The following is a 121440-nucleotide window of genomic DNA, read 5'->3' as shown; positions in this document are numbered from 1 at the left end:
TTCTGCTAAAACTGAACAGCAGTGAAATGATTCACATGGTTGCTATTTAAAATTTCATCAAACGGCTTCAGAATTGAAAGGGACCTGCACAGGAAAATAAAACTGTACCGCTCTTGGTGGTTTTATGATGCTTAAAGAAGACATAAATGGTGTTTTAAAAATTAATAATTGGCTTGTTTTTCAACAGTAGAAAATCATATTTTATCCCCTTTTCTGAAAAAATCTATGGGCAGTTAGCTTTATGAAATCGAAACCATGATTTGGAGGGAAAGGTTCTTGGGAGGTCCAATGAGGCTGATTAAAACTCTTTGTTTTTTGTTTCTTTTGGGTAAGCATTGTTTAACTCAAATGCTTGATGAACAGTTGGAAGAAAAAATCTCTTTGTGAAAGATTTGCCATCCCATTGCTTGAACGGTGGGCTGCGAAAGATCTCTCTTTGGTCACCCTTTAGCAAATATAGGGAAGGTAGAACTTGCTGTTTCTCTAAGTCAAACAAAAGCAGCAGGAAGATTGTAAACTCTCCGGAGCAGGGGCTGTCTTTCCGTTACAAGTGTGTACAGCGCCTAGCACACTGTGGCCCCAATCCTGACTGGGGCCTCGAGGCGCTTTGGTGACGGAAACGAATAATCAAGTATTTCAGGCCTGGAACAAAATGGTGCAGAAGCCCAGTGTTGTTTTCCTGGAGAGAGATCTGCTTTAGCTGAGAGAATGCCCTGGAAGCAGCCACTGAGTTCCACAGACAGGAAACGGGAAATGTCCCCATCTCTGAGAAACTGCTCACCTGGAACCAACACCTGAGTTCTCAGCCCAGGCATTACAGAGGGGTTTGGGCTTTCATTTCATCAAATCCAGCTGAGCCTTTTAATGATCGGATTAGCATTTACTATTTTCTAAATCAGTAGCTCGAGGGCTCCAGGCCAGCGCCTGGATCCAGAAATTTAAAAAACTGGAAGAGGCTTTGCCTTGCTGAACTAATTAATACCTAGCACTCCAGCGAGCACACCTCTGGGATGGTCTGGGCACCTGACAGGTGTTCCCTAGACCGTAGCTCCTGGAGACAGAGTGGAGAGCTCCTAGATGCTACCTACACCTGTGAGCCCCCCTAACTTTCTGTGCGCACTCCCTGTGTCCCACCATTGGGGCTCCGCTGAAGTCTTCTGATGAGCTCATTGGGACGCCCCCCCGAAAAAGCTCAACAAAAACAAATATTTTTTTTTTCATTTTCATTAAATTTTTCTGAAATGTTTCAAGATTTTGTCCAAAAAAGTCCCCCCTTCCCCATTGTTAAACCCCAAAACATTTAGACCAATCCTACTCCCCAAATTTGACAAAACCATTTTCCATAACAATTTCCATTTTGTCCAAAAAGCCATCATGGTGAAAACCTTTGGACAGGACATTTTTGACCAGTTCTGCCATTAGCCTCTCCATGCTTCAGTTTCCCTGGTGTCGGGTTTGTCAGACTCATCTAATGAGTGTTTGCAAAGTGGAAGGAGACGTGTAATTTTCCAACTGGGAGGCTGCACGGATGAATTTCACTGGGCAATTAACTGGGGCGCTCCAGGGATGGAATTAGTAACACAGACATCCACACTGATGTCTCAGAGTGGAGACGGCTTAGTGCCAGAAGCACGGAGAACGAATGGCCAGATCTGACTTGCAGAGAGTAACGCTGTACTCAAGAGATGATTGGGCCCTGGAGAAACGTATCGGAATGCTTGAGAATCGGAGCAAAGGGGATGCTCCCAGCCCAAGCGCAGGGCTGTGACCCCGGGGGAGTGCGGAACTGCTGGAAACGGATGCCACGGGAAGGATCTTCCTGAATTAACCACGGAGAGGGAGCACTGGGGATCCCCACGAGGGCGGGAGAGAGAGACACGGGGTGCTGTGATCATCACCTGGAGAAAGCAAGCTCTGAGCGGGGCGAGGGAGGGAGGTGGAGAGAAGGAAAGAGAGGAAAAAGGAGAGAGACACAGCACTTGCCTCTGGAAATTCAGTTCACAAGGACCAAAGCCCCAGGGAGGCGGTCTGGGGGGTGACTGAGGGCTTGTCTACACAGAGACTTAGCGTGTGGTAAGCTGGGGTGGAAAAGGGCCTTTGGCGTACAGCCGCGAGCGCTCAGCAGGCTAGCGCGCTGTGGATTCACACCCTGGCTGGCCGCGTGCGACGTCCCTGCACAGACACACCCTGCGACAGGCTGGTGGGCGGAGGGCAGAGGGGCCGAGGACATTCGCCCTGCTCGCCCCCTCAGCCGGATCGGGTGGGAATCGCTATGGAGGCAGGACGCTCGGTCCTCTAGCGCCCCAACGTCTCCTGCCCCTCGTGATGCTACGAGTGGTACTGACGAGCTGGGCTACGGGGACGCCTCAGGCCTTCAGCTAAGCTTCGGCACGAGCCAGAAGTGGGAAAGATTCCCGTGGACTCCGGCAGTCTGTGGCCCAGGCAGTGGGGAGGCTGCTCCGGTGAGGTGGCCGTGAGTTGGTTTCTCGGCACGCCTCCCTGCGTCGGCTGGGGGCGGGCGTTGGAAAGCGACGGGAACACTCCCTGCTCCGTAGGGCCGCACCTCACAGGCTGCACGCACTGGATAAAACTTCCCAGCGCTTGCGGGGCCTTCCTGTTCCCAGCACAAGGTGCCGTTAATTCCCGTTGAAGCCAACTGGAGCCTCTGCTTGTTCTTTCTCATGAAACCAGTGGGAGCTATTTGAATCTGGCAGCTGGAGAATAGAGGCCCTGGGAGATCAGTCGGTATCATGAGCCCCTTCAACAGCTAAGGAAACTGAGGCACAGAGAGGGAATGTGACTTGCCCAAGGTCACACGACAGAACAGTGGCAGAACCAGGAATAGAAGTCCTGGGTCCCAGCCCCCATACTTGTTTTTCTGATCACACAGCCTCTCTGTTTGCCATTTGCTAGTCTTGGCCTGCTCGGTATCACCCCCCCTCTCAAGAGCCATCCTAGCTTCCCCAATCCCAAAGTTAGCTGAGCTCCAACCACCAAACTCATTCTCTAGGTCTGCCGTGCCCACCAGCTAGCTTCCACTGGGTTTTTCAGTGACAAGTCAAGCTGATGGCACCGGGGATCTGATTCGGCCCTCGCTCACGCTGGTGCGCATCAGGAATGACTCTGCCAAAGACCACAGTGTTCCATGGCGCACGGGTGAAATTCACCCCCTGTGGGAAAGGCCAGCACCGTATCTGCTGGATGACAAGTATATTAGAGAGGCATTGTGATCATAGGAAGGTGAATGGGGCTGGGAGGCCGGAGACCCACTCTGCCACGGTGATCAAATGAGATGTTAGTGATGTATATAGGCTCTGCGCTGGGATGAATGAAAGCAGAATCAGATTCCCGGCAGCACATCCTTCTGGCTGGGCCTTTTCCGCTGGGTGTTTTTTCTCTGAGTTCAGCACACACTCCTTCCTTTCCCCTCTCCTCATTAACGCTAGACTATTGCAGCGGGGTCAGCCTTTGCTATGCAGCAAACCAGAGCCTGTCGTTCCCCTTCGTTTACTCTCCCGCACCATTTCACCGCATCTGAAAACGCAGAAACCTTTTCAGCGCAAACGTGCAGGGTATTTATCCTCGTGCCCGCCTGCTAGCGGCGCTGTGATGGAGACTGTGTCAGCACTTAAAAATACCCTGTTTTCAGACGTCTTTAATGCTGCCACAGTTCAGCTTTTTTCGTAATTTGTTCCACTTTGAAACTTGGCATAGAAAGTCACTGCATTTTTGCTTTTCTCCTAAAAAAAAACCAGCCTGTTGTGGGGAAAAATAGTTTGGGCCATTTTTATGCTGACGGCAAAATGTATGGATGTGTTCTGAACAATTAATTTTTTGTGCTTGTATCTGTAAAAACAAACCAATCAACCAACCCGTGCTGATGTCTTTGTGAGTTCTGAATGATTATTTTTTTATGCTTGTATCAGTCAAAAATAAAAAAACCCCAAAAGGCCATTTTTATGTAAAGAAAGGCATTTGAGCCATGCTTTTCTCTAATTGCCTTTTTGTCTGGGTAAAACAAACTGAAAGAAGCCAAAATACTGATGATATAAAAGGGGCCGTTGCACAAGTTTGACATTTCTTCTAAGCGTTTTAATACACACTTTGTTGTGTTGGGCCCTGACTGGGTACAGGAAGAGAAGCAGTGTTGGTTGAAATACGCTGTTTCATCAAAACAGAATCCATTTCAGTGAAGTCTGAGAGAGTCCGCCCTCAATAAAATACATTCACTGCTTTAAAGAGGGCGATTGCTAGTGCTCTGTGCAGATTTCACTGCACTGAATTTACGGGGCTATTGCAAAATTCAGTTGTAAGTTCTCCGGGACAGGGACGGGCTTGGGAATAAATATTTATATCATGCTTAGAATAACAGGGCCCTGATCTCTGAGGGGCCTCTGGACATTATGTAATGCAAATGATAATTAATACTAAGGTTAATTAGTGTTTGTAAGGGTCTTTGAGTGCCTGAAATGAAAGCTACCCTAGAGCAGTGTGGTTTCCAACCTGTCGATGTCTAAGATTTCCAAAGGGATCCACACCTCCATTTAAAATTTTTGAGGGGTCTGCCAGTGAGAAAAGGTTGAAAATCACAGCCCTAGAGGATCGATATCGTTTGTTATCATGGGCTGCACATATGGATGCTGGGCATGTTTCAGGCTTCCTTTTAATGGGAATCCTTGGGCTGCGTTGGAAATCTCCCCCTTACCCGCCGCCCTATGCTGGTCAGTATTCCCCTAGACCTGTAACCTACAACCAAGGCCTGTTCCTTCAGACTGAGCCTACCTAACACTGAAATCCGTGGGAATTAGGACCCTGGAGGATCTGGGCCCAACAGACCAGGTAATTTTCTAGCATGAAAAACGCACCTTACACTATAGGGTGGTGCGTCCCTCCCTGCCCGGTGGGGAAACTGAGGCAGGCAGGTGCAAAGTTCCTTGCCCAATCCAACCAACCAACCACCCCGCTGTACAATTCCTCCTGGTGTGCGGAAGGAGCTGGGGGGCGGGGAGGGGGCACACGGCCCTGGGGAAGATAATTCGCGTCCCACAGGGCGAATCCGGCTCCTGTCCACATGGCGCGGTGAGGGGCGCCGTGCAAACGGATCGCTGGCGCTGCATGGGCTCGACGGGGCGGGGGCGGGACGCTGCCGGCAGCGCGGAACGTGGGACAGGGCGGAAGGACAGACGGACCTGGCGGGACGGGAGCAGCGAGGCGGGGGTCCCGCTGAGCGCGCGCCTTGCATTGGGCGGGGTGCGTTCAAGGCTCCCTCCCTGCGGCGCGAGCTGAGCTGGTCGCGGGCCGGGCCGGGCGCTGCTTCCCTCCGGGCTCCGCCTGCGGCGCGTGAGCGCACGTGGAGGCGGCCGCGGCTACAGGCAGCAGGGCCTGGGTGAGCGCGCGCGCCGCGGGGGGAGGGGCATCGGGCCATATACCGTGTATGGGCCCCCCCCCCGCCTCAGCTCCATGTACAGTGTATGGAAACCCCTCCCCCCACCGGGCCATATACAGTGTATGGGGCCCCCTGCCCTGCCCTGCTCTGCCAGGCTACCCGTGTACAGTGTGTGGGACCCTCCCACCAGGCCAAGTACAATACATGCCCCCCCGCACCCCCCTCTGCTCCATGTACAGCGGATGTGACCCCTCCCCTGCCCCACTGGCCACAGCCCATGTATGGGACCCCCGCCCCCTCCCCTGCTCTGCCAGGCCACGTACAGTACATGGGCGCCTCTGCCCCCTCCTTCACTCCATGTACAGCATATGCAACCCCTCCCCTGCCCCACCGGGCCACAGACCATGTATGGGACCTTTGCCCCCTCCTCTGCTCCACATAGTGTATGGGCCCGGGCCCCCCACCAGGACACGTACAGTGCATGGGGCCCCCGTCCCTTCCCCTGCCCCACCGGGCCATGTACAGTGAATGCAGCCCCCTGCCCCCTCCCTCGCTCTGCCGGGCCACGTATAGTGCACGGGACCCCCTGCCCTTCACCAGGTCACCATCGGGTTCCACGGTACTATCCAGTGTGCAGAGCTGGCGTTCTCCGTCTCCCTGCCTTCTGCTAGATCATACGGGTCATATCATGGCCACTTGGCTCCACACAGCGCCACACACAATGTCCGGGAATCTAAGGGCCCCGGTCCAGGCTGGTCACACCCACAGTTGGTCTGCTTTGCGTCCTCCGTCACACTCTCATCACGGCTGACTGGGATTGGGTTCGGGTTGTACCCCACATCCATAAGGGGGGCTTCTCCTCTCTCTCCTCCCCATCACAGGAAGCCCCTGCCTGTAGATAGCCGGTCATTAGTACTTCCCTCAACCTCTGTGGTTCCTAAATCAAACCCTTTCGAGCGAGGCAGACCGGGCGTTCCTCAGAGAGGTCTTTAGCACAGGCTGTACGAGCTGAGTGTGGCGACTGAAAAGAGAGGCCGTTTAAAAGAGATCTGAGTGCAATGAAAAGTCGTGTTCTTAAACTCAGCCTTAGGCTTTCTTAATTGAGCTAACCACCTGCCCTGCTACCCTCTCCCCAGCTCCACACTTGAATAACTGACAAATGGCTGAAAGCTTCCACAATCAGGCGCTGTTCGTGCAAACACTTACACATATGCTGCGCTAATGCCCAGGAGGCCATGCAAACGCCGAACAAAAAGACAGCCCTTGCCCCAGCCGGCTTACAAATCTAGGCGTTAGCCACTTTCTGCACCTCTGCGGGGCTGTCATGGGTTAAGTGGCCCATGTCACTGTAATAATACGCAGGAGAAATTTCAGAAAACTCAGAAAATATTCCCCCTCCCCAGCTTTTAAGGGACACCGTCAGATTAAATTGTTGTTGTTTATTTGTGTTCTAAAATAATGCCTCAAAGCCCTAACTGAGACCCCATTGTATTAGGATTCTGGACATGCACACATCAAGAGACTGAAGAAGTTAGATAAGGCAGACATGGGGTGGGAGGGGAAACTGAGGCAGGAGAGGAGAAGTGACTTGCCCAATCCACTACACCCTTCTGCCTTCCAAATTACATAACAAATGTCCTACTCTGTGTTATTAACAGCAACAAATTATTACAAAGCAAGCACTTAAAATATTTAATTTACATTTCATCCTTCGGGTTGTTACCTTTTGTATGTTAAGTCAAATCAGACAATAGTTTCTCCTTTTTTTTCTGCTTGATTTTTGCTTTCTGGCTCTCTTGCTGGCATGATGCTGCAATGTTTGGGTTGCGGACACTGAAGCAGGAATCTTTAAATCCAAACTCTTCTCAGTGGATTTTTTTTTATATTAATTTGTATGGAAATATTTCACTTGGGAGCACATTTCCTGGGGATTTTTTCCTGTTTAATTTATTATTACTATTTATTTTTTTGTACCTATTAAGTTGTTGAGGTGTTTGTTTCTTCCCCCTTTCATAAATTGTTCTTTTTGATGTTAAAAAAGGTACTTTTCTGGTTTATGAACTAGCAAAATCATTTGCAAAAAAAGGAAAGTGTATAAGGCTAAAACTCTCTACATTTTGGCTTCTAATTTTCAAACGCGAGTGCCTTAAAATGAGGCATCTGGATCCCTGTTTTTTAGACCCTAGTTCTGCAATTGACAGTGTGTTGGCAGACTGCTTCATCTACGTGGAACTCTGTTAAAGTCAGAAGTCTGTCCACATGTAAATTACCAGATTGGGGTCTTGAGTGCATAGAGAAGAGCCTTAACCTACCATGCAGTGAAACTGAAGGGTGTACAGGATCTCTGAAATCAGGCCACTTATTTTGTTATCTCAGGCCCTGATTGCGCAAAGAATTAAGCAGATGCTTAACTTATAAATATTCCCGTGAATATGCCCTGTGAATGTTCCTATTGACGTCGGTTGCCGTTAGGCTGAGTTTCCTAGTGGATCATGCACTGGGCGGGAACTTGAAATACTTGGATTCTGTTCCTGGCTCTGCCAGTGGCTTGCTTGGTGGCTTGGGGAAGTCATGTCCCGTTCCCGTGCCTCAGTTTCCTCATCTGTAGCTTGGGGATAACGATACTGACTTCTTTGGTAAAGTGCTTTGAGATCCATGGATGAAAAGCGCTAGAGAAGATCTGGGTATTATTGTGGTGCTATAATAGAGCTGGAGATGCCCAGCTTTAGGTACCCAGATTTGAAAATATTGGCTTAATGTACTTATATGACTTACTGATTGTTTAATTATTTCCTGTTGTCAGCCATTCTGTTCTGTCCCCAAAAAGCAATGTTGCACCTGTAATCAATTTTTATATATTCTGAAAGCATGGCTTTGTGCCCAGAAAGCAGTTTTTGCTTTCTGTAATCTTTGTTACCCAGTTATTTGCTAAAGTAGCGCTTGATATAAATTCTCCCCTTCCTGCAGGCTAGCCTGCTGTCAGTGGATTTAGGCCCTGTAACCCCCCAAATTCAACCTCTATGAGATCACTATCCCAAATCCAAACAGCCAGGTTGTGACCTTGTGCCAAATTGGTTTGACTAATGCTTGGAAAATGGCTTTTCCCTGGCTCACCAAATTATACTGGCTAAAAGCGTAGCTAGTTCTTTTGAATACATGCATACGTTCAAGAGACCAAATAACCAAATGTAGGCAAATGTATTGTCTAAAGATAAAACAGTACAATACGAAAAGCAGACATACATACCCTCTGTCTGGGGAAGCGATTCTTATCTTGCAGCGTGTTCCCTTGACACAGAAGGTGTGTTTCCGAAATATGCATTTAAACCAGCTGTATTTATAGTATGGTTTTACGAGTTGCGTCACTAAAATCCAACCAACCAGTTTGTAACAGTTCCTTAACTTGTGGTTTTATTCTGGACTTTTCTTATCTTTGTTTTGAATACTGCAGTTGGCCGTGAAGGTACCTGTACTAAGATATAGAACAACTGTATCTTGACTTTGACAGATTTCATGTTTGTTAGCGCCAAAACTGACTTCACTTTGCAAAATGCTATGGGATACTTAGCATAAGTAAATAAGAGTAATTACCGAACCATTCATATATAAAGCTTTGTGCTAACATGTATATAAAATGTAATGTGTAATGCATATTCATTTAGTGTGCAGTACGTATCACACGTACATATTGGCTAACAGATTAAAAAATTCCTACTGGTGTTAGGTTTCTGTAGCACTGTCTTCCTCCCAAGTCTAAATGTTGTGTTGAAAGTCCCGAGAATCCCTTTATAGAGCTGTTACTGAGATGCTGTATTACAGGCAGTGTTTTATGGACATTTGGAGGAATGTCAGGTACGTTCCAGCTGGGACCACAAGGCATGAGTTTGATGCAGCCATCACTGGGTGAAATGTTATAGCCGGGGTTATGCAGGAGGTCAGACTAGATGGTCGCAAAGGTCCTTCTAGCCTTGAAATTTGACTGTGTCTAGTCTCTGGTGAGATGGGATTCTTAATAGGATGATTTGGGGCATTGCTTAGGCCTACGGTACCAGGGCCATCTCCTCAAATGGGTAAAACACAGGTACCATTTATGCTGCATAGTGTGGAATAATGTAATTGGTTCCCTGGCATAGTGTAGCTGGGACTTTTGGACTGAGGTGGTATGCCCAGCTGCTTGGGATAGGCTTGAGAAATGCCGTTAAAGACGGCAAATACTGAGAATTGAAGCCGGAGAGTCTTACAGATATTCAAAGCGACAGATTTCCAGGAGCAGCAAGTGGGGGACTTAAATCTTTCCCTAACAGGCAAGATCAGCTGGGTGATGATCCAGTTATAATCCTTCCCCCCCAGACTAACCTCTTCCCGCTACGCTGCTCCCTTGGAGGTACTCAGCAGATGCTGTAGGAAGATTCAGGAGTGGATTCAGTAGCAGAGCTGCAGAGAAGCCCTGGACGCCAGCCCTATCTCCTTGTTCACCGAGTGCTCGTCTTGTGGGCTGAGCTTCAGTTGGGATGGTGCTTTTCATGCAATTGCTGAAGGACGATACCTGGATCCTAGGACTCGATACCGAGGGATTGTTGTCCGGTTTGTGATTTGTCTTGCAGGAGCGCAATGAGCCCCAGGAGAGGAAAGATGGTCCAGTGGTTAGGGCACTGGCCTAGGTTTCAGACTTCCTGTGCAACCCTGGGCAAGCCACATGGCCTCTCTGGGCCTCAGTTCCCCCTCTGTACACTGGGGGTACTAGCCCTGCGTGGCCTCCCAGGAGGATAACTCTGTTAGTGTGAGAGCTGCTCAGATAGTAGGTAACGGGAGCCGTGTCAGTACCAAAGAGAGATGGGCGTTGAGCAGGACCCCAGGGTGCTAAACACTGGACTAACGTAGAGCCAAATTGTCATTTGTATTATAGTAGCTCTAGAGGCTCCAGGGCCCCATCACGCTCGGTGCTGTACATTCACAGTCCTTACCCCAGAGACCTTACAGTCTAAACAAACAAAAGATGGTGGTGGTGGGGAAACTGAGGCACAGAGGAGCACAGGACTTGCTGAAGGTCACCTGCAGAGCTGGGAAAATCGAACCTAGGTCTCCTGATGCCCAGTCCAGTGCTCTGCCCGCTAGGTATCCCCGCCTCTCCAAATACATGGTTAAACTAGAGGAATCTCTCCAAGCCTGTCTAAGTTCTTCTGTGGTGCCCACCCCAACCCTGTAGTATCTGAGCGTCTGACGTACATAAATGGATTTATGCTCCTAACGCTCCCTGTGTGCTAAGATCATTAGTGCGGATGGGGAACTGAGACACAGAGAGAGCAAGAGCCGGATTTTCAGAGGCGCTGAGCACCCGCAGCTCCCCTTAACCGCAGCTGGAGTCGTGGGAGCTCAGGACTTCTGAGAATCGAGGCCGAAGGTGTCTTGCCCAAGATCACGCACCCAGTCAGAGGCACAGCGGGGAGCTGACCCCCTCCCATTCCCACAAGCTGCCCCCTGATTCTGCAGTGCTCACTTGGGCATGGCTGTCCGTCAGAGTTTTGCCCGGGCGATGACTGCAGCCCAGCCCCGTGCTGAGAAAGGAGAAGGAAGCTCATGCCGTAGAGCTGGGACTGAATGCTTAATTCCGTTTTCATTGTAAGCGTTTCATTTCGGGCCGCAATTGTGCATGTGCGTCTGCTCGTCAGCTCGATCCGGACAAAGAACCTATGTTAGACCGTGGGTTGCTTGTGTGGATCGTCTCCAGTGCAGGGTGGGTATAGCGTGGCAATTGCGGTTCGCAAGGCATTGGGACGGCTGTCCTGTCTGCACGTGTGCTGTGGGGGAAGGAGGGAAGTTGTCTGCATGATAGTAATAATAGAACCAAGGGGCTTTCGCTTAAGCCAGTGTTTTCCAAAGCGTGGGGTGTGCCCCTGGGGAATAGCACAAAGGACTCTCGGGGGGTGTTTGGAGAGACCTCTTCGTTGTTCTCCAGGGTTTCAACTTTCTTTTTTTTTAAAGCAAGTCTCTAGGTCTTAGACCTGAGAGGGAAACCTTCAAGATGTGTCAATGGTGATGTCTCAGAAAGGAGAGGAAGAACTGTATTAAGGTTCCCTGTGGGGATGTGACAGGGTTGCCGGGGGATGTGGTTGGTTTCATTTCCTTGTTTGGGGGGTGGGATGAGGAGGACTCGGTTCTCAAAAGTTTGGGAAATACTGGGTTAAATAACAGGGGTGGCCAACAAGTTAGAATAGGAGGTAACCACTCTGTGTTTTTATGGCTAGACGGCGAGGGTGGTTCTGAAATTTTAGTTGGGGAAGAGAAAGGACGTGCATATGAAACTTCCTTTTGTAACAGAGCCGCTGTATGTTAAACAGCGAGAACCATGGATATTTTTAAAAATAACTTTGAGTGAGGACACCCCTGCCCCTGATTTCTCCACGTCCAGGCACTTTCTGTCCTCATCTAAAGCTGTGCAAAGTGCAGCAGATTCTGCTCTCTGGGTGTCAGTTCAGAGTCGTTCCCTCGACTCCCATGGGTTACTCTTGATTTGCACCTGGTGGTAACTGAAAGCAGAATATGGAGGACCCAGTGAGTGCAAAATGCAAGTAAAATATGACCAAATGTGAATTGCTTCCCCACTCACAAATGCTAGGCAGGAGAGAATCCAGGCCACACGCTTGGAGCGTTACAACTCAAAAGGCGTGGGCGGGGGAGGACGTGTCAGAAACGTATCAGTCTGTGAAAACAGGGGCTTAGAATGGAAACTGCTATACCACCTTAACTCTAGGCGTCTGTGCAGGGCGTTCACACTCTGATACAATGTTCTTAGTGTAGTTGGCTGGCGGTGAGCCTGTGTTTCTGGTGATGGGGCTGCTTGAGGAAGCAGGATTCTGTCTCTGTAGGGGGGAGGCAGCATGGAATTAGCCACACGGGAATCTGACCAGGACACTGGGGTAACCCCAGGCACCATGACCACAAATAACCTTATTATGTATTCATGGTATCACAGTAACCCATTAATGAGACCCACTAAGCCAGGGCCTCATTCACATAGCGAGAGACAGTCCCTGCCCCGAAGAGCTTACACTCAAAATAAAGGCGGCCAAGGCAGGCTTATTCATCTCCTGGCCTTAGCTCCCCACTTGTAAAATGAGGTGAAATGTCTAGCCCAGGCCCCCTTGCAGGGCCACGGCCACGGGACCTTCCCCTGTTCTTCAAGCCCTTCAGGAGGGTTGGAAGAAGAGTCTGGTTGTGACGCCCCGTTGACGCTGGAGAAGGAGCCTGGTTTTCCCGAGCCTCTTTGCCCTTCTCTCCCACCTAATGCAGCTCTGCTCCCCGATTGCTTTGCAAGACACCAGCAGGTGCTGTAAGCAGCCGCAACAAATGGGATTTGGAGGGAACTCAGAGCAAAGCTGCCAACAAAATGATTGAGGGGCTGGTGGGATTGATTTAAAGGGCAAAAGATTATCCGCCAATGATGCCCGATTTCGGAGGCATCCGGGCACTGTGCCAAGAACGGAGGGAGCTTTGGGGAGTATAATTTCTAGGAGTGACGGAATGGAACTAAGCAAAGGGGAGTGAACATTAAAGCTTCCTAGCGGTGAGATCCGTTAGCCTGTGAAGCCTGGGTCTCTGCCGCTTGGGACACTTACGAGCTAGGAAAATATCCTGACGGGGAAATCTGCTGTCCTTGTGTTTGATGTGTGGGGACGCTGTTGTTCAAGGTGCTGTACGTGACCCGAAGAGCTTTACTGTCTAAACAGGCAAAGCGGATGGGGAAACTGAGGCAGGGGTCAGCAAATTGATGTGGCCAAAGGTGGCCCAGCCAGTCAGTCAGGTCTCCCAAGTCTCAGTCCAGTGTCCTGCCTGCCTCTCTCTCTCCTTCCTTTGCGTTCCCAGGGAGGATTTGGTTGTTGGAAACTCGCTCGCTGCTCTGTACCTCGGGTGCACTCGGTTTCCTGGTAGAGATTGGCATCTCCATGTGAGAGCGAGGAGGGTGTGGGAGGGAAAAGTCGATTGTAACGATATTGGAGCTGAATTACAAAGAGAGTAGATTCTTCTCCTGGGGGCTCTGGGCGCGTTGGCTGCTGGTTTTTTTCCTCTCTTTGTGTGGTATACAAGCTGCAGAACAATTGATTTCTCGGCCGAGGAGTTAGTCTTTCCTCCCCAGGCGTCTCGAGCTGGGAAAGGCGTTTTCCTCTCCCGGGGATCTGCGGCCCAGCCTTGCCCGTCTCCGGCTAAGACCAGAGAGCCTGAGCGTGCAGTAAATACAGAGGGTGGGAGGCTAGTCTGATTGCTCGGAGCCCCACCTGCCACGGTCACGCAGAGCCATTGCAGGGGTCTCTTGTACAATCCCCCTCTTCCCCTGAAAGAGCCGTTCCCACTTGCCAGGCCTCAGGCCACTGCTGGGCCAGATGAGGTCCCAGGGGGCCTTTGTGGCAGATCTGGCATCTTGAGCAAGCAGCCGAATCCCTGGACACCCCTTCCTCTCCCTGCAACGCTTTGGGCTGCTGTCCGGTGGTGAGATTTCTCCGGGTGCCTGCTTGTCTCTCACACCGGCCGGTGTCCTCTTGTCTGTGTCTTCGCAGTTCCCCTCCGCGGACTCTGTTGTCCCACCCGTGCCGCTGATCCAGCCTGCGCTTGAGATCTGGGCGAGCCATGGCCCTGACCCGGCGGGACTCGGCCGCCCGCAGCCTGCTGGCTGGGAAGTTGCCCCAGAGAAACGTACGTGATCCCTTGGAGGGAGGGTACCAGCAGGTAGCCGGGCAGGGGGCAGCTGTGAGCCGGAGGAGGGTGACAGGGACACCCAGTGCCACCCCTGTGTCTTCAGATGGGCACTTGTAATCAGATAAGCTGGGGCCGGGGGTTGGATCAATGGGAGTTGGAGCAGAAGGGATACTCTGGGCGCAAAGGCTCCGAAGCCTGTGGTGAAAGGTTGTGTTATTGCAAGAGGCACCATGGGATAGCGAGCGTGGAAAGCATCTAAGGTCCAAAGGGCTCGCTAGCTGGATGGGTCCCAACACGAGGCTCATTTTCTTGCAGAGGGGGGCTGAGATTTTCCAGGTGGCCTAAGGGATTTGGAGCCCACGTTCCCATTAAAGCGAATGGGAACTGAGTATCCAAATCCACTCGGCTTGGCAAGCCTCATCCTTCATGCCTAAACACCAGCGGATGAGGGGGAAAAGTTGCTAGGGTGAGTGGGAGCCTTAGAGGCCAAAGAGGGGACAGGAAATGAATTTCCCGGGGTCAGGCCATTTCCACCCACAATCCTTAGAGGGGACAGATGAGTTGTCCCACAATGTCCTGCGGCCTGGAGCCCGGAGTGCCACCGAGGGTGCCAGCTCTACGAACCCTGGGCTACTCACCTAGAAGCCTTTGTGGCGAGGCAAGGCGCCAGCGCGGACGTGCAGCATGATCGCAGCACATGGAACCCGACTGCAGCTGTGCGGCGAGGTGGCGATCTCTCTCTCTCGAAAGAGAGGAGGTAGGCGGGTGACGTCCCCGTGATCGCTCCGCTTTGACCTAGCCTAAGTGACTTAGGAGCCTATCTCCAGGAAAGGGAATGGGCTGCAAACTTTTATTTCTGGTGCCGGAGTTTTGGGTGATGGCATGGGTGGGATAAACAGGGTTTGTTTCCTCTCTTCCTCAGATGACGACCTGGCCCTGGGGCTTTGGGGTGAAGCTGGAGATCATCACCCCTTTTCTGGGCAAGTACCGCCCGTTCGTGGGGCGCTGCTGTCAGACCTGCACCCCAAAGAGCTGGGTAAGGACGGGAGATTGGGGGAGTGGGCGGGGCTGATGAAGGGAGCAGTGGCATACCGTGGGTCTCTGGCACCCACGGGTCATACTTACATAGGGTCCCCCCCCGTCAGTGGCAGCGCCCTGTGGGGGGGGGTCTGCGGGCCTGTGTCCTGCTCTCCCCCGCTGTGGGGGTAGCGGAGGCTGCCCGGCGTCAGGGAGGAAGTGGGGGCATGACGGGCCCTGGTCCCTGCGGCTCACTCCTTGAGCCCAGCACGGGCGGAGGGGCTGGAAGGATGCCCTGGCTGTCTGCAACAGGGGGCGACTCCTTCGAGGGCCCCTCCCCGTCCCCCCCAGTACACCACTGGGAGGGGGTCAGCCTGGCAGTGGTTGGTGTGTTCTGCTTTCATAGGGTCTTTCCCCTAGAGTTAGTCCCTCCTGGGCAGGGGCGGTCATCTGTGAGTCCTGCCCCGCCCCGGCCCAAGCTGTACCTGTGCTATGACTGCACAGAGGCCGCTAGTCTCTGGGTCTTCCTAGCTGCCACCTTTCACCAGCACCAAAGCACATGGGTTTTAATTCTGGCCTCTGGGTAGCACCGGGCACTCCCAGCAGCTGCAGGGTGAAGGAGCTTGCCCTCCCCATGCTGGGAGGGAGAGAGGATTCCTGGCAGGAGAGTGAATTCCTCGGGGAGAAGGTAATTCCTTCCATATGAGGAGAGATTAATAAGACTGGGACTTTTCAGCTTGGAAAAGAGACGACTTAGAGGGGATATGATAGAGGTGTATAAAATCAGGACTGGTGTGGAGAAAGTAAATCAGGAAGTGTTATTTACCCCTTCCCAGAACACAAAAACTAGGGGTCACCTAATGAAATTAACAGGCAGCAGGTTTGAAATGAACAGAAGGAAGCGTTTCTTCACGCAACGCACAGTTAGCCTGTGGAACTCCTTGCCAGGGGATGTAGTGAAGGCCAAGACTTAAACAGGGTTCAAAAAAGAGCTAGCTGAGTTCATGGAGAACCAGTCCCTCAATGGCTATTAGCCAGGATGGGCAGGGATGGCTGTTTGCCAGAGGCTGGGAACGCCCGATGGGATGAATCGCTTGATGATGACCTGTTCTAGTCCTTCCCTCTGAAGCACTTGGCATTGGCCACTGTCCGAAGACAGGACACTGGGCTAGATGGACCATTGGTGTGACCCAGTGTGGCCGTTCTTATGTTCCGTGCACGAGGAAACCCTGCTATTCAGGGTGTATTTCTGCTAACGGCCGTGCCTCTTTCTGCTTTCAGCAATCCTTCTTCCACAAGCACCTTCCCTCCCTCGGCTTCTGCAATGTTATCCAGGTGACGGAGGAAAACACCAGGTGACTATGGGGGTGTGAGGTAGGAGAGGACTGGAAGGGGGCGATTTCCTGCACACCACTCTGTGTTACTCTTTGCACGTTATCTCAATGTTCCTCTGAGGCTGGAGATTGAGACCTGGTCCAATCCCAGCTCTGGGAGTCAGGACTCCTGGGTTCCACCCTCTGCTTTGCTCGCCGTGTGAGCCTGGGCGAGTCACTTCTTCCTCTGAATGAAAGCAGGAATAATAAACCTCTGGGAGGATTCATAATTTAGCCTCCCGTGGTAATTAGTCTAATAACTAATTGCTTTAATGATTGTTTGTAAAGCTTTTCAAAAGCTGCAGTCCTGTAAGGGCTGAGTGTTATTAACAGCGGAGCGGAGAGTGTTTGATTCATTACCCCCACCCCCGCCCCTCTCATTTTAATGTAACAGCCACAGCAAAAGGGGAATTCAACAGAGTGGTTAGTTGTTACCAAGCATGTAGATTCCCACCCGGCGTGGAAGGGCGTATTCAGAGATCAGTGTTTTCATTGAGATTGCTTCCCTGGGACCGGTGCAGGGAAATGCTTACAAAGCATTTGTGTAGGTCTGCCCAAGTTGTTTCTAGCCCCGGTCGTTTGTGTGACGGTGGACGTTAAAAATCAGATGGTTCTGATTCCTTTCCCCTGTGGTCTCCCGTGCACACGCTTCAAAAGCAACGTGGGTCCGGATCCATAGCTGATGTCAATCATTTGGCTTCAGTGGAGGTCTGCCGGAGCCTACCCTGATTTACACTGGCTGAGGATTTGTCCCATGGTGTTTAATTCTCCAAATGCTGGAGGTAGAGGTTAAGGGCTTGATTCTGAGCGGAGCTGCAGCTCCTGTCCATTTCTTTGCAGTCTGTGGTTGTTCAACACTCCTGCAAATCGGGTGCTTCCTGCTGCTTGAAACTTCACAGTGCCAGCTTCGAGAAGGGTTTCAATAATTCATCTCGGTCAGAGCATTTCATGCGTTACGGATGCTGAAATCAAGGGGGCGATGGGAATGCTAGATAATAATCAGAACAGTGATTTTAGTGTCCGATATCTCATGAGTGCCACAAGAAATGGAGCCTCTGTTTCGCCGGGATTCCAATATTTCTGCTGAGGTCCAGTGCTCATGTCTTGCCCTGGTGGCTTGCCAAATGTTGGGCCTTAATTAAGTCCTTTAGTCTCTTAGCATTCCTTGACACTGATTGAGGACTGAGTACCTGATTTGTGACCGTTGCAGTTCACAACAGTCCCTGATGCCATCAGGGTCTTGCGTCAGTCTTGGTTGCTGTTAACAGGACATGGGGGCAGGTCTTGGCAGCGTGAAGGCTGCATTGAACAGAGCGCAAAGTTTAAATCAGGCCCGTTTGCCCTTTGTGAGATCAGAAGTTAGGGCTGGAAAATAACTTTTACAGCAGGGCTTTGCGCTGCTGATGCAGGAATATCCAGGAGTATCCCAATGCAGGGGTATCCTTTCCCAGAAGGAAGCTCTGAGACCTGTGGTTCCAGGGTTGAGAGAGAGATCCCTAAATCAACCAGGTTTTTAGATCTTCCTAGCATGGGACCCCCACTTCCTTACACTGCTCGCTTTTATACATGTGTGAGCTTAGCTTTTCTATAGCTTTTTTCCTCCTTAGATCTCAAAGCGCTTTACCAAGTACCTTTAGCCCCATTTTACAAATTGGGAGACAGAGGCGTGGCAGCACAATGTCCAAAAGTGACCAGCGACCTTGGGGCCACCTCAATTTTGGGGTCTCCAGTTTGACGCTCGTGAAAGGGGCCTGGTTTTCAGAGGCCGGATGCTTGGCACCTTGTGAAAATCAGGCCCAGAAATGAGGTATCCGCAGTTGCAAGTCGCTCTGAAAATCTTGGCCGGAGAGCTGAGCGGACTTCGGCAGGCTAGTGGCAGAGCAGAGCAGGCACTAGACCCAAGTGTCCTGGTTCCCAGTCCAGTGCTCTGTCCACTCAACCATGCTGCAGTAAAAGTTATCCCAGCTATCATTTGGCTGGAGCTCTGGCAGATAACAAGTGTGTTAAAGATTAAATACTGAGATCAGACTTATTCCCACACACGTCAGTCGTTCCAGAAAGGGAGGACGTCGCGGAGGAGGGATGGGCTCGTTACAGAAATGAAACACGCCACTGAGGGAACATGTTAAGGGACTGACTTTATGCCATTGGAGTCAAAGGAAAGGCGCCCGGTGGGGAATTGGCTGAGCCCTCAATGGGGGGCAGTGTTTTCTAGTGGATAGAGCAATGGTCTTGATTGCAGGAGACCTGGCTTCTATTCCCAGCTCTGCCACTGGCCAGCTGGTGAGCTTGGGCAAGTCACTTCCCCTTTCTGTGCCTCAGTTTCCCCATGGGGATAACAACACTGACCTCCATTGTGAAGTGCTTTGAGACCTACATATGAAAAGTGCTATATATAAGTGCTTATAAGCATTATTAGTGCCCTGGAAGGATATACCTTGATAGTGAAATGTATTGAATGTATCACATGTCTATAAGTTCCATAATCACCGAGCTGCGTTTCTCTGTCTAGGTACAGGGGCTGGCTGGTTAGAAGATTCTGTTACGTCCTTGCGATCCTTGATTGGAAAGTTCATTCCGACACCCCAAGAGACCTCCAGGAGAGAATCTTCTGCAGCAAGAGGTATCGTTCCTTACGTGGGGGCAGCCTGAGGTTATTTACCGCAGGGGCTGGCGCCGGAGTTTTGCTTTCACCTCCCCACCTTTTGCAGCTGTTCCTCGCGGTATTACAGCCCTGTGTTGTTTGGACCCTATCTCCGGATGTGTGTTGTTCCGACTGCAGTAGGGGCCGGTTGGTTTAGGGTTTTGAACAGGACACAGGGCTGCAACGGTGGGAGAATTTGACCCAAACCTAGCCCCAGTTTTCTGTTCTAACCACTAGATCACATGTCCTTGTCACCTTCAGAATAAAGCAGAACTGAGCGCAGGATCCAACGACACAGGGCTGTAAACCTCGGGGTAGGGGGGACATCTGAGTAAGGACTCCTGAGATCATAGAATCATAGAGTTGGAAGGGACCTCAGGAGGTCATCTAGTCCAACCCCCTGCTCAGAGCAGGACTAACCTCAGCTAAATAAATTCCCTACCCTGCCACTTACGTGCTTTCCAGCAGGACATCAGGGCTGCTAGGTGGGGCTGCTTTAAATGAATTTTTTTGTAAAAAGCGTCTGCTTTCCTTGGAAAAGTTTTTAATTTTGCATCAGAAATTTGAAAGCCTGAACATTTGAAATGTTTCCCTTCTAAAATGCCGCTCATGGGAGTTGTGGTTCGGTTACCTCATGCTCCTATCCTCCTCCATAGGACAGGCACGCTGGCTGGACTTCAACTCCCATGATGCATCATGGCAATGCGACTGCCAGAATGTCCCACCTGCATTTGCCAAGCGGGGACACTGGTGCATCACGGGAGATGTAGTCAAACCAGGGAATCGGGCCTCTGGAAGCGAACAGGAGCGTGAGGCACCCGAACTACAATTCCCAGGCAGCCCAGAGGCATTTCCTAGCCGTAATATTTCAGATTTTGATTTTTATGTCTAAAACTCAACATTTCCTGTGGATGGGGAAAAAAAAACATTTTCCAACCACCTCTGTTAATTACAGCCATTAAAAACATTAGCGAGCTGGTTTCCCAGATCATTGGCTGTGTCTGCGCTCGCCTTTTGTGGGACCTCTCCGGTCCTTTCTTTACCATTAGTGAGAGTGCTGATATAGACAGGGCCCCTGCTATTTTTATCCTGCTCAGAGCATTTCTGCTCAACACAGTGGTTCAGACGTTGATGGCTGGTCTGCCCTAGCGCCCTTGCTACTGCCTATATTTAGTCTCGGCAGAATTTGTTTTTTATTTTTTTATAATTTCGATGGATAATATTGTGTTTATTTTTAAACATTTTTTTTTCAATTTCGGTTGAGTTCAGTTTTCACAGTTGTGCAAAATTATTGGTTTTAAGCTTTTTTAAAATTTTTTATCTGTTTGTATTTTCACAGTAGCTGGAAATTATCGGGGGGGTGGAATGTCAATTATTTAATGACCGTAGACGTTGAGATTCAAAAAACTTCCTAACCATTAAAACACAAATGATCAACATCACATGTCAAAATATACAAAGTAAATATCCTTAATTCAAACTCCAATTTTAAAGTTCTCAAACCACAATTATTTTTTAAACTTTGCCTATCTGTAAATTTCTATTATTACGGATGGAAATCTTTCTCCCTTGGTTTGTGTATGTACCGTGAAATTGACACCAACATTTACCGATAAAAATCTAATCCTTCCAAGCCTGTCTATACGTAAATCCACTGTGGAGTCCAATGCAGCTTCCGCCTCAATACCTGCGTTGCTACCGCAGGTCCATCCCACCAGGCGTGATTAAGTGTGTGAGTGCAAGTCGGAGGAAAATCCTCCGTGCAGAGAAGGCACCCAAGCCAGGTGTAACCTAGGTTCTAGTCCTGGCTCTATCCTTGAATTGGGCAAGTCACGTCTCCTTGCCTCAGTTTCCCTGTCTCAGAAATGGAGAATCCTAGTTCTAAGTGATCAGATACCGGTATGACTCCCCACGTGGTCACTTTTATTCGGCATACCCGTGGGCTTTTTTCGGTTTAGCTTCTATCACACTGGGCACTTACAGTTTTATACCGGTGTAACTGTGCCAACGTAGATTATACAGCCAGAAGGGACCCTTGTGAGCATCTCGTCTGACCGCCTGTGTAAGACAGGCCGGAGAACTTCCCTGAATTAATTCTTGTTTCAGTGAGAGTGTATCTTTTAGAAAAATGTGTATTCATTCTAAAATTGCCCCCGCTGGAGAATGCACCACAACACTTGACGTGTTGTTCCAGTCGTTAATAACCCGCACTGTTAAAAATGTATGCCTTCTTTCTAGTCTAGCTCTGAACCTGTGTCGCTTCAACTCCCAACCCCTGGCTCTTGTTATCTCTGGTTGTTAGGTTGAAGAGCCCTTTATCACAGTAATGCCGGTAAATTTTCCTGTGTAGACAAGCCCTTGCCCTGTGCCTCTCTTCCCACATGTACAGGAAAGAATGAATGGGCCAGAGTTTCTGGTGGTGGAACATTAGTGGATCAACTGCTGTTTGACACCCACTGAAGATCTGGCCCAGTGTCTGTAAAGTGTTTTGTGAGCCCCTGATGAAAGACACCGTATCAGGGGCAAAGAGAGATTGTACCTTCTGTACCAGTCTCATCTGCATTTATTTAGCACCTCTTTGGCGTTTCCTCTCCCCCTGCACTCGCTCTGGCAAATTACGACCTGTGACCTTGCCTTTGCTGTCAGGCTGAGAGTCGAGATGACTAAAGCAACGTGCAGTGAGCTGGTGGTGCTGTGGGGGAGGCATTGCTCAGATGATTCGATTCTCAGCCCAGAGCTGGAAGATAGAGGAGTGGTCCCGTAAGCTAAATTGAGTTTATTCAGTGTCATCTAGATGAGAATCTGTCACCGGTGATATCACAGCAGCACCTAGCGGCACTCGCTAAGATCAGGGCCCCAGGGTGCTAGGCACTGTACAAACACAGCAGGAAGGTGGATGATCTAAGCACAGATGATCTAAGTATAAGACAAGAGACGGCGGGTGGAGACAGACAAGACAGTTGGGGGAATATGAGGAAACAGAGGCGCTAGGGGTCAGCATGCCCTTTGCTCTGCCCACTAGAGACGCTGCAGCTTTCCCGATCACCGAGTTTTCCTGAGCTTCCTACTCCAGCCCTGCAGTGTCCGTGCAGCGCCTAGCGCAGCGTGTCCACAATCTCCCCTTGCCACCCGCGTTAAGAACCGTTAATGGGGTGTTGGCAGCTGGCTGTCCTTCAACTATAGTCGCTGGGGGGCATGCCGCTCTCCGAATGGTGCATTCATTCCGCTGGCTTTGCTTGCTGCTCTGGATGCGTTTTTCATCTGCTCTCCCCTTCTCCCCAGGGTGCAGGATGTCGTGTCTCCGAAGGGCCTCCCGGCGAGAGGGGATGAACCCATTCTCCGCACGTCCCCGGCACAATGGAGGAGCGAAGTGCTGAGTATTCTCAACCAGATTCAGTCTCCTCTCTCGCTTTTCATACTGAGGTATGTCCCCCTCTTCGCGAAGAGGGCCAGGGTGACAGGGGGCTGTGACACTCATCCTGCTCTGTATATGGTGCTGGTTTAAGGCAGGGGGGAAGCAGCAGAATTGCCTGAGCGGGCCGGTAATAGAAACCAGATCCCTGAGACTGCGTCTTCGTATCCAGTCCCCGTCCGATGGTGTTAGGTGTCTGGTGTCTCGATGCGCTGCTGATAAAACATTCCCAGCAGAGAGACCAAAGGCTCTGCCTGCCTGGACCCCACAGGCTGAATTCCTCTTTCATACACGGCCCTTCAAGGTTAAAGCCGGGGCAACAGGGCAGACGCTTGCCCATGTCGTGTGGATAACTGCAGGGCTTCTGTTTCCAGGCCTGGGAGGCAGCGTGGCCTAGTAGATAGGGCACTGGACTGAGAGGGGACCTGGGTTCTAGTCCCAGCTCTGCCAGGTACTTGCTGTTTGTAACCTTGGCCAAGCAGTTTCTCGTGTCTCAGTTTCCCCATCTTCAGGAAGGAGACAGGGACGTAACCCTTCCTTGGCAAAGCGGTCTGAGATCTCGGGCAGAAAAGCACCAGAGAGATGATTAGTGGGATGAGTCTGGCACCTTTCCTCGGCAGGAAATTAACACGCCTGGCAGAAAGCAAAGCGAGCGTGGGACTGCCTGCCCCGTGGCTTGCTCGCTGAGATGTCCTGCAGAGATGCAGTGGGTGCGTGGGCGGTGGTGGTGATGGCAGATCAGATCCCTGCTTGGAGCCTGCATGCGTGTGTTTGTATCTTAAGTTTCTGGCAGAGTTGGGGATGATTTTCCTTAGATGACGGTGGCTGTGGTTGGTGACCTGGGTTGGTGAAGTGGAATCTTGCTTGGTTCCCTAGTGAAGAGGGCTTGGGACCAGCTGATGATTCAGTGGTTCGTTCGGATCAAAAGCCAACCACACGGCCATGCAGGATGGTCTCAGGAGAGGTCCAGGTGTGGAGTAGCAAGAGGTTGCAGGTCAGGATGGAGGGGGATCAGCAGAGCTAGCAAGGAATAGGAGCTTGGGGCCGGGGGACCAGGGGACCGCAGGTGGAATTTGAGGCAGACCTGAGTGTGAAGCGGCCCGGGGCAGGGTAAGTTGTGGGTTGGACCCGAGGGACATTAGCAGAATTGCAGGGGGGCTGCGGGTCGGGATGGAGGGGCGTTGACGGAGCTTTGGGGGAAGCTTCTGCAGCACCTCCATGCGCGGCAGCGCCGTCCCCTTTCAACGAGTTCCACCATTTACCTCTGGACGGGAAAATCAAAGAATGAACCCAAAAGAAGAGGTGAACTCTCTTTGTTTTTGATGGTTGAGAAATTGGCAGATAAAGTTTCCGTTGAGGCCTAATTGCTTCTCTGATTGAGCGGTAATAAAAGAACCTTTCGGAATAGTCTGAGTATTTAAAGTGGAGAAATTGCCCAAGGGATAAAAGCAGTTAGAGACTTCTGGTAAACATCACGCAGGAGCTCGGGGTGGGGAGATGGGCTCTGGGTTTACATGCTGGGGTTGTTTTATGATTGTATCTTTTTTTTTGCCTAATCACGCAGGGGCGTTCATTTTTTTTTGCAAGCAAAGCTCTTGTTTGTTCATTTCCTTTGTGGGAGCTTAAAGACGTGGGCTGAACATTGCAATGGGATCGTCGTGTCTAGCTCGTACGGCGCTTTTCATCCGGAGGTGTCAAAGCACTTTGCCAAGGCGGGGCCGTGTGATTAGCTCCATTAGGCAGATGGGGAAACTGAGGCACCGAGGGGGGAATGTGACTTGCCCAAGCTCTCCCAGCATGCCAGGGGCAGAGCCAGGAATTGGGCCCAGGTGGCGTGAGGCCCAGTTTAGTGCTCTAACCGCTAGACCACACTGCATTTGAATGAAACCTCACTCTCGGGGTAGGTTTTCACACCCCTAAGCGGCGTGGTTAAACTGACTTAATTTCCTGGTGCGGAGCAGGCCTGAGACCGAGCAGGTCTGCATCTGAGTCTCAGGTCTGTCCCTGAGTCGCTTGGACAGGTCATGTAACCTCTTTGCCTCCATTCCCCATCTGGAAAAGGGGGTGAATAATCCTGTCAGCACGGCAAACCACAGGTAAAAGTTTGCCCCCCGCCGCCGAGAAAAAACACAGCCTTAAAGTCTGTTCCCACCCTCCTCTGTGTTTTCTTTTCCTCTCCCCCAGGCTCTGCAGCTGGACTCTACTCAGACTCCTGAGCCGCGTGGTCCACAGCGTGCTGCTCCACAAAGGGCAGCTGGAGATGGTGTGCAGGGCAGCCCAGACGGTAAGGGGGGCCGGGAGGGGGGCTGAGACGGCTCTGCCAAGAGCCCTGTTTCTTGTGTGTCAGGGAGCTGAGTTATCTACCTAAGGCACGTGGGTGGTCCCCACCTCCCCAGCGTCTGAGCGCCTGTAATGCCTTTATCCTCGTGCGCCCCTGTGGGGCAGGGCAGGGCCGATATCCCCATTGTACGGGTGGGGAACTGAGACACGGGGCGGCTAAGAGACTTGCCCAGGGACACTCCGGAGTCTGGCAGAGCAGGGACTGGAACCTGGATCTCCGGCTAGCCCCCTAGCCACTGGATCGTCCTTCTCCTTCCTCCTTAGGCAGGGACCCCGGCAGCATCTTAGACCAGTGGGCTCGGCCCGGGACACGGAGCTCCGGAATACTGGGCCCTGTCCCTGGCTCTGCCCTCATCTTTGCGCAGCCTGGAGGCAAATCACTTATGGTCAAGTTTTCAGCAGGGCCTTAACAACCTTAGGAGCCTAAATCCTATTGGCCTGAGATGGAGATTTAGGCTGAGCACGTCAGTGCACTGCCAGGATGGAGGTGCCTGCCTGGAGGCCAGGGGCTGTGCACACCCGGGAGGCGGGGGTGCTCCCGGGCCAGCGTGGAAAGCACGGACTCGCGTGTGCGGGCACGCAACCTCGGCTACGACCCGCAGACTCCGTTGTGTTCTCTTTCCTCCCAGCCGGACGTCCCTCTGGTTTTCCTCTCCACTCACAAGTCCCGGCTAGATGGGCTGCTCCTCTCCTTCCTCCTGTTCTCGCAGGGCCTCGGGGTGCCCAGGGTGACGTGGGAACACCAGGCCTACACCCCGAGCCTCAGGTAAGGGTCGGAGCTGGGTTACAGGCATCGATCTTCTGCATCACCGGCTCCCGGGTGGTCAGCGGCCGACCGAGCCGTGCAATTGAACCTACTTCTCTCCTCTTCTCCCGGTGACTTTCCTTCTTCTGGCCTGTCACTCGCCGATTCCTCCCTCCAAACCAGTCTCTCTCTGGGAGCGGGGGCCTGGCACGCCGGGGACCACAGGCAACGTGGGTGGGTGGGAGGGAGGGGTGGAGAGGTGGCCGTCCTGTTTCCCAGGGAGGCCCAGGCAGGATCGGGTGGTCGGGGACCGGGGGTGACGGCCCTTCTGCAGTGACCGGGCCTGTTTTGCTTGCAGGGTCTTGCTGAGGCGGCTGGGAGGGGTTTTCCTGCCCCCCGGAGCAGAGCAGGCACCAGACAGCAAGCGGGGCGCACTCTTCAGGGCCGTCCTTGCCTCGGTAAGTACGTGCGGGGCAGGGAGCCGTGAGCCAAGGGGTGGTGTGGGACCCTCCTCTGGCCCTGGACGGGGGAGAACGCAGTGAACGCCTTTGCCAGTTGCTTAAGGCTCCTAATGTACTTGGTTAAGGATCTCGTAGCTGACTGGGGGATTTAGACACCCAGCTCCCACTCACATCAGTGGGAGCCAGCTGTATGGCTCAGTCCCCTCCCCGGCTTTGCAGATGCCAGCGGTTGGAGGGGCGAGGGTCAGGTCCAGAACGATCCCAGCTCTGCTTAGATTCACCCTCCACGTGAGCTGAGCACAGGCCTGGGATCCAGGAGCCCCCCCCGCCTGGTTTAATTCTCATTCATTTGTTAAGCGCCGTCCATAGGCTCCGTTTAATTCCACCTCTGCCACCGAGGGACCTGGGCCGAGTTGCTGCCCCTGCCTCGGTTTCCCCGCCTGTTCAGTGATGGGGGGATGCTCCTGACCCCTCTGGAGGATGCGGGGGCAGGTGGTGTGTGAGCCCAGCATTAAGATGTAGGCTGGTCGGTGGGGGCTTATCCAGCAAGGACCCATCCGACGCTCGCTGCCTCCATTGCGCTTTGCATCAGGCGCCTGCAGGGAGGGTGGCCCGCCTAGAGGGGATTGCGTCGCTTCTTTGGTCACCCTGGCAGGACGCTGGGGGCTCAGTCCCGGATCTTGGGTTTCAGGCTCCTTCCTGGAGAGGTTTAAGAGCCGGGGGTGGCGGAGGGGCTGCCCGAGCGGTAGCACCGGGTGGAAAGCGGGAGCAGACGGTTCTAGGGAGTCACGCCACGTCCCTGCCGCGTGGCTGGGTGGGGGAGGACGTTCCCTGCCCACGAGGCCTTAGGGCGAAGGGGGGCTCAGCTGCACTCTGTCTCCGATCCCGTGGGGTTCCTTGCCCACCCCCAGTACGTCGAGGAGCTGCTGAAGAGTCGACAGCACCTGCTGATCTTCCTGGAGGAGCCCTTCTCCGGCGTGCCCCAGCTGTCCGCCCCCGGAGGGGAGTGGCTGGCGCTAGTGCTGGGCGCCCTCCACGCCGAAGCCGTCCCCGATGTGATGCTGGTGCCCGTGGGGATCTCCTACGACGTGGCGCCCGATGTGTTCGCGGTAAGACCCGCCGGCTGTTGAGGGGAGCGCTGGCTAGAGCGGAGGGGCTGGGAGCCGGGATTCCCAGCGGTGGGAGGGAAGTGGGCAGCAGTGGTTAGAGCGGGTGTGGGGGTGTGAACTCCTGGGTTCTATTCCTGGCGAAGGGAGAGGAGGGGGAGGTCTAGTGGTTAGAACAAGGGGCTGGGAGCCAGGAGTTCCTGGCTCTGGAAGCAGGGGTCTGGCTGTTGGCTTTGGGAACTTTCTCAGAGGCCTTGAGAGGGGCACGGCCCAAACCGTTGGCCGCCCGGGGCTCTCGTGGGCTGGAGTTTTGGTTCTGCAGCGCGCCCGAGATCCACCCCCGTACTGAGCGGGAGCGAGGGGGCAGGGCAGCTCCGAGGAGTCAGTGGCGGCTTAGCACGGGCAAAGGCTTCTGTCCATGCAACCTCGCCTCGTTCTGCCCCCCCGGAGAACAGCGCTCCCGTGATGAAGACGCTTCGCCTGTCCCTTCTTAGCCTCCGGCACCGTGCAGGCTTGTTCCTCTGTTGAGCAAACGCTCTCCATGGCTGAGACGTGGTGAATAACTGCCCTGCCGTGGCAAGATTAACACACCCTGCTCATCTGCTCTCCTAGGGCTCAGCTCAGCCTGCCGGCCTCTGGTCCTGTCTCCTGGCCGTTTGCCGAGCCCTGGGCCGGGGGTTTGGCTGCGTCCGGGTGGACTTTGCCCAGCCCTTCTCCTTGCAGGTACTGTGCAGCCTCCTGGGATTTTTGGCCAGTGGCGTCTGCCTTAGAATTGAGTGTCCAGGTCTTGGGGTTTGGCAAGTCCCGGCTGGATCTTTGGGGAATCGAGTGGACCGGGATTATTGGGTGTCATGATCTTGGTGGGATTTGGAGACTGGGGGTCATGTCTACACGGCAGCTGGGAGCGAGCTGGCGTAGACGGACTCACGCTAGCCCGAGCCCGGACATCTACACCGCACTTAAACAGACCCGCCGTTCAGGCTTCCAATGCGCCGATGGTATTTCTAGCCGGCTAGCGTGGGCGGCGCTGGAGCAGGTCTGTCTGCCCAGGCTGGGCGGCGCGCTGCCGTGTGGACAGACCCGAGGTGGCTTGGGACGATGGGCCGCTTTTGCCATGGGGGAAGCTGGTCATCTTGTGTTTGGGGTTTGGCCTGAATGCACAGGGTGTGGGGAGCGTGTAGCCTGGGGCTGGGCAGATGGAGGCCTGGGGAGCTCATTGCCTCGGTGGCCATCGACCGGCTCGTGTTCTTTGATCCCAGGAGTACGCCGCAAACAACCGCGTCAGACGGCGCTGCTCGGAGAAGTCCCTGGAGGAGCTGCTTCTGCCCGTCATCCTTGGCAAAAGGTAGCCACGACCCAGATCCCGGGGGGGGTGGGGGCAGAAGGAGAGCCGGGGCCATCTGTCAGAGAATTCCCGTTGTCTGAAGACAGTAAGGAAGAGGCTGCGGAAAAAGCCAAAGTCCCCTCTCCGGGTGCACCGAGCGTGCCACGGACCCCGGTAACCGGCACCGCTCGCTCGCCCTCCGTGGAATGAGTTTGTTGGGTCTCAGGCCGGTCGTGCCAAAACCCACCCTTCCTTCAGCAGAGAGGGCCTGGGCTGGACGGAGCGTGGGGGCCGAGTTCCCCTCTGCCCCCTCCAGGTGGATCCTTCCCAGGGATGACAGGAACATCCGGTGGCGTTTTGGGAGAGGCTAAGCCTCGTGCATCACTAAACCGATCTCTACGTGCTAGGCCTCAGGAGATCTCCCTCTGACGGCTGGCCGCTCCAGAGGCAGGATACAGGGCCGTTGCTCCTGCCTGGCAGGTCTGTTCCTAGCTCAGGCTTGGAGCACGGCGAGCGCACACGGGGAAACTCGCCGTGCCGCCGGCCGTGCTGCGTGTGTTGCATAGCTGGAAGGGTTGAGCTTCCAGGCCTCTGTATTCGCCGCCCGGCGTTTGCCTTTCTCTCCTACATCAGCCTGCCCCTGTTCCTGTTAACAGCTGCCCCTTCTTATCCCGTGTCTGCAGCCCCGGCCTGCTGGACTGGGAGAAGTCAGAGGAGTGGTTCTCACGCCGGGGAGCTGCCGCGGAGCTGCCGGCGGACGAGCGGATCCTGGTGGGAAGACTTGGCCTGCACTCCTTGAGCGGTAGGTGCCGATCTCCCGGCGGCCGGGTTCCAGGAAGGGGGACCGGGGAGCCCCCTCTTCCTTCCCCCGTTTTCTGCCTCTTTCCACCAAGCTGTCGGGCCAAACAATCAAGCGTCTGAGCTCCTGAGATCCCGGGCCGGCCACCGCCAGGAGTCAAAATGGCACGGCCGCGTCTGCGCCGTCAGCACGGTTCCCCGGCGGAAAATAGGACGGCGCGAACTAGAGGGGCGGGGCTCTTTGAACCTGGGCGCGGGGCACAGGGAGCGCGTGCGTCGTCCGCACCCAGGCGTTGTGTCGGTCTGTGCTGACTGCCGCTGGCGGGGTAGGCTGGGTCTGCGTGTCCTGCCTCCGCGTGTCTGTGTGTCGGGGGGTGTCTCAGCGTAGCAGGGGAAGTGGAGGATGCGGGTTCGTTTGAAGCAGGCGTATCGATGAGCACAGCCATGGGCCAATGGAGACCGGACCTGTGCTCCCTTTCCCTGGCGCTGGGTGGGACCGAGGCCTTTGATGGAGACCCAGGTACCTCGAGAGACGGTCTTGGAGGCGTTAGGCTGTTCTGCCCTGCTGAAAAGGGCCTGTCTTGGTGTGGCCAGCAGCTCGGTGATGGTTTGGTGGAATCCCCTCTGCAGGGCTGGATTTGTAAGCTCAAAGTATCCACGCGGGGCCAGACCTCCTCTCAAGGACACTGCAGTGACTCCAGAGTCCCCAAATCAGCGCCAAAGACGACCCCAGCACGGTACCACCGGATACCCCGGCTGCAGATCCGGGGCTCAGCAGATGCCAGCTATTGCCTGCCTCTGGCTTAGCGCTGTCACTTCCTGGATGGTCCTGGGAATCAGTGGGAGTTTTGCCTGAGGAAGGAGTGCTCCGGTTTGGGTCCTTTCTGAATCCCTGCGTCTCCTTGGCTGGGCTGGGTGACCTCGGGCGAGTCGCTGCGTCCCTTCGTGCCATCCGAAAGGAGGATGATCTTGCTGGTCTCCTCTGTGAAGTGCCTTGAGATCTGGTGGAACCTGCGAGAGAAGGACTCGGCGTTGTATCAACTGGACCGGAGGGACTCAGGAGTTCTTGCTTCAGCTGCCTGACTCTCCATCTCTGGGATTACTCTGTAGTACCTGACGTACGTCCTCGGATCTGCTCTGGGCGGCTTTCAGAGATCGAATGCCCGGTACGTCCTTCTAATGATGGCAGGAGATCCGGCTGCCGCTAGGCAAGGCAAACCCGAGCGGACGATTTTACCCTGCACCTAGGCTGGGAGAGATGGCGGGTTTAGCTAGCGCACGTGAATTAAAACACGCTTTTCCTGCTCACGACAAGGCCTGTGAGAAGAGAAGGGTCGTTATCCCCCTGCAGAGTTTACAGGCCTGTTTTTCAGACCTGCTGTCTGTCTGAGAATCAGCTTCCAAGTGACGTGGCCAAGGCCACTCAGCGGCAGACCCAGGATTGGAACCTGCATCTTCTGGCGCCCATTCCAGAGCCTTCGGCACGAGACCAGCCGTCCTCCTTCTGGCCCGCTGCGAATTCACTTTATTCCCCAGGTTCAGCTAGCAAGAACAGAAGCTGACGAGTTCCTCTGAGGGAGGCTGGGAAAAACGATAGGCTTGTTAAATTGCAATCACGGTCTCCTGGTTACACAAAGGCTGCGTTTCACGTGCGCGCTTTGTGTTTTAGTTCACCCTTCTCTGCCGTGTGGATGCGACGTTCCAATTATCCGTCATTTCAGCACAACGCTCCGAATGCGCTAATGCGCCGGCTGCGTGACTGCTCGCCGGGAACGGCTGACACGCGGCACGGTTCCTGTGCTGGGAACCAGAGCGCAAACAACAACGTGCAGAGGAGGAGACGGGGAGTCTGGCTGTTGCAGACACGTCCCACTGCAAGACAGCCACGCCTCGATCGATTTCTTCAGCTGTGCAGAGAATCAGTCCCGCTACGGTGCCTTAAATCCGCCGTAGGGCCGAGTGCTGGCGGGTTAGCTATAGTGCCACGGTACATTTCCAGTGGAATTGCGGTGATTTTCCCTCCCGTTCTCTCGATACAGCAGCTTCCTAGGATGGACGCGGCGATATCACTGAACTCCTTGGAGGGGATAGGAGCAGGGTTTGCCAGTGGATCTCACTGCCACGAGATGCCACCCAGGCCAGGCGGCGAGGATTAGATGGATGCTTTCATAGCTAAGGAACATCTGCGCACACACGTTTCTATAAAAGCCCCGGCTTCAGGGCGTGAACCAGCCACGCGCAGACGGGTCAGGAAGAAACGTCCCCGTCTGGGCAGGTTCTGTAAACGTCTACGCCCGTGCCCCTTTCCTCCGAAGCAGCTGGTTCTGGTTTCTCTCCGAATGGCTGGCACCCACCGCACCGATTCCTTCTGGTGGTTCCTAACTTATTGGCTGCTGCTCCCACGGGATAGTCTCTTTTTTCCGCGGGTTGGATGCTTTTACACTAGGAGACGGTCCTTTTGTTCAAGATTCACCCCCCTCCTCCCCACACCGCCCCCTTCACGTTCCCTGTCCGCCTCGCTGAGTCCTCCAAAAAGCGCCCCGGCGAAACAAACCCGAGGAAGACGAGCCGCGTAGCGTTGCTGCTGGTGAGGTTAAAAAACAAACGGGAGGAAGGAGGGAAAGCGCCTTTTCAGGCCTTTTTTCTTCATGCATCACAAAGAAGCGTGCGCACACAGAGGCCCAGACGCCATTTTTTCCCTCTTTGCAGGCGATCTTCAACGAGCAGCGTGGTCCGCGCTCCGCAAATGTCGGGAGTTTTGCCCGAGGGCTCTCGTGCCAGCCTGTGCCCCTTTGACGGCGTGGAGCAGAGCTCTTCCCCCAGCATGCCTCGGGCCCTGCCAGCCGGATCCAGGCTGGCAAAGCGACCTTGACAATCAACAGCTGATAAAAGCCCCGGCTTCTGAGGCTTTCACCCGTGAACTTTGCCTAGTGGGAAGAGGCTCTTCGCAGGCAGGGATCCTCCGGTGCTGGTTTTTCCTCTGACTCACGGCCTCCACCAGCCCTGGCGGCGGGAGCCACTCACGCCTGCTGCTTTTCCGCTGCCTGTGCTGACGTGCGCCCGGCTCGTGGCCGGCGGGACGGGGCGGGGACGATGCGTGAAGCAGCTGCCGGTGCGGTGCTGGGTGGGTTGGCGAAGCTTTGAGATGCTCGCTCTTCGTTACGGCCGTGGCGGCCATTGGATTGTGTTTTGTGGGCTAGTCCCTGCTCTCTGCTATGCCCGGGGTAACCCCGGAGTGAAGGCTGGTTCTGCTCCGTGTTACACCCTGGGTCAAGCAGAGGCAGGCACCAGGAGCAGCGCCACGGACGTCTGTGGCATTGCTGGCTTTCCACTGGCGTCGCTGCATTCCAGATCTGGCCCGCTCTTTCTTTCCTCTGCAAGCGAGGTCCAGTGGTGAGAACGCTGCGCTGATCTGCAGGGGGCCCGGATTTCATCCCCTGCCAGGCGTAACCTTGGACAAGTCAGCGCGACGCTGTCGAGGCAGCAAACTCCCCTTGGGCTCTCTGTGTTCGAGCTCCCCATCTGCGCACGGCAGAGGATAAACACCCTCCAGGCTGCGAGGTGCTCCCGTCCCAGCCTGCCGGGGGGTCCCGCGAGCACCGGATGGACGGAACTTAGAGCCGGCTGCAGGATGAAAGCGACCGGAGGCCGTGCCCTGGATCTCCCAACCCGTCCCGTTGGAAACACCTGGGCGTGGCCGCGTCTCCGCAGAACGTTTGGGCTTTGGTGAACCGGCACGTTGGAAATGTTCCGACCAGAGCTAATGCGGACGTTAGCGGCTGGGCCGCACGGTACGCCGATTGAAAGGGGCGCCACGCCGGCCCCTCTCCCGATTCCGGAGACGCTGCGTAGCCCTGTCTCCTGCACGCAGTGCGCTCTGCCTAGCCTGACGCAGCCTGCGATTTATGCTCCATCTCCCGTGCGCCCGTTCTCTCCTTCCTAATGGGTTTCATCCATGCTGGCTGGGATCTCGGGAAAGGGGGCTTGCAGGTCACTTTTCCTCTTGAGGCTGCATTGGCTTCCGTGAAGCCTCCTGGCGGGGAACGGGGCCGTCGTGCTTTTCATCTGGTGATCTCGCAGCCTTGCAGAGAAGGGCCAGCGTTACCTGCATTTCACAGCACGGCACCTTGCGCCAGGTCACCCAGAGAAGCAGCAGCAGCAGCAGCAGCGGATCTGGGGGCCTCACCCAGCCAGCCCAGATCAGCGCAGCGTCCCCTGGGCCGCCATCTCTCAGCTCCCCCGGCTCCGACAATCCCCGGTCTCTCCCCACGCGGGATTCGTGTCACGACATCTAGGGACCTGGTGGCTGCTCCGTCAGTCGGGGGGGGGGGGTCCCCAAGCCACCCACTCTGGCTCAGCCCCGCGTCACCTGGGCCCAGGGATCCCCGGGGGAGGGTGTCTTCAGCCCATGTGGTGCAGAACCTCAGGCGCGACGATCACCGCCCATCAGGCCTTCAAGTCGGTGACTTTTATCGATCCATCTCCCTGGCTGTCAGCCCCGCAGAGCTTTGCCCTGCCTCCGTCTCCGCTCCCACCACAGCACAGGGGGTCGGCCCAGCCCACCGGTGTGCCCTTACCGGGGCTAAGCAGTGGATTCCTGCCGGGCGATGGGCCTCCCTCAACTCCCAGCATGGTCGCCGGGCTCCCTCTGGGGCGAAGGAGGGCGGGGAAGGGACCGTGGGCCGAGGAGATGACGGGGCTCTCCTTGCATCCCTTCCAGCTGGCGTCTCCTGCTCCGCCGTCACGGCCGTGGCCATCGTGTCTGCGCTTTTGCTGCACAAGCACCGTGAGGTAGGTAGGGGCGAGGGCCGTGGGGGGGATGAAGGGAAGCGGTTTGCTGTATGGGGGTGGTCTGGTCGCCCGGGGGAGGGGGGCAGGGTGCGGCCAGCGGTTTTCAGGGCCCCCACGTTACAGGAGAGGCGCCATCTGGATGGCGGTTTTAAGGAACCCCCCCTGCCCATGGAGTCTCCTGCTAAATCGAGGTTTCAGGTCTTCCCGTCTCTGAGGACTGGGCCGAGGGGGGATTTCACGGGTCCTTCCGCCAGGGGTTTTCTGGCTCCATGCCGGTTTCCCTTTCACCGGGGAGGGGGGAGAGCGGATTCTTCGTCTCCTGCCGGCAGGTGGTTTCAAGCCCCCTTTTCTCTTGCTCCCCGCCAGGGCGTCTTCCTGTCCCGGCTCACGCTTGACTTCTCCTGGCTGGCGGAGGAGATCCTGCTGCGGAACCGCGACGTGAGCTTCTCGGGCCGGCTGCGGGACCTGGTGCAGCACGCCCTCCGCCTGCTGCGGGGCTGCGTCTCCCTGCACCTCCTCCGGCACGGGGACGTCCTGGTGGCCCCCAGGGAGACGGAGGCGGCGGTGAGGGAGCTGAGCCGGCACAGCGCCGCCCTGCTGCCCGTCTTCATGTGTGAGGCCGTGGGGGGTGAGTGAGCCGGGCGGGGTGGGCGGGGTGGGGACGCGGGAGGGGGTGAATGGGCAGTGACGATGCGCGGGCACCCCTGCAGCCTGCGCCGTCAACGCCCTGCTGGTGGAGATGTTGCCGTTCCTGGGGCCGGCCCACCTGCCCGCCGACATTGTGCTGAGCCAGGAGGAGCTGCACCGCAAGACCCAGGTGCTGGTCCAGCTGCTGCCCAGAGACTTCCTCCTGCTCCAGGTAGGGCCCTGGCGATGCCCTGGGGGGGGGGGGCGGCGCCTGCTGCTGCTTCCTGTAGCTAAGCTGGGTGCAGGGGGCTGGGCGTTGTCCGTCTCTGGGCCTTCGCTAGAGCCTTACCCCTGGGAATGGCTGGGCCCCCTGGCAGCCCCTCACTCTGCATCCCTGGGGTCTCTGCCGGGCGCTGACGTGTCCGTCTCCTCCCGCAGCCCTGCCAGTCGGCCTCTTGCTACGGCCAGGATGTGCTGGACAAGCTGATCCAGTGCGGGCTGCTGGTGGCGGAGGAGGTAGGTGAAGGACAGGGGAGGTGGAGGCTGTTTAGCAGTCGCGGATTGAGAACCCACCACCTCGGTCCTTGCCAGTGGCTGACCCAGCCCCTCAAAGGGGCAGAGGTGCCCCGGGAGCCATCTGCTCCCCCCCCCGGGCTTGGCGCTGACCCTGAGCTGCTAGATTCCCACCCCCCGGGCTCAGGACAGCTGCTTCATCTCCAGGCGCCCGGCGAGCGGCCAGCCTGCGACACGGCCCGGAGGCGCTTTGCGCAGAAGCTGCTGTGGAAGGAGATGGAGGATTTCAGCGAGGGCGACAGCGACTATGAGGAGGACACCAGCAAGCGCTGCTTCAAGGTACGGGGACCCCTCTGCCCCACCCAGCTCGGCCCCAGACCCCAGGGGCCATCCCTCCTACCTGGCTCCAAGGGAACCGCCTTCCCGGATGCTCAGCACCCCACAACCTGGCAGGGAGTTTTCTTCCTTTTGCAGCTGGGGGGGGAGGGACTTGGCAAGCCGGTGGCAGAGCCGAGAGTACGACCCCCGTCCCTTTCTCTAAGCTCTGGTCAGTCACACTGCCTCTGGATGACCTGGCCTGGGGAGGGGGGGTCTCTGGTCTGCAGCCCCTGCTCTATGCTGTCAGTTCCCTGTGCGGGGACCCGTTCTCCCCGGGCCCATTGTAGGAGAACATCAAATTATCCTATTAATTCCTGCCTCTATTGTTTCCCTCCCACCCCCGCACAGCAGAGCCTGGGTTCACAACCTGTCTCCACGGTGCTAGCTGTGGGGGCCGCTCCTCCAAACCGGAGCGAAGCTCTCTGTAATTAGCCAGCAGGGGGTGGGCTGAGAACAGAACTCATCTCACTTGTGCATGGCCCCGTCCCAAGCAGCTGGAGCTGCAGCGCCCTCTTCTGGCCAGCAGAGGCATTTTCCCTTGTGCGGCCCCTTTCCCCTGCATCAGGGGTTGGGTGAGTTCACATGTGGCCTGGCAGAACCCAGTTCCAGCCCGGCCCATTCATTGCCCTTTCTTCTCCTCCCCCCCCAGATAAGCCAGCTGGACAACTGCCCTGATTTCTTCTTCTTCCTCTCCTGCCTTCTGCGCCCCCTGCTGAAGACCTTGGAGCGAGCAGCTGCTTTCCTGGCGGAGTCTGGCTGCCTGGAGTCAGGTACAACCCTGTCTGTCAGCGCTGTGCGTGAGCAAAGCTGAGTCCCCAGAGGCTGGTGCTGGCAGGGAATTTGGGAACCTCCGAGGCTGTCTGACCCAGACGTTTCTTGGCTGGGTTCTACATCCCCATCCAACCCTCTTTGCTCGCCCTCCCTAGAGCTGGCGTATGTGGAGAGGCTGCAGCAGTTCCTGCTCAGGAAGGCGAGAGAGGATGGCTCCTTCGGTGAGTTTGGGCTGGGGCTGCAGAGATCCTGTGTTGCTGGGAAATGTTTCCCCGCCTGGGGCTGCAGAGATCCTGCCCCCCCCCCCCGTGTTGCTGGGAAATGCTTCCCCACCTGGTGTCCTCCTGGCTGTGGGCACCTTATGCCTTTGATTAAGTGGGTTTGCCCACACATTGGTGTCTCTTTCCAGAGTGTGCAACCAGGAGCCTGGCTGACAGCTCTGTCCAGACCTTCAAGGAGCTGGGGGTGAGTGTGGCTTTGCTCAGCCCTGAGCGTGGCAGAGGAGGACTCCCACATACTCAGGCAGGCTTCCTCTGTCCCTTTCTTCCCCCCTCCCCTCCCCGCAGGTGCTGAGGGAGCAGCCAGGGCCCATTCTCTGCCTCTCAGAAAACTTCAGCATCAGAGGAAATGAGGAGAGCCTGCAGCAGTTCATCAGGCAGTTTGCCTCCCACTAGCCCTGTGTGCAGGATCCCATGTTGAGTGTCTGCTGCTGCCCTGGGGTTAGAGCAACAATCAATAAACATCTCCTGTCTGGATGAGAAAGAGCCACACAGCAATACATGCTTTTATTTCCCATCCTGCTCATCTGTACAACAGCTGGACAGGGTTACCTGCAGTTAGACAGCGCCCCCTGTCTGTGTTAGTGGATAACAACACAGGAACTGCAATATGTCACCCGAGGGTGAGAGTGTAGTGAGCTGTCATGGGTAGCATCACAGAGATTGGGGAGGCAGCAACTACTACTGCTGTGTGTCTTTCTTTCTGTGGGGGCCAGGCAGGATCTCTCACCCCTCTAGGAAGAGGGGTGAGAGTCAGTAGGGGCAACATCAGACTTGTTAACAGGGCAGCAGGGAGCTGTGTGTGTGCCTTCCTCTCTGGACACAACAGGGGCAACACTGTATGGGTTCAGGGGGGCTGTGTGTGTGTGTGTCATCTTCTCTGTCTGGTGGGGGGGGGGAGGAAACTCTCACCCCTATCAGAAGAGGGGTGAGAGTCTAGAGAGAGAACACAGGCAACATCATACTGGTTCAGGGGGCAGTGTCTGCCATTTCTGCTCTCTGTCTGGTTTTGGGTTGGGGGGAGGAAACTCTCACCCCTGTCAGAAGAGGGGTGAGAGTCTAGTGAGACAACGGGGAAATATCATATTGGTTCAGAGGGGCAGCAGGAGGAGGGGAAGGGGAGCTGTGTGTGGCTTGGGGGGAGGAAACTCTCACCCCTGTCAGAAGAGGGGTGAGAGTCTAGTGAGACAACAGGGGCAACATCATATTGGTTCAGAGGGGCAGCAGGTGGTGTGTGAAGGGGAGCTGTGTGTGGCTTGGGGGGGGGAGGAAACTCTCACCCCTATCAGAAGAGGGGTGAGAGTCTAGTGAGACAACAGGGGCAACATCGTATTGGTTCAGAGGTGTGCAGCAGGAGGAGGGGAGGGGGCGCTGTGTGTGGGGGGGGGGGAGGAAACTCTCACCCCTATCAGAAGAGGGGTGAGAGTCTACTGAGACAACAGGGGCAACATCATTCTGGTTCAGGGGGCCTGTTTGTGTCTGCCATCCTCTCTGTCTGCTTGTGGGTTGGGGGGAGGAAACTCTCACCCCTGTCAGAAGAGGGGTGAGAGTCTAGAGAGACAACATCATAGTGGTTCAGGGGGGCAGCAGGAGGAGGGGAAGGGGAGCTGTGTGTGGGTTGGGGGGAGGAGGACAACAGGGGCAACTCTCACCCCTATCAGAAGAGGGGTGAGAGTCTAGTGAGACAACAGGGGCAACATCATTCTGGTTCAGGGGGCTGTGTGTGTGTGTGTGTGCATCTTCTCTGTCTGGTTGTGGGTTGGGGGGAGGAAACTCTCACCCCTATCAGAAGAGGGGTGAGAGTCTAGTGAGACAACAGGGGCAACATCATACTGAGTCCGGGGGCCTGTATGTGTGTGTGGGTCTGCCATCCTCTCTGTCTGCTGGTGGGTTGGGGGGAGGAAACTCTCACCCCTATCAGAAGAGGGGTGAGAGTCTAGTGAGACAACAGGGGCAACATCATACTGGTTCAGGGGGTGTGTGTGTGTGTCTGCCATCCTCTCTGTCTGTCATCTTCTCTGTGTGGTTGGGGGGAGGAAACTCTCACCCCTATCAGAAGAGGGGTGAGAGTCTAGAGAGACAACAGGGGCAACATCATTCTGGTTCAGGGGGCCTGTGTGTGTGTGTGTCATCTTCTCTTTCTGATTGTGGGTTGGGGGGAGGAAACTCTCACCCCTATCAGAAGAGGGGTGAGAGTCTAGAGAGACAACAGGGGCAACATCATTCTGGTTCAGGGGGCCTGTGTGTGTGTGTGTCATCTTCTCTTTCTGATTGTGGGTTGGGGGGAGGAAACTCTCACCCCTATCAGAAGAGGGGTGAGAGTCTAGAGAGACAATGGGGCAATATCATACTAGTTCAGGGGGGCAGCAGGAGGAGGGGAAGGGGAGCTGTGTGTGTGTGTGTGGGGGTTGGGGGGGAAACTCTCACCCCTATCAGAAGAGGGGTGAGAGTCTAGAGAGAGGGGCAACATCATACTGCAACATCATTGTGTGTGTGTCTGGTCTGATTGTGGGTTGGGGAGGAAACTCTCACCCCTATCAATCAGAAGAGGGGTGAGAGTCTAGAGAGACTGGTTCAGGGGGTGTTGGGGGGAGGAAACTCTCACCCCTATCAGAAGAGGGGTGAGAGTCTAGAGAGACAACATCATACTGGTTCAGGGGAGGAAACTCTCACCCCTATCAGAAGAGGGGTGAGAGTCTAGAGAGACAACATCATACTGGTTCAGGGGGGCTGTGTGTGTGTGTCATCCTCTCTGTCTGCTTGTGGGTTGGGGGGAGGAAACTCTCACCCCTATCAGAAGAGGGGTGAGAGTCTAGAGAGAGTGTGTGTGTTTGTTTGGTGGGTCGATGGAAGTCTCACCCCTGTTCAGCGGCTGCGCAGGCCGGCGGGGCTGCCCCCAGTCACACACACACCTGCCGCGGCCTCTGCTCCGAGGACCCGCCGGGCTACGGCTCCGTAAAACGCTGTAGACGGGTGCGAGGCGGGAACAGCTTCGGGGGCGGCTTCGCTGGGCCTGACCTGACCTAGGAGAGAGCGAGACGGACACACACACAGACCCCAACGGCGCGGTACAAACCTGCCGGCCGCAGGAGGCCCGGGCCGGCCCCCCGCCTCGCCCAGCGCCGCGGGAGAGAAGGGGGGGCGCGCCGGGTCCGGGGGGGGCCGGGGACCGAGGGCGGGGCGGGGCCGGGCCTAGGAATGGACAGGATACCTCACCCTCCAGATGGAGGGGGAGACGCTGCCGCCCCTCACACCGCGCGAGGCCGCTCCCGGGGATGAAGCTCCCAGACCGGAACCGGAACCGACCTGCGGGAGGGACAAAGGAACCCGGAAGCACTTCCCCGAACTCCGCGACCGACCGACCGTACGGAGCGCGCCCCGGAAGTGCTTTTGCCCGGAGCGGCGTAGGGAAACGTGGCCGGGGGTACAGAGCCCCCTGCCTGTGCGCTCAAGTCCCATCCCCGGGGCGGGCCAGAGCCCTCCCCCACCGGCAGTGAGGGACAGCGCCTCCCGCAGACAGCCCCTTCGTTCCCGTGCCACGCCAGGGCAGGTAGCTGACGGCGGCGCTTGTCTGAGCTCTTCACCCGCCCGGCGGCGGCGCTGGTCTCTCGCCTCTCCCGGTACCTGCTTGCGACGGGCTCTGCTCTGCCTTGGCAGGCGCTCGGGCAGGTTTCACTGCAGATCGTTGGCCTCGCCCGAGTTGATTCGCTCTGGCGGACGCAGCCCGGCACCGGCCGCTCCCCAAAGCTGACATTGGTTTGCCGGTTCGGGCAGTCACAGCACCTCCGCCTCCTTGCCTGCCAGGCTTCCTCCCCAGCGACTGCTGCAGCTTCTCCCCTTGCTTCAGCTCTGGGGAGGGCGAGCAGAGAGTGCCAGGGGGGAACGTACAGCCCAGCCCGGCCAAGAAACCAACACTGAGGCAGGGCCACTGCACGGTTCTGGGTCAGACCCCCCCCCACGCAACCAGCACAGCCAAGCCTCTGCAGCCAGGCGGATGCTCCAGCCCCTGAAGCATCCTGAGACCAAAGCTGCACAACCCGACGTCCGGGCAGGTTCCAATGCAGGAGGGCTCTTGCTCACACCCCCAGTCCTTTCCAGAACATTATTAGCCTGCACCAGCTGACTGGAAAGGCGGGTGAGGTCTCTTCCAGTGCAGCCCCAGCCCCTTCCTGGGTGGAAAGTCAGGTTTTCTCTGTCCCTCTCCTCCCCACACCCGGTGTTGAGGGATCAGCCAGGCTCTGCAGGGCCCACTCCACCTCTCAGAAACCTTCTGTGTCAAAGGAAACCAGAAGAGACTGGAGAAGTTCATCGGGCAGTTCGCCTCCCGCTAGAGCCCCTCTGGCTGCCTCCACTCCCAGACCGATGGCGCTGCGTTGCAGCCAGGGGTGTGTTTCAAGAAATGTCCCACCAACTTTCCTGACCCTTTCAATCTCTTTCCGCAAGATCCCATGTCAAATGGCTCTGGGCCGGGGGTGGGATCCTGCCACGGCAGCGGGATTCCTGCCGTTTGGGCGAAATACCCAGGTTGAGTTTGAGATAAAAAATAAATCACCTCTGTGCACCTGGGTCTCCGGCTGTTTTTACCGGACGGGACAGAGCCACGACAGACCGGACTGTGCACCAAGGTGAGTGGAAGAATCTTCCACGTGAATGCAGGCCCAGGACGGGGGAGATTCACTCAGCCTGGGATTGCCACCGCAGGAGAAAGGCTCTGCTCCACCTAACTCATTCCTCGGGACAGAGCGGCTGGTGGGATCCCATCGCTGCCGAGCTGCGCGACACGACAGCTCCGGGGAGCGACCCTCTGAGCCTCCTACCCCTTTAATGGCAGCTTTGATCATGCCCCCCCCGCCCCCGGCTCTTTGAATGGATTTCACACCTACTGTGCCGACGGGTCAGCCAGGCTTTTCTGAGCACAGCCCGGCCCTCTTGCGGTTGAAGCGCAGACTGCCTGTGGCGCAGGAGGACGGAGGGAATGGCCGGCAGGCCTGGCCCCTTCAGAGCTTTATTGCAAAATCCACCTGCTCCTGGAGTGTCGTGATCGGACCGAGGCAGTTAACGTGCTGTGTCCGTGATCGGCTCCGATGCCCGGTGGACCGCGACGTGGGGGGTGACTTCACACGACCTTGTTTTGGATGGTTCCCAGCTCGTCGATTTCACACTGCACCACGTCTCCTCTCTGAAACACAGGGTAAGCGCGGTCCACAACCCTGCGACAAGCAGACGCCACAGAAAACCGCGGGTCCCCTTTGCCCCCCGAGCGCGTCCCGGAATCCTTTGCGCCGGCCCCTAGAGCGGCACCGTGGGCCGAGGGAGGACGGTCGATGCCTGAGCTGTGCGTCGCCTAGTTGCAAGTGTCTGAGCAGAGCTGCTTGCCTAATGAGTCCTACTGCTTCTATTGCACTTTCGCCTGCCTTTGCAAATGGGGAAACTGAGGCGGAGCGGGGTGGGAACCGGGGGTTAACGTCTACCACCTTAGCTCCGTTGCCCCTCGTCGGGTCGGGCGCGCCAGAACGCGGGGTGGGACCGACCCCCTTTAACTTCTAGGGCCCCCGTTTCGACCCTATGAAACCTTAGGACCCGGATGATTCGCTTGCCAAATAATACGCGGAGTGACTGGAGTCTCGGGCTGCTCCTACCCCCATTCCAACGGGAATGTTTTGGCCCTAACAAAAGGGATCTAAATCCTGACTTTTAAAAATGCCTCAGGAGAACACCCGGTCGCTTATCTAGACCCAGCCGGGGACGTTAGAGGCGCAGCCACGTGCTCTCCTAGTTGTAAGTGCGTCCCCTTGTGGCCGTGTGGAAGAGATCAGGCACTTATTAAACAGCCATAGAAAGATGCTGTGTCAAAAGAGACCACTGCTATCGCTCCCTTCCTGGAACCTCTGAGCTTTTCCCATCTCTCCTTCTGGAGCTGCCGGTTACCGGCGCTCGTGTATAAAGAGAGACCTTCCCCTCTGCCACGTCAGCGCCTCCTCCTGCGACTGGTCAGGGAGGGACTGGCAAAGAGCTAGTTTCTAATGCAATCCCTTTGGGAATCTCTGCAGGGAGTCCAAAGTGTCTGGCAAAGTAACAAAATGTTTGGGGGGGGGGGGGGGGGGGGGGGGGGGGGCGTCTCATCCCAGCTGCGGGAAAGTACCCTTCGGGGCAGGGAGTCGGGCCCTTCCCGAGGAGAGATTACGAAAGCCCGAAAGGCGCTCGTCTGGATCGGACGTCAGAGTCTCGTCTGCCCCGTTTTTCCTGGAGAATTCTATGGATGATCCGCTCGGGCAAGTCTTTGGGTCTGCACTGAGCCCCACGGGAGTCAATGGGGCTCCGTGCAGGCACCACGATCTGCCAGAGTGCCTCCGATGGCAGGAGCGGGGCCCCCGTGAGACTCCGCAGCCACATCGGATGTTTCCCGTTGCTACCGTTCGCCATGACCCTCTCTGGCCCTGGCTTTAGGGAGTCGGGATCTCCAGCTAGCGGCTTCGGCCCTCACCGCCCCACCCCAAAGGACTTCGATTTGCACCCGAGCACGGGCTGTGACTCCCCCGGGGCCGAGGCTCACCTTCAGGAACACGGGGGGCTTCCGGAAAACTCCAACGCCCGGGGGGGTCCCGGTGAGGAAGACGTCTCCTGGGTACAGGGTGACGAACCTGCCACAAACCGGGAACGGCCCATCAGCGGGGGATCCCGGCTCAGCGCCCCCACCGCGGCGGGACACAACCCTGGGCTCCCAGCAGACCTCTTCCCGCAGGGCAGAATAATTTTAAAGGGCCACGACCCCATGCGTGGCTGGGGATCGACCCCAGGCCCCCTGGGTCTCAAAGCAGGAGCCGCTGCCGAGGACCAGCGCCGACAACCGGAGGCGGTAATGGCCCTGCCACTAGAGGTTACCGAGGCTCACGGAAGCAGAGTGGTTTGCTTCCACCGGGGCAGGGGAAGCAGGGGCAGCGCTTACCGGGAGACCCACGCGACCAGCGTCTGTGTTTTGAAGATCATCTGGTTGGTGCTGCTGTCCTGGACGAGCTCCCCGTTCACTTTGCAGCGGATTCCCAGGTTGTGAGGGTCTGAGAGAAAGACGGCGCAAAGTCAGCTCTGAAAAATAACTGGGAAAGGCGAGGCTGATCCCTGTACAGAACTCCCCCGCTGGGTAAGAGAGGAGAGGCCCCGTTACGGACAGGCAGAGGTAGGAGAGTGGGGATCCGGGAGACGAAACCAGATCCCAGGAAGGATCCCAATGTGGTGGACAAACTGTAACTAAGGGGCTGACGCGGCCCACCGCTGAAGTGCGGCTACCTCTGGGGTGGAACGCGACGGCTGTTTTGACAGCTCACAGCAAGCCCACAGAACAGGGTGGGGCACAAAGTGAAGGATGCTGCATCCAGTGGAGACGGCAGAAGGAAATACAGGGAGCAGAATGTAATTGCCATTTGGCTGGGATGCCGGGATTCCTACTGGGAAAAGCATTCAATGAGCACAAGGGGACAGGAGTGTGAAGCTAGGTCTTATCTCATGTATCACCCCAGGAGCCTCTGCAGCATGAGAGCATCCGTTTGGACAACCAAGCCCTCCCCGTGCCAACTCCAGCCCGGCAGGCGGGAGAGACCGAAGGGCCGGATTTTTACCTGACACGGAGTCCTTGGTGACAATGGCAGGGCCCAGAGGGCAGAAGGTGTCAAAGGTTTTCCCCAGGAGCCACTGCTTCCCGTTCTTCTTCATCTGCCAGTCCCTGGCGGTGACATCATGGGCGACTGTGAATCCCACGACGTGATCCATCGCGGCCGATTCCTGGGCAGGGAGGGAAACGGGGGTCTCTGCACAGCCACGCCCAGGAGCCGCTGCCGGAGAGACTGTGCAAATGGGGGGGCTGCCCCGTCAGCCCTAGCGCCTGACTCCTCTAGGCACAGACAGCAGCACTACAGACTTAACATATAAGCCACCCCGTAACGTCTTACCCGTGACCGAGAGGGACGCCTTCTAGTGGTGAAAAGGGAGCGCACGCAATTCGATCGGCCTGGCTGCTGAGGTTGCCGATCAGAGGGGGGCCACTTAGTGCCAGCCACGGTGGTGGCTTTTGCCACATGCCCTGGACCAAAGTCACCAAACACATGGTCCTGTTCAGCCAGGCCTGGGTGTGAAGTAACAAGACCCAGAGCATAAAGGCTCCGCGGTCCGTTCCCAGCTTCTCGATGCGCCCAGTACCTTGATGTGTTTCCCTTTCTTCCCAATGACAAACGCCAGCTCCACTTCCCAGTCGACTTCCTAGAGAAGGAAACGGGAAAGTCTCAGGGTCTCCGCCTCTGCGCCCGCTGAGCTAGGGGCAATCGGAGCTAGGTACCACGGGGACGGCTGCCAAGATCACCGTTCCCACGCCTGCAAAATGCCACTCGTGGTATGGCGGGGAAGGCACTGACAGGTGGGCAAGCTACGCCCTCTCGGTGCAGACACGCATCCCCCACCCTGCGCTTTACGCCCAGCAACACGACAGCTCCCTACGCGAGCGATTCGGATGCAACTTTTGGGACCGCTGGCATCTAGAAGGTGTGTTACTCGGTACGGCCAGGGGGGCGCTCGCACAAATAGCAGCTACTGTCCTTTCTAATTTCTTAGTTGTGGATCCTCAGATTAAACAGATCTCCAGGCTGCTCCCGGCCAGCTCTGACCCGGGACCCACGCTCTACTGACGGCAACGTTCTCCACAGCGGGAATGGGCGCGTCTGGCTTTTGCTCCCCCGGTTCTTTAGCTGGAGCCTTGGGGTGAGTGCATTAGTGCCAGACGCATCCTGGGGTGGGTCTGGCGTGCAGGTAGGTCTCCGAGCTGAAAGGTGAGCGAGTGCACAACAGGAAGTGCGAGGGGTATTTACGTTGCTCTCCGGTGGGTGGATGATCTCGTCATAGGGACCGATGATGGAGCTGGCGAACTTGCTGAAGATGATGGGCTCCTCGGGGACCTTCACGTTCTGCTCCAGGCAGTGGTCTGCGTAGTTCATCCCCACGCAGATCACCTTGTGCGGGTCGGTTATAGGGGCCAGGAGGGTCACCTCAGAGCGCGGCACGACGTGCTGGGCGGACTCCTGAGCCCTAGAGACACAAAGGAGGGAAGGAGCAGATGAAAGGGATGCTGGGAGAGGGAGGCTCTTTATTGTAGAAGCCAAGGAGTGTGATGCAGTGGTCAGAGCAAGGGATTGGGAATACCGGGTCCCCTGGATCCCACTCCCGGTTCTGGCATGGATTTCCTGTGTCCTTGCCCCTTCCTGTGCTTTAGTTTCGCTCCTGTAAAATGGGGCTCACCCCTATCTGTTGCATAGAGGGTGCCTTGAGATTCTTGCACTGAGACTGACCATCACTCGGAATACGGGTCCAGGCCTAGGACAATCCCAGCTGCACATTTTCACACCTTTCTTAACCAACTTCCAAACCACAGAACAACAACTGCGCCCGCTACTACTCATCAAAGGAAGTTTTTGGAGAGTGTTGCGGACAACTTCCCGGTGCAAGTGCTGGAGCAACCAACTAGGGGCCGTGCTCTTCTTGACCTGCTGCTCACAAACAGGGAAGATTTGGTGGGGGAAGTAGAAGTGGGTGGCAACCTAGGCAGCAGTGACCACGAGATGGTCGAGTTCAGGATCCTGACAAAAGGAAGAAAGGAGAACAGCGGGATACGGACCATGGACTTCAAAAAAGCAGACTTTGACTCCCTCAGGGAGCTGATGGGCAGGATCCCCTGGGAAGCTAATAGGAGGGGGAAAGAATCCAAGAGAGCTGGCTGTATTTTAAAGAAAGCAGGGAGGGGAGACAGACTGCTTGCTGTAATGTGATCTCCGAGGAGTTGAGTTGGGGTGGGCAAACTCCCCTTCTCACAGCAAAGCTCAAAAAGTAAAGAGATAAGACAGCCTCGGCCGATTAGATAAGTGGCTCAGTGACTGAATTCAGGTTAGGTTCTACAGGAGTTTTACAAGTGACGCAAACTTTACGATTCATTGTCTACCATACCCTGCTATTTTAAAAAGGCTTGTTATTTGCTTGCGAGTAGTAGGAAGTGAAGGCAGACAACAACAACAACAACAAACTTGCTCAGATTGGGAGAGTTTCACAATGGTAAAATAGATAGTAACTGCAGGAAAACATGACAAAGTAGTAGCCGGATTAGGGACGACAGAAAAACTGCAGCATAAACTGCTTGCAGATCTTGCACAAATTAGAACTTGAGGTACCTGTGCCAACAGTTCCTTTTGCAATTAGGAAGTGTGGACTTTGGTGCTCCTCTGATCAGAATTTTGTAACAAGGCTACTAGTGAATTTAGGCACTTGAAATTTAAAATTACATTGTTTAATTGGTACCAAAAACATTTAATTTTAGGATCTCTTTTCCTAACTTCATTGATTTACAGTGCTTCCTGATTCCTTTCTGCTTAATGCCGTACCTTCAATACCAAACACAATAATAATAGTAACAAGACAAAATATAAAACACAACACAACAATGTTAGTAATCAAGACAAAACATAAACACACAGCACAACCCTTGTTGCAACACTAGATCCATGGTTTTGTTTCCTGGCTGTTTTACTGGTACCAGTTTTTTCTTTATAGTCCTGAAAGATAAAAGAACACTTTTTCTACCCCCCTTGGGGGGGCGGCGAATTATTGCTTAGAATACACATTTGTATACAAATTACATTTCCTTTTATGCATTTGGAGGCAGTTAAGTTCCAATGGAAATCCTTTTTTTTTTTTTTCCCTAGTTCATGATTTAAACTAAATCATTCATATTTAAATCACCCATATTTGACTAATTTCAGTTAAGTTTATTTACAGACCATTCCTGTAGGAGAAGGGCCCATTTTCCTTCAGAATGGCTGCAACAAAACCAAGAATTTATTTTCCTATAACAATTTTACAACTTTTAACTGTTTCATTTCCTCCAGCTTTTTTATAGGGTTAATCTTTTACTCTTTTTCCGCTTTTGCTTACAATTCTTGTCAGCAGCCTTATCTCGTTTTACACACATATTTATTTCCAAAACATCAAGTTTGGGTCTTTGGGCTTTATATCTGGGAGTTTCTTAATAAGCCCCTTATTTCCTCTGTACTGAGAGGAGTCTACTTATGAACATGCTGAGCTGTTTTCCATTTAAAATCAGTGTATTCCTCCTGTTGCATGATAGCAGTACTGTGATGTGCAGAGGAGTTACACTCTTTCAGTTTAACCCTTAAAGCACTGTTCTCAGTTTGGAGTTTCTTCAATTAATAGTTCAGATTTGCCTTTTTCTAGCTTTTCTTTTTACAGTAAAGTATCACAACTCTTTTTCCTAGCTTTTCTTTTGTTTGATCAGACCACCACATCAAACTGTCTTTTACACATATCCATCCATCTTTTACCACAGGTTTCTGAACCCTTGCATATTTTTTTTTCCTGTAGAAATTTAATGATCTTTTCCTCCCATTGAGGACATCATTGAAGCATCTGGGGCAATTCGTAAGACATTTTCACCCAGTTTCCCAAACTCATTCAAGTGTGACAACCCTGGCAGTGCAACCACCTGGTGCTGCAAGAATACTTTGTTAATTGCACAGTGGATTTCTAATGTGCTTTTGATCTGGGACAGTTACTAAGCCTGGTTTTAAGTTTTTCAGTAGGCAGGCAGGCTCCTGCATTGTTGAAATTTACAAGTAGGGGATTCAACAGGCAAGCACTCTAGCTTGTGCTGCTGAAACTGACAAATAGGGATTTCAAGAGCCCCCCCACACAGACTCATTGCCCTGTTGAAACTGACAAAGTTTCCTTGGGTGTGCACCCCCGGTATTCACAACAATGGCATGCTTACTGTTATCCCCTTGCATTTTTAATATTACCCAAACAGCAAATATCACAGGATCTATTTTTCTTGGGGATAAGGCAACAAGCCACCTTCACTGAGAATACAGAAACTTAGTACATAGTATTAATAGGAAAAGTATTAACACTGTAACAACCTTAATATAGTTCTTTAGTTAGGGAAACAGTATTACCAATGTAACACTCAAGAAAACAGCATTAATACTGTATCAACAACAGAGACACATGTTTCAATCGGTACCTTCATTCACACTCACATTCTGATAGGCATACACAGACAGAGATAGAGACAGACAAACATTCATAGGGGTCTTACAGATGTTAGACCCGAACCTCCTTCCATTGCTGTTTTAATTTTTACTGGGAGGCTTTGAGACTTCAAGTTTGTGACTTTTTGAAGCTTTATTATACTAATTCAAAAAATGCATTTTATAATTGGGGCACTCAGGATCCTGGAGACTCTAGCGCTTTTCTTAAATGCATTATCTTATCCAAATCAAGTGTTTTCACATTGGGGAATTGCCTGGCCAGGTCATTCTTGGTGTAAGAATGCCAATTTGCTAGAAACTTACAAGTTCAGGGACCTTAATGCATACTAGATAATACACTGGGGTTCCCTTTGGGGGACCTGACACTTGCCTAAGATTGTCCTGTTCCCCTTATCACACACACACACACACACACACAGAGGAATGGCTTATTGAGGGATCCACACCGCTTCAATTCAGCCCGCAATGCAGCTGGGGTGAAATGAACCCGATGATGGAACGCTTATTTAGCGGGAGGGGTTAGGAAAGGAGACAAGACACAGAAGGGGTCTTCCAAAGTCACAGAGTCCATTTGGACAACGGATCTAAGGAAGCTCATGAATTGAAGGGGGAAAGGGATAGCCTCTTTGGCTGCAAAACACTCCGCCTGTCCGTTGGGTCACTAGGTTCAGGCAAGCCCCCTTGCAATTGACTCACACCGGTTAGCGCCAACAAGGCTTGCAGTGGAATCAGGGCGGCTAGAACTTGCCTTAGTCCAAGACCTGGTCAACGGCTGATTTAGCTAAGCACCATCATTTGGGTTGCACCCACACATTACTTTCCCACCCTCTGACGTTTCCTGGGTGTAATGCTTAAACCTGCTACAGGGAAGAACCAGCCCTCCACTGACATAAACTTAAACTTGCTAAGGCGAAAATTCCCATCCTTAGCTGACAGAAAAGAAAATATAAATCTATGTAGCTTCAGTTTATAAAGAGAAGGAAAGAAAGAACCCAACCTGCCAAGGTGAAGATTTCTACCTTCAGCTGGCAGTGAAATCAAAAACCTACCAGGCAAAGGACATGATCCTTAGCCTGTAGTCTGCCGGGACCCGTGTAACCTGCAGTAAACCCTAAACCTGCCGGGGTGTGGATCTAACAGTGTCCACAGCCCGCAGTCTGCCGGGGTAAGGATCTAATAGTGTCCTTCAGCCCGTAAAACCTGCAGTAAACCTGCCAGGGGAGGACTAATTTCCTCAGCCTGCAGTACCTGACGGGGAGCGTCCTCCACCCGCAGTAAAACCTGCCGGGGTGGAGACTTGCGTTTCCAGCCCGCAGTACCTGTCAAGGTGGAGACTTGCATCTCCAGCTCACAGTACCTGACGGAGTAAAGCCTTGCATCTTTAGCCCGCAGTAAAACCTGCCGGGGTAGAGACTTGTGTCTCCAGCCCGCAGTACCTGGCGCGCTTTCCAGTATCACAATAAACCAGGTGGGGGAGACTTAAGGTCTGCAGCCCACAATAAACCAGTTGATCACTTCAGTTACATACAGACAAAACAGATAGACACAGACAATTTAAAGCTTACCCCAATCCTTAACAAAGTTCAGATCTCGCTTGGCTGTTCTCAAATAGGAAGCCTATGGACAGCCCTCCTTCAAGACCCCAAATAGAGATTTAAAAGGTCTCTTACCTTTGAGTGGCGCCGAGGGGTTGAAGGGGAGCGATCCGTGGTCCTTCCTGGGTGAGTCTAGCGCTTGGAGATCCGAGTCACGGCACCAAATTGTCGTGGAAAAGAATCACACTGCTACATTTTAGAGTTGGATCGGGTGCAGCTTTAATTGTGACACACACAATCGCATAACCATAGCTATGGGGAATACTGTAGCCATAGGGAAAACCCAGGTGGCTATAGGGAAGTCAAGCAGCATGTCTGGATGCTGGGCAAATGTACTTCACCTGGCTACCAGATACAAAAGACTTATATAGGGGTTGCTTAGGTTCATTTACATGTTGATCGCATAGTGGGATTGGATTAACAGTTTATACTTAACAAGGTAGACAATCACAATGCACAGTGGGCACACCAGACGGCCTCCCAGAGACGCCCAATGAGTCACTTGAGTATACAATGGTGTGAGTCTCTGTGGGGCCGGTAAGACAAAGGGACAAGTACTGGTACTTATCAAACAGGTGAAGTCTGTTCACAGACTTCAATAAGACTTAAGGCTTAACAGAGAACTTGCCTCTCGGGTGTGGTTCAGAGACCTCTTGTGGGACTTTAACATCTTTATCCTAATTTCAGTTGAGGCCTTCTGTTAATGGTTTAGCCTGGGGCTTCTATTTCAGTTTCAGGCTACAACTTCAGGCCAGGCCTTCCATGACCAGTTTCAGGCCAAGCATTCTATTAATAAATGTAATGCTTATTTCTTTGATTCCACAAGGTCCTCAAGGAATCTATTTTAAGGCACTTGGAAGAGAGGAAGGTGATCAGGAACAGCCAACATGGATTCACCAAGGGCAAGTCATGCCTGACCAACCTGAGTGCCTTCTATGAAGAGGTGACTGGCTCTGTGGATGGGGGGAAAGCGGTGGATGTGATATACCTTGACTTTAGCAAAGCTTTTGATACGGTCTCTCACACTATTCTTATCAGCAAGTTAAAGTAGTATGGGTTGGATGAATGGTCTATAAAATGGAGAAAGAGCCGGCTAGATCATCGGGCTCAATGGGTAGTGATCAATGGCTCCGTGTCTAGCTGGCAGCCGGTCACAAGTGGAGTGCCCCGGGGGTCGGTCCTGGGGCCGGTTTTGTTCAACATCTTCATTAACGATCTGGAGGATGGTGTGTATTGCACCCTCAGCAAGTTTGCAGATGACACTAAGCTAGGGGGAGTGGTAGATATCCTGGAAGGTAGGGACAGGATACAGAGTGACCTAGACAAATTGTAGGTTTGGGCCAAAAGAAATGTGATGAGGTTCAACAAGGACAAGTGCAGAGAAGGAAGGACGGAAGAATCCCACGCACAGCTGCAGACTGGGGACTGATGGGCTAGGCAGTGGTTCTGCAGAAAAGGACCTGGGGGTTACAGTGCATGAGAAGCTGGATATGATCATCAGTGTGGCCTGGTTGGCAAGAAGGCTAATGGCACATTGGACTGCATTAGTAGGACCATTGCCAGCAGATCGCGGGAAGTGATTATGCCCCTCTATTCGGCATTGGTGAGGCCGCATTTGCGGTATTGTGTCCAGTTTTGGGTTCCCCACTACAGAAAGGGTGTGGACAAGTTGGAGAGGGTCCAGCAGAGAGCAACAAAAATGATGAGGGGGCTAGAACACAAGACTTATTAGGAGAGGCTGAGGAAACTAGGCTTGTTTAGTCTGCAAAAGAGAAGAATGAGGGGGGATTTCACAGCAGTCTTTAATTACCTGAAAGGGGGTTCCAGGGAGGATGGAGCTGGGCCGTTCTCAATGGTAGTAGATGACAAAACAAGAAGCAATGGTCTCAACTTGCAGGGAGGGAGGTCTAGGTTGGATATCAGGAAAATGTTTGTCATTAGGAAGATGGTGAAGCACTGGAATGGGTTACGTAGGGAGGTAGGGGAATCTCCATCCTTAGAGGTTTTTAAGCCGCGGCTTGACAAAGCCCTGGCTGGGATGATTGAGCTGAGGTTAGTCCCGCTTTGAGCAGGGGTTGGACTAGATACCTCCCGAGGTCCCTTCCAACTCTAATATTCTATGATTCTATGTCTCGTCCCTAGCTCTAAAAGCGCTTTACGAGGAGGAGGTTCATTAACCCATTTTACAGCCAGGGAAACTGAAGCATGAGGTGGGGAAGCACCTTGCCAAAGGCCAAGCACTGAGTCTGCGGCAGACCTGGGACTAGAACCCAGGACTCGACACACCCAGTGCTCTAGTCACTGAGCCGAGCTGCCTCCCGCCTTTGAGCTCACTGAGATTTCTGGAGGAGATGAGGTATAAAGGCACTGGGGATTATTATTGTTATTAGGTTTTAAGTGTAGTCCTCAGAGAAACAGGGCAGGGGAGTCAGCATTACTGAGAGAATCTTAACTTCTCCATTCCCTGCTTTCTAGTTACTGAAGCCCAAACCTTCAAAGGTACTTCGGCACCTCACTTTCATTGAAATCACTGGGAGGGAGGTGCTTATATACCTTTAAGGATGTGGGCATACCTCTGTGACTCTTAACACTGTGCAGACAGGATGGACCAGACAGCGACCCCCAGGCCTCAAGCCGAGCTCATTCACACACACTCCATACACATGGCCCCACTGCCCACCTTTGGTCTTCTTTTGTTAGAGCCTCCATTGGCACAGCTGATCGCTTTGACTCCCTATCTTCTGATGCCAGGCGAGGGGAGCCCACAAGGGTGCAAAGCAGCAGGGGAACCCAAGCACCCACACACAGAAAGGGAAAGCCCAGGATGGAAGATAGATAGCCCAAAGGTCTGCTTGGCTTTTCAGGATGGAAACAGCTTCTAGCACCCCCTTCCGGACTGCTGGAGAGAGGGGGGGCCCCCCACTTACCTTCTCGCTATGGCCAGCGCTGCCTCCCCTTCCTCCAGGAACTCCCTCATGCTGCTGGGCAGGGCGGGGTCGAAAGCCTTCAAATCGATCACGTTGCCTCCGGCTTTCTCCTCCAGCCCGATCCTGGGCCCAGCCGAGCCCGTCTGGAACTGGACCAGCCTCATAGTAGCCCCAGCCCGCTGGGAAACGTCCCTGGACTCCGTCCCACCCCAGCCGGTGCAGCCAGGCAGCCTCCAGCTCAGCCTCAGCCCGGTTGGAAGAAGGGCTCTTCGGCCCAGCCCTCGCATCGGAGCCTGCAGGAGCGAGACAAAGGGGTGCTGGCGGCTCAGGGATGGAAGGCAGGGCAGGCAGCTCGGGGGTTTGTCAGGGTCGCGGTGAAGTCACAGTCCAGACTGCAGGGGCAGTGCAGGGAACCGGTCACACAGGGGGGAGGTTCCAGGGTCCACCCCACAGCGCCTGGCCGGCCCGATTCGCCTGTGGCCCACCCCGCGGTAAAGCAACCCGAGCCGCTTCCTCTACCACTGGGGGGGAGGGGTGTATGTGGGGGGGGGGGGGGGGCTCAGACCCGCGGAGCACCGGAGGGTGGGGGAGGGACACGGTCCCGGCCGGGCCTACAGCCGCCGGGCAGGTGGAGGCCGAGTCGGGCCCCGCCGGGCTGGAGCTAACGGGAGGCGGCGCAGCCGGGCAGGGGGGCGGGAGGGACAGGCCTGGCGTGGGGGAGGGGCTGCGAGTGATTCCCCCCCCCCCCCCCCCCCCCGGCGTGGAGGGGGGTAACGGTAAGTCGGGCTCCGGCCAGGCCCCGCCGCCGTGACAGCGCTCGCGGGCACAGCCCGGGCCGGGGGCGGGAGGGGGGGAGGAGCCGCGCCGCGCCGCCCCGCGTCCGCCCCGTTACCTGCCTCACAACAACTAACTGTAGGGAATTAACGGCCCACTTCACTCCTAGGGGCGCGTCGCGCGTTCCGATGGCGTCATAAACCCCCGTTCCCCTCACAACGAGGGCGGCGGCGGCCAACATCCAATCAGAGGACGGCTAGGGCGGGACGTCACGCCTGGCCGCCAATCAACCGCGAGTAAGCCCCGCCCGCTGCTTTCTTCCCTCAGAGAGCGCGACCGTGGCTGCTGCCGTCACGTCGGGGGACAAAGTGGAGGGGGCGGGGCAGGCCGGGCGCCATGACACTAGGGGCAAAACGTGGGGGCGGGGCAGGCTGGGCGCCATGACACTAGAGGCAAAGCGTGGGGGCGGGGCAGGCTGGGCGCCATGACACTAGGGGCAAAGCGTGGGGGCGGGGCAGGCTGGGCGCCATGACACTAGAGGCAAAGCGTGGGGGCGGGGCAGGCTGGGCGCCATGACACTAGAGGCAAAGCGTGGGGGCGGGGCAGCACCCGTGGGAGAGCCCTGACCCCCCCCACAGCACCTGACTCCAGAAGCTGGGGCATGCCACAATGGCCTACACGGGGCCTGCTGGCCCTTCACCCACCCCCTCTTTGCCATAGGGCTGGAGAAAGTGGGACACCCCCCCACCCGCCCCCCGAGGTCCGGAAAACTTCCTCACTCCCGTCACCTGCCTCAGTCATCTCAGCCCCCAGCCCAGCCTCCAGAGTCCCTCGCTGCCCCCTTGGCCAAGGCCTAACCTCCTGATGTGAACCATGCCTCCCCCTTCCGGCACAATGGAGGGATCAGAAACCAGCAGCAGTGGAAGGCTGCTTACTGCCTTTCTGTTCTGTTTGTTCAGCACCTAGCACCGGAGTTTATGACTGGGGCTCCTAGGAATTACGCTAATAATAACTTAATAAACCAGGAGCATGGGGGCGGGGTGCTGCAGGCACGTTCCTAGCAAAGGGAGAAGGCAGGTTGGGTCAGAACGTCTCATCAAGGGTGTTCCTGACACCTTACAGCGTCACTTCTTCCAAGCACAGCGTCCCACAAGAAAACAGATGAGCTTGTCCTAAGGCATGAATCAACCAGCGCTGCAAGGGCTAGACGGCCGGCCTCACCCACTCATTGCATGTCGCTCAGTGGGGTTGTTCCAAAACTCCAAGCTCCAGAATATTCACCCTCCGTAACGTGGCCAATCCCACGTGGTGCTCTGACGTTTGCAGCCGTGCAGCCAGCTGGACGTGCAAAGAGAGGCCCAGGATAGACAGCGCCGGTGGAGCCGTGCTCATGCTATAAGCCTCGTTTCGTGGAACGGGAAGGATTCGGATACACAACCAGCTGGGATCTGCTGCTGGAGAAGGAAGCAAAATGGAGGGGAACCTCTTTTTTTCTGAAGTTTATTTTATTAAAATATACAGTGACTGAATATCAAGTAGTTACAGAGAACAGGAACTGATGACCGTCTCCCCAGGTTATGCTGTGAGGCTGGGTGGGAGGTTAGGGACGCTGGAGTAAAGGCTACTGCTAGTGAGACATGCGGCCATTCCTTATACTGTACATATGTCAGGAAGTATCGAGTGCAAACTCACAGCATCCGGAGAGGAGAGGGAGAGACAGCCAGAATTCAGAGCCTTGTTGGCATTGGGAGACAAAAACAGACTGATCTGGGCCTGGGGCAGAGAGACAGAGAGAGAGATGGCCTGTGGGTATGGGGAGAGGTTTGAAATGTCCGGAGGATGGCAAGGACTGAGTCTGGGTGGTTAAAAGTCTGGAACCTGGTGCTAGTTCAGATCTGGAAAGTGGGGCTGAAGGACTTGGGGGTGGAGGATAAAGGTGGACTTCGGTTGGTGGAGAGGACAATTTTTTGATCCGCACAGAGCTCTTCCTCAGTCTTTGCGTACCACAAAAGCTTGCCCTCACCACCAAGAGAAGTTGGTCCTATAAAAGATAATACCTCACTCATCTTGTGTCTTACACCAACACGGTCACCACAACGCTGCCCATTCCACAGAAGAACAGTTTTCCGGTGTGACCCTCATATCCAGTCAACAGATCTTCTTAGAGCCAGGTCCTAGCCAAAACGATGGGACGTTTCAGCTCCCGAATGTAGCAGCTAGAGTCCGTCTCCTCTTCCAGCCTGGGAGAGCGAGGGTATTTGTGCTTGTACTTCTGCTTCGGAAAATTCAAACCCTGTTCCTTTGTTGCAGACAATCCCTGTTCTGTGCAAAGATACCTTGTTCTCCCCTACCGCTGCAGGTGGAGGGACGTTCATTCTCAGTGTTGTGCTCTCTTTTTCCTTTGCTTCCCTTCTCTGGGGAAGCTACCAGAGGAAGTCTTGTCGAAGGCTCTCTGCACGCTTTACCATTCACCCACAATGTGGAACCACAGACACTCTTGTGCTTTTTGAACTGAAGTTCTGGAGAAGATTCCCAACAGCCAGGAAGGTCAAAGGAGAATGTCTTCTGTTCAGATGTCCACGAACCGTCCGCTCTCAGCTGGCAGCCATTCAGGCACCAGGATCTCTGTCCAAGGGCTGCCTGCGCATGGAAAAGTGGGGAGCAGCTCCTCAGCCGGTGAACACCGATGGAGCTGGGTTGAAGTCAATTTTCAAAATGGGCCATGAAGTCCAAATCGTGCCAGCGTAGGATCTAGCTGAAGACCCATTTCTCCTCCAGAAATTGCGCCCCCTCACAGATACTGCACCCCCTTTTCCTGATGAAACCAGTAACTGCCCCATTGCCCGGTTCTCACTCGGTGCTGGAGAGAAGAACTCCGCCTCCCACATGCAATCCAGCTACCATGCAAGAAGCGCTGAGCTTAACCCACGAGGCTGGTCTTTTTCCCACGGGTGGAATTTGACACCATGCACCGTTCCCCGGCTGTGTCTTACGGGGGCGGGGGGGGGGGGGGGGGGAGGAGCCAGCCAATCTCTCTGCTAGGTCAGACAAAGCCATGAAACTCGAGCACTCTCTGTCTCCTCTGGCTGTTCAGGTGAGAATCCGGGCAGGGTCGGGACCAAACATGATCACGTCCTCTCTCTCTCTCTCTCCTTTTTATTTTGGTTGGTTTTTGTTTTTAAATATAAAAAGAGTTTGTTTTCCTTCTCACAAAGATGTGTGTGTGCTTAACGAGAGAGACAGACACGGGCGTCTGTCTGTGTGCAGGCCAGGAGACAGCCGCGCTGGGAGAGACAAAACCACGTCCTAGATCACGTTCTCAAACAGCTGCATGGAGCTCATGATGTTCTCGTCCTGGAAGGGGAGGAGACAGCAAAGCCAGAACAGCGGTTCAGAAACGACAGGACGAATGAAAATGTGTGGTTCGGTGACTGGGGAAGTGGCTTGGGAGACAGGAGATTTGGATGCTCGTCCCAGCTCTGCCACTGGGCTGCTGTGACATCTTGGGCAAGTCTCCGTGACTCAGATTCCCTTCCCACCCTTTGGCTCTATATAGATTGTGAACCCTCTGGGGCAGGGACTAACACATGTCTGTACAGTGCCTCCCAATGAGTGACTAGTTGGCTGGGGTCCCTTAAGCTCTGCTGTAATAATAATAATAATAATAATAATAATATATCTGACAGAGACGTGGTCTGGACGTTAGACTGGCACCCAGGATAAGCTGAGTTCTAATACTGGTCTGCTGGGTGTCCTGGGGGACGTCCCATTTGTAAAATAGGGATAATAGGCCGGGCCTGCTTTGGACAGTGTTTTGAGGTCGACCAATGAAACTAGCTAAGTATCATTACCGATTCCAGGGCATCATCTAGCACCGTTCACATGCTACCACGCGCACATTTTAAATCAACCTGCCCTTCGTGGAGCTTTGTCTAATCTCCTGTCTGCCTAAGACAGCTCCACCACTTCTGCGCTTATGCAGTAAGTCCCTCCACTGCAGGATTCCAGCCCACGTTACACAGGAGGAGATGATCATTTCTGGCCTTGATGAACTGGAATGTGACTCAGGGTGGGAACTGGGTGCAGCTGCAATCCAAAGGGCTCGGAAATGGTGTGCTTGGAATTTGGAGGGCCGGATGAATCGGTCTCCCGGCAGGAGAATGCACTGGGCACATCGGTGAGATGGACGCTAAGAAAGTAGGATTGGTAAGATGGACTCTGAATCTAACAGAGGGGCCAGTGATGTGGTGAGGAGGAGGAGGAGAGATCCGTGGGACACAGTGGGTGGTGAAGAACACACAGCAGTGACCCGCTCACCTTTTGACAGGTCTCTAAAAACTCCTCGATTGTCACCACGCCGTCCCGATTTCTGTCCATTTTCTGGTATGGAAAGCAATGCTTAGCAGGTGTGCGCGCAGCGGTCCCAGCGAATCTGGGGAACAAGGTGGTCCCCCACCCACAACCACGCCTCACCTGGCTGTATCCTACAGTCCACCAGCCCGCAATCCCGACTCTGCCTGCCTGCAGCCCACTCAGCGGCTGTGAGCCATCACTGGGATACTCCTCCCAACCTTTCCTCCTTCCTGGTCTGCAGCAGGATTCCCAGCCACAACCACAGCAAGTCAGCCCCTGCCTTCTGCCTCCTGCCCGCAGCCAGATGGGAATCTGCATCTGCCGCCGCTGGGTTGGTGCAACCGATCTCGCGCTCACCCCGTTTCCACCCCAGCATAATTCCACCCATTTCTGAGATGCCACTCCTGATTTACCCCAGGCTGGGCCAGACCAGAATCGGCCCCTTCCGTGCCCAGGCTTTTCGAGGACGCTTCCCATCTGCCTTCTGGCTAACTCAGAATCCGTCTGTCCTCCAAGCCTGCCGCCCTGGTTAGCAAAAAGAGCTCCCGACTCCTTCTCCAGCCCTCTGCGAGCTGGCTTACCTGGAAGAACTTCTCCACATGCTCAGTGGGAGCATCCTCCCTCAGGAGCGGGTACGTGTAGCGGCCCATCATGTCGTAAATGGACTTCATTATTGCCAGCATTTCCTGGCAGAGAAAGAGAGAGACACGCTCAGGTCGGGGAAGAAGCCTAAACAAGTCCCATCACCTTCCCTGTTCTCGGCCAGATTCAGGGCCAATGGAAGATCATGAGGGCGACTTTGCAATTTCCAGGCAGACCCTATCAGCTATATCCCCTCGGAGGGGTTAATGCCATCGAACGAGGCAGTGGGAGAAACCAACACACAGCGGGAGTCCGGGGACTTTATATTGGGAGTATCCCAGCCACAATTTGTCCTCTCTAGACTTCCCCATTGTCCACTCCAGGCAAACAGCAGCGGTACGGTCTAGTGGACGGAGCACTGGACTCAAGAGACCTGACTTTAATTCCCAGCTCTGCCACTGGCCAGCTGGGTGACCTTGGCCTTAGTTTCCCCATCTGTAAAATGGGAATGATGAGCTCTACTGATGAAAAGGGCTAGTTAACAGTCAGCTATTATCTTGTGCTGTGACCCTCTCGGGCTGGGTTTGTACTTAGCCGAGAGATCTCCAGGAAGCGGCTGCAGGAAGTGATGCTGAGGACTGAGGAGGCGGCATGTGAGCGTCCCATGGCGGTGTCAGGCATGCAGCCGGCAGGGTCCGCCGTGAGGGAAGGGCGCTGTGGAGGTCTGCGCTGTTGGCAGCGCATCACGACACAGAAACCAAAGTCCTGACCACTAACAATCCTGTGGCATGTCTTCCTACAGCTGGAGTATTAACCTCAGCACCAGACCTGAGGGAGACTCCTTCACTGAACGAACCCCCGCGCTCTCCTGGCAGGCAGCGTGTTTCCTGCCAAAGCCTCCGTGCGATCTAAGTCTCCTACAAATCAGAGACCGTGTCTAGATGAGGGACCGTCTCCTGCTTTGTTGTGCGTGTCAGGTCAGGGGGATTATTGTATCAAGTCTGTCCTCACATATGAGTGTTGAATGCACGTCTAAGGGGCAGAATTTGGCACTGCTATTTTAATGGCACACACGTGGTCCCCAGTACGGCGCCACCGATCGTAACCGGGTACCGAATGCTTTTATAAAACGGCTGAGTGCACGATGTGACCCTCGCTTTGGTAAGTCGTCTTGCTAAACGAAGCGGGAGGGAGAGATGCAGCGAGACAGATAATACCAGGGCAGGCAGTAGGCTCCGGACGCCTGGATCAGCAGCACCAAAGGAAACAAGGGCTCCTCATCGGCTTGGGTGAGAAATAGCCATCACGGGATCCCCTAGAATTCTGCAGACTCGGCAAGCCTGGGCGATCTTGTCGTATAAGACCAAGTCATGGACCCGCTGACATCAATGGGAGTTTAGCCATTGACTTTGGTGGGGCGAAGATTTCACCCACGGGAAGTTAGAAGCACCAAAGATTTAATGAGTAAACCTGGCCTACACCATGTCAGGTACCCACCAAAAAAGCCACATGTACCCATTGTTCTCTCATATGGCTGCAGCCCGGCTTGGTGATTTCAACTTTCATTCTAGCCAGACGGGATTCGCAAGGGCTGACGCTCTGATCTCGGGGAAGGGGACGGAGGTGGGGCTTTAGGGGCGCATGGAAAGCGGTTGTAGCCTTGGCAAAGCCATGGAGGTGTCCTGGTTGGACCTGAGCTCTCAAGCACGGCAAAACTCAACCCGCCGCTACGGCCAGCTGGAACAAAGTACCCGAACAGCCACACCTTTCAGCCTCCGGTGCCGAAAACCAGGCACCCTAAAGTGGCCTGATTCATTCTCAGAGGTGCTGAGTGGCCACAGCTTCCACTGACATCCAAGGCACTCGGCACTTCTGCAACTTCGCCCCCGCCGGTAGGTGCTGAAACACGGCTCCAGGAGCCCAAGGCTCGGCCCCCAAGATTGAAAATGCTGGCCTAAACCAGCACAGGAGTCTGCCACTGTTAAATACAGCCTGGAGAAATAAATCCACTCACAGGGGGGGTCCCTCAAACCCAGTTGTACCACGAAAACCGCCCGTATATGACCCTGAAACTGATCCATACCTCCAGGGAACTGCCTCAGCGCTTCCATTTATCATCCTAAGCCAAATTTTCAGCTCCTCCCCATTCCCAGAGGCTCCAGTCATGGTGCACGGTCGCCCAACAGGCCTGGCTTGCCTGCCCCTGAACCACTCACTTACCGGTGCCTCTGATACTGATCTGTCTTCAGATTCCCCTGGGCTCCAGCCCCTAGCACAGAAACACACTCCCGCTCCTCCGGCCTTTGGAGTCCTTCTCCCCTCCGGGACCTTGGCCCCGCATAGACACGCGTACCGCCCCCATCGCTGTGCGTTGCGACGCTCTCACTCTCACGTCCACTCCCAGATGCTTCTGTCCCTGCTACAGGACATTCGGAGCCCCCCCTTCCAAACCTCACGCCCACACCACAGCCAGCTGCTCCCCTGCAGCCACATCCCCACCAGCCCGGCCGCAGGGTACCTCCTTGGTGATGTAGCCGTCTTTGTTAATATCATAGAGATTGAAAGCCCAGTTTAACTTTTCGTGCACCGTCCCCCGGAGTAAGATGGAGAGGCCGACGACGAAATCCTGGAACAGAGAACAAAGCAGAGACATAGCGAGACGGGCCAACGACCGGGGCACGGGGACAAATGCAGGCCACCCCAGCGCCGCCCTCCACTCTCCAGACAACGCCCCAGGAAAAAGAACCGTTTTCCAGCTGGCACCTGGGAATTGCTCTTTAAAAAGGGAAGCTCTCGATCCTTCAAAGGGTGAAGCGGAAATATCGATCCTGAACCTCTCCCGGTATTTTTCCTATCGATCCTGTTTCTGTTCTCGGCTGTGTCTATTTTTAGTCAGCTCGCTGCCCACCTGAGCCCGAGTGCCCCTTGCTAACAATAATGCAAAAAAAACCAACCCAACCCCGCTCTTTGGTTCTTTACTGCTCACTGTGTCCGGCACTGAGTGCAAATAACCCAGTGAAACTCATTAACTGCCCCCTCCTGAAGCAGAAATGAAATAAAAGGCAGCTGCTGGCTGGCTGAGAGATTTCTGTTACATCCATTAACTAAATATAAGAATGATGATATATATAGATATATAATGCTACATACACACACTCATATGAGAGTGATCTATTTATATATATCGTCTTTATTTAAACCAATCCCGCAGCTTTTGGGCAGTTTTACTACCTGTTTGTACAATGTATATATACATTGTAGGTATGTATGAACGATGAACTAGGGAAATCAGAAGAATCAACCCACAGCTTTTTGATCTTAGGAGCTGCTAATTCTGACTGCCTAACACAACAGGGTCTAATCTGGTTACATGGTCTTTAGGCAGCGAGATAACAACCCTGTTGATGCATTAATTACCCTGATGCATGGTTGGTGTGCTCTGTTCTCACGTAGGTCCCTCAGCTGGCAGGATATATCTCAGACTAAGCAGGCATAACCTGAGAGCCGTACATGGATGGGAGACCCAGGGCTGCGGGAAATGGTGCTGGTGATTCAATAGGGGCTTGCGTTCCTGAATCAACACTTCAATAGTGCTGTGGGGCTGGGGTGACCAGATAGCGAGTGTGAAAGGTCAGGACAGGGTGGGTGGGATAATAGGCATCTATATAAGAAAAAGCCCCGAGTAGCGGGACTGTCCCTATACAATTGGGACATCTGGTCACCCTATATGGGGCACACTTCCAGTGGCGGTACCGTGGTGGATTCATTTTAAAATCAAGATGGGATGTTTTTCTAAAGGCTCCGCTCTAGGAATGATTTCGGGCAGTTCTCTGGGCTGTGTGATAGAGGGGGTCGGACTAGACGATCACCATGGTCCCTTCTGGCCTTGGAATCGATGAAGCAACGAAAAGCTGCAGAGGCAGGATAGGGGGACACATCTGGGGAGGGAGAATGTGGCTATCCAAGCTGGGAGTCTGGGCAGGACATCAGGGTTAATACCCCCTGCTCTCCTATGGGAAGTGTCCAGTGGGGTCCCCTTTACAAAGATAACAAGGGAAATGGGCATGAAGGGAAGCCCTGTCTATCATCCTGGCTGGGGCACTCTGTCGTGGAGGGGAGGAGAACTCTGATGTGACTGTGGAGTAGAATCAGGCGAGGAGGACGCAATGATCCTTGCCCATTGGTCAATTTCTCCAGCAAGCACCTTGGCGCCGTCTCCCCTGCCACCCCTGTACATGGCAGAGGCTCCCCAGAAACGTCTGCAAAGCCACCACATTGTCCTTCCGATCCCTCCTAAAACCCTCCTCTGCCATGATGTCCATGCAACACTCAACATCCGCTAGGCGGCTGGGGCCATTGCTTATCATTCAGTTCTAATCTTCTCAGTTTCCTTGCATGTCCCCCCGTCCCTCCCCCCACCCCGCCACTCCAGCCCATTCTGTGTTGTATCCACCCGTTGTCCCTCAGCTTATCAGCAGCAGCTAGGAGCCCGTGACCTAATGGCGCTAGGAGCTGTACAAACAAAACGTCAGCCCTTGCCCCGGGGAGCTGGCACTCTCAGATTAAACTCTCCAAGGCAGGGATCTGTGTTTGTGCAGCACCAGCCACACTGGGTGTCTGATCAGAGCCCGCTACAAATAAAAACCAGGCATAACGAGGAATATTTTCCAAACTGCCAGGGGGAGTGAGGCACCTAAAAATCCCTTTTTAAGAAATCTGGCCCTTCGAAAACGGGAGCTGGTATCTCACCTCGAAGCAGATGGCTCCGTTCTGGTCCACATCGAAGGCATTGAACAGGAAGTGGGCGTACATGGTGGCATCTGGGAGGGGAGAAACAAGAGAGACTCATCAGTGAAAGTGTTGGCACTTTTCACCCCAGCCCACCTTTATCTAGGGTACTTATCACAATCTTTCACACACTGATCCTCACACAGCCCAGTGAGGCAGGGCAGGGCTGTTATCCCCACTGCCCTAACCATTAGACCATCCTGCCTCTTAGCTGCCACAACTTGTGTTTGGGGGAAAAAACCAGCGGATAAGGGTAATGTCACAGCAAAGTGAGAACGTGCCTTCCAACAGCGCTGGAATTTCAATTCCTGAGCATGCTCTTGCGTCCTCTATTCCAGTGCAGACTGAGGCAGGTTTCTAGGACAATATTTATTTAGCTAGCAATGGGAAATAACTTGCAGAGCTCTGGCTGTTTGGGGCAGGGACCGTCTCTGCATTACCCCAGGGTGTACAGCACCGAGCACAACGCGGCCCGAATGGGGCTTCTAGACACGGCCGCAGTGCAAAATAACAGTGCATTTATCCCCTTTGCAGCCGAGAGTTTTCTCCCCAAAATGGGACATCACGACGACGACGCCTGGGATAAAGGCGCTGGGCTCCTTGCGGGGAGAGAGTCTCTCTGCCTCGCTAGATCATTTAACCCTTTCCCCTCCCCTGCTCAGTAAAGGTCTCAGGGCGACGGGTGTCCAACTCACCTCCCTGAGGGAAGAATTGAGCATAGATCAGCTTGAAGGTGTCTTCGTCTACCAGGCCGCTGGGGCATTCCTACAGAGGGGAGTCATCACCGGGAGGTTAGCCCCCTGCTGCTCTGACCACCCACTGCCCACAGGCGATGACATGTAGCAGGACAGGATCAGGTAACCTGACTCCCCTCTTGCCCCATCGCTCTGCCCTGCAGCACACCCTCCCAAGGACTGTCCTCCGAGGGCATCTCTTAGGGTCCCTCCTTGAGCCCTGGTCCCAATGCACCTCGGTATTCGTGGCCCCGTTTCATCACAGCGCACCGTCTCGCCCCTGCCGTGCGCTCACCCCGTCCCCATGGTGAGATGTCTCAGCACGTTGCTAAATGCACTGCTGGAAGGCGCTCAGAAACTACGGGGATGAGCGCGGTATAAAAACCCACCTAGAAGAGAACAGAACGTCCCAGCCCAGCACTCTTGCCCTGTGGCTCACCAAATAGGCCCTGCTAAAATCTTGGTCTGTGATACGCCCTCCTCCCTTCCCCGCCTCCATTCCGCTCTCAGCCTGCCTCCCCCAGGGTCTGTCTGCGCTGCAGGCAGAGGTGTGACCGCCGCACGTGCAGACCTATCCGCGGTGGCTTTGATCGAGCTCGAGGAATGACATCGACACGTGCTGTAATCACACCTGGCGCGCCCCCAGTGTAAACACCTTGCACCGGGAATGCCCTTCACCCCAAGCCCCACTCCTCTGCTCAGTGAGCAGATGAAGAGCAAGGTGCAGGCCAAAAACACTCCATCTCCTCTCAGATCCGTTAACATCTCGCCCTCCACGCTTCAGTAGGACTTAAATGGTGCCTCGGCCTTGAATTTCACCCACGGTCAGCGTGCTTTTTGCAGAGCCCCCGAGGCTGCATCTCAGCCAGCTCCTATCTTTCCAGGATTCGGTTTCCGGTCTCGTCTGGGCAGCAAATGGAGCCTGGCAGAGGGCACAGCTGCTCTCAGGGGTCACTTGGCTGGAGGAAGGACACGACAGACACTCACATTCTTGAAGCCCCTGTAGAGCGACTGCAGCTCCTTCTTGGTGAATTTGGTCAACGCTTGCAGCTGGTCTAGCCCTTCTGGCTGATGCCGGACGGATGAAAGTTCAAGGTCGCTGTCACTGCTATCTGGAATGACACAAGACAAACTCTGTGACCAAGCAGGGAGGGAAACGTAAGCTCCCAGAGTCCAACCCCAGCACAGAGGGGAATAAGGAATATTGTTGTGCTGGGGAAGGTTCTTGGTTGCCAGCAATCAGATATTTGATCTAGGTATTATTAATTAATTAGTTAATTATTACGTGATCTATGGGCAATCATAAACCTTATTGAAGCTGAAGGGCATGCTATCCACCTTTCATTCAGGCTAAATGAAGGAGCAATTAAATGTCCTTTGTTTAGTGATAGTTGGAGCTACAGAAACCACTGCCCAAGGATCTTGGCTACCCTGGAAGGCTTGAGCAAGAACTAACTCAGGGAGAATAAGTCACTGGGGACTGATTGCATCTTTCTCTCTCTGCTCCAGGGCCAGTCACAGTTGCTACCTTCCCTCTTACAGCTTCCTCTCTCACCCGAGCCTTTTAGAGCAAATCACCTGACCCCTTCCCAAGTGGGTCTGATAATCGAACAGGACAGGTTGTCTCCAGGGCCTTAAAGGAGCAGACCATCCTAGAAAAATCCACGCCCCGGAGTCCCATAGCTACGCTGACCTCACCCCTGGTGCAGATGCAGCTAGGTCGAGAAAAGAATGCTTCCATAAACCTAGCTACTATTGCTCGGGGAGGTAGTTTTTCTACAGTGATGGACAAACCCCTTCCGTCACTGCAGGATGCGTCTACACTACAGAGTTATGCTGGCATAGCTACATACCGTAGCTATGCCGCTCCAGCCCGGTAGTGGAAACAAGCCAGGAGGGAGACAGGGAAGCAGACACAGCCTGAGAGCACTATAATGTGGCCCTGAGATACAGCTAAGAGAAAAAGCTTTTGGGGCTGGAGTGTTGGCTGGAAAGGCGGGCTTGGGATGCGAACAAAGAACTGTCTCCTGTGATTTGATTTGTACCATGCTGAGAGAAACAGAAGTGTGCACGTTCCTTGTAAATAAACAAGGTCCCACCAAAGAAAATACCAGATTTCATCATCAGTTCCAACTCCCAGCTAGAACAACCGGCAGGGCCCTGAAGTCTCACAAGGCACTCGAGTAACATTAGGTTCAAGGCACGGCTGGGACCTCAACCCCTGTAGCAAATTCTCCTAAATGCTCCGCAGGGCTCATATTCCCCAAAGCCTCCACCTCCCAGCAAAACTTAACAGGATGGAGGACTGGGTCAGTCCTTCGCACAGAACTGCCCTGGCCCCAGCTCCATATCCCAGGAAGAAGAACCACAACATTTCTAGCACACACAGGACCTGCCAGATTGGATTCAAACCAAGGATCAGGCCCAGGACCTAGTCTCTGAGAGTGGTCAGCACCAGCTGCTTCAAAGGCAGGCGCAAGAACTCCTGCAGCAGGCAGTGACGGGACAACTTGTCCCAAGGGAAAGTCATATCCAGCCCCCCCAGTAGGTTATTATGGGTTGGGTTAAACTTCGTTGAAACTGGGGGGAGCGTAACCGCCATCCTTCACTTAAGATAGTTGTAAGAAGCCATTAAAGCCCAGATCCTCAAAGTTATTTAGGCACCTAACTTTGATTGATTTCCTTTGAAGATCTGGGCCTAAACTCCTTTAGGGAACCAGGTGCCTGAAACAATAGCAGCCTCCACCCAAAAACACAGGCATATGTAAGGCTACTCAGGAAGCTGAACGATGTGCGTGGAGGGGCTTTGCTGTGTATTGCTTTGAGCAGACGGGTGTAAGAGAGAAAAGGAGAAAACAGACCACAAAGGGATACGGAGAAGGAGCAGAGAGCCAAGGACACTGCCTGGAGAAGCACTGGGAATGTGGCTCGAGAGAGCTTTTGGGCAGAGTGTTGGCTGAAAGAGGCTTGGAACGGTGAGCAAGGAAACTATCTCCAGTTTGATTCCTGCTGTGCTGAGACAAACAGAACTGTGTACATTTTTTGTAAATAAACAGGATTGAAACACCAGATTGAATCCTCAATTTCTCCTCCTAACTGGAACAACATGCAAGACCTCGAATTTTTGGCTAGCTGCTCGGATCCAAAGGGGTAACAAGGTGAGGGTTCTGTCCGGACACAGGAGGGGTTGACATCCTTTCCAAAGCTCTTGTCTGGAGCCCCGTCCTGCCAGTAAAATAGCACTGGGCTTGGTGGCTTATGGAAGATTACAGCAGGTTTGGGAAACAGAACGCACAGAGAGTCTCTTGGAAACCTAGTCACGAGTGAAATTTCACCCTTTCGGGCAAAGAATGGGGTGCGGGGAGTTTGCAGCAAAAAAACCAAAAACACAGACTAATTTGCCAAATAGCCACACGCTTGCTCAAGATGAAAGAACCCTCAGAGCTCCTGAAAGTCCGTAGCAGAAGCAACCGGCTCAAAGACATTAAGGAGGCTGTAGGGCTGGCATCCAGACATCTTCAAGTCTGCAGCCAAACTAGCTGGTTGAAGGAGTTTTAGAAGTCTGCAAGGGCAGTTTGCTGACCTCTTAAAGTCTGGAGCTGAACCAGCTGGGCTGGACGACATTAGGAAGGCCGCAGACACTTTGATGCAGTTCTGTCAAACAAACGAATGTATGCTAATGAATACAGCTGTCATCTAGAATATAACATAATTTACTTACTTGGTGGTGAATAAATACTTCCACCCAGCACCAATGGCTTTTCCTCAATAGTTTTCTTTTTAAAAACTATGGAAATTCCAGACAAATAACCTTGTTCAGATGAAGTTATGATTACAAATTCCTATCATTTTCTTAAGGGAAAAATAAGACTTATCTCAAACTTTTGAACGTCAGGAAATTCTAAGTGCATGTTAACCTTCAATAAACAATATGCAGGAGAGTCTGGAAACGCACAGTTATGGTTTCATAATATCAACACCCAATCTGTCCAGCAACTCAACCAACTACTCACAACCCCCTTCCTTCATTTCTAACCACAAACCCTCAGCTTTGTTACTCTAAATACTGATCTGCATCATGCCTGGAACTCCTCACTGACACTGATCCACACACAAACCTACTCTTCTTCATCCCCCAACATGTTGAAAATGAGAAACAGCAATGCTTTCTTTCTCATTTTCCATACACATTCCAGAACAATGCGATCTATCATTCACCCATCCGTCCATCTGTCCCCAGACACACCCCTCTATCTCTCCATCCATCCATTCACCTATTTTATCCTGCCACTCATCACTGTATTATTTGAGCACCTTCCATGTAAAATCAGTAGCAATACCAAAGTCCCTAGTGGACTTCATGAAATCTCTGGCATTTCTCCTTTGGGGGAGGGAGTGGTAAAAAGTCTGTGTTTGAGGTTCATATTTTGGTTCTGATTTTTTAAATATTTGTATTATTTCTTTGTTTTCTATTGCTTAGGTTGTGTTGTTTCCAGGTTGGATAGTGGGTGAGTGGGTTTTTAGGGTGGAAATGGGTGTCAGTTTTCTGAGTTTCATTCTCAGCACAGAGAGGCTTCTCTCTGATCCATGAGGATTATCCATGAGCTGGGCAGGTCAGTCTATCTCAGTTCATCCTCCAAATGGGATAGTGGCAGTAACACCGTGCATCATAAGAGACGTGCCCTTGTCCCGAGACCGAGAATAGCTGGCAGAACAACAGGCAGATTCAAGGGCTATGGGAAGTTGGCCATGAACTTAATAAGGGTCTGACCCACAGCCCACTGAGGTCAATGGAAAAACTCCCATTGATGTCAATGGGTTTTGGGTCAGGTGCCAAGTGATGCATTCATTCCCCGTTCAGAGATGTCGCCTCATACCAGAGTGAATTTCCTCAGTGCAGACAGGGCGCCAGACCCGGCAGCTCAGTTTGCAAGGACTTTCCGCTGGGATTCCAGCCAGCCTTTGATTCCATATCCCCTTTCAAAAAGGAGAGGGATCCCTCCCACGTCTAGCACGCAGCAGAGCGTGATGCAGCGCTGGAAGCAGGGAGACTGGCTCGTCAGAAACTAACAGAGCTTGGAACCGCGGCTCCTTCGTGACCACCAAAGCCAGAGTCTCAACGGTGTCAGCATCAAACCTCTATGTGGGGTTAAGGCTCTTCGAAAGCATCTGCAGTCCACACACATTACAAAAGAACAGCCCTGAAGATCTGTGCAAACGTCATGAAGCTATCTGCATCCCCCCACCCGCCCCAGCTCCGAAAGACTAAGTTCATTCAACCTTGCGTGGATACTGGATACACAGCAGCCCAATGCAGCCAGTGATATCAGGCTCTAAGCTCCTGTTTCGATAACGTTTCAGACAGCCATTGCCATCATCTGCAAGAGCTGGTGGGAGAATGGGTACCACACGATAGACAGAGAAATGGGCAAAGGGCAGGAGGGCGTGTACTGCTGGGTACATGGATGTGCAGAAAATGACTGGAGACAAAGATGGTGCAAGCTGGATGTACTGGCCCAAATTTAGCCCTGCTGGAAACCACTGCATTGAAGTCAACGGAGCTGTGTCTCCTTACAGCAGGGCTGAATTTAGCCTATTGCTGAAAGGTGAAATTTACCAGGTCAAAGCGGCAGCACAAGCCCCTTAAGCCTTATATTGAGGATGTAAGTGGTGCGTAGGTTCTGAGCTGTCGGACTGAGGTGAACTTCAGCTCTGCAGCATAAGACCCGTGAACATAAAACCCCAGATCAATGGTCAGTAGAGGACAGGGAGGCATGGAAACAGATGCAGCTGGATAGCTCGACATGCTGCACAGTGCGGGACGCAGCAATGGAGAGACAGACAAAAAGAACAGACCAGGAGGATGGACAGTGTTGCTAATGTGGACTCTGATCCTCCACTGGTGTAAACTGGCGTAGCTCCACTCAAGTCTGAGGATCTGTTCCGCGGCTGACACAGAGCAGAAGGGAATGGGCCAATGGAGATCCCTGTACACGGCATGGCACGTCCAAGGCAAGTGACCAAAGATGGCTAGAACAACAGCCGCATCAGGCCACGGAAATGGATAGATCCTGCTGGATTCAGACATCACGGCCAAGTTCTCAAGAGGGAAAACCACTGGGTGCATGCTGGGGAATGCACATAGACAGGGGCTGGAGCAAGTACTGATGGGAACGGCCTCCCCGGCAACAGAGAAAGAAACATGGAGTATGAAACCTGCTGCACACCTGGACCTAGAGGCCAAGAGCCTGGGTAATATCTGCAGCGCTGGAAATCGGTTTGTACAGCTCCCCGCACAATGGAGCCTTCGTGCTGACTGGGGTCTCTTGGAGCAGTAGGAATAACAAGGTTGCAAAATTTAGACTGAATTCCCACCAGCCTGAAGTCCAAGTGCCTTTGGAGCTGAGGATTGAGCCTTCTCCGAATACGAGACAGGAGAGCTGCCAGAGATGGACAGGCTGGTACGGGGACAGATCTGAACACACTGCTTAATCCACCAGCTGCTTTCAGTGGTGCGTTTCTCATGCCGGGGGCAGAGGGTCAGGAACAAGTCACAAGGTCATGAGGTTAATAAACACAAGCGGCTTTATCACAGGCAAGAGTCTGCACCGAGGCCAGCTCCATTTGCGAGCGACGGCCCCGTCGCAAACGCAGGGAAAAGGTCTCCACTCAAGTTCACATCATCAATCCATGTTCATGACACCTCCTGCGCTTCTGAGGAGGCTGCGTGCGGGATCTGTGTCAGCAAAGTTCAGCAAGCGGTGCATGGTTGCAAGTGAGTAGTGATCAACCACAGGTTTTGGGGTGACTATTGGCTGAGATTTGCTTCTGCATGCAGCTCACGCTTGGGATGCTCCAGGAGAACCTTGGAAATGATTCCCTGGAGATGACGTCGTCCCCAGCTACTCATCTGAGATGCCAGACACCATGTTAATTGCACAGTACACTAAATAATTTGGAGTCAGTTGTCCTGTTCATACTGGCTGAAATCCACCATGTCAGTCCTATTTCAAGAGCTGCTACATTGATTTACGCCAGTGGAGGAATCTGATGTCTAGAAAGTCACAGCTAAGAGTGATTAGAACCAGGTGAAAGGCTGGAACTTACTTATTTTTTTTTTGGTGGCAAAAATGCAGATTTAGCGATACCGAAACATTCACGAATGTGTGTCAGTTACACCAAATTATTTTGGTCAAAAAATCCCCCCCCTCCCCAAAAAAATCTGACAAAAATCAAAATGTATATTCCAACAGTTTCTAAATGAAACATTTCGCTTTTTCAGTTCCAAGTGTCCTTTAGTTTAATTGAAAAACCGAATCCAAATCACTGTCAAATGGTCGCCATCCAAACAAACTGTTGCGGTTTTGTCGAAACGAAATGTTTCATTTGTCTGACTTTTCGATGTGCTGAAATTTTTGAAAAAGGTCATGGGCAGTTGAACCCCGAACGATTTTCTTCTTTTGATTTCTTCCGAACTGCCAGCATACCAAAACATCTGTTATTCACAGAGCTCTAGTTATGACAACGAACTTATGGTGCAGCAACGGTCAGAAAAGTGCCCGTATAAGAATGACTCCGTCTTACTCAATCAACTACTAGTTGGGCCAAACTCTGGGATAAATCTGGAGGAGTTCTTCCAAAGTCAGTTGTTAACACCAGGATTCACAAGGATAAATGAGAGCGCAGGACACATCTGCTGACTTTAATGACAACTAAGCCTGTGCTACTGTTGATTCCCATTAGCCCTGCAGAGCCAACCCAGCTACGGGACACTGCTCCAGAGCCTGAACTGGGAGATGCATCATCAATAGGATTGTTAACTTAGTTCAACTTGCAGGATCTTTATTACGGTGGCGATGCACGAGCCAGAAAAAACACTAGGCCTCTCCCAGAGGGAGTCTGCACGGCCAGCGGGCAGAAGTGCTGAGTACCCACAACAGCAACTGAAGTCTGGGAGCTGTGGAGATCAGGCCCCTTCTTCTTACCTGCAACCTGAGGGTATTTCAATGGAGCGACTCTTATTTACACCAGCTAAGGATCTGGCCCCATGCATTCAGCATGCTTCAAAATGATTGATTGCCATTAAAACGGAGCATCTCGGCTCTCTGCCATTCCCAGCAGGATAGAGTCATAGCAGCATTACTCTGAATGATCCGATTCAGCCCTTTCAATCAATACAGATCTAGAGCGTGGTTTTGGAGGTCATGCGCGGGATGGGACTCAGGAGAGCTGGGGTCAGTTTGAAGCTGTACCACAGAATCTCCGTGTGACCTTGGGCAAATCACTTAACTTCTCTGTGCCTGTTTCCCCTTCTGTAAGATGGGGATAATGGTCCGGTCTTTCCCCACCCTTTGTCTGTGGGGCGGGGACTGTCTGTATAGCCCCTGGCACAGTGGGCCCTGATCCTGGCTGGGTCTCTAGGTGTCCATGTAATACAAATAACCTGTACATAATAAAAGGCCCAAGTGCATCAATTAAATGCAGGCACAGATGTGGGGGGATCTTGACTTCTAACTACCTGATTTCTGGATGCACCCCCAGTTAGCTGCACCCCCAGTTGGACAGTGCGTGGAAAGCTGGAGACGTCTTTAATTACGTGGCTCCTAGAGAGATAATTATTCAGGCAAATGTCCCATGTAATAAAATCCTCAGGGTTTGCCACCGGAGCACGCAGCTCAGTGTGTTCCACAGCTCCCTTTGTGCCTGCTCCGCTCAGCTGCTGATCTAGAACAGGTAACCAACGGCCTGGTAAGGATCTGCGGCCAGGAACCTTGCAGAGAAAACAGGGCAACGTTCCCCTCTCCCCCAACCAACTGGGGATGAGTTGGGAGAAGGGGACCGGTGTAAATGCTGCCTCCCCCGTCACATCAGGCCCTGTGAGCTTGAGGACTAAGTGAGGCCAAGTGATGGAGAAGCTGGCTAAGGACGTACACTGGGCTGAATTGCAAACCAGCTCCAGGGGGAGAGGGATAGTAATTGCTCCAGGAGGAGATCTGGGACTGCGGCCACAAGGAGGGACCCAGGGATGGAGGGACATGGGCACGGAGCTTAGAAGCACCCTGAAAGCAGAAGCACCTTTTGTTTCTTTGGGACTTTTTGGTGCAGCCCCATTTGCCTGAGATGTTTTAATAAACCAGTCCCAAGGAGCGTCGTGTCAAGTTAAGCACCAAAAGGGCCTGCAGTGAAGTTTTTATTTGCTTCCTGAGAAGGGAAACTGAGGCAGTGGTGTGTGTGCGGCCCCACTCAAATACAGCAGGGGGTGCTACAGGGCAATCGCCCTACAGCACTAGCATGGCCTCTCCTGAACGTGGGCGCGAATGTCAACACACCCAGGGAGGGAGCCCAACTGATGCACGGTCACGGCCGGAGCCACGTGAACGTACCACGGGAGCAGCGCCACCGCAGCCAGTTACTTGCCTGGTACAAGCGCTTCTCCCGTCGGCTGCCTCCCTATAGCTGTGTGGTTGGAGGAAGAGCCTCACTTCTCCAGAGCCAGCTTTATGCCCTGGCACTGTAGGTGACGGCTTGGAGCACGACCTGCCGCTAGGGGCCTGACTGATGTAGGGCATCCCCACGATAACTCGGATTGCTTTAGGAAAACAGCCGAAGCTGGCCACTGCCGGAAGCAGGGCAATGAGCTCTGCCCGTTCCTTGCTCCTCTTTAAAGAAGCCCTATCGCATAGGCCCAACCAACCCTGATAATACTCGGTCCTGCTTTCTTCTGTTTTTAACCATCCTGTATTGATGTAACATGCAGCGGACTCTACCAGCTACTAGAACGTGGACTCTGATGGGCAATCACAGACTCCTCATACAGATCACACCTTCCAAGGCTCTTGTGCAATTCAAAACTGAAACAAGCAAACATTTTTTTCCTCACCGCACATAATTAGACGGTGGAACTCACTGCCACCAGATGTTACTGAGGCTCAGCGTTTAGCAGGATTCAGAAAAGGGACTGGACATTTCTAAGAGGACACGGAGAGTTATAATAGTAAATACTTAAAAAATAAAAAAAAGAAAAGCAAGGTTTTAGATGGGCTATAAACCCTCATGCTTCAGGATTTAAGCCAGTTTCTAACAAATAGGAGACTCTCCTGGAGGACAGATTATCCCACTGCAAGGTTTCTTGCACCTTCCCCGGAGGCAGATGGTACTGGCCACCATCAGAAAAAGTAGAGTGAATTAGATGGACTGTGCGTCTATCCAATACAACAGTTCCTATGGTCCTGGCAGATTTGGGTTCTGTTCGACTGTCAGACCTTGTCCAGCTCATTCAACCTCTGTAACAGGGCTAGTGATATTTCCCCATCTCCCGCCGTGTGGTGAGGATTAATTCAGAAAGGCCCTGATTCAGCTAAACACATATCTCATTGACTTCAATGGAGCTTACACGTGATTTCCAACGGGACGAACCCTGAGTTTCTCGCACAGGCTCCGAGAAGCGAATGTGGGCTCGGGTTCCCGGCAGTTTTAAAGGAACACACATTTCAACTCCGCACACAAGCGGACCGTGAGCCGCATTGCCACAGGATTATTGCTGAGGCAAAGAACTTAGAACGAAGGAGGGGCCAGACATTTCTATGAATAACAAGAATAGCCGGGGTTCGGGGAGTTTGTTTTGGAGGGGACCCGAAACCTCTGGTTTCAACCCTGAAGCATCTCTCTGACATTTAGAGATTAGGATGACACCTTCACGGTGGTCATCACAGCCCACGGCAGGGTTTCTCATACCATTATAGGAGGCATCTGGTTCTGGCCACTGTCACAAACCCGATGCTAGACAGGGTGGGCCATGGATCTGATCCAATATGGCAGGTCCTATGTGCCAAATTGCCCGCCAATGTGGGAAACGCGCACAGCTCACAGTCCTGTTACTTCGTGCCGGGGGGCTAGTGCTATAGGAGAAGGTCAGCGATAGGCACTGACAGACAGTACCCCACTCTGCTGGGGTGAGCGTCTCCAGGGTGTCCTGACATCTCCCTCAGAAGAAGATGCCACGGTAGCGTTGCATGACATGGTAACACACCCCTACATATCCAAACCCAGCCAAATTCAGCTCTGCAGTAACTCCGCAGCCTTCCACAGAACTGTGCCCGGGATCCACTTCCAGCCTCCATGTCTTTGGTTAGCGCGGTCCCTTCACACCTGAATCACTTCCGTTTCCTCTCCCTGTCTCCCATCCCCCACAGCCCTGGCCGCTTTTTCAACGGAGGGTGCAAATTCAGCCTCTCCAGGCAGAATCAAGGCAAGGCGCAGCAACAGTCCAAGCGCTAATGCAACCTACATTCCCTCTGCTCAGATCCTGGCGAGAGCTAATGCTTCCCAGCTGGGTGTGTTGGTCTTTCTGCCACTCAGCAGCTCAAATATTAAGCATGCAATTAATAAATAATGTCCCACTACAATCTCCGGTAATGGAGTCCCAAGACGGGCTCAGAGCTGAGTCAGGGGCCTACGTCGCACTCCTTCCATGGGAACTAACCCACTCCAGAGGGAGCCGGCATCACAGGGTGTGAAATTCCCTAGCCACGCTCATCCTAACCTGCTCCACCAATCTACCTCCACGGTGACCTGGGGGAGGACACCTGCTACTGGAGGGAGGGGGGACACCGTCTCAACTTACTTCTCCAGCACCCTCTAGCTCTTCTTCTCAGCACAGGGTTTCACCTTTCCATATCGCTGGGTCAGAAGCCAGCGGCATTCCCCTCCATTAACACCAGCAGAGGATCTGGCCCCGGGAGTTTTATTTGGAAGGGAGGGAGTGCGGAGCCAAGAGCTTTTGAATTCAGTCTCGTTGTTGCTGTAATCAAAGAGACGGGGCTACAGCCCAACGTCAGCAAGGTCAGAGCACGGCTGGGACATGACATGGCGACTGCGTGCCTTTTAAAAACAGGACACAAAGCAGCAGCACAAGCGTCTCGGCGAGCTGCCGACCCAGCACAGGGCCGCTTTCCCCGGCGCTCGGGGTCCTGCCTGCTGCCGGGGCCGAGAGGCGGGTTAGGGTGAGCGGGCGAGGTGCCGTATCTTTCGGAGAAGCTCTGGGCTCAGCGTCTGCCTCCCTCGTCCTCCTCCCCATGCATGCTGGGCTCGTGCCATGGAAATGGCGCAGAGGGAAGCTGGTGTGGGTCGCTCTGGAGCTGCAGAGCAGTGCCCTTGAGGGGTCGGATCCAGTGTCTTGATTTAAGAGTCAAACAAGCAGGTTTTGCTCCTTGGTTAATATTTCATGGGGGCCACGTGACGCCGAGATGGCTCTGTGGTTACTGAGACGCCTGGCTCTGCACTTTACGGCCGAGGGCTTGGCCGTGGAAATACAGAGAGGATCATCCCGGGGGGTGGGGGATTGGGTTTGAAAGCGGGGACTCCCAGCCACGCCGCGAGAGACCCTCCCAGAGGAACGCTTCCCCTGACACGTCGCCCCGTGGTGCACGTGTAACCCGCTGGCTCTAGGAGTAGGGGAAAAAGGAAGCTAGGCTGATCCAGGTAACGGGGTCGGGGTGGATCCAGGCTGGAGGGAAATGTACAGTAGGTAATTACCTTCCATGGACATGGGCTCCAGGATCCCGAACTGTTTGAGAACTGCGATGAAAAGCATAATGACCACGGCCATGGCACAGAGTTCCATGCCCTGGATGCCCATGGCCGGCCAGCGTCCCGCGACGGGTAACACAGCACTGGGGGCATGCGACTCACGCCCCCAGGGGCCAGCTCAGCGCCGCCAGCGCCCAGAACCAGACCCGAGGTGCCAGGCAGGAGATCTGCAGCAGGAAAGAGCCAGTGGTTCCCCTCCAGCCTCACATCTCGACGGAGAAAAATGGATGAGTAATCTCCTCGGTTGGCTTTCCCCGCAGGGATGGGAAGACGGGGCAGCGGAGAGACGGGGCGTGCGGGACGGGGGGTGCAGGGCCGCCTTGGCAACGCCTCGAGCGCTAAGGGAGAAAGAAACCAAACTTTCCAAACTTGGCTGGGCAAACTTTCCTAGCAGCAGATTCCCGGCACGGCTGGCTCCTGCCGGGGAGAACCGATCTCGCTCAGCTGCTGAAAACTCCCGTCACCCCGGCGAGTCTCGGAGGATCAACTCAGCGCGCCGTCCGTCCGCTCGTCCGGGAGGCTGGCTCGCACGGCAGGGTCAGCTGGAGGTTCTGAGGGGCTCCCCCGTGCCCGGCGATGATGCACTGACAGATGGAGCATCCTCCCGGCGCCTCTATCTCGGCTCTCCGCAATGCCATTGGCTGCAGGGTGGCTATAAAATCCCCCCCCCACACACACACTCACACCCTGAAAACTCCGACAGGGGGGAGGAGGCTGGCTGGGCGTCTCTCCTCGCGGGCTGCATTGATTGAGACGTGAGAAGCGCTGGGCCCCAGCTGCATCTCTGAGTGCTGGTGGTTGCAGACAAGCAGTTCAGTTGGTTTGTTTGTCTGGAAGCCACGGCACGTGAGAGCAGCCGGGGAGGCCTGGGAGGGAAGGTGACTCTGCAGTCCTGAGACACTGATCTCAGCGACCCGGGGTACATCAGGAGTAACTCCCCTGAGGTCAAGAGAGCGACACTGGAGTAAGGAAGAATCAGATCAAGGCTGGCACCGGCGACGGAATGAAAGGTGATCAAGTGCGCACAGCACAATGAAACCCCGGTGATGCAGGAAGCGCCTGAGACGATCCATCCCAGTTGCAATGCACCCACAGCCCTGCACGCTCCACTGGTACAAATGGGCACAACTCGACTGGCTCCAGCAGAGTTCGGCCCATTGGCACCAGCTGACGATCTGGCCCCTGACCTCTTAACAATCTCCCATGTCCTGCAGCGGAATCTTACTCAACAGCAGCGAGCGCCTGTGAGACAGAGAAACCCTGCTTTCCCGGCCGGGCAGCCGGGATTGTGAGACTGCCGGACAGTACACCCACTGTCCCACCCCCTGGAGAAAACACGCTCTGAATGTCATAGGATGGCGTGCGGGGCTCGTGTGGGCCTGTGAACGAGACGGACCCAGGTGTACACGCACCTCCATGCACTCACACACACACAACACACACACCTTCACACACACACAACACACACGCCTGCACGCACTCTCACACACACACAACACACAGGCACTCACACACACACAACACATGCCTGCAGGCACTCACAAGCTGGTCCAGAGGTTTATAAGCAGATGTAGATGCCCAGACAAACCTGCTAGCCCGTGGCACGGTATGAAACACGCATAGAGCATGAACCCTGCATGTACACGTGACTATGTGCCCCACACGTTCACACGTGCTGCAGGCCAGACAAACAATGTAATCGGAACCCCCGTGGGATCCCATAGCCAGGGCTAGAGGGGTAGGGTCGCCGGGTGGCCCGGGAGGGGCGCTGGGCCGTGGCTATGCCAGGATCCCTCAGGTGCTACACAGCGCCAGCTGCACATCTTTAAATACGGTAAGAGACAGTTAGTTCCAGCTGAGGCATTTATGGTAACTAGTGTAAGAGACACAGGTCAGCCAGCCCGACAGCGTGTTTGAATTGCAGCGGGCCGGAGTCTCCATGGACTTCAATGGCTCTGCGCAGGCGGAACAAAAACCTGCAGCGGCTTTTCGCAAGGGATGGGTTTGGGAACCAGACGCCACAAGCCCAGTGCGTGAGCACTGAATAAACTCACTGTGGACAGCATGCAAAGGGGGTATGTGGCTGTGCACGCCCAGAGGCTCATGCAATGTGGGGCATTCCCGGGTGCGTGGAGAGACACTGAATTTCTGTGACTGGCTGCAGATCAGGCTGTGTGGTTAGGAACTTCTTAGCACGGATATCCCCATGTATTACCTCCAGGGGGCGATCAGCAGAGATCATTGCACCATGTGTCTGACTCTGCTTGGGACACGAATGACTTAGCCAAAGTGTTTGCCCCTGGGGTATCATTGCCCTAAATCTCCCCTTCCACAGGACTGCGTGGTGTTCTGCATCCTCCACCCCAGAGGTGGCTGCATTTCAGTGACACTGCACAGATCTGTAGATTACACACATGTGCACGTTATAAAACGGGGTACCAGGAAGAAAGGCCGAGATCAGACACAAATTCCAACTAATCCAGTACACTGTCTCCAGATGTTTCAGAAGAAACTGTATAACCTCTGTAACAGAGAGCCATGCAATAACTCATGCATGGAAGTCAGATTCTTCCTAGCCCCAGTAGGTTTATATCCTTCATGCGTTTTTAGCACGCAGCTGTTTTAAAAAAAATTAATTTAGGCCCAGATTCCTCCCCTTCCAAAGCAAATACATTCCACTGAAGTCAACAGGACACGCACACGGTTAAAAATAGGTCCATGCTTGCTGAATCAAGTCCATAGACAACTAACCCCTTTTTTACCTCGGTCCCTCTGTGACATGCGCTGGCAATGAGTTCCGCAGGTTATTTATACATGTGGCGGGGAACCAGCATTTATCAGCTTGCAACATGTTTTCCTTCTAATTGGATCAGGTCCTTGTGTTATGAGTAAGGGTAAAGAAGAGTGCCTGACTGAGCTTCTCTAAACCATTCATTATTTTATATTCACCTACCGTGTCGTCCCTTATTCATCTCCTGTCTAAGCTAAATAGTCCTCCCCCATCCTGCAGTGTTAGAGCTGCAACATGCAAATTATTATTATTATTATTATTATTGCGGAGACAAAGGAGTTGAGCCCTCAATACACACGCTCTGTGGCTGGGTATTCACCCCATTCCTACCCATCCCTCCTCTCGGGAAATCTGCTGGAAGAGGACAAAAAAAGGCTGGAACAATTCCCCATAGACACTGCGCTATAAACAAGACATTGATCCCTGTTTCTCGCAATGTAAAATATTAAACACGTTTAAATGGCTAAAAGCTCCAGCTTCCAATCCTCTCCAAGCCGGTCTGCATTAGCAGCTGCACCAACCAATTGGTTTAATGGAGAAGGCTTGGAGTCGCTCCCCCAAACCTGGCCAGCCGGGGACTGCCAGCATATTTGGAGTTTGGGTTCTTTTTCTGCTGAGACCAAAAGCTTGTCTTAGAAACTTCACCCAAGGCTGGTATTGTTTGCGGCTGCGAGACGGACAGGGGACACAACCACTAACGTACAGCAGGGGGCTGATTCTCACTTATGCTAAGGATGCCTGACAGCAAGCAGCTTCCTGGCTCGCCACCTGCTCCGCTCTCGGGCCTCAGAGGGGCCAGACTGCTCCCAACAGAAGGGCCCCGAGGAGCAGAACACAATTTAGAGCAGCCCAGTGGTTGCTCTAAATTATGCTGGAGGCCAGGCAGGGCTCCGAACAGCCTCAAAACGTGGGAAGGCCGAAGGTGGCTTAAAGCCACCCTCTCCATCCCCTCCCTCCCTGACCCAAGCACAGTATAGAGTAACAGAGAATCAGGCGCATTGAATCTGGGCAGGTCCAGCGAAGTCCTAGGCCAGGGTACCAGGAAGCGTACTGGTCAGAGGTGCAGCGGTAATTGCTGTCCCATGGCTGCAAGGCAATCAGACCTCAGGCCCCGTAGGATTCCTGCATGGGGAGGGGTCGGTTGGGGGCCAAAGCCCCTCGGGGATGTGACTGACTCTAGCCGGAAGCAGGATGCAGCCAGCGTGTGGCTGAGGACCGGCGATGCTCTTTGCAAGAGGGAAGGTTTGCTCCTGGGGGGCGGAGGCTCCTCCACGTCTCCCACCAGCAAAGGGACGCCTTAACCAACCGCTGACAGTGCAAAGTTGCGCGCTGAGGGGAGTGGCGTTCCCAGTGCAGGCGCTGGATGGGGCCGGGGGATCCCCTTCCCCGGATCTCACCTCTCCTTGCCACTCAGTCCCCCCTCTCCCCCTTACTTCTCTGCCCGTGGCTGCAGCGAGCAGCTGGGGAGAGGAAATGCAGGTGAAGCGCGGCAGAACTGAACTGCTAGGGCCCCCCAGGGAGGGAAGTGAGCAAGACAGAGAAAGGAATGAATGTGAGAGCGGGAGGTCCGTGCCTGGGCCCCACGGGAACCGGCCCTCTGCAGGCACAGCCGCTAGCTTACCTGGCGGCGCGAGCGCTCTGTGGGTTTCCTTAGGAAGCGAGGGAAGAGAAAAAAGCCACTGGAGAGCCGGACTCTTGCATTCACTCCTCCACTCCTTCCCACGCCACAAGCTGCTGGCAAGGCCAGGGCCCCGGCCGCACGGCGTGGGGCCAGCAGGCAGACCAGAGCCCATCTGGCGGTTCCCTGCTGCTGTACTCAGCCACTCAGCCTCCCTCTAACCGGCGAGACGGACCCCACGGGAGCTCTTAGCCGCTTCTCTACCGGACGTTCCCCCCTCCCCTGCCCCCCGTGAACTGAGCATGGCATTAAAGGAAACGTCTCAGGCTGCGTCCACGCTGCAAAGAAAAACCCACGGCACCAAATCTCACAGCCCAGGTCAAGGGACTCGAGCTGCGGGGCTGAGAATAGCCGTGGAGACGTGGCCACTCCGGCCGGAGCTCAGGCTCTGAAACGCAGCCGGGGCAGGGGCCCAGAGTCCAGGCCCCAGCCCACGGCGGATCCCTGCGTGGCTAGTTTTGGCCCTCCAGCCCGAGTCCATTGAGCTGGGCTCTGTGATTTGGGGCTGCGGGTTTTTCTTTGCATTGCAGACGCACCCTTAATGGCTTAAACCTCAGGTTAGAAACGCCTCGTGCCAGATCCTCCGTGCCCATTTACACTGGCTGGGACCTCAGCCCCCTTCCCCTTGTCTGCCTACTAGGCAGGGGGAAATCCCCCACTGTCACTGCAGAATATAACAGCAGAAGGAATGGCCCAAAAAATGCCCATGGAGCAGCAGGTCCTGAGATCGCAGGTTCAAATCCAGCTAGCAGCCTCTTCTTCCTTCCCAGGGTGAGTAAATGGTGCCAAGCTGCCAGAAGGGTGAGACCTTCAGGAAACTTTCCCTCCTGCTGGCTGTGTTTAGCAGTTAAATACCTCCCAGTATCTTTCCTAAGGGTTGGGGTTTACCCCAGAATCCCCCCTGCCTGCCACATCTCTTGTTCCCTGGCTGCTGCCCTCCAGCCCAGAGGTGGCTGCATTTCAGCAGTATTATAGGCATAGAGTCTGCCAAGCACCCTGGGACAAGGAGGTAGAGAAATGCCAGGTGAGCTAGTGGATAGAGCACTGGACTGGGACTCAGGAGACTACTTCTTCTCAGCCCCTGGCTTGCTGGGTGACTTTTGGGCAAGTCACTGCACCTTCCTGCGTTTCTTCCCTCCCTCCACCCCCATCTTATCTATTTAGACTGTCAGCTCTTTGAGGCAGAGGCTGTCTATTCTCTGTGTTCGTACAGCACCTAACACAATGGGGCCTGACCTCTCACTGCTACTGTAACACACACAAAAAAAGATCACTCACATTCTTTTGTTAGGCACCTGGCTGGATTCTCAAGTCCCTTTTCCTTTAAGTTTCTGACTCACGGTACCAAGGGGCCGGGGGATGTCAGCAAACATAATAAAAACCCTCACACTGACCTCCTGGCTTTTGCATTGAGTTGGAGGACCAGGGCTGGCTCGGCCGATGCTGCTGGATCCATCCTCACAGCTCACCCACCCTCCACCTAAAGCTACGCGGGGACTGCAACACTAGCATCGCAATTCCTGCATGTGCTCCAGAGAAGCGGTCTGGAGTAGGAGCTGACAGAGCCCGGGGCTGCTAATAAGCATGCGCCCCCGTCTCCCCTTTTATGGCGATGCTGGCTGAGGCATGGGGAAGGTTCCCCCCAGCTCCCTGCTAACTAGGAAACTCCCTCCACGCTTCCTCCAGCCTATGGGTTCTCTAGCACCTGGTCCTCTCCACCCTGGTAAATGGGAGGGGTAGTTCCAGGATGGAATCACCGTGCTAGCTCCTTGCCCACCCCCAGTCCGGGATGCATCATGTGCATGACCTCCCCTGCGAGGTTTGCACACTAAGTTGAGGACGTTACAGTTGGGGCTCCTCCCCAGATTTGCTTGCATCAGCCCTGCTTAGGAACCCTCCACACAGGACTCCACTCCCTAGGGAATTCCTCCCCTGCGCTCCCTGCATAGCTCAGAGCAGCCAAGAGGCTGAATTCTCCCCTATCCCAGACTCAGGGTGATTGAAGCTCACTCAACATGCCCTGGCCTTGAAAAGTCAGAGGAAATCTCAGCGGTGAAGGCAGGGTTCACAGGAGCACCCCCCCCCCACATACACACACACTGGAGAGGCCCCGGCAGTCAAGCTTCCAGCTGCCCATCGCCACGTGAGAAGCCGGAGACGGGGCTGCGGGGAAGGATTCGCAATGATGGATAGACCATTAAAAAGCTTGGTGGTTCAGCGTGGATGAGCCGTGAAGGACTCAAATGATTAGTTGAACCGTCTCCAAAAAATGTCTCATTCTCTCCCTCCGCACCTGCCCTTCTCCCATTCACCTTCCTACTCATCGAACACACTTCTCCGGATCTCTTCCCCAACAGGGATCCCAGCCCCTGTACCTCACCGAGAGCTCCCCTGGAAACTCTCAGCCCAATTCCCCTCTTCTCTAACAGCTCCTCTGCTTCCTTGCATTGCTGCTCCAGCCAGGTGCCATGACTAGCATCTTGGCCGGCCCTGGGGATCCAGTCCCGGATCAACAGAGCTGCAAAGGGACCGGCTCCCCGCGCTGACAACCAGAGCAGGTTCTCGTCCTTGGGCACAGAGGGGTGTTGACACATGACCCGCAATGAACGGCGGGCACAGAGTGCCTTGCACACGGTTCCCTATAGGACAAAGCCTGGAACAAAAGGGTTACAGCCGACTGCAGCGGCTAAGGAAGGAGGCAGAGGAGAAGGTGATGCCACTGCTTCCACGTGTGACAGTTCCCCTCCACCAAACTGGGATGATCAGGCAGGCCTGGCAGACACAGGCGGCTCTCCCAAGCGGATAAGGATGAGAACGTCACACTGCAGGGTTTGCACCGTGCTTTGAGACCCTCCTTCGGGCAGAAGCACGCCGTGCAGAAAGGTTTGTCACGGTGCAATCTGCCCCATCCTCCGAGCGCGCCGCAGTCTGCCGTGCAGGGGAGCCAGGCGTGTACTGCAGAGCCGGACTCTGGCTCCCTGGGCTGTCGCAGACAGAGACGGGGCAGGCTGCGGATGGCGGAGCTACGGAGAGGGGCTAATCTGGAAGCATTTGTCGGGCTCCTTGGCCAAAGAAAGGTCCCTGCAGTTCTGGGAGCCTGGGGGACAGGGCAGGCAAACTAAGGCTAAACAAAAGTGTGGCCAGAGATATCCCCCCACCCCCGCAGCCCACATATGCCGCTCCAGCTGTTTACAGGGGCATTACAGCACTACAACGAGCCAGGGTCAGGGACGATCCCCCAGGCTGGCACAATCAGCCCTCTGCTGCTTCCTCGCCCGTCTCTGGCCCAGCAGTCCTGTGACAGGCTGGTCCCGCGAAAGGCGTGTCCTTAGCGCATGAGGCCGCAGAGATTCTGGGCTGGGACACCCCCCACAAGCAGCTGTAAATTAGAGCCACCCCCAGGCTGCTCTATCTAATACAGGCAGCTCACCCCAACAGCCCTGAATCCAGGCGGTGAAACCCTGTAGCCCCTGCACAGAATGGGCGCCGGCCTCAAAACACACGGGAAGATTTACCAAAGCAATGAGAGTAAGAGCCAATTGCTGATACTTCTCCTAACCGTCAGGCCAGCTACTGCGGATTTTCTTACTCGTTCAGATTGACAGGCTCTCAGTCAGCTGTAAGCACTCAGGAAAGAGTGCTTACGCCCCCGGGGCTCAGGGGTTGCCAGTTTGAATCCTGCTAGGGCCCCTGAAGTGGTCTCCCCGGTGCAGTCGCCTTGCTTGGTTGTGGGCAGCTCAGTGATGTGCTCTCCAGCAGTGGGGCCAGGGAATAAAAGCAAACAAAGTTTTAGGCTGCATAAGGAAGGGGAGGGAGAAATGGAGAGACACGGGCGGGCTGCCCTGGTATAAATCAATGGGATGCCCTCTCCTGGAACAGCATGGGCAGCAGTGGTCACCCCATCTCAAACAGGGCACAGCAGAAGAGCTCAAAGATGGGGAACAACAATTATAAAGAGACCTGGAAAAATCGCCACCAAGGAGAGACTGAAAAGACTGCTCTGTTTAGGAGGGAGGAGGCTAATAAGACAGTATACGGTGGACGTCTAGAGAATAATGATGGGGATAATACAATACTGAGCTCTCGATCTCAAAGCACTTTACAAAGGAGGTAAGCGCTTTTACAGATGGGGAAATTGAGGCACGGAGAGGGGAAGTGACTTACCTAAGGTTACCCAGCAGGAGAGCTGGAAATCAAACCAAGTCTCCCAAGCAGCAGTCCAGTGCACCTATTTCTCCCCTCTCATAATACCAGTATGGGGGAGGGAGAATCAAATGCAATTGAAAGGCCTCAATTTTAATATTGAAAAAAGGAGCTGCTGTTTCACACGATTGCACAATTAACCTGTGGAACTCACCGCCACAGGATCTCATTCAGGCTAAGAGCATAGCAAGAGTCAAAGAACAGTACTAGCCAACTCTTACACAGTGCTTTTCAGCACCTGATTGCCAAGTACTTTCCCAAGGAGGTCAGACACTTCTGTTCAAAGGGTTGGACACTCCTAGATGCTAATGAGCTATACTACACAGGAAAAAGGAGTTTAGAAGGGATATAAACTCTGATGCACCAGAGCATAAGCTCCTAGACTGTAAAGTCTTGTGGTGGGACCCAACACCATGTGTCCCTGGCCTCTAGGCACTGCCGTGAGACAAATAAGGAGAAGTTAACACTTGATTGGTGGGGGAAGGAAGTAATTTCCCTATGAGCAAGTTGTTCCACATTTATACCTGTAGGGTATCCCACTACAGGCACAGCTGCCTGTTGGAGACTGGACTGTATCGGAGCCCTACTCTGATCTATCTGGTAGTCCCCTGCATTCCTTCCTTTGCCTGCCAACCATTTCCTTGTCTGACTACTGAAGGCAGCGTGTGTTTGGGGATGCGCCTTCCCTCCCAGGACCGTCTGTGGTGCTCCCTTTCATCAGGCTGGCCTCCCTGTCTTTGCGACACCAGGCACCCAGCAATGCCAGGGTCTGCTCTGCAGCCGAGAGCCCACTCGCCAGAGGAGGCTGGGCAGGCTACAGAAAGACGTTGGTGGAGCACAAACGGTGTGGTGTTTTTGACAGTAATGAGCAGTCAACAAAGAGCATGGTGGTAAAATAAGAGGACTGGCCCTTTAACAAAGCAGCAGGGTCCTGTAGCTCCACCCACTTGGGAGGAGCCTTTGGGGACAGGTTATGAAGCATGGAAGACAGATTTCCAACCCGGAGCGAGGAATCTTCCTCCCAAAAACCTGCTTATGCTAAAGGACCTGGGTAGACGGCTGGACTGCATGATGCCAAGCAAAAGGGGAAGAAACCGGGTCTTACCTCTCCTCCCCTCACAGACTCCTCCTAAAGGGGTGGAGTTACTTGCAAGCCCCGCCTCCTCAATTAAAGTGCCAGTCTGCTATTTTAGAGTCACATGAAACCAAAAGAGAAATGATGTTTCAGAAGGGAAATGATCTGGCTGTCAAATTGTACTAGGCCATTAAATAAAAAGTTGTATTTGATTTCCCCCACTAATTACCGCAGCTTGGTTTTCATCATCAGCGGGTCCCACCGCTACTCTTTGAGAAAACCTCTTAACTCAATTCCCTTAGCGAGTTTGCGTGTTTAAGCGAAACCTGAGCAATGTTTATTTCTGCTTTAACAGTCATTTGCAGGCAGGGCCTGACTCAGATCCAGGGCTAATCAGTGATGGGGCAAGCTAACGCAACCTCCTCGCAGGCTTCACTTTTACGCCCCCTCCCTGCTCTCAGTGAAGGCGGGAAGAGGAGAAACGAAAGGGGTGGAAGTGTTTAAAAAAGAGACAGGGGGAAGAAAGTGAGACACAAAAAAGGTGGTGAGCAGAGAACGTGACGGAAGGGAGAGCATCGGGGGATGTAGGGGTGTGGTGCGTGGAGATGAACTCACTGAGCCGGCATTTTAAAGTTTGTCTTTCTAGACAATTAGCACCATGAATTATTAAAGACCATAAAGGAAAGAGGTTGTTTTTAATAAAGCATGAGTAGGCAAGTATTGTTCCACTGGGCGGTGGGGGGGGGGGAAGGAGGGTTGCGATCGAAGGTAATCAATCAGAGCCTTGCTCCCTGCCCCATTCTAATGGTTTTATTGTTGTGTGTTTAGCTGCATCCCTGGGTCCCGGCCAATCGTGTACTTAACACAGGCGGTCGATGAATAACACGGGCCAAATTGGGCTTTGGAAGGGCGGGGGCGGGGGGCGGGGGGGAATCTCAAAGCTGAATGTCATCATGCGTCATCCGCTGCCCGGTGCTGTTACTATTAACATCGCTGAGATCCAACCCCCTTGTGCTAGGTGCTGTATGCACACAAAGCAAACGACCAGCCCTGTCCCCAATTGCTTAGGCGCTAAACAGATACAACCAGAGCAAAGGAAGGATTTTTATCCCCCATTTTACAGACGGGGAAACCAAGGCACAGAAAGAGTCAGAGACATGCCCCTACGCACATAAGGAGACTATGACAGGGCCAGGAATGGCTCTCAGGAGAACTGAGCTCAACTCTAGTGCCTTAGCCTCAGGATCATCTTTCCTAGCTCCAGACAAAGTCTGAATGCAATAATTGAACCTGGTGGGGTTCCCATGGGGGATAGCTGCCTGGACAGGACTCGGCTGAGCTCAGATCCCTGTCAAGGATTTGTGTAACAGGCTGGCTTTGTACACGGGATCACGTTTCCCTCCAGAGACTAGCACCAAGCTGCTAAGTGACCTCACACAGAGTCATAGCGCTGTCGGGTGGGCCCTCAAGAGGTCATCAGGCCCCGTCCCCTGCACGGTGGCAGGGCTATGTCTGAGATAGACCCTCCCGTGCAGGTGTTTGCCTAACCCGCTCTTAAAACAGCCAATGACGGAGCTTGCACAACCCTGCTGGGTAGTTTGTTCCAGAGCGCCCTGGGACGTGCCCCTAGTGACAAGTAGAGGGGAAGCGAAGCGCCAGCAACTCAAGATTTGTTTTGCAACGTGGCCGCCCGCCCCCTGGTAAGGAAGTCATCTCTGCAGGATGGATACAGCCTACGGGTGGGGGAATACAGCCCGCACCGGACAGCTTGAGACGTATCTCCATCCCCAGCTTCATGTGGATGCACCCAAAAGAGCCAAACCTGTGACCCGGCTCAGAGAGCCTCAAGTCAGACAGGACCCCCATATCGTCCAGCTGGATCTCTTGTCTAGCACAGGCCACTAACCCAACCCCCACAACGGGACCAAAGCATCCCAGCCTGCAGGAGACTAGATTATTGTGTGCCACGGGCAGAGAACAGGAGGGACTGAGGTGCACCAGTGCCCGAGGCTCCTGCAATGGCAGGGAAACGATTGAGAGATACCCAGACCATCCTGGAGAGCCACCCGTACCCCACAGGGCAGAGGAACGGCCCTGCCTGGGGGAAAATTCCTTCCCGACCCCACGTCTAGCCATCAGACCCTGAGCATGTGAACAAGAACCAGCCAGCCTGAGAGAGACTGCTCCATGCCATCTCCAGCCACCCGGTGCTTCAGAAGGAGATTAAAAGCCCAGAGTGGGGAGGGAGGGTAAATCTGGTCCTGCCCCCTGCCAGTAGCCTGTGGAAACGCTGAAGCAGGGGGCAGGAGGGGATTTGTTTCTGCCTGCACTTGACAGCGTCTACCAGCCTGGGCCACATGTAGATCGCTCCCTTCCGAACACGCCCCCGCCCGTCCTGTCCCCAGCCCTCTCCAAATCAGTGGGGCTGCAGTTCCAGCAGAGGGACTCCTGAAAGGTCCCAGGGCGTGTGGCAAGAGACCAGTTTCAGCAGCGCGGCCAGACGCAGGGCGGAGGAGCGGAGCCCGCTGAATTGAAGCCAGGCTCGCCCCATTGACTAGCTGCCTGTCTTCTGCAAGCGACAAAAGAAGCATCTGCTGCTCCTGCTCGCATTCAAGGCAATGCCCACGGCTCAGCTGGGAGCCGGCTCAAGCGGTCGCGCATGTGGTCGTTCTACAGCCGTTTCCACCGCTCGCTGCCAGCCCCACCAGCTCGGACATCATGCGGGAAGCCCCATGCATGAGGCACGAGTCACTCCTCCCTGCTGAGACAGCCAGCTAGAGCTGCAGGGCCCCGCGGCCAGGAATCCCGGCTGAGAAAGGAGAATCTCTGGCGGCATCGGACAGGCCGGCAAACACTGTCTGTGCATGGGGGGGTGTTATCTCCATCTGAGGGCTTCGCCCCTCTGTGTGGGACTCGGAAAGCTCAGAGCGTTTCGTGGGGAAGCTGCGGCTGGCAGGATTTTGTTGTGACTCAAAGCTGCTGGGGGCTACCTGGGAGGAACTGGTGAAGACACGGAACAGAAGCTGGGGGGCTGGATGCAGACACCTGAAGGCCAAGGGGCGTCTGAAGCTGGTCTAGTGGCTGGGCTTCTGGCCTAGGCGTCCACAGACCTGTGTTCCAGTCCCCCCCTGCCAGTGGCTGTAAGCAAGCCCCTCTTTATGCATCTGTAAAATGAAAACAACACAATCTACGGAGCCGAGACCGAGGAAGTGAGCCAGCTCTCTGGGGAAGTGCCCGTTTCTCACCACGTGCATCCAGCACCTCGCAGAACGGGGCCCCAGCCCAGCCATGGCCTGTAATACAACCAAGCAAAGCCTCTGCAGTGCTGGGCTCCTTGTCTTATGTTCAGTCCTCTAGACTAGGGAACGAGGCTAGGACATGGGAGAACCAGGGTCAAGGCACTGAACTGCCACAGACATTGTGTGGGACCTTGGGCATCTCACTTAGCATCTCTGTGCCTCAGTTTCTCATCTGTACAATGGGGAGAACAGCCCTGCCTCACAGGTGTGGTGGGAGGATAAAAGCAGACTGTGAGGCCAGATAGATGCCTACAGAAGACAGGAGCATACTGGCTCATAGAAAGCAGGATTATCTTCAACAAGCAAGTTTCCACGTCTGGCGTGGAAGATTTAAAAGCAATTCGCTCTCTGCAACTATTCCGAGCCATGCAAATCGAGCTGTTTAGCCATTCACTTTAATAGGAAGCAGTTTGCCCTCTCCTGTTCAACACAAAAGACACACAATACAAGAGAAGTGTCCTAGAATGCAACAGAGGCACCTTGGGCTAGTGCGGTGATATCAGAAACCACGTTGCTCTTGTGGTTATGGTGACGTCTCAGAAACGATCAGGGTTGCTATAAAGGGAGACGCACAGCAATCGGACACCGCACACGGTGAGATGCTGTAAGACCGGAAATTGCATCTGTCCATCCCCCCGCCTCAGGACACAAGTTACAGTGTGATGATAAAAATAGCCTGAGACAGAGTTAAAATTTAGCTGTGAAGAGTCATGTCAGTTACATTAATGATATTAACCAGCCTGCGTCCTCTAGTGGATGGAATCAGAACTGCTCAGCTGTGTGTCCTACATCCCAGACTGCTTATGGCGATTCTCTCGCACTGCCGTAGTAGAGGCTTGTGGGTTTGGAGATGGAACATCAGAGTTCTAGCCCTGCTGTCACCATGACATCCCCCGTTGCTACAGAAATGCAGCCTAGAGACGCCGAAAGTAGTCAGATTTGTTAGTACATAACTGATGGGAAAATAGCAGGGTTGCCAGCCCCAGCCATCCAAAAACAGCACGTCTGCCCCCACACAATCATGAGATGGGCTTAAAAAAATCATGAGATTTAAAAAATAGTAAATAGCGGGTCCTTTCCATGTGCCTGTGGGGTGCACTCGCTGTACATCGCCAACCTTTTCTCCCCTGCTGGGCGGGCTAGATGCTTTTTTAAATGGAAGCCGAGATTCTCGTGCCATTTCCTGATTCCAGGAGCTAAAGATTTTTTTAATAAAAGAACCGCAAATATCAGACTCAGCAACCTCTCTTCTGTCCTGCCTTCCTCTGGACCTTTTGCCATTCATCTCAACGGGAACAGACTCTCAGAGTTCAGGTCTCAACTGAGCCTGCTTTGGAGCTATTTTTATGCTGCTGAAAAGATTCTCTTTAGGGTGAAATTCACCCCTGGCCTGAAGACTTGCACGAGCTCCATGCTGCCACTTAAGCCCTCTGCCAAAAAGTACCCAAGATAGGTCGGTAGGTCGGTCACTAGTATGGGGCAGATTTAATCCTTTGAGAATTAGCAGCACACTCCCTAAAGCGAACAAACAGAATCTAGCTGTTAGCTCAGTCTCACCTTACAGGTATTTGTCAGGTGCCCATCACCCGGGTATCTAGGCACCAATCCATCACATACTCAGTTTTGCCCTCTCTCCCCCTAGCGTTGGCTGGCCACAAATAGCAGATGAAAAGCCTGCTACCGCCTTGGCTAACAGAGATGGGTCTTTCAGCAGAAGTTCCTGGTTTTAGCTCCAGAGTTTGAACCTGGGATCTCTGCCACGAAAGCTACACCCGGGGATTGCATACAGTGCGTTGACAATCGCTACAAGGAAGATCATGGGGCTAGGAGCCAGGAGTCCCATCTCTTAAAACATAAAATCATGGAAGTGAAACTTCAGGTCACTGTGCTCAGCAAATCTGGTGCAGCTTTAATGGGTTTGAATTGTTCCAGGTATGGTTGAAGTTTCCTTCCAGTTTGCACTTTTCAGAGCCATCCATCTCGCTGCTGCTTCTCCAGCCAGCTATGAAGCGAGACGCTGTCAGCTCATCTCCTGAAAGATGCATGAGAACAAGGACTCAGGGTTCCTGGCCCAGACTGGGGAAAAGGAGCGGTGCGGGGAAAGACCAAGCACATGTGGATAGACCCAAGAGTTTGGGGGCTGATCTGAAACTCAGCCAGGCTTCTTTGGACTGAAAAATTGGGTCAGGAACGTGGCTAGATCTGGCTTTTCCATTGTCAACGGACTGACAGTGGTGGTGGGGCAGGGACTCATTCTCTTTGGGGAAGTTGGTGGGAAGACATCTTCACATGCCCATTTTTCCCAACAAGTTTACACTGCCTCCTCTCCCAGGGGACTGACTCCCTGCTTGGAGTCTCTGCCAGTCTTCCATGCTGCCAGCTCTTTAGAAGGAAAAAAAACCTGTCCCTTCCTCAGCTGCACCTAATTAACAGGGCTGGCTGGCCTCTAGCTTTCCAGGGACAGACCACCCTCTTTACAGCATGGCCGTAATATAAATGTTGTTATAACAACTAATATTTTCAGGTTCGGGCCAGAGACAGAAATGCAGAGACAAGCGCCCGGTCTCACAAGTAGGGAAATATCCACCAGTCCAGATGTCAGCTCCCACCTGAATCCATGCTAAAAACCAGGAGCTGAAGTCTGGTGATCTTTCCCCAAGAAATAAGAATTTCATTTCCATGCGTTTCTGGCAGAAATGCTAACCCTCCCGGCAAAGCCGTTTTCTGGAGCGCACGAGGCCTGCACTGGAGAGAGAAACTTCCATAGCTCTGCCTGGAGCCCTGCAGGATGATGGGGTGCGCTGAAAGCAGGCAGGTGAAACTGACCTGGAAAGATGTGTTACGTAGCGAAGGGCCCCAGAGAAAGATCACACTCTCAAAGGAGAAAATGTCCATCAGGGTCATGTTTCCAGCTGCCTCTCTAACCCAAACCTTTCAGCCTTTTGTGGTTTGCCAGCCATGATGGTACAAAGGTCCCTGCGTAGGGCAAAACGTTTTAAAGAAGCCTTTTTTTAAAAAAAGGAATCATTTGTAAATGACATTAAATGTTTCAGGTTATCCATTGATTTCATTTGTGCCTGGGGGTTATGAACCAGGGATGGGAAGAAATTAAGCAGAGGAAATTAGACCAAACACCCGGAAACAAGACGCCCCAGGCAGAAGCAGTCGGAGCCTCAACTTCTAAATCTACACTGGACAAGAACACTGGAAATAGCTATAGGGAACAACCCTCCCCGCAGAGAGACAGGATGGCCATTGCTTAGGGCACCAGCCTAGGACGTAAGACCCACATTCAGCCTCCTGCTTGACTTTGGGCCACTCACTTAGCCTTTCAGAGCCTCATTTTCTCATCGGTAAGGTGGGGGAAATAGCCCTGCCCTGTTGCACAGGGGTGTTGTAGAATGAATACAGTGCAGGCTGAGATCACAGAGACCCAGGGCATGGCAGCTGGGGTGAATGCCAGACTGTCTTTATCCCCAGTTTACATGACTTGCTCCCTAGTGGTTGTAAACATTCACAGTGAACGAACGCCACCGTCAGGGGCTGAGATACCATAGTGATGGGGGCCAGACAAGCCGGTAAAATAGAGAAGTCCCGGGGGATGGACTAGGTGGGGTCTAACAGTTTTGCTATTGTCCTCTCAATCCTGTGCTTCATCGCAAGGGATGAACTCTGCCACACGGCACTTTAATATATGGAACATGGGCTCAATCCTGGGGAGGGCTGATCCTCCCCCGGCCCTGAGCAGCTGACAAGTGGTGGTCGAAAGGCAGCGGCCTTAACGCCACATCACGCAAGACAAAGCACTGCCTGCGGGCGGGGAGCAAAAACAACAGCTGCTTGGGAGGCTTAACTTCCAGATCTGATTGCATTCACACTGTGCGGGACTGCTCCTCTCACTTATATTGCTGCAGTCGCTGGGGAGGCCCTGGGACAAGCAGCAGCGCAAGGGATTTCTGCCAGCTCTGAGCAGAGAGCGGTAAGTGCTGGACTAGATCTGCAGTCGCCGGGGATCATTTCTCACTGAGATAGCAACACCCCCCCGTGGACCTGCTACAGGATCCACAGTTATCCCTGTTCTACCGATGGGGACACGGAGATGGAGGGAGGGAAAGTCACTTTCTCAAGGCCACATAACAAAGCAGTGGCAGAAGGGGAAACGGAACCCAGGACTTTCTGGTTGAGGTTCTTTGTTGGTGTCTCCCGAAGGCACTGTCTGGGGCAAAGGTAGTCGTAAGCCACTGTGGCATCCATGGGTTTCTGGGCCGCTCTGGAGGCCAAACAGCCCACGACAAAAATTAGGGTAGTCCTGGGGTTGCTCTAGTTTACGGCAGCCTATGAAGAAAGTCTGTAGTGACGTGCTACAGAGAGGAGGGCGTGCACCAGGCGTGACCCTTCCCAGTTGCTGGGAGTGTCTCCCCACATTCCCGCACTGGGCCCCGTTACCTGTCTGGCGGCACCTGCTCTCGCTGCTTTTCCGGGAGTCCGAGGAGAAGATGCGCCTCCCCCTTTGGCGGAACCGACGCCGGGCCTCCAGGCTCAACGTAGCCATCACTCCGCCCATAGCCGGAAAGCTCCGTGAGGCGAATGAGTGAGACGCTGCTGAGAAGCAAGCTCTGGAGAGGCGCTGGATGAGGAAGAGCTAAGAAGGGGTCCCCTGGCGGTGCAGAATCTCCCCAGGCGGCCAGTCAGTCACGGGACAGTCTAGAGAAGGACGTGCTGGCCAGTGGGATCACACCAAGCAATTGGTGAGACGGGGCTGGGGAGCGCCCACCAGGGACCTTCAAAGGAAGGAAGATGCTAGCTAGAAAGTAGTCAGTTGGCGCTAGGTAACGCCTCCGGAGAGAGCCGGGGAGCTGAGCAGCTGCCTGCCCAAACTCTGTTATGAAGCAGTCTACGGTCTGGCGAGGGGCTGGCTGGAGAGACGCCTCTGTGCATGGATAAGGAAGGAGCCGGTCAGCTGGTATTTCAGGACTCTGACGCAAGCCGCCCCACTGAGTCCTGCCCCAGAACTGTCTCAGGCGCGCAGTTCGACTCGGATCACCCCGGGGTCAAGCAGCACCGGCCAGCCCTGAGAATGGGGGCGTCCGCCCCTCGCAGGAGCTGGGCACCGCAGACGGGAGAGACGTTCACAAAGAGCCGCTTTCGCCTTCAAAGGGGCGGCTAACCTGGCCTGCCCTTTCCCGGCTCTTCAAACAGCAGCTTCCCGCGGGGCTGATCTGACGCTCCTCGGCGTCCACAGAGAGCTCTTGGGGCCAAAGCCGTTGGCCGGGCGGCTTCGCAGGATGGGGAAGGAACCACTGAGCAAAGATCAGCCGGTGCAGCGGACAGAACACGTCTCCCCCGTGCCCCCGCCCGGCCCTGCCTCGTTAAGCCTGTCTCCTCGAGATGGAGTCTCAAAATAGTTTTGATGAGACAATCCAGGGCCTGCTCTGTGCCCCTTCTGCCGGCTTCTTTCACCACACCCAGCTACTTCACTTCCCCTGCCCCGGGCAGCCAATACGGTCCAGCTCTCCCATGGACAGTGCTACACACAACTCCCCAGACGCCCCTTCCCTATTAACTCCCATCTAATTCCCCTCCAGCCAATACAGCATCATTCCCTGTTGTACTGGTTACTAGTGTTTTGTCCAGTCCCGCTGCAAATGCACCAACTGATGGAGCATCCATTGCTTCCCTGGGGAGATTTGTGTCACAGCCGGACAGATCTCACTGCCAGGAAGTTTGAAATTCAAGGGTGAGATCTTGTGAGGTGCGCTGCTTAGCTTTCCCACACCTGCCCTCCCAAATGACTTGCCTGCATATTTAGGGAACTTGATTAATTGGCTCTACGCTGGTAATTAACTCAAGATGCCTTCTCCAAAAGCACTGCCTAGTTATGTTAAAAGAAACAAAGATAGTCATTCATTTTTGGCCCACAAGTGTTTTGTGTCTATTTTAGTTGCTCTGTCCTGATACTTCTGGCAATATAGCCAGGTTACATCAGATACGGAGTTAGTCTACGACTGACTAGTGTCCATGTGCAGCTCTGCCCTCTACTGGATGTAATCAGAACTGCTCATCTTTGTGTCATAGGCCCTACACTGCTAATGGGGAGTCTCCATTACTTCTAGCAATAAGGCCTGAGCTTTAAGAGCAGACAGGTCAGAGGTCTACCCCCACTGTCACTGTCACTGTCACTGTGAGTGGCCCTGGTATGCAACAACGTAACAAACATGAGATCTTACGTAACCCCGGAAATCTGCACACCATCGAAGTTCTACACTCAGGACGCAGATCTAGAGCATACAGCTCATAAAAACAAGTGTCAGGGACTTCTCACTTGGGGAATTAAGTGGAGACTATTTTTAGGATTGGGGGAAGGAGGTTTCATTTTTTTTAAGAGTACTCCCAGATAACATGGGGCTGTCAAGACAACAAGCAGCCACCAGCAAAGATAAAGAGAATCAGATCGGCAAAGGGACTCTCTGCATCTCATCAGTTTGATGATCTCTGTCTAACATGCAATGCCCAGAGTAGAGAGAGACCATCTAGCAACCGTCAGCCACTCCATGTGAAATATGAATTTTCAGGTGGGCTCAATTAAACTGGAAAAGTTACTGATGCTAAAAAAACACCAACCTGGGGAGATCAAAGTATACAGTAGTTCTGGTTTTTCAGCACAGGCCCTGAAGATGCAGAGGTTAATGGGTCTGAAATGTTATTTTCTCCCACAGCATATATAGCATCACTTAAGTGGCGTAGGGTTTTTGCTGCGGAGAGACTCTGGCAATGGAAAATAGCTTCCAAAATTAGGCTCCCTGCTTGTCTATTTTTGTGTCATCTGATTATCTCCTCCAGGTGTGTCTCTCCCCTCCACACCCACACCCGAACGTGCACCTTCATTTTTGTTTCCATGCGTTTAACATTCATTTGGTGCTGGTGAAAGGCGCTGGATTGACTGTGCCCAAAACAAGTACAGACGGGGCAGCAGCACCCGAGGCTACTCTTACCAATGTGCCTCAGGCTATGACCTTGAAACCAAGTCGTAAGAGGGGAATTTGATCTCCACAGTCCATTAAGCTCCTCCGCTGAAACTGACAATGCAAGAACCCGTTGTTATCAGTTGAGATATAACCCATAACTTATAGTACAACCCTCAGCCATTTGAGCTAAAGTAGGAACTCCAATGGCTGGCAGCAGTAGTAGACTATTATCTTCTATGTGCACTAGCTACTAGAATGTACCACAGCATGTTATACCAACGGGACCAGTCGGAGCACCTGGCGCTGGTGGTTTTTTAACTGTTTGCTGTTTCAGACAGAGAAATTTAAATGAGAGCTTCCTGAAATCTCTCATTTTGGGGCCAATCTTGCAGCCCTCACTAAGGCAGCACCCCCATGGGGGTTAATGGGAGCTCTGCCTGAGTAAGGACTGTAGAGTTGGGCTCTTAGTACCATCTCTTACACTATTAAATGTGTGGAAGGCGTGAAAGGTGTCCATTTTGAAGAGACCAGGGCTCTGGTCCTGCTCCCATTAGTCAAGGGCAAAACAGACATTGAATTCACAGAGATCGGGACAAACCATCTCCCTGTGGTTAATGCCCCTCTGTACAGGGCCGAGCAGCCACTCTGGGACAGAGCATGAATGGCTAAGCTCCACGGCAGACAGGATGAATCTTATTGTAAGATAAGGTAAGGTATCTTAGTGCTTATTATGCTCCCCCCTCCCCCCACCACTGCAAACTTCTCAGCAAGAGCAGGGATAGAACTCACATTCTCCTGCTGAAAACACATGCCTTGAACACATAAACTAAGAATCGCCATTAGCAGTATAGGGTCTAGGATGCACAGTTTTAGATTCCAACCAGCAGAAGGTACATACACACAATGCGCCCCCCACCCCGTTCCATTCACTGGATACTAGACCTAAATAATAATACCTGCATTAACAATGATTGAAAACCTTGTTCTCTCATCTAAGTATTGGAGCATTACACTCTTCTAGTGAGTGTAATATAAAGTGTTTCTAATTTTAGATAAAAACAAAATTGCTTAAAATCTATTAAAACTGAAATATTTAACGCACACAGTGTACTGACAACTGACTTCTCTCACTCCAAATGGGGACATTTCATTTAGAGTATTATGGCAGTTAATTTATTTATGTAATGCTTTCCTTCATCCACCACTGAAATGCTGCCACCTCTGGGGTGAGGAATGGCAGCTGTTTAAAAGGATGGAGCAATGTATGACATCAGATTTTCAGGAGGAGTGAAAAATAAAACTTCAGCTAAGCTACACAGGGAATTTTGGGGAGGCAAGAGATAATGAGTGCTCACATTGGAATTTGACCAAGACTTCACTGTTAAAACCCATCTCTCCTGGGAAATGCCATGACGTGTGTCATAGCCACAAAGGGGCAAGACTCCACGTCTCATCTAAAAACTGGCACATCCAGTGCCATGGCATCTCCTAACACCACGCCGGGAGCGCTGGTTCAGACACAGCTCCTGGCTCACCAAAGAGCATATCTGCAACATTTGCTTACGCACATTACAAGTGTACAGAGAGGCTAGATTTCCATCCCTCACTTTTCAAGGCCCATGCCATGTGTCGTGTTTTCTAGTCGAGAACTCCCAATCTGTTAGCCAGAACCTGTGTCAGATGATCAGTGCCTCTCTTATCCAAGCATCTCAAAGCACTTTACAAGCAGACAGGACCCAATTCTGCCACTTTTACACTGAGTAACAATTACTATTTCAGTAGCCCCTCTGCTTTAGCAGATCTACTGAGACAGTACTGACTAGTCACAGCAATGACTGCAGAATCAGACCCTAAATCATCCATTATCGCAACATCTCTATGAGGTAGGTAAGGTATGTGGCTCACGTTTGATCCCCGTCTCCCACCCGGCAAAAAAAATGACTGATATGCAGCTACTTCTGGAATGGAACACAGCAACAGTTTTAACAGCACCCAGCAACACTGTATAATAGATTAAGACAGAAAGGACATCAAAATCCAGTTCAATCTGCAAGGGAAATGTAGGGTTTTTTTTCCCTTGATGGAGTTTGGCCCCAGAACAGTGTTACCAGAGATACTTACAAAAACAAGGATTTTAATTACCATGGAACTAGGCTTTACATTGTATCCCCAGGAGTCTTCATTGGCGTCTCTATGGTGATTGTCATGCATCACTCATGAATTTATCCTTCCGGAACACCCTGCTAGTTAAGAAAGCATTTCTATCCCATTTCACTGATGGGGAAACCGAGGCACAGAGAGATTAGGGACAGAGAGAGTCTTGTGAAAGAGCCGGAATTGAACCATCCCAGTCCTGTGCTTTAACCAGAAAACCACCCTTCCTCTCTACCACTGTTTCCCCAAGAGTGGTGACAACTGGAATACCGATGATGCTTTCCTTTTACAATTTGGCAGAGTTCTTTGCTGCCCTCCTCGCTACGCACCTCTTCCTCCAGCCATGATCCCGCCCCCACTGTTCCTTCCTGAATTTCAAAGTCAACACTAAAACAAGAAACCACAACCGCCACAGGATTCAGCCCCCCTGCCACGAACGGTTCTTCGGAACCCTGCACTGAACGCCGCATACAGCTTCAGCAGAGGTCACGTGAAGGCCCGACACACTGGGAGTGAACTAGGGAACTCCAGAGCGAAAAGATGGAGCAGCTACAGTTTGAGCTAAAGCTTCCTAGCTGCGGCTTTAATGGACCCGTATCCTCTTGAGACCCGGCACAGAGGGAGGCCCATAACATTCTCACACACCAGGGGTCACGGTTCCTTCTCACAACTTTAAAAGCCCCTCTAGGAAGTCCCAGACACAGGCATGAGACTGAAGATGCCCTCGTGTTATCACGAAAACTCTGCCAGCTCTCTTCTAAATCAAGGGCTAGCTGGAACCTCCCCCCGCCCCGCCGAGTGGCTGCACTAATAAAAGCATCTCCTTGAGGCATGGGTTGCATGTAAGCAAGGTGATCGGTGATTCCAGAGCAGGGCCCATGGCTTGTGTGGTTCTAACGGGGGAGAGACCCCACTCTGTCCAAAAGGAGAGCCCAGAGTGAGTGTGCTCCAGCCGGCTGCTTGATGCAGTTAGCGGATAATCTCTGGAGTCAGGCAGCTGTCTGTGTCTGCTTCCAGTTAATTAACAGGACCACTGGGCTTAGCGTTTAACGAGATAATCAGCCTCTTCCAGCAAATGAGGGAAGAAGAGCCAGAAATAGAGTCAATCAGGCAGCCTGTGTCTGAAGTCTCCCTGCCTTCTCAATCCTCCTTCATGGGAGGCAGAGCTGGGGGGACCTGGTTTGGTTAGGCAGGAATGCCAGTCTCAGAGCAGGTCCTCTCAAACGTGGTGGTTCCAGGCACCAGGAATCTATATACTACCACGATGGGGACATTAGAGAGACGAGGGAACCTACCCCAGACCTCCCCAACTTCGTAGAAAAGCCATCCCTGCCAGCATGACCCTGATCATCGGGAAGACGCATCCTACCTACTTAGGAGAGCTTTTCCCGAGCCCTTGGGAGACCTGACCGGGCACATGAAATCCAGCAGTTGCTCTCCCTTTCCTGGTTGTCTAATGCCCGGGAGCTGGATCAAGAACTGTCCATCCCACATGTGGCTCCCAATATCACAGGTACTTCCCCAAGGGCGGGTTCCTCACGCTAGGGCCAAGTATCTCAGAAAGGTGGCTTTGCTCCTGGGCATCTTGGGCGCAGAGAGTTTCTTTAAGTGGGGAAAGAACCTCCCATCTAGGAGCCCCTCAGCTATTTGAAAAGATCCCTCTGGAAACCAACGAGAATCCACCCTGCTCAGACAGAGAGCAATGAAGGGCGGGTGGACAGAATAAACTAGCTAAATGGGCACCTAACCCTTACATCTATCCATTCTCCGAGCCCAGAATCCCACTCCCCAGACCTCTGTCCCTCTCTTGCCAGGCCAGTTACATTCCCGGCTCCATCTGTTTCCCCACATGGTGGGCGGTTCCCCCTTTCCTTGCTCTTCCCATTGCTGGCTGCCCCTCACATCTAGCCCTAGAGAAAGATGCATGGATCTTCTGGATACACAGCCCCTCAGTTCCTCCATCCCTCCCCACCACCAGCTCTTCTGCACTTACCCAGCGCTCTGTCGTTGCAAGAGACTGTGCAAACATTAACAATCCTGGACCAAACTCAGGGGGGAGCCTTTGGCCCCCATTTTACAGATGGGGAAACTGAGGCACAGCAAAGGAAAGCAGCTGACCTAAGTAGGTCATTGGCAGGATTAGAACTCCAGCTGCCCTGCCTCCCAGCCCCGTCCAACCCCCATCTCCAGTGCTTGGGCTCCACGAGCCACCAGAACAACTCTGCAGCCCATTGGGCCACACTGACTACAGAACCGCGCAGGGAGCCCCTTACCTCGGGACAGGTTCCCGGAGAGGAAGCGGAAGAAGCAGCCGATCAAATGGCCCAGGTGTTTCTTGCAGCTCTGCCGGCAGCCCTGGATCTCCAGGCAGGCTTCCAGGAAGCACAGCGAGGTACCTGCTGTGTTGGCCTCTTTTGGGGGCATCGTGTCTCGCTCCCGCAGGCCTCCACGCTGCCCTGCACCCCCGCCGCTCGCCCTGCCCTAGCTCTCTGGGCCAGCTTGCCTGGCTTTCCTTAAGGTCCGTGCCTCGTTTCTGCTGCCCTGGCTGAAGTGACCGTCTCTCCCTCTCCACCTGCTCCGACTCCTCCCCCCGCTCCTGCGCCTTGCTGGAGTCTCCTGCAAAGTTGTATTTTCTCGAGCTCGGCGCATGGTCCGTCTCCACCTCCCACGGGGCGTTCGGGAATACAGGCACTTGGCTCCGGCAAGCACCGACCACTGCCAGAGGGGCACAACTTCATTCTTCACCCCCGCTCCCTTCCTGCTGAAGGCAGGAGTCCCCAGTCTTGGCTTAAAACTTACCTATGCTCACCCAGCAGAGCTGGGAAGAGAGCCCAGGTCTCCTGTCTCCCAGTCTGGCGCTCTGTCTGCTAGACATCTCTGGCTCCTGCAGCACGGATGCTGCACTAGCAGGGCAGGGGAAACGGGCCGTGAGCCTCCGCCTTGACCAGGAGGAGCTGCCTGGGAAGGGGAATTCAGTCCCTACGGCCCTGTCCGTCCTAGTCCTCTCTGCTGACGCTGGTGACAAGCACCTGATTCCCTGTTCCCCTGCATCTTGGGCCGTCATTCACACTCCACCAAGCCTTCCCAGCTCCAGCAGTGAGGTTTTACATCCTCCAGTGCAGCGAGGATCTCCGCCTTCCCTCCATTGCCTCTTGGCACCGGGGGTGAAGCTAAGCCGGGGAGGCACTGGCAGAGAGGGTCATGCCCATTTTTGCGGCAGCGACTTCCAGCTGCTGGGACAGAGCACACGTCAGCCACGTTGATACCAGCTTGGTTCTTTGCCCCAGTGAATGCCTTAGTGACCTAGGGAGGTTTATTAACACAACGGGTCAGGAGTTTTTCCCACCAACCTTTTTGTGGTTGGAAAATTGCCAGTTTGTCGAAAGCAAAACATCATGGGAAAGTTTGGGGCAAGTTTTCCCATGGAGGAAAAGAATGGAAAGCCCCATTTTGACATTTCGGGGGGGGGAAAGAGTTGGTGGATTTTAGTTAAAATCTGCTTTCTGCTTTGAAATTTTAGCTAATTTAAGGTAAAAGTTTATAAACCTCAAAATCAGAAGAGAACACTTCAACTGACGCAATCCAACAGACGCAAGGATTTTGAGTTCTTGAAAATTTGTCTCCTTTGGGACAGGAATTTCCTCCCTCTTCCCCCCTTCCCCCCCCCGAAAATTCTCAAACATTCTCACGGGACAGAAAAGCCATTCTCCACCCAGCTGTGTTGAGGAGTTTGCTCTTACTGATGAGCTAAAGCAGAGATACTCTGTAGATCAGGAGCCAAATTAGCGAACACCGTTCCCCAGGAGAGCCAGAGCAGCGTGAATTCATGGTTTCACTGCCTATGGCAATATTCATATTTAAACAGTCGGACGGGGAAGAGATTTCGCTTCTGTTGTTATATGTATTATTCTCACAGCAAGTAAGTTAATAACCTAGTGCAGGCTGAGAGCTGAACTGGCGAATAACATAGTGAAAGCATCCTGCCTGGTTAATAATTAAATCCCACACTGGTGTAATAGCTCATGCTGCAAAGATCCACGGACTCGCACGAAAGAGCCACTTGTGGCTTGCAAACTGAAGGTTGAGCATCACTGAGCCGGAGGATCTCCTCCTCCTCCTGTGCTTCCAGCAGTAGCAGCACAGACTTTTAGGGCCAGGATCAATCCCGGCACGCTAGGACCAACTGAGTCCTTGTTTTGGACCCCCTATTACTGAGCTGCAGGGGTTCTTCTGCCCTTGGAAAACATCTCTCCCCACTCCAGCTGGGAGCTCGACACAAGCCGCTCGCTGCAGAGCCAGAGCCGGAATTAATCTCTCCACGCTGCAGAAGACCCAGGCTACCTCCAGAGGGAAACCGAGCTCCACCACGCACCAAGCCGTTCACCAGCCCGCCCCATACCCACAGCTGCCATGCTCCCTCTCGGGAGGAGAATGTGCCTTGCTCTGCTTGAGTCGGGTGGCAAATTCTCCCGCGTACATGGGTGATTGCAGTGGTTTCCAGGGAGTGGGAGACCGAGGAGTTAGCCTGGGGCTGGATCCCCCCCACCCCGTAAATAGGTCTCTGGTGTCACTCTCTCAGGCCTAGCCCATTCGGATGCGATTTCTTTGATGCTAGAAATGAATTCTGCATCCCGGCTCTCCCTCAGCCGGGTGATTCGCTGCAACATCTCTACGGATCCATCGCTGATCAGAAGTAAGTGCCCCCGCACGCCTACTTCTGCAGCCCCAGACGTACGCCTGTGCCGGCTAACATAGGACCAAAGCCCCCAGGGAACCAGGGTTAGAGCAGACACAGGCCATCCTCCGAGCAAATACACAGGCCAGAGCACAACCAGAGGGGAGCCGCAGAGAAGCCTCCAAGTCCAAGAAACTGTTTGGGGCCCTGGGCTTTTGGGGGGCTCGGGGTGACTTAGCTCACGGACCCGTCTGAAAGCGACAATTCAGCTTCTGATCCCGCTGGGCAGCTCCCCACGCCACACTTGACAACGGCCACCTCTGCTGCTGACCCAGCGTTCCCACACGTCACCGGCAGGACGCGGCCAGGCTGCGCAGGGTGATCCATGCCACCGTGGTCACGCAAGGGGGGGAGAAGGGGATTCCCCCACAGCCACAGGGAGCTTCCTCCAGGGGCCACCGTTGCCAGAGAGGGCACAATATACCCAGAGTCCTGGGGCATGATCCACGCAAAGAAACCCCAGCAGCACGTTCCATACAGGAAACCGGTAAACTGAGGCACGGTGACCCAAACTGGAAGTGTGGGATGGTGCTAAAACAGTCTGGGGGAGGGGGAAAGGGAGGAGCCCTCCGGGCTATGGATCACTCTTCCCAGACCCCTGCGATGGCGGGTCTGCGGGGTTCCTATTGCTATGGCTGCTGAGAGCTACATGATAATCTGGGGAGCAGCGAGGGAGGGAGCCGTGCTGGGGACACCGTGAGAACCAGCTGACGGGATGCGGCCCAGAACTCCATTTAGGGGATTTGAAGCCCCGACCGTTCTGGATCAGCACAGCTGCTCCCGCTCCAGGGCGGCGTTAATCCCCAGAGCAAATGTTCTCTGAAGGAGCCCAGGATTACGCAGAATTATGACCGGCCTACACAGGACGCAGATAAGAGATTGATGACCTCCCACCTCCAGGGCAGGAGGGGGTCTCAGCAGGGCTGCTCTAGGGAGACTAGTCGGACGGGGCCGGGCACAAAACGCAGCGTGCTCTGAGAGCGCATGGTGGGTTGACAGCTGCGGCACAGCTGTGGAGGCAGATTGAGTCCCGCTCTCCACCTTCCACCCCTGGGTAGGGTGGTCCCAGGTGGAATTTTACAGGCGGGGAAAAGTCTCCGTGTCACTGGTCTGGAGGTGAGACCAGAAGGTGATGCCACGCTGAGATAGCCCGGCCCCAGCCCCAGTTCCCAACCCCAATCTCCAGGCTTCTTACCTGATCCCTGGGGCGCAGCGCTGGAGAGGATCCGCTTCACCAGACAGCATTTCATCAGCGCCTTGCGTGTGAACCGCGGCTTCTGCCACTTCACGTGCTCCTTCTTCCTGGGGGGAGTCTGAGCCAGGTCGCCCAGCAGGCTCCCGTCCGTCTCCTTGGTCTCATCCTGCAGCAGAACACAGCCTCTGGTCAGCACCCGGGGACAGGGAGGTCCCAAACACGGCCAGGCTTCCACCCTCCACCTGCCATTCCCGCTGACATGCCCCACCCAGGTGGGCACGGCGAGCCAGACGCTGGCCTGATAACCATGGAGAGATCAGTGCATGACAGCTACCAGAGCTGGGCCCCCCCTGACAATCCCTGCCTGGAGTTAATCAGCACCAGAGCAGGGGCAGAGGGAACCGTGGGGCTCCCACATCAGCCCGTGGCCCCTCCGTGCCAGCTCGACTGATGCAAAGGGGACCCGAAGCAGGTACGAGGCCTGTCTGGAGACCTGCCTGGGTCCCTGCACCACCCCTCATCACCAGAGGCATTCAGGGGGCAGAGCAGCATGAACCGGCAGGGATGTGGTGGAGGGTGGACCTGCACCCCAGCCATTGTGCACCTCGCCAAGCCACACAGGAGGGGTTGCGGACGAGGCGGCGCTTGCCCGGGGAGGAGCAATGGAGAGGCTGGCCAGAGCAAGCAGGGAAGCGGTGACAAATTCTGCCCTCCGTCACACTGCCGCGATCCCGTCGGCTTCGGCAGGGTGGCGGGATGCGGCCGAGGTCTGCGAGGCAGCGTGGGAACCAGCTCCTGCAAGTGCCTGGGGACCAGCCTGGGCCGTCCGGGACTGAAGCATTGTGCAGGTGGAGCGGGAGCCTCGGGAGCCAGAGAGCAGCGGTGGGCTTAGATCAGAGGGGAGATGCATGGGGAGCAGGGCAGGTGCTGCAGATCGCCCTGACAGCCACAGGACAGAAAACCTCTCGCCGTTCCCATCCCCCGTCTCCAGACCGTCCCTGCCCCGGGCCACACTCTGTACACCGCAAACCAGCCCAGAGCATTCTGCCCCAGGCCAGGACCGTTCTGGGTGCATTCCCAGCCACCCGTAGCTTTTGGGCCCCCCCCCCCCCCCCCTCAACGCAGCAGGACAGTGCTTCGGTCTGCAAAGCCCCCCGCCCCCTCCATGCACGCTGCCTCCGGATGAGTTTTCAAGGTGAATTGTGTTGCTGAGGCAATGGGTCATTTTTAGGTACCTCTGCTTTAAATCTTCCAGCGCATGCACCCCCCTCCCCCCCCGCCCGCCGTAACCTGCCTGCAGGGGCAGCTCTTCAGAGCAGAAGTGAGGACAGAAGGGCGGTTTCCTAAGGCCCGGCCTCTCCCCACAAAGGAGTGGCCCGGAGTTGTGCGAATGCTGAACCGGCAGCCAGGAGCACCCCGAGATTCAGCGTTGCCTTGAGCCTGTTGCTGAGTCGGCGTGCCTCAGTTTCCCTTCTCTGCAGAGAGGCTTCTCACAACAACCCTACTTCACCGGCAGGTCGGGAAGTCTACAGTGTCTTGTGAACACTGAGTCCTCCCAGGGAAGGTGCTGCACTTCACCAGGCGTCCAAACCCCACCGTGACGGGCGCTTTCGAAACGCACCTAGGGAGTCAGGCTAGCATAACCAACCCCCATGAGTGCATCAGTAAAGCGACAGAGCTGTTCCTCTGCTGAATAATTGATGTTTTTATGATCTCTCAAACTCAAAAGAGAACCGACCTCAATCAGTCAGTCCTTCAGAGACAGGCCGGCTTCGCACTGCACGCCAGGCGATGGGACAATGCTTCAGGACAGCAGGCCCGGCTGGAAGTGATACCGTTATACCTGTTTTACGGATGGGGAAATAGAGGCACGGCGCTCAAGGCCACTATTTTCCAAAGGATCCACTGCTCTGGGGACCTAACTCGATACACGGCAGGGATCCAGCCGCGTAGCCAAAACGGAGGCACCTAAAAGCTGTAGATACATTTGGCCTCGGTAACTCCTGATTCGCTGCTCCGAGCCACTAGACCTCACCCCATCCCGCTCCGGACATGTGGCTCTCCCACTGTTGTCCGAAATTAAGTCGGACAGTCGTTGTGACTGTCTCTTTAGGCAGGCCACTGAGCTGTTTATGGTTCTATGCCAGGCACACAGAACCAGGGGCTGGCTTTAGCTGATCAAGTTCTAAGACCTTGTCTCATTTTTGCACGGTCTCACCTCAAGCCGTGTGAGCCCTTTGCAAGTGGTTCTGCCGCCTGGAGGACATATCACGCGGCTACCAGGAAAGGGCAGAGTTCTGATTACGGGAAGGGGGCTCGTTTTGCAGGGAGCCTGTGGCCGGGGCAATTTGGAGCCTGGTTGGCTTCCACCTACACTTCCATTTGAAAGTGGCTTGAAAGCGACTCCGCTCGCTCCTTCCCCTAGCCTCTCTCCCCTCACCACCGCCGTAACCCGGCAGTCCGGCAAAGATCACGGGATGGGAACCTGTGCTGAGAGAACAGCCTCCTTCAACTTTTCCTAGCCGGAGTGGTTCACGTGAGCGGCCCCAGGTGCCGGGGAGATGCCCGGCTGGCGAGGAAGCAGATTCTGCTACAACCCCAACACGTGCCACTTATCCCACATTCCCAGCAGCTGATTTTATTTTTACATTTTGGATTTTTCCAGCTAAGCAGAGTCAGGCTCGCTCAGGCTGGCGGCTCAGATGGCCGAGGGGTCGTCTGTCGGAAAGGCAGAGTGGAAGCGAACAGGGTTCCTGGGATTCACCCCACGGGCTCCTTCCAAAAAGATATCATGGCATCCCAGACTCACAGAAAAGAGCAGGACTAGCAAAGCCAGCGGGTGAATCCTGCTTTGAGCAGGGGTTGGACTAGATACCTCCTGAGGTCCCTTCCAACCCTCATCTTCCATGAATCTATGAATCTGAGCGCCTGGGAGAAGGGCTAAGACACGTCCCAGTGCAGAGGGTCTAACAGAATTCAGAAGAGGGGAATTGGGAGCCCAGACTCCTAGGTTTCGTCTTCATGACTGTGCCACTGATTCAAATCCAGTGAGCCCACGTTGTGGCGGAGTTGGGATCCAGAGGGAAATCACTTATCTTGGTCCATGACTATCTCCCCAGCTCTTCCTTTCTACACATCAGGCTATTTTCGTGGCTGACCAGGCTGCAGGCAACATCTTCACACCCGAAACACCAGCCACACTGGAGAAAGCCGGGGACATGCACCGCGGACGGGTGGGGGGGGAACAGCTCTGGTTCCTGAGAGCTGGTAAGATGTTGACACTTTCCAACTGGAGAATCACTCCAGACAGATGGTGCCCCCTCCAACCAGCCGAGCCACGGGGTGAGATTCTACAGCTGGAAAGTTGGAGGGGATAGATTTTTTGGGGCACACACAGAGCGGAAGGAAAAGCTAAAGTCTTCCCTGCAGGAGAGCTCCCACCATGGCTTCCCCTACGGAAAAGGGTGGCTGCAGGGTTGCTGAGGTTATGTGGAGGCTCCTAAACCTGCAGGGATCCTTCCCACCCCTTGTCTCACTTTAAGCAGGTTCCTGCTCCAGCAGGGTTGGGAAGCGACAGGGACTCTGGCTGGGGGGGAGCACGACACATATGGTCTGCCCCACGGCATGCATGGCAAGCGCAGCCTCTATCCCTCCACACAATCTCCTCCTCGTCGCTGCCCATCAATAATGCACAGCGCTTCCCCTTTTCTTCCCAGCTTCACCTGCTTGTTCATTATTTATAGGCCAGGGCTAATTGCAACTGACAGGTGCACCTCTTCCAGGGAACCTTGGCTCAGTCAGACCCTGCCCGGGTCAGAACCAGCCAGAGGAGCCACATCCCAAGAGCCTCCACCACAAACACACACGTCCTGTGCTTTCGCTGGGTGCCACGAGTCTGCTGTTCTCATGCACAGAGGCTCCCCATGGGATTACACCTCCCAGCCGCAGTGTAGTCAACCCCTAAGTCACTAAAGCCAGCAGATCTGACCGACGCACATGGGGACAGAGGCCTTGGCCATCACACGGTGCTATGGTTGTAGCAGGGTTTTTACAGGCCAGAACCTGCTCTTTTTACTTCACCCTTCAATAGTTATTGTTAACCAGGCTGAACTGGAGCAAAAGGAAAAGAGCAGAAAGGGGCAGAGGGGTAAGGGACAGAGGGTTCTGCAGAAATGGGGGGTGGCTGAGTGGAGACAGACTGAACTTCAGGCTCTGAGAGCGGAGGAGGAGAACAAATCAAGGGATGTCAGAGTACAGAAAAAGGGCGGGGATGGATAAAGGGTGCAGTGGGGGGGGGGGATAGGATTTAAAGAGAAATTGACTAGAAAGTGAAAGCAAAGGAGCCAGACACTGGAGTCAGGTACTAGGGTGAGCATTGTGGTATAAGAAGCTAGACAGGGAGAGTAGAAGAGGGGGTACCCAAGAGAAGGAGAGGGGTAAGCAGGAAGGGGACCACGAAGATCAATACAAGGAGGGTGGTAAACAAGTTGAGCAACCATTCTGCAGTAGGAGCCCCATAATCAACCCAGGAGGCTGCCCTCTGTCTGGGGGGGCTGGGGCCGTTGCAGCAGCACTTGTCAAATACGGGAGACATAGATCCAAGCAGGGCAGGGTTGATCTCTTGCAAACCACACTGTCCCCTGGTGCAAAACAGCTTTAACTCCGCTGGCAGAGCTCCCAGCCCAGGAGCTACTTCGACCAGATGCCAGGCTCCAGATGGCACAGGCAGAACAAGCTGAAGGGACCCTCCAGCTAAGCTGGAAAGCTGGAAATGCCCCCCTGCACGCTGATTTTAATAGAGCAACATGCGGGTCAGATGACCTGTAGGCCTTAAACTCACACACACCCCAGGATGGCGCTCCATGGCCCAGAAAACAAGGCCCCTTCCTATTTCACAGATGCCCAGCATCTTAATATTATTGCTTTAAAATATCTCTCCCTCGCCGGCTCATCAGCGAACCATAGGGTCCAGGGAATCAAATTGGAGGGTGCCAGGACACCTAGGAAAATGACACCGGTTGTCTGCAAAGCATCCTCTCCTGTGTCGGTGCCTGATTAGCTAGTCTGACTGCTAGTATAGATGGGACTTAGGTTTCATTATGGTGCTGAAAGCTACTAAGCCAGGCCCATCTACACTAGCAATTAAGCCATGCTGTCCCCCCACGAGAAGGGATCAGCAGAGAACAATCCATTGCCCCTCGACTCTGATCTTGTTAGCTCACCAGTTCATGTCCCACAGGGACCGACAGCTATTTGCATTCAATGCTTGCTCAGTGATCTACATGAACATTTCTGCCATTTAAAAAAAAAAAATACATTTTTGTTCCCTTGGAAATTTTTCACTGAGTTTTTTTGGTTTTTAGATTAAACATTTGTGGTTTGCTGTTCTCATCAAAATTCAGATTTGCAGTCCCCCCCCCCTCCTCCCCGCCCCCACCCTGGAAAAAGGCAGACAGAGGGACTGAAAGAAAGAGGGAATGCCTGGAAAACGGAAAAATTTGGGTTTTCCTCAAAAGAAAGAATTTCGACCAAAACGAAAATGATGATTTGGGGGTAAAAAGCCATTTGTGATCATCCTTCCTTCCCTCCCTCCCCCAAATGTTTTGATGAAAAATTTTGAGCAGTTGGGGGGGGGCACAAAGACATGACCCAGGTACCTATTGGTTCCCATGACCCTGATGAAAGTCTCAGTGGCCAAGGAATGACCAGGCCTTGGAGACCCGTCTCCCCTCTGTTCTTTAGAGGGACTCTCTCCGAATGGAGAGGTGCTGGTGGGGGGAAACCAGGTTGTCCCTTTTCTGGGTTCAGACCCCAGGGCTGCCCCACCATCAGCTAGAGGGAGGGGGGGTGATGAAAGGGAACAGGAACTGGAGAGGTAAGAGGGGAATGGAGGGAGGGGCGCTGAGATTTATGGGGAGCCTGGGAAGGTCCATGGGGCCGAAGGAGAACAGCAGGGGGCCAGGACGGAGGGGAAGGGCTGGGCGGAAAGGGGATCCCAGAGCATGGGGTAGGTGGTCAGTGCTGGTGGGAGGGTGCAGGGAGGATCATGGAAGAAGAGAGCTGGGCAAGGGGGCAGGAGGCGATGGGCAGGCACTAGGGTGGAGGTAGGAGAGGGGCTGAGGCAAGGGGCAGGCTGGGAATTGGGGGCACCCCCGGATCCTGTCCCTGGTCTGTGCCCTGGGCACCCCCCCGGGACCTCTGTCCCCGCCTGCCCCATGGCAGGGTTTCAGCGCTGCTCCCACAGCCGGGGTGGTCCGGCCCCATCCCCCGGGGATCCCCAGGGCAGCCCCCCACCAAGCGCCAGCCTCTCGGGGCGGCTCTCCCCGGGTCTCTCCGCAGACCCCCGCCCTGGGCACAGCCAGGGGGCAGGGAACGTCCCCTTCCGACCCTGGGCCCTCCCCCTGCACCCAGCACGGCGCGGGCAGCCTCGCCGCCGGCCCCCCAACTTCCCCTGCCGTGGGGCGGATGGCTGGGGGGCGCCAGGGGCAAAGGGGGCCCGAGCGCCCCGCTCCCCCGGCCGGGCACTGCCCGGCGCCGGTACCTGCATGGCTGGCGAGCCCCGAGCTCGCTGCTGCTGCTGCTGCTGGAGCCTGCCCGGGATCGCGCCGCCGAGACCGACTCCGAGCCGCCCGCGGGACTCCGCGCTCAGCCCCCGCCCAGCGCCCCAGAGCCAGCCCCTTAACCCTCCCCACGCCGCTCCGGCCCCGGCCCCGGCTCCGGCCGGGTCACCGACCAGCCACCCGCCCCGGCCCCCCATAGCCGGACACCCGCAGCGCAGGGCCCGGGGAGCTGGGGGGAGAGAGGGGGAGAGCGCCTCCAAGGGCCGGAGAGACACGTGCCTGGGGCGGGGGGGTGGGGGGCTGGAGAGAGATGTGGGGCAGGTAGGTGTGTGCGGGGTGATATGGATGGATAGGGGTGTGTGGGGCAGGTAGGTGTGTGCGGGGTGATATGGATGGATGGAGAGAGATAGTGGTGGCAGGTAGGTGTGCGGGGATATGGATGGATAGGGGTGTGGTGTGTGGTGTGTGCGGGATGATATGGATGGATAGGGGTGTGTGGGGCAGGTAGGGCAGGTAGGTGTGTGCGGGGTGATATGGATGGATAGGGGTGTGTGGGGCAGGTAGGTGTGTGTGATGATGGATGGATAGGGGGGTGTGGGGCAGGTAGGTGTGTGCGGGGTGATATGGATGGATAGGGGGGTGTGGGGCAGGTAGGTGTGTGCGGGATGATATGGATGGATAGGGGTGTGTGGGGCAGGTAGGTGTGTGCGGGGTGATATGGATGGATAGGGGTGTGTGGGGGTGTGTGCAGGTAGGTGTGTGCGGGTGTGATATGGATGGATAGGGGTGTGTGGGGCAGGATAGGTGCCTGTGGGGATGGATGGATTTATAGATAGGTGCCTGTGGGGCTAGATCCCTGTGTAAGGGATCTATAGGTAGCTGGATGTAGGTATGGGGAAGAATAGGTGTGTCCGGGGGTAGGTACATGTATATGGGGCTAGATAGATGTCTATGGGGTGGATGGATAGATAAGGGATGTGTATGGGGAAAGACATAGCCTGGGTTAGAAGGACAGACGGGTATGGGATAGACAGACAGATTTGATCTCAGGCTGTATAACTCTCAAACATCCTCCTTAACCCTTTCACTCGCTCCCATCTCTATCCTATTTCCACCTCCTTAGCCCTTTCCATCCCACGTGTCACAGTGGTCTGACCACCAGCCCCACCCCACTTTCAACCCTCCGCTCTTTCTGCCAGGCTCCGGGGTCACCCTTCCCTCTTCCCAGGCCTCAGGGCTCTGCGGATCGCACACCCAGAGCATGGCTGCCTTTCCATCAGGGGCACAGCGCCAGTGCCGGCTGCCTCGCCCACCCTTCTGCACATGGGGACTGGTGGACAGTCTGTCCTTGGGCAAAGGGAGTGGCGTACGGGGTAGAGACTTTGGAGAACAGGGTTGCTTTTGAAGCAGAGCCCTTTGTGTGCGGGTACCAGGACAGGTGCCCCTTTCTTTAGAGCATGAGGTGAGGAGGGAGGTTTGGATACTGATGGGCCTGGAGGAGTCTGCGCTACAAGGGCCAAGGAGCGGCATCGTCAGAGAAAGCACAAGGTCCAATCAGCCAAATCCAACGCGTGGCCAAATCCATCGGAGATGGCCCATTATGGCTTGAGCAAGTCTTCCGTTGCAAGCACTTGTGAAGGGTTTTGTTTTTTTTCTCATTTGTTGCTTTACTTTAATGGCAGGCTCGTAGTTCGTCCGCTGGCTGGAGACTCAGGAGACCCGGATTAAATTCCCAGCTCTGTCACCGCCCTGCTGTGCGACCCTGGGCATGTCACTCCATCGCTCCATGGCTCAATTCTGCGCTGTAAAATCAGGGCTAACAATCCTTCCTTCCCCTCGCCCCGTCTCCGTATTGTCCATTGAGAGCTTTTCAGGGCACGGACTCTCTCTCACCATGTGTCTGTACAGTGCCTAGCGTGACTGGGCCTGCAGAGGCAACTGCAATCTCATTAACAATAAAGATGCTGAGATCTTTTATATGGTGGATGCAATTCATTGAGCGCCTCCTGGGATGGAAATATAAGACTTGGCAGGCCGAACCGAGCAGTCAGCAAAGGCACAAAATACCAGTGTTCAAAAAAAAAATATCCAGGGGCTTCTTTTGTTCTCCCGACTGCACGCTGCTCGATGCCGCCTACCTCATTAATACACCCATCCCCTCCGCTCCATGCCCTCATTTGCACGGTGTAAACAGCTCCTAATAGCACCTTTGCCCTTATATTCAAACAACGGCGTCTGGGCCCAAAAAGAACATTCAGAGCAGCTGATAGCCCGTGTTTACTGGTCGCGAGACCAAAATATTACAGCCTTTAAGACAAGAGTGTTCATTTTCTCTTCCCATCCACTTGTAAATCCTCAGAGACAAGCATCAGAGCGTATTCCGGGCCACGTTCTCAACTGGTGTTAATCAGCAAAGCCCCATTTACATCAATTCACAGCAGCAGTGGAGCTAACCCTATTTGTTGCTTCCTCTCAGCCTTTTGGCTTTGAACCAGGTTGTCATTATTGTTTCCCCCACGTCTAAATGTCTCCCAAAACATACTGATCTTGGATCAAATTTCACTTAGAAAAGAATGAAAGGAAGAATTGTGATAACGCCCCAATGTTTTGTTTCCACGTTTATGGAATAGAACATCTCGAAAAGTTGTTTCAAAAAGAAATTCACAGGGGTTCTTTTATATAATAAAAAACAGTTTAAAAAAGTTTTTAAAAAGCTCAAAATTGGAACACGACTTGATTTTCTCTCAGGAAAAGGACAGGAATTGAATTTTTGTTTTAGAATGGTCCTGTTGATTTCAGAGGGACTGAAAATTAAGCACGTGCGTAAGAGAAACGAGGCTGAATGCTTTAACCCAAGGGGGATAAATGATAATGAACACTCAAATAGAAAAGCCAGGTGGTCTGTAACAATTCAGGTCCACATGCAGATCTGATGAATACAAGAGAAGCTCAGCACCACGCTGGATTCTGCTCATCATGGAGTGACGCAAACAAAAGTCAAGCCCTAAGATCTTTCCTCTTTAGAAAATGTTTGGTTTTGTTCCATTTTGGAAAAAAAATTCAAAATTGCCGAATTTCCCATGAGACGGAAAATCCAGAGAGAGAGAGAGTTTACAATTGAAGGACTCTAAAGGGCTAGTCAATGGTCTCAAGTCTGGCTTAATACATGGACTACAAAATCAAGAGAACTGGGTAGTAGGCCTGCCTCTATTACAGACCTAATTCCCTTTGTAGAGTGATATCTGTGGATGCAAAGTGATGACATGTATTCGTTCAGTTTAACATCAGCCCATGCAAGTGTTCGCTCATCAGCAGCTCTGATCTGGCCTGACTGTGGGGGAACAAACTCCCTGACCACGTCTGTGGTCCTAAATGCACACATCTCGTGCCAAATTTTCAACGGTATTTAGCCACCAAAACATGCAGCTAGTCACCTAATGGGGTTTTCAAAAACTGGCCCTTCATACTTCATCTGCAAGTGCTATGTGATGGATAAAGACGCCTCCTCTTCTTCATTTTCTCAGTATTACATGAAGAAAACATATGAGATCACTGGGATCTGGCTACGCAGAGCTGGCAACCCTATTGTGTTTATTTGGACTGTGGGATATAATTGCACGCTGAGGCTCCCTCTCTGACAGCAAGTAGCAGCTGTTTGTGATCTGCGTAGGTGTCTGTTGGTGGAGCAGGCGTGGTGAAGTGTGTCGATAAGAAAGGAGTCCCAGGTCAGTGCAGAGGGATGAGGAAGTGAATCTTTATCATTTCTGTTCTGGAGAGGGAGATCACAGTGAGGAATGAAACATAGTTTGCATTAATAGCAAACCAACTTGGTCTGACAGCTCTGGCAACGACCGCAAAGAGTTTACTAGCCACATTTTGCCAAGGGGGAAATGGAGGCAGGGAGAAAAGAAATGACTTGCTAAGGCCACATGGCAGATCTGGGACCCGAACCCAGGTCTCTTAAGTCTCAGCTGAGAGTGACACTCATCGGTCTAAGATAGTCAGGTGGCATGCTAACCTATATCTGTAATTAATCATTTGCATTGCTTGGTGTCTAGAAAGCAGGGCCCTATTACACTGGCTGCTGTACAGACATACAACAAATAGATGGTCTGAAGAGCTTCCAATCTGAGTGTAAAACGGACAACAGTTGGATATACACTGGTGGAGCCCAAGGAAACATGAAATGATAGTGGCCAGAGTGATATGGAATGGTCACAACCCATCCACGGCCGAATCACTAGCACACTGTAGAGCATTGCTGCTCTTTATCGTAAACCCTAGTAACTCATGCTTTTAGTTAGAGAGGTCCCCAGTTCAGTCCCCAGTGTATGGCGGCCGTCACATAAGCATCACTGCAAAGCAAAGCTGGAAGGAGGACAGCAAAATGGCCTTGCTGTACATACTTACAGAGAACCCCACCTGTGCGCAGAAGAAAGAGTTTTTCCTCTTGATTTATTTACTTAAACTTAACAGAACTTGTCAAATTGATCCAACTTTTGATTGAAAAAAGAAAAGAGGAAAAAAATTCAACCACATTTTCACAATTCTCCCCAATTTTAGCAACCAGCTGATTGAAATGTTTCCAAATGTCCATCAAAACTTCTAATTTCTCCAGAAAAAAATGTCAACTAAAACATCCCAGACTATTTTCATTCCCATTTTTCAGTCAGCTCAACGAGGCCTTTTCTCCTCCTCTTATCTATTTTCTTCCTCATCAGGCTGATGGCTTTTGAACTACCTTAGCATCCAAGGCCTTGATTCACCAAAGCACTTAACTTTAAGTATGTGAATGGTCCTCTTGTCTTCAGTGGGACTGAAAATGAAGCACATGCTTAAGTGAATTGCGGCTGAAAGCTTTAATGTAAGGTGGATGAAAGATAACGAACAATGAGACAGAAATCCAGCTGGTCCATAGCAATTTCAGATCCAAGTGCTGATCTGATGAGCATAGTAGATGCTCAGCACAATTCAAGATTCTGCTCATCATGGAGTGATAAAACAAAAGTCAGATGCTAAGATCTTTGCTCAGCTCTAGAACTGGTTTTATTATTCCCTGTGACTAAATTATCGGGTGATTTAAGCCCTGTTTTTCTGGTCAAGAACCAGTCTCGAATGGATCAGGGTTCCTGTGAACAAATCCAGTATCATTTTTTGCATACGCCAAATAGTCCACACAAATAGACATTTGCCTCGACCATGTTTGCAAAGAGTTGCTCTCTAAGTCACATGGTAACCCTCCCTGCTCCCTAATTGGATGACTGAGACTTTTCAAACAGGAAGATAGTAAATAACACCCTTTCCCGTGAGAATTTTTGTTGTAAATTTGTGGAGGTTTCCGTATCAGCAAGTGTTTTTCTGACTAGACCATTTGCCTGGATACGCACACAGAAGAAAAAATATCTCACACTTATATAGCACTTTTCACCAGAAGATCTCAAAGCACTTTACAAAGGAGGTATCATTATCCCCTTTTACAGAAGGGGAAACTGAGGCACAGAATGGCTAAGCGGCTTGCTCAAGGTCATCCAGCAGGCCCGTGGCAGAGGCAAGGACAGAAGCTCAATCTGAGACCCAATCCAGTGCTGTATCCACTGCAGATACCAGCACAGCTGACTCACTGGCCCCAAAGATACCCACCATCCGTCATTCCCTACGGCTCGCCAGCCGTAGCCAGACAAAACACTCAGTGACCGGCTGTGGGAGCTGTGCCTGAGTAGCCAGGACCGTGCAGCTCCTGGGTAAAGGAGCCTGGAATTTGGTCCGGGGTGTTAGAACCAGGTTCACGTGCAGAGACGCTTTCGAATGATGCTGGGCAGATAGATGCTCGCATGTTCGAAGAGATGATCTCAACCATCCTACTCCCTACCTGCCCCTGTATTGCCATTCTCAGTGCTCTTCCGCATCACCTGCTGGAAGTGTTAAAGAGATACTTTGCACCCAGCTGGGGCACAGTCAGTGCAGTGCTGGTGCATCGTTTGGTACAGTTAGCCCACAGCGGGTCGACATTTGCTCCTGATCTCAGCCTGCTCAGACCCGTGGCAGGGTCTTATTTTTACTCACCATATCGTCAAACATCTCCTTACAGGGCGACTGATGGATGACTGTCAGTCACTGTGCAGTGGAGGCTGGAGTCACTGGGCAGCCGGAGGGAGCGGGTGGCAGATCCGGAGTCACGGTGCTTCGCTCCAGCCCTGGCAGTTCAAAGCGTCGCAGATGCTGGCTGCAGATTTACAGTTATTCCCATTTGGTCACTCTCACCGTGCCTCGTATGAGATGCAAATGGGGACCGAGATCCTGGCAGCTGCTTTTGTCTTTGTTCAAACATCCCCAACAAAGGAAACATCCCTATGCCAAGTTTACCTTTCAGGCCATTATTCCCTCACTGTGACATGCAACACACCAGCCTATGGCTGCTAGTTTCCATGGAAACAGAACCCATGGCATCCCCCTTCCTTCTCTCTCTCTTTTTTTTAAGAAAGCCAATTAGCCTAAAATAAAAATCCCTTTAAAAACGGGACTGGAACTATCTGTTTCCCAGCATTCAGGGGGAAATTTAAAGGGGAAATTCTCCACTTCCAGGCATTGGAGGGGAAATCCCTGGGTTCTGTGTCCCAGAAGATCCCGGCAAGTCTATTTTACTGGCTTCTCTGGCCCCTGTTACTGTAGTAGCCAGCACTTTACAATCTTTACCCTATTTATCCACACAACGCACCTATGGAGTGAGGCAGTGCTGATGTCCCCATTGCACTGGTGGGGAACTGAGGCATAGAGAGTCTGAGTGATTTGCTCAGAGTCATGCAGGAAGTCTATGGCAGAACAGGGAGTTAAATGTGGGTTTCCCAAGTATTAGCCCAGTGCCCTAATCACTGGACTTCCTAATCAGCTTTCCTCTGCTACAGCTCTGCCTCACAGGAGGTCCCTGCAAACAGGTCCCTGTGCTGGTGTTACAGGAGATTCCCACAAACAGATCTCTGTGCTGCGACAAACGGGATCCCTGGAGGCGTTTCCCTTGTTTACTGTGTCAGAGAAGATCTTTTGTTTACTGCATCTTAGGAGATCCCTGGAAGCAGTTCCCTGGGCTCTGTGCTAGAAGAAATCCCTAGAAACAGATCCCTATTTTAATCCACTTTCAAAATCTTCTGCTAAGGAATGGATCCCTGTTTTTTGCCTTGGAATAAAAAGATTCCATGGGGTGGGATCCCTGGATAATGCAGCTCAGATTCATACTGGTGTCACCAAAGGCTTCATTATAATAAACAACAACATGAACTGGGTAGGATCTCAATAGCAAACATTGTAAACGGAGGAGCCAACCTCATGTGCTATTAGACACTGCAGCAGGTGCAGTCTGCTCCTTTCTAAACAAGGTTTCAGCTGAAATTCTGTGCAGCACCGTTTCATGCTGACATCAAAGGCATGATTACAATAAACAAGTCGGAGCATCCTGTCTGCAGCATTAGAAGTCAGTTTCCTTTGAAGAATATCCAGGTGCTACAGCGATTTCTTGCCCCCATTAAATCAAGTTTAGCCCTTAGATCAAGCACAAGAGCATCATACAAAGGCTTTATCATTATCACTATTTTATAGAGAGGGAAACTGAGTCACGGAAAGGCTAAGTGACTTGCCCAAGGTTATGCAATCAGTCAGTAGCAGGAAAGTAATATGATCATCCCTGGTAGCGGAGTCAGCGCTCTGCAGCACATAAGTTCAAGTTTCTGCTGAGAACTGAATTGCATGCCAGGGGAAGACGGACTGAAATGCTTCCCAAAGCCCTTGCAGAACAGCTCTCCCTAATCCAACTTAATCTCAGCAGCACTGATTAAAACCCCCTCTCGCTTTTTAATCCCTGCCTGAAACTTCCTCCCCACCCCACCACCCTTCTCCTGAAGCCAGCTCCAGTCCCTCCTTTCTGCCACAGCGTGTGGCAGAGTGCCCCTCTCTGATGCATACGTAAATCCTGCAAAGCCCCTGGCGCTTGCCATCATTATCCGCCCCTGCGCTCGGCAGTCCATTCCGTTTGAAATGCATTTGCTCTTAATCACTGTGCACTATCCAGACACCAGGCTGGAGGGGCTTCCTCGCTACACAGAGCGAGCGATTCATAGGCTGTAGGATTGGAAGGGACTAACTGGATGAACAACTCCAGTCCCTTCCTATTACTGCACCGTCAAAAAAGTAATGTCTGACCTACCGAGAGGCTGCAAAAGAAATTTATGTACAGGAGGAGAGGGCTTAATTCTGAGCCTCAGGTTTGACTTACACAGATTCCCTGGGACCATCAGTTCCAGCCCAGAAGCACTGAGTCAGCCTGACACCCTGGTGCAGCGCTTCCACTGAGATCCAGTCCAATTCGACGAGAACGTTGGGGCACCCCGTGCAAGCGCTGGGAAAAGATGTGAGAGACAGACCTCCTCTGGGGTCGGTCGGAGGTTCTAGGCAATTGTATATTGTCTGTGCGTGCCAGACAGGCTGCGCATGGGTGTGTGTCAGTTTGCACATGCGTGTTTGCAGCAGTGTGCGCCTGTGTTCATAGGGCCACGCACTCGCAAAGTGTGTGTGCTTGTGTGTATCTGTGTGTGTGGGTGTGTTCCACATGACGTGGGTGTGTGAATGCATGTGTACATGTGTTTGTGCATGTGTGAGCGTACACTCATGTCTGAGGCAGAGTGGCTTAAGGACTCACTCTGTGATCATGGACATTCACTGCTCCGTGCCTCAGTTTCCCCGGCCACGCAATGCAGCTCCCTCCCAGGGGTCACACACACAGCCTACACCAGAGCAGGACATTTCTAGGATCTCTCCAGTCGCAGGCTAGCATAGTAACCATGGGACTGGTCTTCCTCTCCAGCTGGGCCCTCTGACATTGACCCACCAGAGCAGATGCCTGGGGAATCCAATGTGTTTTGAGAAAACGGAGAGGATTCATCCCAACCACATCCCAACCCTCGCCCATCCCTCCCCTCCAGAACACAGCGCCAGAATGGATGCACAAACCAGCAAGCAAGCCATGGTTAGAAAGGGGGCTCCTGCTTTAATGGAATCAGCATCCTTCAGCATTGACGTCCCTTGGTCCCCTAAATTCCAATGCCGGGGCTCTACAAGCTGGGTTAAAATACAACAGGACCTCGGTATCCTGCCCTTTGGCAGAAAGAAATCCAGAGACGCATGAGGACCCATGTTCACCCAGAGAGAGCCAGAAGAGTTTCCTCTAGGTGCCTAGAGTTGGGACGGAGGGGATGATCTCCCAGCTGGAGGTCGACTTTAGAACCGTGTCCTTTTCTCTGGCAGTAGGGGCCCTGCACCTCCTGGAAGAATCCCCAAAGAGAAGACCCAGGTAGGTTTTCCCCCAAGCAGCAGTGACAGGACGTTCTGTGAGCCCAGCGTTCCAGTGCCAGACTGGCACAGCCGACATGGAAGCAAGAATCCCAGGGAGACCCCTGACCTGGGGAGCAGAGATGAGCCTGAGCTACAGAACTGAGATCTGGATTTCACATCCCCCCTTGCCCTTCCGCATGGGATCTTTGGAGCGGAGGTTTGTGTGTGGCCCAATAGCAACACAATGACCAAGGTGTGGGGCCCAGATTCAGATCTTTGGCCCTGCAGATCTGGTCATCCAATCATCAGGTCACATATCCATCCTCCTAACCACCAACAACCTAAGTGAGTGGGAGCCTGGATTCTGGCAGTGCTG

The 121440-nt window shown here is 53.7% G+C and overlaps 3 protein-coding genes across 4 annotated transcripts; 1 reads left to right on the top strand and 2 right to left on the bottom strand.

The window, feature by feature from the left end:
• The first annotated feature begins 5109 nt into the window (after positions 1-5109).
• LOC137142839 (glycerol-3-phosphate acyltransferase 2, mitochondrial-like) lies at positions 5110-41262 on the top strand. The gene is made up of 23 exons (XM_067532304.1): positions 5110-5250; positions 13939-14074; positions 15000-15113; positions 16376-16449; positions 18980-19090; positions 22394-22534; positions 24708-24807; positions 25493-25629; positions 25967-26066; positions 26981-27178; positions 27788-27898; positions 28435-28520; positions 29183-29301; positions 34018-34088; positions 34455-34716; positions 34799-34947; positions 35154-35231; positions 35436-35567; positions 36256-36376; positions 36533-36598; positions 36787-36842; positions 36944-36966; positions 40896-41262. The coding sequence occupies exons 2-23, from the start codon at positions 14009-14011 to the stop codon at positions 40984-40986; spliced, it is 2406 nt and encodes an 801-aa protein (XP_067388405.1). The 5' UTR covers positions 5110-5250; positions 13939-14008; the 3' UTR covers positions 40987-41262.
• Positions 40409-54258, bottom strand: LOC137142838 (oxaloacetate tautomerase fahd2, mitochondrial-like). The gene is made up of 9 exons (XM_067532302.1): positions 54169-54258; positions 53273-53565; positions 45508-45724; positions 44846-44905; positions 44269-44431; positions 43602-43710; positions 43209-43296; positions 41539-41834; positions 40409-40925 (listed from the first exon to the last, which is right to left on the bottom strand). The coding sequence occupies exons 2-8, from the start codon at positions 53557-53559 to the stop codon at positions 41772-41774; spliced, it is 987 nt and encodes a 328-aa protein (XP_067388403.1). The 5' UTR covers positions 53560-53565; positions 54169-54258; the 3' UTR covers positions 40409-40925; positions 41539-41771.
• A 615-nt stretch (positions 54259-54873) lies between these two features.
• Positions 54874-117987, bottom strand: KCNIP3 (potassium voltage-gated channel interacting protein 3). 2 transcript variants are annotated; one of them, XM_067532308.1, is made up of 9 exons: positions 117810-117987; positions 105187-105352; positions 65491-65615; positions 64465-64534; positions 63731-63801; positions 61500-61607; positions 58981-59085; positions 58364-58426; positions 54874-57400 (listed from the first exon to the last, which is right to left on the bottom strand). In XM_067532308.1, exons 1-9 carry the CDS (start codon positions 117822-117824, stop codon positions 57353-57355), a joined length of 771 nt encoding a protein of 256 aa, XP_067388409.1. In that variant the 5' UTR covers positions 117825-117987; the 3' UTR covers positions 54874-57352. The 2 variants fall into 2 exon arrangements, with proteins under 2 accessions (XP_067388409.1, XP_067388410.1); XM_067532309.1 differs by lacking the exon at positions 117810-117987 and adding an exon at positions 111728-111847.
• Between the last annotated feature and the right edge of the window lie 3453 nt (positions 117988-121440).

The sequence above is a fragment of the Emydura macquarii genome, unplaced genomic scaffold, assembly GCF_026122565.2.
Source record: "Emydura macquarii macquarii isolate MOO-44397 ecotype Brisbane River unplaced genomic scaffold, CSIRO-AGI_Emac_v2 contig_3257, whole genome shotgun sequence".
In the NCBI taxonomy this organism is placed as follows: Eukaryota; Metazoa; Chordata; order Testudines; family Chelidae; genus Emydura; species Emydura macquarii.
The sequence above is the reverse complement of the archived record's forward strand: the minus strand, read 5'-3'. Positions and strand labels throughout refer to the sequence as shown.

Excerpts from the sequence above, each read along its gene's own strand:
- LOC137142839 (XM_067532304.1), top strand. The coding sequence starts at position 14,009 with ATGGCCCTGACCCGGCGGGACTCGGCCGCCCGCAGCCTGCTGGCTGGG. Across the intron at positions 27,179-27,787 it reads TGGCGCCCGATGTGTTCGCG|GGCTCAGCTCAGCCTGCCGG; the intron begins GTAAGACCCGCC and ends CTGCTCTCCTAG. Across the intron at positions 36,967-40,895 it reads CTGAGGGAGCAGCCAGGGCC|GCAGGGCCCACTCCACCTCT; the intron begins CATTCTCTGCCT and ends CAGCCAGGCTCT.
- LOC137142838 (XM_067532302.1), bottom strand. The coding sequence starts at position 53,559 with ATGCGAGGGCTGGGCCGAAGAGCCCTTCTTCCAACCGGGCTGAGGCTG. Across the intron at positions 43,711-44,268 it reads CACCAAGGACTCCGTGTCAG|ACCCTCACAACCTGGGAATC; the intron begins GTAAAAATCCGG and ends TCTTTCTCTCAG. Across the intron at positions 41,835-43,208 it reads AGCCCCCCGTGTTCCTGAAG|AGAGGAGACGTGGTGCAGTG; the intron begins GTGAGCCTCGGC and ends CCTGTGTTTCAG.
- KCNIP3 (XM_067532308.1), bottom strand. Across the intron at positions 58,427-58,980 it reads ATGTGGAGAAGTTCTTCCAG|AAAATGGACAGAAATCGGGA; the intron begins GTAAGCCAGCTC and ends TTTCCATACCAG. Across the intron at positions 57,401-58,363 it reads TTTTAGAGACCTGTCAAAAG|GACGAGAACATCATGAGCTC; the intron begins GTGAGCGGGTCA and ends CTCCCCTTCCAG.